The sequence below is a fragment of the Melospiza georgiana genome, chromosome 4 (genome assembly GCF_028018845.1).
Source record: "Melospiza georgiana isolate bMelGeo1 chromosome 4, bMelGeo1.pri, whole genome shotgun sequence".
Lineage (NCBI taxonomy): Eukaryota > Metazoa > Chordata > Aves > Passeriformes > Passerellidae > Melospiza > Melospiza georgiana.
This window is the reverse complement of record NC_080433.1, coordinates 38,253,385-38,397,563: the sequence shown is the minus strand read 5'-3', so window position 1 is coordinate 38,397,563 and position 144,179 is coordinate 38,253,385. Positions and strand designations below refer to the sequence as shown.

General features: G+C 37.2%; 4 protein-coding genes across 4 annotated transcripts in view; all 4 read right to left on the bottom strand.

Moving 5' to 3' along the window:
- Positions 1-11,945, bottom strand: part of EPYC (epiphycan) — a 19,328-nt gene extending 7,383 nt beyond the window's left edge. The window contains exons 1-2 of the mRNA XM_058022890.1: positions 11,875-11,945; positions 9,636-9,816 (exon numbers count right to left, since the gene is read on the bottom strand). Coding sequence (XP_057878873.1) covers positions 9,636-9,803 — 168 coding nt within the window. The 5' untranslated portion in view covers positions 9,804-9,816; positions 11,875-11,945. The remainder of the gene's footprint in view (positions 1-9,635; positions 9,817-11,874) is intronic.
- Positions 11,946-33,084: 21,139 nt separating this feature from the next.
- KERA (keratocan) lies at positions 33,085-38,725 on the bottom strand. The gene is made up of 2 exons (XM_058023230.1): positions 37,840-38,725; positions 33,085-33,257 (listed from the first exon to the last, which is right to left on the bottom strand). Exons 1-2 carry the CDS (start codon positions 38,723-38,725, stop codon positions 33,085-33,087), a joined length of 1,059 nt encoding a protein of 352 aa, XP_057879213.1.
- Positions 38,726-49,282: 10,557 nt separating this feature from the next.
- Positions 49,283-59,281, bottom strand: LUM (lumican). Its single transcript, XM_058022856.1, has 3 exons — positions 59,193-59,281; positions 55,237-56,133; positions 49,283-50,299 (listed from the first exon to the last, which is right to left on the bottom strand). Exons 2-3 carry the CDS (start codon positions 56,111-56,113, stop codon positions 50,145-50,147), a joined length of 1,032 nt encoding a protein of 343 aa, XP_057878839.1. The 5' UTR covers positions 56,114-56,133; positions 59,193-59,281; the 3' UTR covers positions 49,283-50,144.
- A 16,954-nt stretch (positions 59,282-76,235) lies between these two features.
- Positions 76,236-114,809, bottom strand: DCN (decorin). The gene is made up of 8 exons (XM_058022354.1): positions 114,651-114,809; positions 110,383-110,618; positions 94,996-95,108; positions 85,010-85,223; positions 84,709-84,822; positions 83,494-83,587; positions 79,572-79,710; positions 76,236-77,744 (listed from the first exon to the last, which is right to left on the bottom strand). Exons 2-8 carry the CDS (start codon positions 110,588-110,590, stop codon positions 77,550-77,552), a joined length of 1,077 nt encoding a protein of 358 aa, XP_057878337.1. The 5' UTR covers positions 110,591-110,618; positions 114,651-114,809; the 3' UTR covers positions 76,236-77,549.
- Between the last annotated feature and the right edge of the window lie 29,370 nt (positions 114,810-144,179).

Here is a 144,179-nt window from a genome sequence, read left to right as displayed (position 1 = left end):
GCAATTTTCTTGTTTCACATCACCTCTCATAAAAAGAGTATTGCAGACTTGTCAGGCTTGTTGCAGAGGGGGTCTATGTTATCAAAGAGGGAGAGTTGTTTTCTGTAATCACCTAGACAGCTGTGTTATCTTTGCAAGTTACCTTCCCAGTGTATCTTCATTTCCCCATGTGTAATAATATTGTTCAGCTGAGGCAGAGCCCCTTTTGAAAGTGCACTCTATTCTTTAAATCTAAAACAATTAATTAGTACATTATAGGGTTTTGCACATCAGAGGTGCTGTTAAAAATGTAGGTAATTTTGGAGACCCTGGGGGGCATCCCCTAGTTTAAGGGTTCAGAAGAATCTTCCCCAAAAAAGCTGTTAAGACCCCATTGGCTCCTACCCCTGTTTCTATGTCCCTGAGCCACTCCCTCCCTACTCCCTGATTTGCCCTCATCTTTGTACTGCCAGAGACCAGGTTCACCCTCTGCCCCTGGGATAGAGAGAAACCTGGACCCTCCCTGTGTGTGCCTGGGACCTGAACATCTTACCAGGTGGCTGAATAAAGCATCTGTGGATACCATGCAAAGACCCTTTTTGCTTCCTTGCCCTGGACTTTATTAGCAGTAATTCAGGCTGCAATAGGTAATGTATTTAACCCTGCAGGTGCTGCACCCCTGTGCTGCATTTAGCACTCCTTATCTTTTTCTAAGACACAGCCAAATACAGAAATTTTGTTACAGTATCATTATTCGAAGTGCAAAGGCACCAAAGCCCAAAATTCTGCTTCAGTTTTCATCCACTGCAGCTTTCTAGCACAACACCACCACAAAACCACTGAGTCCCGAGTCTTTAACCTGACGAAGCATCTCCTTTTTTGACATCATCCCACAGCTACTGCTTTCTTTGCTGTCTTCATGAAGAACCAGTTGTTGAAATCCATCACAGTAGTGCTCATAAATTATAATTGTAAAACACAGGTAAAAACTAATTGACTGGCCAAATAGTTAGAATTTTTAAAATTTGGTTTTGTATGTAGACTATAGAAGTTAAAGGAACTAAAACACCTAACATCTGGATTCCAAGCACAGGCAAATCTTTGCTGTATTTGATCCCTACTTGAATCTCTTTCTATGTGTATATATATTTAATGTGTAACCAGCAGCTCAGGGGATGTGATTCTGCCCTTCTACTCTGTACTTGTGGGACCCCACCTGCCGTACTGGATCCAGCACTGGAGTCTCCAGCACAAGGAGGACATGGGCTTGTGTGGAGCAAGTCCAGAGGAGAGCCAAGAAGATGAAGACAGACTGAGAGAGTTGAGGTTGTCCAGCCCAGAGAAAAGTAGCTTTTCAGTGCCTAAAGGGGACCTACAAGAAAGCTGGAGAGAGACCTTTTAGAAGGACATGTAGTGATAGGACAAGGGGGAATGGCTTGAAGCTGAAACTTTTATATATTATTAAATTCTTTACTGTGAGGGTGGTGAGGCACTGGAAACGGTTGCTCAGAGGAGTTATGGAGTCCCTTGCTCAAAGCAAGGTTGGATGGGGCTTTGAGCAACCTGGGATAGTTCAAAGTGTCCCTGTCCATGGCAGGGGGGTTGGAAGTTGAAGATCTTGGCCCCTTTCAACACAAACAATTCTATGACTCTATGAACTGTGAAAATTTCATTAAAAAAAAAACAAACCTTTACATCTCATAATAGACTGTCTTGCAGCATAGATATATATAATTACAGGCAGTATTAAGCAATATGATCCTGGATTGCCTTACAACATCTAAATAACTACCTAAAATCTATATTTTTGGACATAAATAATTTCATTTGGGTTATATAATGGCAATAGGTTCAAATATTTTACATCAATTAGTTTCACTGAAGACAGAGAACATGAAAGCAATAAAAAACCAGTAAGCACTCTGAACCACACAGGCTCAGATTTTGACTAAGAATATTTTAGGTTTTCTATATATTCTTTTTTTGTATTCTACTAAGCCACAGATGCTATTACTAATTAGAGTTTATGGATAAAAATGCCCCAAACAGTTGCAAATTTCACAAAATGCAAGGTAATCAAATGATCAAGATGACCTTCAGCTGAACTGAGTAATTTGAGTTGATGTAAGTAAGAGTAAGGATGTACCTTGTCCTTCTGTGCAGACAAATACACAATGTTACCATCTGCAGCACTGACAGTAGACAGCTTAACCAGGAATGGACTTGGGGACAAATCAAAAGAAGATTTTGGGAACAAAGGAAATGGGACAGATGTTCTCTGAATGGAGGAAGCCTAGAGGGAGATACATTCCAGACTTTTATTGACCCAGGTTAGTGCTGCACTAAAGTTCTTGCACATGCTGTCTACTTCTTCAGCAGATTTGTGGAAATCAGATAAGAATCCCTCTTCTGAACTTCGGAATTAAATCCAGAGATTTAAGATCTGTAAATGTCTTTATATACAACTTTTCTTCTACTGAAAGTAATATTCTGTAGAAGAGTATTTTCAAGATAGACTTTTTAAATAGGCTTCAGACCAAAGATAATTTTCCTTTCACTCGTTATGGGGTTTGGGTCATCTACACTGACTGCCACCTCTCTGCATATTTGGGACATGCTTTATGGAACTTACTATCTTGGGATTTGTTATTTACTTTATGCTTTCTGAGGGTTCTTAGTTGATTAATCACTGCAGTTGTTGGGTAGCAAAGTGGAGGTGTTAACCTCTAGTACTTCCATGTCTACACTATTATCTCTTTCTTACTATAGGATGTTACCTAGATTTGAAGATACACAGTTGAAAGTCTCCCAGCAGTTCCCTGCAAATGCACTATGTCTGGGGTTTAGGGAAACTGCTCCAAATAGTTAGCTTTATCTGTCCAGTGTTCTGCAGTTGTGAGTGTCATAAGAAAATAAAAATTATTGATGTTAACTTAATGATGTTGCAATTTTTATACTTGCAACAGAGTAGGAGTTCATTGATATATGTGTTTTACATACCAGACCCAGAGCATGAGCAGCATTTTCTTGCTGTACATAACTTGGACTTGAACCAGTGACCTAAAGGTAAAAGTCTGTTTCCCATTATTGGTCATATGATCCATGCAGCTTTGTATTTTTTACAAGTTTGATAAATCATGCGAGATTTTAACAAGACAAAGATGTTTCTTGGACTGTATGCTGTACAGAATAATCCCTCATTTTCCAGATGTTTGTTTATTTTTGGCAACTGGACTTAATTAAAAAAAAAAAATGAAACATAAATGATTGTATATCACTTAATGTCATTATTTTCCATAGGGTTTTTTGGAGGGAGGTGGGAGCCTGTAGTTGGGCAGGGAGTGGACTTGTATTTCATCTGGTACTTTAAGAAATATTCTTTGTGAAAAATCACAAAGCAGGAAGAACATTGTAGAGAAATACAATAAAGTGTGTTTCTCCTTGTCAATATCTACAAGTCTTCAAATAATAATCTGCCTTCCAAGACAGTTTTTATGCACATCATAAGAAAAAACTGAAGGGGCATCACATCACTTATCATTAGCCATCTATGTGGTTAATAGTTACCCTACTCTGTCTTTGGCATCAATCAAAAGATTTAGAGAATATCAGTGCAGATTAGTCCCAGAGCATGGCAAATGACAGTGATACCTTTCCTAAGATTGCATGGAGTACCTACTTTTTTTACTATCCTATATTTATCCAGTGTGACTCCAATTTCCAATGAAAGATCTTAGTGAGCCTGGCCAATTCAGAGGCCCATTCAGACCAGGAAGTTACAAAAGTCAAGAATGCAGAAATCAGAACATATCAGTAAGTGATAAAATGCAATTGGTAAAATCCAACCTGCTATTTGCCATCCATAGGCTGGGCATTTAGTTATATTAGCATCACTTCACAGTCAGTGTGAATGAGACAAAACTGAAAAGCAGCTCCAGACATTGGCTAGAGAAATTCCTTTTAGGGTGGGCTCTTTAGATGTCTATATCTCACCACTGACAGTAAAAAGGTGAGACAAACAAAAGGCTAGGAGAGGCTCAGGAGTTTATTTTATGTGTCTTTTTTATGTGTCTATTTTATGTCTACATATTTTAGGATCAAAGCTGATGTATTACATGTGATAAGTTTAAATCCACAGAAGAATTCTGAAATGTGTTGTGTTTCAGTGTTTCTTTTACTGCAAAATATAGATTTAATACACAAATAAAAATGCAAAACTTAAAAATAGGCATTTTAACCTTGAAGGGACAGTTGTTCCACACACTGACCCATCAAAAGGAACTGGTTTCTCCCATAGCTGTTTTGAAACTACCAAAGGCTTACAAGAAAATGTCTAATTATGGTAGAAGTTATTCATAGAATCACAGAATGGTTTGGGTTGGATGGACCATCAAAATCATCTATTTCCAACCCCCTTGCCGCAGGCAGGGAGGTTTGCTTTCCCATCCAAAAGTGACCTAAACTTGTTCTTGAAATTTGCATTGAAAGACTTCTTTTCTCCTATTGTTCTAAAAAAGAAATGGAATTGTTAGTCACTGCAGACAAGTGAATAACAAGATCAGTAGTTGAAACCTTTCTGAAAAACTAGAAAAATTCCAATTTGGGGATAAAGCTTCAAATAAGTTCAATTTTCTGATCAGCTATATGGCCATCTGACTTGTACATTACTTGTACCAATTAATAGGGTTTTTTTTTTAAATTTACATGGTATTATGAAAAGTCATTGTATATCCACTTTGAAGTCTCCTATTTAATCAGATACCAACCACAAAGACAGGAGCAGCAGTGTAAGCCTCTGTCAACCCTGCAGAATGGCAAGAGTGAGTTCTTGCTCAAGCATGGCTCCTCTTCACGTGTGTTATGCCAACAGGAGAGATGGTTTGTGTATGCACACAGACATGAGCAAATGTGTGTGTGGAACTCAAGTTCTGAACTATGTACAGGCACCAAAATGCCCTATTATTAGTTGATTCAAATTCAACAAGCTATCAAGTAATGCTAATCGGAATGCATCAAATATTAGACTTTCACTGCATTTCTTTCTGAATATTTTGTGGATCATATTTTACAGCTCACATATTTTGTGTAAACAGACCCAGACCAACCTGTATTTAACTGTTTTACTTTTCTGCTCCTTCAGTGCTAGGCAAACCATTCTTAATTAAGTGCTCCTTTGCTTTTCAGCCTCACTGATAGCCTATCTTAGCAATGAAAATATTTTTCTTATGCTCCTGTATTTTTGCTTCTTATTTTTCTTAGTTTTTCCTACCTAAAGAAAAATTGACTGGTTATATTTAATAGATGCTGTAATAAAATAATAATAATGCATTTTATTAGGCATTAGTAGCTGATGTACATAAGACTCTCTCTCCACAATTTGTTTCTCTCACACATTTTCCAAACAAAGTTTTAGTTTCAAAGAGGGAAAAAGTAAGAAGCTCACACAATAATTCCTTTGAGAGTCTGGTTGATTCTATTAATTTTAAAGGAGGAAATCTCGCTTTGTATATGCTTTCAGAGCAGTTAGGAGAGATAGTTTTGACTGCGGCCTCTGGACTCTATCATTATATAAATATTAATTCAAAATACTAATGAACTGTAAAGAAAAGGGGAGATACATCAGCTCATGTTTATACTGTTACTGTCTGTTTCAGAAGATAAATCCAACACAAAGCTTGTATACTTCCAGTGACATTTCTTTGCTGTAGCTTTCTCCTTGAGGACCTTCTTTCCTTGATAATAGGCTTTTCTTTTACTCAACCTTTTTTTAGCCATTATCTGTGAAAAAGTTGATACTGCTATCTTAATGTCTCTATGCACATTTTATTTCTGAGTGATATATTACTTTAAGGTTTTCCAGTATTAATTTCCCTTTGGATGCAAAGCATTAGCTAGGTCTTCTGTGTCTCACTAACCTGGGATCTTGGAAACCATAGATTTTATAATCTGTAATGTCACCTAACACATGACAATCCATAGCTTTGATTGAGGATTCAATACAATATTCGCAAGTAATTCACAGGTACAACTACTTTCCCCATGCAAATATTTGCATTTAAAAAAGTATTCCATGTATACATTACTAACTTTTCCCAGCCTTAAGATTATTCCAGAATCTATGACAAAAATAGACTTCAAGTGAAGAACATCAAGGCCCATTATCTAGAAATGTTTTCAGAAAAATGTTTCCAATCCAATGAAGTGGGTGTGTATATACACACATACACTCTACGCAAGAAACCATACTTCCAGAGTATGAGAATTAGCAAAGTCATGAACTTGGACTCAGTCACCTTACTTAACTTTATTAAGATTATAAATTCTCATACTAAGCCTGAAACACATGTCCAGGGTTCATCAAAAGTTATTTGAGGAAGATAGGTGTATGGGGTGGAATGAACTTTCCCCATGGCATTCGTCAGTGCTGTGCTTTGTGTTTTCGGCTGAAAGGTGTTGATAATGCACCAGTGCTCAGTGACTGATGAGCAGGGCTGGCACAGCACCAAGGCTGTCTCTCCAACATTCCTCTCTCACCAGTAGGGCAGGGGTGGTCAAGATCTCAGGAGGGGATGGAAACAGGACAGCTGATCCAAGCTGAGCAAAGCAATATTCAATATGGTATCTGGTCAGCAATAAGAGCTGAGAGAAAGGAAGCAGTGAGGGTAGGGGGTGGGCTTTATTTTTCAGGTGTTTGTAATCAGGAGCACCTGCTACACGTACTCAAGTCCTACTTCCTGGAAGTGTTTGGCCGTCACCTGCTGACGGGAAGTAGAGGATAAATCTTTTGTTTCCCTTTGCTTCTGCATGCAAACTACATTTTTCTTCATTAAACAGCATATATGTCAACTCCCAAGTTTTTAACTTTACTTTCTTTCCCTGTCTGTCTGAGAAGGGAGAGTGAGAAAGCATTTTGATGGTCACCTTGGTAGCCAGCTGAGATCAACCCACCTCAACAGATATCCAAAGAGAATGATTCATACTTGTCTTGGAGCATGGTATGGGGATGCCAAGCCTAATTTTTAAGAGAGAATGAGTGGAAAGAATCTCTTTCTAATTTTCTTCAGGTCTTTCCACACTTTGGTGATTACACATTGAATGTGTGATTACAGTACCTAATGGTCTGGAAAAGGACATGTTGACGCAGGTGCTTTAGCTTAACTCCTTGAGGTGCACAGGTTAATTTTTACTTCAATTCACATTGAAATTATCAGGAGTAGCATCTGAATGCATCTGAGGTACTAGAATTTGTCAGTTTCCTGGATCTTCTGCTAATCAGTTGGCTACACAACCTTACTAAAGTTTGCAATTTTGCCAATGAGTCTAAAAATGGATTAAACAGAATGGCTTCTATCTGCACATAACTGAATTTTCAAATCTTAAATTGAAGACAGCAACAACAGAAAATGCTATTTGAGTTTCTTCTCCGCTGCTTCAATAGCCTGAATATATGATTCAGAACTCTAAATGGAAATTCAAGTCTTAAAGAGTTACTGCACACAGGCTAGATCTGTTGAAGGCCTGCTGGTTGTCTGGGTCTATGTGGTATTGCTCATCATGCAAACTATGCATAATAAAAACTAACCTGTGACCTTGAATAAATATTTTACACATAGATCCACTTGTGTTGTTCACATCATTATGATAACAAGATTTTAAGCGGTAAAGTCATAACCACAATCAAGAAATCAAACATATTCTGCTTAAAACTTGGGTGACATCAGTAATATCAGTGATTAAAATATAACTTGCAAGACTGACATGCCCTATCAAATAGGACACTGACATGTCTATAAAATTTGCTTGATTTCTACAGCACTGACCACTCATATCTCCTGGGATATGGGGAACTATGAATGCTTAGGATTCTCTTGGGTGGTACACGGTGTTGGGAATGTAAGCAAAAAAAAAAAAAAAATTTGGCTAAACATCTATGAAAAAAAGGCTCTCACAGTGAGGTTCATCCATATGTAAAACAAAACTCTGTTCAACTGCTGTGTTGGATGAACTTTACCGGATGAATTTTAAAAAGGCTGTCTGAAGAGTTCAGTAATGGAAGATAATCCTGCTCTGGAAGAGAAGCTTACCAGTTTACCCTGACTCTGCCTATTCCATGCCTTTTAAAAAAAAGCAATCCATGTTGGGATCTCATATCTTTTCATGTTGGGTGCAACATTAGTCATCCTGAATTTCCTTTTGGCTGGAAAAGAAAAAGAACAGCAAAGCCTTGCTTTATCCTTCACTCAGAAACTTGGAAAGGGCCACCCTATGCTTTGGTGCTATAGGACCTTGCAGAGAGAGCACAGCACAGGAGAATCCCACCTACCATTAAATGCATTACTAAGAAATCTGTTGTTTGAATGAGAAAAACTCAGTGATGAGGCACATTCAAAATAACTTCTCCCATTTCTGGGAAGGAAGTAATTTCTGTAGGAATGATAAAGGTTTCATTTCTAAGAGCAAAGAGAGTCAGAAAGTGCGGTTTATTAATCAATGTGAAAGACAGCACAGTGACTTTATCAGGAAAGTGAGCTCAAACAAAATCAAGTAGAGCACAAGAGTGGCACAAGGGAAACAGGCCAAAGGCAAGGTAAATTCCTTGCAGCAATGTTATTCTCAATTCCTCTTAGATTGAAAATTTATTTCCTAAAAATTATAAGGTTCCAATCTTAGTGCTAACTTTATCTCTTCAGTTCTCCTGTTTTGGAATGTAGTTATTCTTAAATTGTCTCTGTCTTTTGATTTCAAAGCTTTTTTCCAATTTCTATTTCACATTGATGAAAGAAGAGCTCCTGTCCCTCCTGCTGTAATCATGAATCTTTCAAAGGATTGTATTTTCATGAATTATGCATATTGTTATGTGAATAAGCACTAAAACATTATGTATAAAAATAAAAATACCATGCTATTTAAATGTTATTTTTTTTACTTCACTTCTATCACACACAATCCTGAATCACAGAGTGCTTATATTACCTTCAGGGAAGTTGTGCCAATGTCTAATCAGCAGGGTGAGAAAAAAAAAAATTAACGTAGCCTTTTAGTAATTGTAAAGAAATAGAGGATTGTAGAAGAGGAAGGAAACTTTTAAGTCAAGAAGTGGAGTCCCTTGCTTCTACAGGCAACATACCTTACCATCTCATACTGTATCAGAATTTCAACAGGTTTTTTTCAGTAATTTATTTTACTTTCCTGCGTTTAAATTCAAATTCTTTTCCTTTCTTTTTTCTTCCTTCTGCCACTTTTTTAGCAAGAGAAAACATTAGCATTTATAGCCCGACACACTTGTAGTGAACATAAACCTAAGGAAACAGCATTTTACAACCTCATTTAATTGGAAATGCTGGAAATCGTGTCTCAACTGCCTCCATGCATCGCCCAGACAGTTAAATTACAATGATGATCTCTAACAGAATTTGTGGAATTGCATGGAAACCTGAGGAAAGCATGATACCTTTCACCCACTCTTAAAGATTAACACAAAAAAACCCCAGAACAATTAGAATATATTTTGGCTGTGTTTGTAGGTTAGGGAAGAAGTGAATAGAAACCATATGAGTATATTTGTCAGATAAGTATTTTCATGGCAAAGAAAAACTGATCAGTAACTACTGCATTTCTGCACTTTGAAAAGACAGAATAAATTAAGTTCTAATTACCTCTACTTGGTCAGACTGCTTGTTTTCATCATAGGCAAAAGGATGAGGCAGCTCTCCAAGTGGTATGTCATAGAACTCAGAATCATAAATTATGGTATCACTGATAGGGGCAGCTACAACAGACTCAAAGATAAAAAATCCCAGAAAAACATTTACAAAAGTCTGCATTTTGTTTTCTTTTCTGAAAGAGAAGAAATTGGACAGATGATAGGTACTCTGGTGTTGAGTACCATGTCACAAATACAGTACTTATATATAAACCCCACAATATTTCTGATGAATAATTAACATTTATTTATGGTGACTCAGTAGTTTAATCTGGTTTTCTTCATGAAGAGTCTCTAGCTGAGAATCCTTCATACTGGTCTGGCCATATTCTTATTCATATAATTTAGAAAAGACCTATGGAATTTTATTGGTGTAAAAATAAACATCTGAATGATATTTTTACCCTTTCATCTAACTTCACCTATTTTCATTGCAATTAGATATGAACTTTTGAGAAACTAGAGAAAAGGTGAATTATTGTATTACTTGTCTCTATCACAATAAATAATCTTTTGGAATGTATAACAATGTAATATTATATCTCCCTTCATAAAAAAACACTAAACAGAATCAAACAAACAAACAAAACCACCAACCTGTTAGAAAAGACTCATGGATGGGTCATTTCTGGATAAGCATAATCAAAACACTTTTCACCTGTTTTGTCAGAACATAATTTTACTTGGTGTGGCACATCTGGACCATACTTTTGCAAAGGTGTTGGGAGCAAAATAAAAAATAATATGTTGCCCCAAGGACAGTAACACCAGTACTCTGAATTCCTTTGTTATTCAATCAAAACCATTTTTGAAGTAGTGAGAAATTGTGATGTGGTGTATTCACCTGTTCTTCTTGGAAAATAGAATTGTAAAACTGAATTATCACGTATTTAAAGTTCTATAAAATTGAATTATCACCTATTTAAAGTTCCAGAATTCAGTAAAATGGTACAAAATTCATGTTAGGCTAGAGAAGTAGTGTTTATGCATTCCCTTTTCCTTGTAAATGATGCATTCACTATTATCATATAAGATGCCTGATACAAGGCTCTATTCACCATTCTTTACTTACATCTTTGTTTATCTACAGCTCACATTAATTTCACCGAAAGCACAGTGATAATGAGCAATGCATAAGTCTAATAAACTGTATTCCTTATGCGATGCCGTGATACGCAGTCTCAAATATTTAATTTCAAAATTGTAGCTACTTCTAATAAAGTACAAGAACTACATGAGATGTCTTTTTTTAATGTATGTACTGGGCAACAAGCTGAATTTTAGCTTCATGAAAAGTGGTCTTTATAAAGTTAGTTTAGGCATGAGGATATGAAATTCCTCTGGGGATGGTCAGTAACACAAGGCGTTCATTTTTCTCTCATTTTCTTTATTCGGAAAGCTGCTGCTGGAAGAAGCCTGAGTCACTGGGTCTTCTCTTTGAGAAAGCTTAGATTAATTTTACCTTTCAGTATTAGCTTCCAATATTACTAAAGGTATTCGGCTTTATCAAAAAAATTAAAGTAAAATAAAATAAAAATGCAATCAATCTCTTAAATAAGTGAGTATGCTAGAATTAGCGGGTTTTTTTGGTCTTTGTTTTCTGCTGCTTATTTTTGGCAGAATTGGTTTTGGTCTTGCTTTTCTTTTTTATGTCATTTATCTCAGATGATTCAGCTATAAAGTGTGTTATCTATCAACCCAAAATGTAGTACTAACATATACGGTGTAATTTTTCCTCTGAATAAACAATTCTTAAATAAAAAATTGCTCGCTATGCATAATTGTTTGCATACCACAACTCCTAAAATAAAAGATTTTTAAAGAGTATAAGGCTTGATAAGTATTAAATTTTGCATATATACAAACCCAGCAAATATCTGTGGGAAAAAAAAGTTTACCTATGGCTATAGTATCCGCACTAATTTGCAGGGTTTGCATGTCTCTATTTCCCTTTCATGTAATATATTGGAATGCACTGTAGAAATATTGGCATCTGCAGTAGCTGTAAGATCAAATATTTTGATGAAGATTATGTACACCTCTCACAGGAAGGAACTAAGACATATCCAGGGAAAAATAAATAGTCTCCACAATCTGCGAGCTTTGAATCAGTATTAAGCATGATAAAATAAAACAAATACTAGTATTTCCAGCGATAAAAATTCAACTAAGAGAGAAGTGCCAAAACTTACCTTTAGCTTCTACTGTCTCAAATAGGATGGAGCTACTCAGAATGCAGAGCCAGTGCTATTAGACCCTGACCAATGGCAGTGGCATTCTGCAGCTGTGGGAGGTAGTACAGCTTCTACCCTCAGCTGAAGACCTCAGCCCAGGGAGTTTCTCAGACTTCAAACACCTTTAATATATGATTTTGCTGAACTGAATTTTTGGAAGGTCAAACAAAGATTTGTTGTAAGGAAATGCATTTATTTCACATACCAGTTTTTTTACCCCTTCCCCTCAAATTTCTTGGTGCTCCTACAAATATAGCAATAAGTTGTGTTCTGGAAACAACTTCTTTTGTATTACCTGATAACCTACAAATAAAATTTGTCCAAAATCAAGTCTTCAGCAAATTGAGTTATATATTAATATTTTCTCTATATGTAACATCTCTATTTTGTGGCTTATTATATGTGATAATATTTAACAAATTTCCATCTACTGCAGGTATTTTCTGGTATGTATTCAGAGGTACTTTCCCCCCACCTCCTTTACTTTTCTGTAAGTACTTATGGAGCAATGCTCATAAAATATACTACTTCAAGTGTTTTCCTTCCAAGAGGAAATGCCACTTTCTTAATTGATATAAATCCCTATCATGGGCTGCACATAATGGGCATATACTCCAGTATAATGTGCTCTCTTACACCAGGAAAAATGTTTTACTATATTAGCATGTCAAGCTGTGTCTCTTCTTAATTGATTGTGCTTTCTCTATTATCAGTTCCTACTTAATTCTTTACTTTGGTATTATCAGTATTTGTACAACATCCACATATTCCTCTGAATATTTTCATAATTTTTCCAACTCTTCAATGAAATATACCTTCTACTACTGTCAACATCCAATATTAGCACCAGAACCTCTCCTGTATCCCTGGAGGGATGTAGGATTCATGTATAAGGCTCCAATGTGCTAAGGAAAATTTATTTCCTTTGCTTTATGTAACTTCCACAGCGATTTTTATTTTTTTTCCATTAAGGCCATCCTAGCAGACAAAATTTGCATGATCCACTGACAGGACATCAAGAATTTTAAGCCACGTGCCTTGTGGCAAGAATCCAAGATGTTTGGCCAATAGGTCAAAGGGTAGAAGAGCAATAGCTCTGTTAGCAGATAGTAGAGGTTAGGGTGTTGTGGGACAAAATAGCTCAAGGTATCATGTGCTATTTTGGCAATTGAGTCAAGTCTGCAGTGGCTTTTAGAATATGACCAGTCTTGGATAACAGACTTCTTTCTTAGGAAGGTTTAGCATGAATAACTATGAATTTAGCATAGTTTCTATGAAAATAGAGGTCTTGAATCATTAAATCAGGTATATTTAATTTCTTTTTCACTGTCTTTCCCATTGCAAAAACATCTTCTTCCATGAAGAATGAGGGCAGTAAGTAGAGTGAAAACACCACACTATTGTGTCCTGCTGCTCTTCTCTTTCTTCAGATCAGTAGCCTCAGTTTACTCCTTAATTTAGTGTTCTAGTTGCTTGCAATACATACCTGTGTCTGCTCCTTCCTGACAACAAAGCAAACATCTGTGCCTGCTGTAGCAAAAATTCGTCATTCACCTTCTTAGTGCTACTGATAATTTTTATGCTGCTCCATTTGCAAGTAGTTAACATTATTTCATTTTTCAGTGTAGTATTTTCTGCTGTGCTTGGTAATTTAAGATTTGTTCCGCTAAATCCTCACTTCCGATGCGTCTCTTTCATTTACAAAACATATTCTCTCTAGGCAGGTCCAATAGTCATTGCTTTCACTTGTGCAAAAGATCCCAATGTTTTATTTTTTGTTGAAGGAAAATTCTTATCTGTAAAAAGTTATTAATATAATTATTAATGTTTATCTTCATTCTTACACAACTAAGTAGATTTAGGCATACTGAGACCCAGGGCCTGAAACCTTTGTATCTGTTAAGTTTTCTTTTTTGGTTTTATAATACCAATGAAGTTCAAACCACTTTGTGTCTGGATCTTAACTTTGATTTTAATGGTATACTGTACTCTTGTCAGAATACAATATGCTTTGCTGGCCTTGTTTTCCAGAAACACTAAGCAAGTAAAATTAATTGAAAATGTTAACTTACAAATATTGGATTTCTGTTTTTGTTGGAGCTAGGGAAACTTATCTGAAAAAGAGTATATTTTATATAAAGAATTTTACAAGCTTATGAGAATGATAGTTTGCTAAGCACACAAATAAGAAAACAGTTTTGTTTGTTTTGGTTTATGCTTTAAAGAACAAGAATGTGGAGATTGAGTTCTGTATCTGTAGGGGACATGCCTTAGTTGATGCCAAAATTAATGTTTGGCAATTTGTTTGAGCTTGGATGACAGAAGTCCTGACGCTAGCAATTCTAGTCCAGCTAGAAAGCCAAGAGACCCAACAAAAAAAAAGATAAAAGAAAAAAAAGACTACTTAGAGGTCTTGTGGCATCACTGAGCAAAAACCCAAGCTTTTTATAAAGCTCACAGTAAATTTGCACATGAGTTAGAAACTGATTCAGATCATTGCTTGCATTTTCTGAGTCCTGTTATCACAGAAGATAATGAAATTCTCGAGACTTGGGAGTGAGCTTTTCATGTCCTCTAATTAGTCCCTTCACTGACGTTTGGGTTTTTTCCAGATCCTCTGACCTTGTACAGTCTAAGTTACTGTCTTGTGAACTTCCTCGGTTGTCTTTAAATCTTGCTCTTTGACTTAGTTGGGCTTGATTAAAAACTCACTGAAGTTAATAGAGAGTTCCATCCCATTCAGTGGTTTTTGGGGCACTGCTTAAACTGGAAGCATACCCAGCTGTGACCATTGCCTAACACATTCCTAGGAAGAATGTATTCCCACTGCATAATTTCTGGCAGTAGGAAATGAATTGATTTATTCCCCTGCTTTTTTGAGAGGCCTTTGTTTCCATTTCAGTTCTCCTAGTTCTTGGAGGTGCAATGACTCCTAAGGGTGTTCTTGAACTCAGTGCCAAAGCCTCAGGGTCGTCCTATTCTTGTTTTTCCAAAGCTTTGATTATAAAGCACTGAGCCTTTGATTCACACTGTCAACATTCACTCGTTATAATTTTTTCTTTGCTTTCTTTTCTTTCAGTCCTCAGAGATTCATCCCCAGGAACTTATCATAAGAAAAAATGTGTGGAAAAAATGTTATCTTTGCCATAAAATGAAAAATCCTGTCTGAATCTTAGAAGGAGCTTGGGTATTATTGTAGCAAATTTCCCTCTTGTCAGCTTCTTGGCCTGCCAGTCTGAACAGAAGCAGAGGTCTTCAATCTACAGTGTCAGCTCTGGAAAAATTTAGTACTGATTTTTAACAAAAGGAGAAAGGTATGTCTAGCATTTAAAAGAGTGACAGGAGAATCCCAAAGTAACTTATTCATTTTGTTGTTTCACCTTGGCACCTGGCTAAAAGATTCTCCTGGTCCGAGGCTATAGTGTAAGAGTAATAAAGCAAACTAAGCTAACATGTTGATGTATTCTCATCTAGACCAATAGTAACAAAATAAAAGATCACCTTCTCCTGGGCCAGGGACCAGTCCTGCATAAGGGGGGAGATAATACATGAGCGTTCCTGTAATGGTGACAGTAAGTTCAACTGCTGGGTTATGCAGTCTCTTAAAACATTACATTCAGTTTCCTCCAAATTTTTCATATTCTGTGACCAGAAAAGCATCTGTCAGACAAACAAAATTGGGTCACTCGTATTGTGTGACAGAAACAATTGTGTTTGGGTCAGAAGTGGGAGGTCCATGAATATTCATTTCTCAACCTATGCTATGACTCATGAGCTTGCTAATGTTAGTATGAGGAAGCAAATGAATGTTAGTTTTCTTTGAGTTTACTGTAGATAAGTAACTGCAAAGTAGGTGTAACTCCATCTACAGACACTTTAAATTATTTGGAAAGACATGTATTATTGTGAATTTAAAAAAAAAGGATTTAAAATGACTTTTCAAACAATATCCTTTTACCTACATATATGTACCTTTACCTAATTCAAATTGATTTGTTTTGGTTTTCTAAATAGAAGTATTTAGTATTCCAGATTAGGCCCACTGAATGAAGAATTTTACTACAGTGCATATCAAAGAGCACTAGATCAAACATCTTTGGCATCCTACTTCTCCCAGTCATTTAATATGAAAATCCTCCAACATTTTCACAGATGTTACATGATGTACCAGTGTGTCTGCTTCATGTCCAAAAAAAACGCTTTTCTCACCTTTTAAAAATAATTTTATTATTTCCTGCATCATTATTTATCATTCATTTTCCAATCTTAAATATGTGGTCAGAATTATACTGAACAAAGGAAAAGCACGGTGTGAAATTCTGGAATCATTGAAGACACTACGATCATTTCCAGGGCTAAAATTCAGGCCAGTATTTTAGACTGATTCCTTCTGCTGTACTGAACACTCCTGACTCTTGTTTGTTTGTTAGTTTGTTCTGTAGGCATAGGAAGAGAATGGAGAGGTAGGAATCTGCTTTGATAGATCCCTTGCCTGTCTCAGTACCAGTTGCATTTCATGAATTGCTGGTTGTGGAATTTCGTTCACCCTAGGGCCCTGGGAAAAGGAGAGCATCCTATGAAGCTCGCTGGGACTAGGGAACAAAGGCTGGATAACAGAAAAACAAATATCTCAGAGAGCAGGAGAAAGGAAGGAAATCATGTGTCTGCAGAAGGGATTAGCATTTCCATTTTGCTCATCAAAGTTAAAAGAAGTACAAAAGAAGGATTTAGAGTGCTCCAACTGTTCCATCCCCTGTGCAAATTAGCATAAACAGCAGGGAAAAGAGAGTTAAACAGAAAATGTGAGATAGCTACAACTGTTTTTGCTAGCAAAGTCTTGTTTAGATTTAATTATTTCTGCATAAACAGTGAATGCAAGCAATAAAAAGAAGCTTTTTAATGAGTCACAGAAAAAACTACCCTTTACATACAGATCTACTCAAGTGTCTTATTTCTCATGTTTGCTTGATTTTTGTTCTTGATGGCAGATTCCTTTTCAATTCACATACTCTTAAAGTCTGTTATTCTCTTCCTCTGTGTTTACTTTAATTGTCACCTCTTGCTTCTATGGCTGATGCAGGCAGAGAGCATATGACTTTTTCCCTGTCCTTCAAATATATTTTGCTGCTTTTTTGCACTGCCCATCCAGCTGTTTGGTTTTGGATTTGGGGGTTTTTCAGTTGGTTTTTTTGTTTGGTCAGGGTTTTTAAATCTTTCAGAAAAAAATAACGCGACAATTTTAAATTTGTCAGCTGTATGCTAGATCCATCTAATATCGCTTACTAGCAATAAAATCTCAGAATATTTTCATGCAGTCTGGTACACCAGACTAATGACTTTCTAAATGAGCATTCAGAGTATTATTTACTTGCATATGGAAAGACCATATCTATATAGTCTCTGATATATCATTGCATTCAATATGCTTGGAACTTCTTAGTTGTTAACAAAAAGCATTTTTTTCAACAGACACCTTGCACATTTGCAGTAGAATCAAGCAATCTATAGTTATAGCAACAGGAATGGATGGCTCTCGCTTTACTTTCAGAAAGGCTGGTTTTGAAACTTCAATATCTGCTTCTGAAATTACTAAACTTTGTTGCAAACTGTGGGCAAGATCCAAAACTTATTTCTTTCAATTGCCTTAAGCCAGGCTTGATATAAAATTCAAAGATCCTCCTTAAATACATTGCTAATGTTACATCTCTAACATTTGTTTATATAATAAACCCACAAGTTAAATCATTCATAGCATGCTATTCACTCTTTCTGGATGATATGAATTTTAAAGCAGATGAAAAACTTGTCAGATTGCCACTATATATTGTATATGAATAAACTATATTGTTAATCTGGAAAAGCACCTTGGAAATCAGAGAGGTCCAATTATTCAAACTCTGCTAAAACAGGTCTGAAATACAGTTTATAATAAATTATGTTCTTGCACTTTTTTTTATTTGATTTAAAATTATCAAGAGAATATATTTTTTGAAGGGTATTTAGTAATTTTAGTTTTGAAACAGCTGGGAGGTAATACTGAAATATAATCTAAATTGATGTTGATGCCTAAGCTGAAAATTTTCCCCATTCCATGCAAATATGCATATGAGAGAAGGAAAGATGATTTTTTTCTGAGGATTTTGCTGGGCAAGTCTTAATGCGTCAATTTTTTCTACCTTGTTACTACTCCTTTCATACTTTTGAAATGACTTTGATTACAACACACCTAGGCTGGCCTGTTGAGTACCTGCATGCATGCAGATCTTTGCAGGTTATACCAGAGCTCCTTCATGAAGGAAGTTTCAGGAATTCCCAGTGAGGCCAAAGTCAGAGTTTCAGGCTCACATATTTGGATTCTATTCCACTCACATTAGACAAACTGTCATTCTTCTAAAACCAAATTTACAATTTGCTGTTTAAGAGGTATAATTTACATCAGTTTTGAGAAGAAGCAGGAAAAGAAATTGCTGTTCTTTCTTTAATCATGGTTGAATATAAGATAGTAAAGCTGAGTATGCAAGCATGTGGTGTTGCAAAATGGTTTTTATTAGCATACAGAGCTATTGTCTGCTGTTCCAGCCCAGCCTGTGGACTGGTGGTGTTAGACCCTTTCAGGAAAATGCAGTTCCTGGCCCCAGAGATGGAAAATTTCAGTGTGTTTTTGCTTAGCTAAACAAGTACAGTTCAGAGCTGGGTTATCATATTTATCTCTAGAAGACAAATGATATTTTGCTTGGGATTGAAAAATAAACCCGAAACAAAGTTCAGTAAGACAAGGATTTGGAATTCATAGAGCACAAGCTTTGTGTTATATGTTCACACAGCCATTTATTCAAATGAAACTGTGAACACTACTGTACTTCACTTATTTCATGGATAGAGAATAGAAAAGATTTTATGTAGCATAGTGTCCTCAATATCCTAAGAAAAATTGAAATTGATGTAATAAATTAAAGTTGATTTTCTCATTAGCATAAACATTTCCCAGTTTCCTATGAAGTTTGTTTATGAAATTTTATGTGTACTCATGGGTTTGCATTTTATATTACATAGATTGCAGTGGTTTATATCCTCTATGTGTGTTTCCAAAATGTTAAAAAATATTTATAAAGAAGTTGGCATGATAATTTGCATTTGACTGCCTTCAACATTAGTAACATAAAGGAGTTCTCTGCTGTTACTGAATTTCTTACAATATACATGCATAATAATAACTTGTAGCATCTTAAATCTTAGAACAACTTACCAGCAAGTAATTCTCCAACACAGTGATCCCAAAAAGCTATGATTCCTTCAGACTGTAGAATACAATCTGGAAATTATTAGTGCAGTGTATAAACCAGTCATGTTAAAACTTTGCTTAGTCACCAGTGTGTCATACATGCAGTTTTCAGGTTCTCAAAATATCCATTGCACCCTTCAATGCCATATATGCATTACCTCTTTTTGATTGCTTCTTCTAGCAGGAGCCAAGGTAGTGGCTCTGGGGACTTGGATCTCAGGGGAAGCTCTACTGACCTTAATTCATGTTGCTCTGATCTAGTATATCTGAAATATGTTAATTCTCTTAATCTGTTATGGAATCCGTGATTGCGTATGGGTCCTGTTGCATGATCTAGCCGTGACTATAACACAGAATTTCAGGCTGAAGGCACAGCAGGAGTGGTGGCACGCAGTGGGTGCATGGGAGGTGGGTGCTGTGGTCAGAAAACAGGGGGCAGAAGTGAAGGAGCCAGTTGCACAGAGTGAGAAAGACACAGCTGGTGTGCGCCAGGGCTAACCACAGCCTGACTGCAGGACCTCTGGCACTGTAAATAAGAGACACACCACCCTTCAGCCAATAGTTCTGTTTATTTGGTTTGAATTTCTGCTTTAAACTGTTTCTTTTCTGAGTAGATGTGGGAACATGTCCTTTGAGACACTAATGTACAAAGAATGTGAAAATCTCGTTTTTTTCATAGGCTTTAAGGAAAACTATTAATTAGCTTTAGCTCTTAGAATGACAACGGACTTATTTATTACCAATAAAATAATGTGGCTGTGAATGAGACTTAAAGATGTTTTTAATCAAACCATCATTTACACTAATTAAATGTTTGGAAAACATCTTTTAAAAGTTTGGAGAAAATAATGCAGATAGCAGTCCAGCAAAAGTGCAGGTTGCTATGAGCATAACAATGAAGGAAATTATAATTTGTTAATGAGCAGCATGTGAATTTCTCTGCTATTTTACAGGTCAGACAGTCATGTTTTTAAAATGAAGATATCCAATAAAAATACTGAAGTTAATACTCCGTTTGTGGTTGAACTGAAGTATTAAAAAAAATTGCATTTCAGCTCTATTTGGAATATAGGTGGCATTTTCCAAAAGTGTTTTTCTAATTTATACACATACACATACACACACACACGGATCCTGGTAGCTTCAAAAGATCTCAAGATAGTGTGATCAAATGGTCTTTAAACTTTTGATTAGTGGCATTGTCTTTTAGGAGGTTTGTTTGTTGTGTTTCATTGCCTGCACAATGTGTCATTGACCCTCATTGCCTAAAATCAGTATTTACTCAGCTCACCATCTGCATGACGTTACCACGTGGTGTCTGCTCTGCAAACTCAGTCATCTCTCTGTTGCTGCTAACAGGAACAGGACCAGAACAGGGTGATGAAAGGTCCTTTATCCAGCACACTCAATACCTTTTTTCACACAAAGCTGGGCTGATGAGTGTGTGAAGGAATCATTCATGGGGAAGTTTCAGCTTGTGTAAGTTTCCTGAAGTCTGTAAACCCAGAGTTATCCGGATTCATCCAGTTCTAGACTAAGGGAATAACTCCAACTCTGTGCGGAGAAAAATTCTACATCCAGGCACATGGGAAACAGTGTTAAATTTCATTGTATAAATGGTGCTTTCTTTTTGTTTCTGTCCTTTGATGAGCAGTGCAGTGATTATAGTGTTGCTTGCCCAGATGCCCGCAGTTATTTTGCTGATTCTTTGGTAGTCAGTTGGTCCACTGCAAGTAACTAGGGAAAAAATTATCTGCTGGCACCATGGCAAAAGGCGTTCTGTCAGCCATATAAAAATTCAGGTGGAAACTTTAAAGTTTCCTAACTGTAAAGCAGTAGAGGAATTTTCCTATGATGGCTAAAAGCCTTTGATCATTTTAGTGTAAAATCACAAAAATGTGTTAATTATATTATGTGATAACAAGTAATGGAGATTTTTGCTCCAAATGAAAAAGTTGTACATGAAGATCAGAAGGGGTTCTTTTAGCATTTGGGGAAAAGGAGTAAGTGGGAATATTCAGCCATAACCTGTCATAGTCAAAATGGCAGGCATGGAGGAGTATTTGAAACTTGGTGTTCACAATGTACAAAGTGTATCTGAATGGCCATGTATGGAGAGAGAAGGAAGAAAAAAAGAATTGCTGTACTGGAGATCAGAAGGAAGTTATTTTAATAACGGAGCTTTATAAAAACATTGACAAGAATCATGCAGAGGAACAACAGGTTTATGAAACAGCATAGCATGTAGTGCAAATATTCACACCATAGAATTGTGGTATCCAAAAGAAGAGTGGGTGTGATATTAGTATCAGTAAGGAAGACACATAGAAGACATTGTGGAAAATTGTGAAGAAGAAGAGTAAGCTCCATTTCTCCCATCTAAAATTCCAGTTTCTTTAATATAGTTGTCAGCAGGAGACTGGGGAATGAATCTCTACCACAGAGGTTAAAGATCAAGTAGTGTGAATCAATAAACTCATCCAAGGAAAATGAGCAAAGGGAGACCAGCAAAGAGTGGAAGAGATTGAGGGAAGGACTAAGAGTTACTGAAGAATGAACTGAGAAGTAAGAGGATACCCAGTTACTGATGCTGCTCTTTAACCAATAAATAAAATGCAGAACCATCACCTTTTCACATAATCATTTCCTGGAAGGAAATTTTATGTAAGCAAAGATGAAAGTGTTCATCTCATTTGTAATTTCTAGTACTCATGGACTTTCTTTGCCTTAGTAAATTCCAAGGGACACAGCTGCAGCTGGTGAGAAACATCAGATTTTCCTGTCAGAGTGCAGATTAATGAAAGTTGAGGCCTGAACATTTTATGGTGGTTTAATGATAGCTAATACATAAGCATGGTAGGCCAAAACTAATTAAAGAACAGTGCAGTGTGACTTGTAAAACACATTACTGAAGTAAAGCCATCTCTGAGGTAAATCACTTGGAGCCTGCGGCGAGCTTAGTCTGCTGGCAGAAGTCATTGCTTTCATTTACACCTCTGAAACCCCATTAACAAAGGCAGATTTTGGTCCATGTGCTACTTTAAATAGAATTCAAGGGGATTTAGTAAGTCAGACATGTCTATCATTAAAAAGAATCCTGCTGAGGGGACCACTCCGCTTTGGTTGCTACTCTGCAGTGCCAGTGACTGTCACTGTATCAGCTGCTGCAGAGAAATTTTGTTCCTGAAGGACTTAATGCAAGAGCATTTGAAATGGTTTCATTTCATTATGTCTGGAATTTTATATCATTGAATAAAGATAATAAAGGGAGCAGAGGAGAATTCCATAATATATAGTCTGAGAAGAATAACCAAAGGCAACAAAAACTTTCCCTTTGGCAGTTAGTTTTTTCCCTTTTACTCCATGAAACATGAGAACTTTCATTATATAAAACTGTGCTTTCTTCTGAATTTTTCCTTTAGGTTTGCCAATGAGAGATGATGATTTAATTCTTTCCAGATATTCAGTTGATTTAATATAATTTCTTTCATGTGGAACAAAAAGGGATAAATGGGCACAGATCCTAGAATATCTATTCTTTTTCACAAATCCTTAAGGGTACATTTCATGGAATCACAACATATTTTTGGCATTCAATTCCTGAAATAATTACACGGTGTTTGATTATAAGGCTGTTTATTGAAGATCATATGGTGTTTGTCCTGTGTCCCTACCCTGTTTTCTTTTCTTTGTTTTAATGGATTGAGATGTATGCTTGAATTAAGAATACTATTAAAACAGACATATTTTAATAAGAAGTCCTCTTGTCCAGCTTCTCTAGACACAGCTGTTACTTTTGCAAACCCAGAAGCTTTAATGTACCTCATTCTCATTTCATTTCTCTTGGATTATTTCCAGAATAGCTTGAAGCATTGATTATGGTTAAAAGCTTCATTTTCCTCTAACTGAAACCAGTTGCATAAAAGTCTTCATTTCGTGGTATCTTTTATTCACTCTTGTGCCTCTTCCTCTATCCTGTGTCTTTTACGTGCTTGTAGTATGTTTCTTTTGTGTGCTGCACATATTTAGTTGGAAAAAATCATCCTGAAATGAGCATATGTATCACTCAGTTGGGAGCTATTGACACAAAGAACAACCTTGCCACTGTGGAATTCTGGCAAAAGGATGAGTCACTGTGGAGAGGGAATGTATGATCCAAACCAACATTTTATTCCCTAATTAGATTTTGTATTGAAATAAAAATATGTTGTGCTAAGGTTGAGCCAAAAAAGCAATTCTGTGAGTACAGGGATTTGGTGGGAGAGTGGTTGAGTATTTTCTTCTCAGCTTTCCCTTTCCTTTGAAATTCACTTTCAAAACTGATACCTTTTTTTTAATGTCCTATATATGATTGAGGTAAAAAAGAGCTTAGGGAAATTTGCAGTTTACCTTTTAGCCCTTCTGTCTCCCTTAGTTTTTTTAATAGAAACCCATAAGATCACTCTCCCTGTCTGGGAATGGCTGCTGCACTGACTTAATTGTCGCGAATGAAGGAACAGCTGAATTTGGTTGCTATTGCTGTCGTGGCTATTTCAAAACAGTGCTGCTGTTCTCACTGTCAAATTGTTAACCAGAATCCATTTGGGAACAATGTAACCCAATCTATCTGTATTGTAAGAAATTCACTTTTGCATTCCTGGACCCCAGAGGACGTAAGATCAGACATTTATTTGCCTTTAAAAAAAACCAACTGAAAAGTGTTTATCTTGACTGGTAACCTGTTCTTCAGTGAAAAAAAAAATCAAGTTGGATTTCTGATATCCTGAAATATCAATTTAAATTTAAATTTGGTCCAAATCAATCAACATTAAGTATTTAGTGGCTTTCTCATCAGGAGTAAGATGACTTTACAAAGCCATCCCATTTAGATGACCAAAGATTTTATATTAAGCAGTGTTTGGACAGTTCTTTGAATTTCTTTAAACATTTTTTCTATAGCCATCAAATATTGACTTTTCTGCTTCAGCATAGACAATTTGTTTCCAGTATTACTAGACAAAAATAGGACATTTCATGATGTGAAATGGAGGCCAGCAAGAAGCAAAACTTTGCTTTTGATCTTGTACTACATCTGAGCTATGATTCAGCATCTGAAAGTATTTAGGGGACCATAGCACTTCTGTAAAGCCCAACAAGTAAACATGCCTCTGAAAATTCATAGACCTTGGATCTTACATCTGACAGTGTCTGATATGTCAGCTGATAAAACTAAGTATATAAGCTGATAAAAAATGGAGAAGCATATGTTTTACAGGATGAAGACTAAACCTGAGAAGCTGCCAAAGCTAATTTGCCTCTGACATTGCTGATATTACCTCTTCATGTGGTTTCCAACTAATGAAATTGATGGTTGTGGCCTATTACCATATTCCTTTTGGAATTCATTCTAAAAGGCATGAAAAAGAGCATGAAATACACAGAATACAGCAATGCATGATCTGAAGAAAGCTCATGGGCGTTATTCACACATCTGCACACTTCCTTTGTGTTTGGACCATGTGTTTATCAGTGTTTTAGTCAGCATTACAGATATTGAACACTTACTCTTAGTTGTTGCAGTCATGTCAGTTCCCAAACTCTAGACCAGGCTGAAGGATTATAAATCTCAGACAATAAACACCTTTGTAGACTGATACTATCCAAGATTTCCAACTCCCAATTTTTCTCCCTAAAAGTACATGAGTATCCTGTGTCTGCTTGCCCATTCTTTTACTCTCATGGAAAGGGATGCCCAGTAATGCTCTCAAGCTTCCTTCTTTTCCAAATGTCCTTGCTTCTTCCTCTTTTATCCTCTCATCACAAGTTTTTCCTCTTTCCTTCCTAGTCATCCTTTTCATGTCTTTCATTTTCTCTCTTCTAGTATTTGACTTCTTTTTTTCTTCTTCCTTATCAAGGTGTGGTTATATTGGTTACATAAAAAATGAAGGATAAAGATGTTTTGTTACTTTTTCAGGCATGGACCACAAGAGCCTTTTCCTATATCTGGAAGTACTGAGTAAAAGTGGTAACAACTAAGGCTCCTGCACATATATTTGAGATGTCTAAGATTTCCCCCTAAAAGGCAGTTTTTCTACAATTACAATACTGTGAAAGGGCACTTTTTTACAGGTGGAAAAAGGCCACCTATAGGGCTAAAGTTAATATACATTTCTAAGTAAAGAATGCCATCCACAGCTATTTTGACTGTGATCTGTTAACTGATTTCTTATTTGTTCGTTTCACATCACTTCCTCTTCATCACAGTTTTTGTCTCCTCCTGGTTCTATAACTGACAAAATAACTCTGTGATTTTGTGATGCAGAGGAGGAAGTCTCACCTAATCCTGGTCCAGGGCTGTACAAACTATCTAATTTTATTTCAGCATTTCAGCTGTAAAACGGACAAGGCTTCAGAATATTCAGCTCATCTTTAGACAAGTTAGACATCAAAAGTTATCAGTCTGAGGGCTAAGGGTCTTGAAAGAATAGGAATTTATATTCCCAACAAGGAAGTTAACTGGAGTCAATAGCTCCAGTAATTCCCAGTACCTCAGGTATTTTGTTAAATTTGAACAGAATCTTAAAATTTTTATATATATCACTACATACATACAGAGGAGGAAAATTTAGAAATATTAAATGTTTGCACTTCAATGGGAGGCAAACATTCCATATAAAATATGTCTTCTAGCAGATCAACACAGAAAAGTTTATCTAAAACATTTCAAATTGTCCAGTAATGACAAGATATGCTTGATCTAAGTTTATTTTCTTTTAAATAAGGCACATGAATTCCTCTGAAATAATGAAAACTTAATGCAAACTGTAGAAGTACTTAGTATATTCTCTCTGTAAACAATAGCAGCTTTCAAAGGAGAGGCATTCTTTTTAGTTTCCTGAGTTGTTTTAAACAAGTTAAATGTTTACATGATCTTTCAGCAATACATATGACTGCTGGGCTCTTCCTAAACTGGTATGTTTTAAACAGTGTCTGAAGATCTAGAAATGTTGCCTGATGACTGTTTAGACCCAATCTCAGTGATCAGTATAGAAAAAAAAAATGTTTCAAACCAACCCTATTGACAGCCTACTGTTTACCTGTGAGAAGGTAAACAAGAGACAAATCCTTACACATTATTAGAAAACTTTGTGAGTGTTAATTCAGCCAGTGCAATTAGAAGAGGCAGTTAGAGGGGATAAAAGTGTTTCCATTTCTGCATTCACAGCTTTCCACTGTTTCTTCTCTCTGAAGTCCCTCTGGGTTTATGCCATAGCACCAAACTGCCCAGGCTTCATGGTAGGTTTGCAAAGACCTGTACAAATACTTTTAAGTTTGACAATTTGCTCCAACTGCTTCATCACTGTGGATTATTTTCTGCTCTGTATGTTTGTGGTGAAATAGACTTCAATGAGCTGTTGAACCCATTTTTGCATTGATTCCTACCACATAATTCAGTGCCTTCATGAGCTGAGCTGCTGGTTATTTGCTTCAGCTCCTCAAGAGACCCTGGCTGTAATTCCCTCCCCAAGGCCAGATGACCCAGGCCACAAGCAGCCACCAGCAACAGGACTTATCTCTCTCCATCCTTACAGTGCTAACACTGGGAAAAATCCCAGTATGGAGATAGTATTAAACCAGCAGGAAATAAAACCACCTGAGTGTTGGGAGGTAAGCAGAGGATGTCTAAACATGTGGAAAGCAGACACCACAGAAAGCCTTGAATCTCTGGGAGCAACTTTTTTCCTGAATAAAAAAAAAAAATGGGTGCTGTAGTGCAGGGTTTTCAAAAGTAGGGAAATACAGGCATAAATCTTAATGTTTTGAGGAAAATCAGAAGCATGGATAATACTGCAGCTGAAATAATTCTCAATGTTCCTCAATACCTACTAATTATGCTACACTGATCCCAGACACAGTGCAGATGTAAACAAAGAACAATGGAGAAAAAGAGAAAAGCATGGAAATTTCAGCTTGAGAACATATAATTTCCTTTTCTGATTGTTTGTTTATTTGATGGTCAATCCAATGTAAAATTATTTATATTTATTTGAGGAGGAATTAATTATTTTAGTCTTCTTCTTCATATAAAAATGAAAAATATATTCATGTGTGGTATTTTAAATTTAATGTTAAAGAACTTGCACTAAACAAAAGTAAACACATAAATAGTTAACTTTTTAAAAGATCCAAACCAGTGAGAGTTTTAGAGAAAATTTTCATGCACAGCTTTCTGTTCCCAAATTGGTCAGCAATTGAGAGGAAGGGAATTTGGACACCTTGTTTCTGGCAAATTTTAAGTGTAACTCACTTCTATTCTGCTGCTAAGCAGAGTTGAAAAGGCTTGCTATCAGTCTTCTTCATTAGAAGCAGTTCCAGTCGTTGAAAGGAACAAATCTTAGGATTCACAAAAGACCGTGAACCTCTAGTCTGGTGCTGAAAACAGCCTCCTCAGAGAAAAAAAAAAAAAAATATGCGCTCCACTTAAATCTGCTTCTGATTCAGACAGGGTTTTGAGCCTAGATCCTATAATGCCATGAAGCCTATCCTCACTGCCAGGGGAGAGAATCGGTGATTATTTGAAGCCCTGTAACAAAGTAGAGCATCACAAGGAGATTACCATCCTCAAAATAGGTAGCTTCCTAGCAGTGGGAGCATGATTTCAGAAAAATTCAAGGATTTCAGTAACTGGTGAAGGGCACATCATGCTGCATGGACATCCTAGAAACAAGAATATTAAGTAAGAAACATGAACATTATTATTTTTTTCCTTTCCTTTCCTCTGGTTGAAAATATTTGCTTTTTTTTTTTTTTTTTCTGAATCCACTAAGATTTCATAAGAATGGTTATAAACCATTATAATGAATAAAAATTATTGGAAAAAACCTACATTGACTGAGAGCTACTGAGTCCAAATGTCATTTTCATTGCCCCAGTCCCTAATTAAGAACAGCTTTTCTTTGTGGAAGATGTGATTCTAGTTTCTTCATGAATTTTCCTAGAAAAAAGGGAGTGGGGAGACATAGTCTTGGAAATAGATTTCCAGATATACTCTACCTACAAGGCAGCACCAGCCTGGGTCTGCACAGATTCACCGTGGGAGGTGTGAGCACTGGGAGCAGTGGGGCTGTTCTGCTGCCATGGTTGTGTGCAGTCAGGGCAATCCTTTCCCTTTGGAATTCCAAGTGGAGCTGAAGTACCAGGAAAGGGCAGGATATCACAACAAACATTAACACCACATGCATAATGATGCCTAAGCTAAAAAACACAGAAGAAATTAAATAAAGCTGATGGGCAGATAGTTTGGTCAAATAGATGTAGAATCATAAAGTGATTGAGACTTGAACAGACCTTTAGGATCATCTAATTCCAAGAGCTCTGTCATAGGCATGGAACCTTCCACTACACCAGGTTGCTCAGAGCCTCATCCAACGTGGCCTTGAACACTTCCAAGCATAGGGCACCTACAACTTCTCTGAAGCCTTCTCTTCTGCAGGCTGAACAGCCACAGCCCTCTCTGCCTTCACAGGAGAGATGTTCCAGCCTTCTGATCAACTTAGTGACATCCCTCTGGACTCATCCCACTGCTACTGAAATCAAGACAAAACCAGTAAGAAGAATATACAGGCTGTTGGCAGCAGAGCAGGGAGTATAAGAAAAAACTGTTTTGGGAAAGATTTTGAATTCATTAAAGTGTAGATTTGCTAGCACTAGCACTGCTAGAGCAAGCACAGGGCTTAGAAACAGTATCATTTCCACTAATGGGTGAGATAGTAAGTTAGCTAGGGCAAAACATGATGTGAATTGTGGATATGGTTTCATACACTTGACTTGAAGTTGTTATTGCTATTCCTGGGTATCACTACACACAATATGGTGCCCTATAGAGCCTCTCATGTTTAAATGGGCAAGCAAGTCTGGGGAAAAAAATGCAGTTATGGAAGCGACTTTCAGTCAAGAGAAAGACATTAACTTGCTGACTTTAACAGCACCAAGGATTCTCAGCCATGCTTGGCAGAAGATATTAGCTCTTTAACAATCAACACAGAAATGTAGATGTTACAGTAACCTGATTCCCAGTAGGTAATTAAAATAGCTGCAATTTGATATCAGCAAATAGTTTTTCTAGGCTGGAAAAGTGAACAACAACTACTTGTAGCAAACATTGGAAACCATTTGGGTGCAGCAAGGGTCACTGGAAATCCCTCCAATGACACACAATATGTGCTGGAGTTAGTAGTTGCAAAAATGCATATTATTTTTCTAGTTGTCTTCTGAATTTTTACCTCAGTGTTTGTGTTGAGTTGTCATACAGGCTGCTGTGGTCACTGGCATCTATGCATGATTGTTATGGTGGTGTTTTTCCCTCAGAATGTTGAAGAATAGTGGTAGCACACTGGACTCTTAAGAGAGAAACAGAAAATGCCAGAGAACAGTATGGAGCACGGAGAATCACACATGTGGCTAAATTTTTAACTATGCTGGCAGCATCTGAAAAGGACTTTTTTTCCTGCAGAGCCAACTGTGTTATAAAACCCCACAGCCTTTTAGATAGATCCATCCCAGCCTCCAATCATGCTGGCAGACATGGCAGAAACATCTGGGTATTTTTCAGTTCTTGAGTCTCTCACTTTGCTTTAATACTTTTCTTTACAGGGCAACTGTCTGTACCCTGGCTGAGGTGATAGCACATCTGTGTTAACAACCTTAATTTCAAAATTACCTAATATGTAAGATGGATTTCTGCAAAAAACACTGGATGTTTGTGGTTTGATTAGTGATGGACCATGGCTGCAGTACACTTATGGTGAACTTTTCTCAGCTTGTCATGCTTGTAAATGTCTTTGTTTCCATGCTATTCAATTCAAAACTGATTGCAATGTGTTCTGACAAGTAAGGGAAGCAAATGACTGTTCTATGATGCCCACTGCACTTTCAGACAAGACAGCTGAGAGGTGTTCCTCCCTTCTTTCAGAGGAAAAGAACACAATTGTTTCTGACCAGGAAATATCTGTGGGAAGTCTTAGAGGAATCTTGGATTAGGAAGAATTAACATCAGAATTTCAAGCACAGTGATGCTTTTTGCATTATATTACTGGGTCTCAATATTAGCAAAAAGACAATGGATTTTACATATTCCTTTATAGTCTTCTGGCACAATGAATGAACTGACTGTGTAGTGGCTGAAAGCCTACATTGTTTAGTACCACACAATAATGCAATTTAGGCCTGCTATTGTAGTCTGAAAGGAAATTTCACCAACTTTCCCAGGACATTTAAGAATATGAAAACTATTGCAAATGGCCACGTACATGCAGTAAAGAAGCTTAACCCCCAATCAGCATTGATTTATTTTGTGAAGGTCACTGCAGCAACATAACTGTTTGTTATTCTGCTTCACAGAGTGGCTATGGGAGAGAGCATCAAGATGGAACAAATTAGCCTAAGTGAGAATACTTAAGATTTTCTCTTTATTAAGTAATTTCCAGACATGGAATCAGTGCATTGCACCCAAGTTGTAGAATATAGAGCACTGGGCAGCAGCAGCTCTTCAGCCAAACAGAAGTTCATGCAAGGATGTATCACGAATTTTCACTTCACTCAGATTAACTGGGATTTGACAGAAACAAATCTTGAGCATCAATCTGCATGTGTTCTAGAATTGTTGCACAGGATAGAACTGGCTTTTGAAGGACTGATTTATAAGAATTTCCACATTGCACTGCATTGGAAAAATAGAAGTACAACTGGTGAAAATAACTGTTAAAATTTATTTCATCACATCTTGTGCTCTTGATTCCATCACATAATGCCCCTATCCAGCAAATGGAATGCCTTGATGCTCTAGTATCCCTTTATGATTTTATATATCAACCTTTGACATATTTAAGCTTAACATTTCTTTGGGAAGGTTTAGTCTTTTCTTCAATGTGTATATGGTACCTAAAAGAGTAATTTTTTACTGGAACTTCAAGATCCTTTCTGTACAATTAGAACTGTAAATAAGATTAATAAGTGCATATATGCCTGTGAATATTCACTTTGAAGTACCTGTATTTGTTCTTTGTTTTAAGTAGAAATTAATTTCCAAGTACAAGAACATAATTATTTTTATAATTTAATTAGTAGTATTGTCACATAATTATTTTTCCAAAAATAAATTACTATGCTATTATTGAGTAAAGAACATAACTAAACATGCATACATTTTGTAAAGACTTTTTAAATCTGTATTTTTTCATATAGGGCGAACACAGATGTACAGAAAATACTTTTGTTAGAAGGACAGGAGTTTCTCAGCAATGACATAAAAAGAACAGCAAAAATAAATGGTTTAATGATCAGATTTCTGAGTGGGTTATTCCTATTCTGGGTTTCTATACTATGTTATTTCCACAAGTTCTCTGGATCAGAATAGGGCCTGACTTTCCGATAAAAAGGATTGATTGTCAGAAATTACAGTTCTCAACACTTTCAAAAATCTACTTTCAAGAAAATACAGCAAAGCAAAATTATACCATGTGCATAGTCTTTAAATGCTTGCTACTGAGGCCAGTCTTAAAACATTAACAATAGATGCAACTAATTGCTTCCATCTAGAAATGCAAGAAGACTAAAACAATGGCTGATGGATAGTCAGTTGTGCTGGCTAGCAGAAATAATAAAGTCATACTCTGTCAATGAATAGTTGACTCTAATATTCAAGTCATTTATTGAAAGCCAATATAATAAAATAGAAAAAAAAATCAACTAGATTTGATAAAATTAGCCATAATTCATTAAAAGTTACCTTTTGATATCTCCCTTGTTAGTGAATTGTTAATGTATTGTGTTCTAATAATCTGGACTTCTCTAAAATCCAGTATTATTGTGTGCATGTGTGTGAGTTAGCAGATAGCTGAATATTGCTCTGAATTGAATGTATTTGCTTAAATGATGCAGTCCCTATGCAAGTGCTTTCCTAGTTCAGCAAATAATTGGGAGGGGATGTGTCTCTGAATTTCTTAATTTTCTCTTCGTCACCATTTCATTAACTAGCCATTCAAATTTTTATTAAGTACCTTGTCCATGAAATATGTAATCATTCCTATTCTTGGTTGTATCTCTCTGCAAACTCAAATTAACCAGATACTCAATGATGATTCCAAAGTTGCAGAAAGAAATTGTGTCCAGACTAGAAATAGAATAAAATAGCAGAAAACTGGTACTTTGAGAGAACAAGATTACATCTCATGTTCTCTTATCCCTGGATTTGAGTTGGATCAGTTTATTCCAATTCTGAAATTCACTGAATGAGTCCCTACAATGATATATATTCAGCATGCTGCTTTGGATGCTAAGCCTCATGTATTTTTCACCTTAAAAGTATTAATCTTCAAAGGATGACAGCAATTTATGCGTTATTTGCATGTTAAGTGGTTGTTCACCACAAGTCACTATCTGAAATGTCAGTGGCAGTTTTGATAACTAGTAATCATGCAGCTCATGATTTCATTGGCATAAGTATTTGGCCAAGTGCACCCAAATTCATTGTGTTAGTTACTACATAACAAAATGAGGACACCTAACTTGTCTATAGGAATTATGTTAGCAGGGTAGGCATTGTCACATTTGACAAGAAAGATGGAGTAAGTAACGATTTTCTTTGGAATATTTGGGATCTTACACCAATGATTTTTCAATATATTCATGTTATGAATTTATAGGATAAGGTGTTAAGCACATGTTTCAGGTCCATACAAAATCCCTTCTGAAAGAACAGCCTTTTCAGTTGTAGAAAAGATAGAAGCAAAGAAAAAAATTAAAGTCAAATAAAGCTGTTACTTCTTGATTTGGGTTAGAACAAGTTTCATTCCAGCAAAACTTGTATCTTAACACTCTCACGGTACAAGAGTGACACTGCAATATCTTTATATGACAACAGCTTGAAGTAGTCGGAAGCAGATCATGACGTCCAGTGGGATTGGAGGCTGAATTTCATTTCCATCCAGACGAAGGTATCGGAGGCGAGGGATGTTGCCATAATAACCATAATCTTCTTCTAGGGCAATGGAAACTGGGCACATCTGAGTACCATTGACACCTGAAAGTGTAGATCAACATGTTAGATTATTTTCATGGGAAAAGTTTGTGAAGATAAAATTCAGCCGGGACACAAATAAAGTAAACTTCCACTGACGTTAGCATGGGAGACTGTTGCTTTTGTTTCCATTTAAATGCTTTTTGATTGAAAACAAGCAATATAATGTGATCTGGATCAGTGAATTACATATTTACTGTGGTGCAATGATGAAAAAAGGCCATTAGATGCAAATTTATCCTTGGACAAATGGGATACTAAGTTATACAACTACGTGGTAAGGATTGAGAAATAGCTCTTACATTCTGAGTGAGCAAGGCAAGATTACTTCTGAGGGGTTTTGAACATCTTATTTCAGTGACAGTACATTAATTTTAGGTTGATAATATTCCCTAATGAAGATCTTGCATTCAAAACAATAGCACTATTGAATCAAAGGAACTTTTTGTATAGTGTTTTTAATTTTTAACATCTGTACTTTTCTATTCTCTGACATTATTAAGTGGATTTGGTTCTAATTGCAAGACTATAACTTGTGCAATGAGATATTTTTCTTCCTAACAACTCCTCAAAATTCTACATACATCATGCATAATTTGTTTCTGTACAGATAAAATTTGAAACCATGGCTTCAATCATTACCCATATTCTGAAGTATTGAGTAGCTTGGGCTTTTTATCTCCTCTAGGTTACCTCTGCACTGTCACTTGGCTAAAATACTTGTTATATTTTTGTTTTAGTTGTTAAGTAATCAGGCAGCTTCAAAATAGCCTCTAGAAAACACTGAAGTGTTGTTTGTTTATCAGAGATTTCAAATTCCTTCAACCAAATTATGATATTCTTTGATTGATCTAACTGCTTGAAGATCTTGGCCCCAGACTAACTGAAAAAAAAAAGTGACTGGAGAACGTGTATGTAACAGATTTTGTAAACAAATTTCTTTACTAACAAAGAGATAGGAAAAAAAATTCTTCCTTTATATTTAGTAATGATGCCATGCACAAATATTCTGACTACAATCTCCAAAATCAGAGAAATGTTATGAAGTAAAAATAACAACATAACTTTTTTAAACTTTTTTTTCCATAACTTTTTTTTTTTGTTTTCCCTCCACTCTATTTTGAAAAACTGCCCAGACGTTTGCAACATCTTGGAAGTGGACTCTGTCTTTGTCATGGAAACTAGATAAATACATCCAGTTGGCCAAGGCCCGAAGCTTTTGTTATATCCGTGATAGCAAATTGTGGTTGTTTATCTTGTGAAAGTTGATTAATGTTGGCAAAGCTTTTGGTATTTTTGGAAGAAACAAGCTACAGCTTATCTTTATGTGTGAATTTACAACACAGAAAGCTTAAGAATTTTCATTAAGAAGGCAGCTATTTAAAGTTTTTTGGTGAATCAACACTATCTAGCAGAAAATATCTGCTTTGTTTGATCAGCACTACTGTTCATAGAGACAAGATGGCTTCAAGTGTATCCTAAATGTCTGTCTTCTCTGACTAAAATCTATCTCACTGCACTCATTTTCACTGAGTTAATTACTTCAGGCTTGAAGTGAGGCAGCAGTTATCTAACCACAGGCCACCTAGGAAGAAGTTATTTCCTGATGATGTGTGGTATGAACTGGTTTGGGTTTTATTGGTCTCTTCCCATAAACAGTAAATCCTACTCAAACCATCAGGGGAGTAAAAGCCTCTCTATTTTTTTCTCTCTTTCAATACTCTTCATGGATATATGGCTGAATTTTGTTTAAGTAGGAGGAAGAGGTTGTTCCTTCCAGAGGTACAATTCACCTCGCCATGATCCATGTAGAAGTTGTGTCAGCCTAAGTAAACCATTTAGACTCTCTGTATAAATTCAGAGAGAGATGAACATTTCCAAAAGGGGACAGACAGCTCCTTTAGATGGGATGAATTTCCCTATACAATTGTGCGTCCCTTTCCATGGAGTAGGAGGTCTGTATGACTACCACAAATTAGATTAAAAAATATAGGATAGTTCATTCAAAGAAGATGAATTCCACCACTTGTTAACAGAATTGTTATGTCCTTGAATATTTCACTTGTTAACAGAATTGTTATGTCCTTGAATATTTAAACATGAAACCTAGAGCTGCTGTACGGGAAAACTGCCAAAGTTCTCATTAATGGCTAATGCTGTATGTCTGCTGAAGAAATGCAGATCTTTTCCCAGTAAAACTTACAATTTGGGAAAAAAATTTAGATACATGGCCCAGGGATTTCTCTCTTTCTCTAAATGTGGTATAATATTAGCTAACAGTATCTATCTTGTCCTCCTGGTGTTCTTCCAGAGGAACTTACTGTTTACTCCCTTTAATTTGTCCTTTGATAGCACTGTAATAATACCACCTGCTGACCCTTGCTCACTTATTACATCATTTCATACCTTCTCTTTGCTTACTTTAACATTCTCTTTTCCATTATTTAAAAATTCCCCAGAGCCTCACAAGTGTATGTCTCAGGTAAATATGTGGGCACGTGTGTTTTAAAATGCCATAGATCAAATGTGTTACAAATCTGTTGGAGCCATAATTAGTTTTGGATTTATTTTGATTTTACTTCTAAAACTGGAATGTTTTTTTCCCTCTGTGTATTGTGATCCTTAGGGAAGGGATTGTAGGTGAAATTCTTGTTCCACTGAGACAAATGATGAGGCTATCATTGGCTTTCCTGGGCTTCAGAAGAAGACCTTGTATCTTCATAAATGGTCTCTGGAGAAATAAGGCCATGCACTTATATGAGGAATTGATATTACAAAATAGCATATAATAAAACATAGTCAAATGGTATTTACATAGAAATGCTGATGTCTGAACTCTTGCAATGACAACAGTGTAACTATGAGTCACCAATAGAAAATAAAGCAGTGATTTGAAGGAATACCTGAGAATTAATGTTATAAAAAGGGCTCATACTGCACACATAAAAGTAAACCTTCAGCAGGACTCTTTTGTGAAGGAACTAGGTCAGGACTTTACCGCTATTTTTCTTTCAAGCCTTTCACATTGATTATCTTAAAATAGTGATTGATCTGGGTTAAAGAAGATGAAACCAATCTGCAGAATTAGTGTCAGCTCTTACTACTCTGGCCTGATCGAATTACATTCTTTGTTTGCCATCCTAAAGGCCCTTTAAGATATTATCTATCAGAGCAAAGTCTCATGGAGACTATGTCATTATCCTTTACTTCTTGAACAATTATTCTATGTGGTAAAATATCCTTGCATGATACCCAAGTTTCTTTTAAGGTACCAGGTTGCAAATATTTTATATTCAGTTACTAATAATTTCCTTCTTTTTTTCTTTTTTTGGCTAAAGTCAGCCACAAGCCAACTTGTGCTTAAGTTGACAATGATTTTTGAAAAGTGGTAAAGGCACTAAGGAATACAAGATTTGTGGAAAAACATCATGATTCAGTTCACAGGTTATGTGTCATTGGAACATAAGATTTGATTTTGTACATACTACAAAATTTAATTTTCATGGTCTTAAGCTTTGTCAAACTTTTTCAGGGAAGGAAGAGGACTGGACAATTCTTTAAATACTACCTAGACACAAAACTGTTCTTAAACTGGACAGGCTACATTCCATTGATTTCAATTTTGTGTCCACTTGAAGTGAGAGAATAAAGTCTGCACCTGAGGCCTTGCAGTGAAGCAATTAAAATAAATCTCTTAGTAACCAGGGGGCAATGAAATATGTTCAGAAACAACATCTGTCATAAGCTTTAACTCTAATTAACACATAGAATTCTTTCAGGCCACTAAAATATGTGCCACTTATACATATTTTTTATTAATTTATATGATTTCACATTTTTCTTTTGCCAAATGCAATGAATAAATATAAATTATCAAGAAGTATCTTCATGTCATAGATCCTTGTTTTGTGCAAAAGCCAAACCATTATTTTTAGTATATTTTTGGACTACAGTGGCACAAAAAAGTGGTAAAGGACCATGTATTCAATTAAATCATCATGATGAGAAGATAAATATAGAAACTTGGCTTCTTTCCATGCAGTGGTGAATAAAAAGTCATCATTTTTATTTTGACTTTTGGCATGAAATGAAGTACTTACTGATTAGATACTTTCATTATATAGAGTATGTAATGTCCCTAACTACCACACCCCCTCTCTACCTGGATGAATTTGGAAACAGTCCTGGAAATGAATCTTAAAACCAGAAGGCTTCTGTTGCCTTGGGTACAAAACCTTGTCTCATTTACACAAAATGGAAAACTTTTGAGGACATAAATCTTAATAGAACATATATGCTGTGAAATCCATAAAACACAAAACATTTTGCTCAGAGAGGTGGTGGATGCCCCATGCCTGGCAAATTTCAAAGTCAGGCTGGACAGGGCTCTGAGAAACCTCATCAAATGTCCCTGCTTATTGCAGGAGGGTTGGAATAAAGGGACCTCTAGAAGTCCCTTCCTTCCCAAAATATTCAATGATTCTATGATTTTAATCACTTTATCTCAAAGACCATTTTTACTGTGAAGTAGACATTTAAAATGGAGATGATTTTGAAGGGTTTCACGCTGGTAATACACACTTACTTTTGATTTTGTTGTGATCAAGATGAAGGTGCTCAAGATGAGCATTGATTGGTGGAATTTTAGTGAGCTGATTGTGAGACAGCTGTAGGTCTAGAATAGATGAAACATTAAACCCATTTGGAGGGATACCATCATCAGATAGTTTATTGTAGTTCAGCCTAAGGAAAGTCACTTTGGGTATTGCACTGAAGTAGTTTTCTGGTATGACTTCGATGGAGTTGTTGTCCAAAAAGAGCTGCAGTGTATTAGCTGGAATGCTTAAAGGCATTTTCTTGAGTGAATTTTTTGCTATGTTGAGCTGCATGAGGTTGTTGAGTCCTTGGAAGGTGTCACTTTGAAGAGCGCTGTCCAACAAACTGTTCTGGTGCAGGTCTAACATAGTAAGGTTTTCCAAATGGCTGAAGACTCCTTCTGGGATTTTAGAGATTTTGTTTCTAGCTAGTCTTAGCTGTTCCAGACCCACCGGTAATGGAGCAGGCACCTCTTCCAACTCATTATCTTCAAGGAATAAGTAAAGCAGCCTTTTCAGCTTGCTCAGCACACCATTCTCAATCCCACTGTTTGTGATTTTATTCTTGTTCAGATTTATCCATCTCAGATGAGTGGCATTCGCAAAAGGCTTTTCTGAAATGGTTTCAATTTGATTGTTTTGAAGATAGAGGTACCAAATTCTGGCTGGAATTGGAGGTATTTCTTTAAGTCCTTTGTTATCACAGTATAATGCATTGGGGAAACTAGGAGGACAAAAACACTCCTGTGGACACTCAGAAGTATAGTGAGACCAGTGGCCAGGATCCAGATCATCATAAACTTGTCTCACAGTTCGAGTCCACACAGAATTGACCAAGAATAAGAGCCAAAGGCTTGTATAGACTTTCAAAATCATGGTGTTTGCCTTGGAAGGGGAAAAAACAATTAGCTGTTTCTCAATAAAACTCCCTAGTAGCATACTAGATTAACAATACAATTTTGCATATAAAATAATATTTCCCTTATAAACAGCCAAATTCTTCCCTCCAGGGTGGTATCCATGGCCTGTTAAGGGAAAACTGAAAAGTAATATAAAAAGTATAAACAATTCTGTGCTATATAGTGATAAACATATCCCTGATTCAGCTTAGACTCCACATTGGCTACCAGTTTGACTGATGTTCATGCAAGTATAATTTCAAAAAAAATGAAAATATGGATAACTTTTAGATAATAAATCAGTACCTCTTTTACATTTGTGTAAGAGTTTTCCTGTACAGACCTACAATCTACATTATATAATGGTTAATTTTCAGAGAAGACATCATTACCATGATGATATAAATACTATAGTACTCAGTGTTCCTCCTTTTAAAATTAATCATCCCCTCTTTTCTGTTTTTGCTCTCTCTTGAATTATAATGACATCTGTATCAGATTTTCCAGGGTCTTTTGTCTTCATTTAAAAGTAGAAGATCAAATAGTGTTTTAACAGCTGTTTGTTGGGCATGTTCTTAAAAGCTTGGAGGGAATATGTTTGACTAATCCATTCCCCTCCTCACTCACTCTCTCATATCCAAAGTTACAAATTTCCTTCTCTAAAGCAAACACACAAAACAAATGCCTGCCCTAAATGACACAAAAAAGAACCCCTAATCAAATTATATCCACAATAAGTAAATCCTGACCTAACTGTTCACATAGCTTTATGCATATTTTAACTATTTTTCCTACTTAATGATATGCTTTTTTTAGCCTCTTCCAAAATTATAATTATGAACAAAATTATCACTGATAATTTACTCAGAACGGAAATATTTGTGTAGCATAAAAACAGTGCCTTACAAACTCTGTTATCTTGCTCACTGGCTCATGAAGACAAACAAGCATTTTGCAATGTAGAAGCAAAAGACTGATAGCTGAAATTTCTGGTCAAATTAGGAGGTTAGCTGTAACAAAAATAGTATTTAAAGAAAAGTAAATTCTCTCATAGGATTAATGTATCAGTAAGGTTAAGAGCTCAGTTCAGTTGCTGCATATCATATGTAGTAATTTAATAGTTTTCAACATTGTTATAAGCAGTAACAAGTGCAGAATCCTGTACCTTTTCCAGCCCCAGAAACTGCTGTCTGGAAGCATTCCAAAGAAAGGGACAAATAAAGTATTTTTAAAGAATTACATTTCTATTTTGCACAGTGAATTTGCAACCTTCTTACTCTGTAAATATTCATAACCTTAATAACACTTTAAAAAAAGGAATATAAAGCAATTTACCTTTTTAGTCAAATTCCTGGAGCTATCTGAAGCCAGTTAGAAATCTCTGTAAATTCACCGCTTTTGGCTGCTAACCCCTGTGTTTGTTTCCTGTCCTCCTAAGAATTAGCAGCATATAAAACTGGAAGTACATACTAGTATTCCCAGCTGTATTTCCATGCACACCTTATTAGCTATTGCTTCTAGTTTGACATTGTTTCAGAGTTTGGGCTTACCTCAGCTTTCTTGGATCTTCTTCTCTTTCTATTGGTCCCTGTTGTTAGACTGTAATAGCTTGAGTCAGGCTACAAGCCGTGTTCTAGGAATACAGCCTCATATATACGCATCAGTGCTTACAGCTTTTAACCCCTGAAACAGCTCAGGCACCTCAGCACCTAGGCAGGGAAAGAAGGAAAGCCTGGCCTTAATATCAACCAGCCACTGAGCTGAAGGCATTTGATTTTTTATGTTCTATCAGATGAGGGGAGCTGGTCTAGATGAAACAGGTAGCCCAAAGTGTGCATTTATTCAAGATTTTTGTTAGAAGATACTTCACACGCAAAGCTGACTTACATCATAACTCATTCTCATAATACCTGACTTGGCCACAAAGGATTAAAACCAGTGCCATCTGTTTCTATGGAAATATTTTATTTGATTTTTATTAAATGCAGATGCTGTCATGCCATTTAAAGACAAAATTCTTGATTAGGAGAAGAAGAGAGCAAATGCATTTGCTAAGAATTTTTTAATATTTTCCGTTCTTTAAAGATTAAATCCTACTTTTTCCTTTTTGTTCAGAGAGATATTTACATGAATTTATACAAAGTTATAATATTCCTCAGTGTCTCTTTCAATTTTCTTTCATCATTGATCTAAAGCAAACTCTTTGCAGCCAACTTGCTCTCCATAGATAGACACATATTTCTCACATTAAGTACTTTGGAAGATTTTTGTTTTCCTTTTTAGTCCAAACTTAAAGTAACAACTTCATATCAGAAAAACTATTCATGTTCAAAGCCAGAACAATGACATAAATATTTTAAGGGAAAAGTTAATGAAAAATATTGAAAACATATAATATATTCTAGTACTTTAAACTATTTATATTAGTTTTAAAACTTACTTGCATAATTATTTTAATTCTGTTTCATCTGTTTGATTTTAACCATTAAACTTATAACAATTTATTTCATAATTTTTGATCTCTTGCTTCTTAAACTCAGAATGTCTCAAAAGAAGTTTAGAAGCAGAAAAGACCAAAGTAGTCAAGAAAGGAAAGCAAAGCTTCAATACATGGGCAGCTTTCACTGATTCAGTAAGGCTAATGTTAAACACACCATAAATTTTTTTCATTAGTTATGTTTATACCCCCATGTTTCTTGTTTATGAAAAAATGCACCCTTACCATCAGTAATTTTTGCATTGTTTATGTGCTTCAAAATAAAACAGGTGCTTAAGTCTTTCACTCTACTAGCCCTCCAGGGCCTTCAAGATCTCTTAAAGATTATCAGGGATTTCTTACAAAGCAGGTGTAAAACTGATTTCTTCATGCATACTGAATATTTGAATAATTTAAATTCGATTAAATTAATTTACATCTATGCCTTTAACAAAGGTTCTAGTTTTAAGCAGATGTACTAATTATAAGACAAAAGCCATAAAAACACCCAATTTTCATTATTAATGTCACTTTAAATACCTATAACTTAAAATTTTTAAGACTTATACCTCCTGCAGCAGAGCTGGTACCCCACATTAGTGACAAGGCTGCTTGTCAGCTGCAGTCCAACCAAGGAAGATGGAGAGGGGCAGAGGCATCACTGTGTGAAATTTAATATAGTTGTATGTCCAATTGTGAACCATTTAAGGAGGCTTCACCATGAAAAGTGCATCTATGATTCTTGTAAACAGCAAGAATCTTGCTCAGTACAAAGCTGCTTTGTTTTTGTGGTAAACCTTCACAAAGTGTGAAGAGAGAATTTGGAGGCCTCTTTGCCACTAAAGAAAGAGCTGAGTCCATCCCAAATGTTGTACTGAAATTGCAAGTCCTCATGGCAGATATCTGCTGTAGCACACTTAAATGCATCTTGCCAGATGTTTACATATAGCAACAACAAAAAAGATGAATTTAGCTTTTGCTTCATGGTGGTCTGAATTTACTTGCTATTTTTACCTGCTAATTATGTCCAGATACTCATTATGTTATCACAAAAGTCCTTGGCAAAGGGACTTGCTGCTTACCTTGTGGTAGGCAGTGTTACTATTTGTATGAAATATTGTTCATCAAGGGGTCACAATCTGCCCTTTGTGGATTTTGAGGCCAGATATTTGGTCCCTATCAAACACGTTTCCATTCAAAGGAAGAGTCCTTCACTAGGAGAAGAATATAGCAAAATATATTTTCTAAGACTTTCTGAACGTGAATTTCCATTTCTTCTGATATAAAGCAGAAAAAAATGACAAGAAATGTCTTCAAAATGAAGAAGCAAGTGTGTTTATGACTGTCATATGTAATTTCTTACACTCTCCCAAAAAGTTTTGAAATGTCTCTGCAGAGACAATGATTGCCTGGGTGTCTCAGCAGACTTTGCAGAAAGCCTTCTTCCCATGGAGCCTTCAAGATTATGCACATATCATGCATTTGTTGTGTTGAGTCCTCCGTCATCTGGTGTAAAATATTTCTTATTTAAAGGTTCCACTTTATGGTGATAAAGTTTTACAGACTAATAAAAGACCATGGCCAAGATTTTCAAAAATGACTAATGGTTTGGGAGACTTTTTGTTTTGCAGATCCAACCTGAGACTCTTTCCAGAAACTTATTTTCAGTAAGAGCTAAGAATTTTGTGTTAATGAGGTAATTTATAACTTGAGAAGCTGAGTGATCAAAGGCAAATATCAATGAAACTCAAAATGCTCCTGAGACCGTGAACAATCTCTCAAAAAGTAACAGTATGAAAGATATTTTCACAACAATAAAAGGAAGTGGGAAAAAATATTACAATAAAAATACTGTGGATACCCACCCTGAATTTTGGAGATAATTTCTAAGAGATACTGCTGGGTTTGTTCTAGTTTAAGAAAGACGTCTGAAGCTATTGCAGGATTTTTACTGCATGTGTCTCCTTTCAATCTACACTGTTAATCAAGAGAATTTGTATTTTTAAAAGTATTAAAAAAGTGTAAAAAAAGTGAAGAGCATCAACAATTGCAGGGTGTAGTAACATGTCCTTGAGAGAAGTAATGTGCATGCTTGAAGCTAAAACAGCTCACAACCTTGGGAAAGACTAGAAGAGTAAAAAAGACAGATTAGAAAGACCCTTTGGGAGGAGAAATGGACAACTGGGACTGCTGTTTGGAGCTGTTCTGTTTTAGCATCAGAGCTGCTGACAGTGAAAAAATGCATTGCTTTCTTTCAGTAATGGCTGCCATATGTCTCAGATTGAATTTGAAGCAAGGTCTGTTAAGCATCAAGCATGTGTATAGTTCATCACCAGCAAACCCAGGAGTGTACTGCAAGCAGAGCTTGCTCATTAGTCCTGTGCACTGCTCTATTTAGCAAAGGCTGCAATCCAGGGTGCCTCAATTTGGGCAGTACTTTACTTAAAACTGCGTGCCTTGCTCCACAGGACAATCAATTCATCTGAAACAGGCTCTTGAATTGTCTTCATGGTTACTGGAGAGAAGGTAGTGCTTCAAAAGCTGAAGACAGAAAGTCCAGTTTGTGTATCCTTCATCCTATACTCCTAAAGGTAGCTCCAGACACCTTCCTGGGGTTGCTGACTTTTACTCAGGCTTCAGTCTGCCTCTTTCACTTCTAACAGGCATGTAGTGTTCTCTCTCTTTCTGCATTGCTGCTCTGAGTTTTACCCAGAGTCAAAAAGACAAAACTTCTATTTCCAAACAGTTCCCTGACCAGCAGACAGTGGTATATCTCAATTAATAATATCTGCTGCTCCTTTTAAAAACAGCCAAAGGTCAGCAAGATCAAAGAGTCTAAAAGAAAGCAGATGACTGAGCCCTTCAGGCTAGCCCAAGGGACACTGCAGACAGATCAAAGGACCAGCCCAGATGTTCCAGACCCTGCTCCTATGGATGGATTTTACTCTACATCATTCCTAGTGAACAAAAGAAATTAAAACAAAACAGACTTAGGAGCAGGAATGCTGCACCTCTACTAGTAGTCTAGAATTACATGCTTAGACCTCGCAGTGGAAGAAATTGCATTTCATATTTAATTAGGCATTTTTTGTGCATATGCAGACAGCCGAAGTATAGGGAGTTTATGTGGGGACCTCTCACTTTAGATCAGAATACATTGGTTAAAGAAACCCTGGGGAACAGTTTGACTGGCTTAATTTGTTAAAAGGAAATGTCAACTGACCTCTTCTTTATATAGGATTTAGGAAAATTAGATTCTATTCTAAAAGTCCAGAAACAAACTTTAGCAGTTTACTTTCTGCACAACTTCACTCCCTTATCAAAACTAAAGTGGGAACTGAGTAGCTTAGCTGAAAGTGATCATTGCAGAGCAACACGTTTCAGAAAAGAACAACTATGGAAAAGGACTCAGCTTTTATGGGAAATATATTGGACTCCTACATATGCTTCATTAAATAATTTTTTGGCACTCTGTTCGCTTTCTCACTGGTTTGAACTCTTTACCACAGTGACACCAAAAAGGTTCCATGACACAGTGCCAAAATCTGGTATTTGTCTTGGCTTGCTAGGTTTACTTTAACTATAGAAATGTTACTGTCAATCTCTTACTTTACTTTGTTTTCATTATTTCAACAACTTCAACACTAACAAATCTACCCACCCTGGGAGTCTATTTTTAAAATGCTAGCTGTATCTCAAATTAAAATATCTAACATGCATTTATCAGTGACACACATATTGAGTTGCTGGGACAATGTGTAGCTATTTAGATGATTTATATTTTCCAGACAACTAATGGTAAATGAAAATATGAATTGATGATCTGATGCCCATTCTGTAAACCTGCAGAAGTTTTGAACCATAGACCATCAATGATTAAATATTCTGAGATAACATCAGGATAGTGAAAACAAACTGACTTTACTATCCTTTAATTATATCCTTATCCTTAATTTATTTAAACTTCTGTTTTCTTGTTTCCTCCTATTGTTAAAGAAGTCCAAAATATTTTAATTCGTCTTCATTTTAGATCCCCACAGTAAGACAATAGATTTCAAGAAGTTTAAACTCACACAAAGTTCTGTCCTCTAAAATGAGTGACAAGTGTTGCATAAAAGAGAATGCCCACAACTTAATGAAAAAAACATTTTGTTCCCTTTACAGTAATGATCGCCTACAGTGATATTGCCACATGAGAAATTCAAGGTTCAGGGGCTTTTTTAATATTTAGAGAGAAAAGCTAAATGGCATAAGCTGTATGAAAACTCAGCTCTTATTTTCCATTAATTGTAGTAATTTTTGCTCTATTTTTTAATGCAGATACTCTTGGGAAATACTGAAATTAAACATTAGACTATGTGATTTTTATTTTCTTAAATTGCGATATCAGTCATCACTTTCAAGAGCTGGCGTTTCCCAAAGCACTTGAGTTTTCTTCCAGAGTCCCAGCTTCAAGCTCAAATCTCACTCACCATGACTGCTCCAGTCACTGATTATCCTTTCAGATGGAACACATTGAAACTCAGTCTTTACTGTGCAGATGAAATTCCTCAACACCCAGCACTTTGATGCAAACTGACACCACCTTTTTCTTTGAAGACTGCTCTGGGACCCAGCTCCAGGGAGAATTCATCACCCATCCCTGTCCAAGCACCATGCAGTGCTCCACAGCCCTAAAGAATGACCTAAATAACCCTAAATAATCAAAGGGGTGTTCTTCAATGCTACCTGCCCTTTTCTTAGGTTATTCCATGATCTTCATGGCGGCAGCTGGGAATCCCAGCAATAAATGCCTAGTTCCCTTCTGCATTTTCTGAGTAATACATAGCTCAAGGCTGTGATTTCCATTAGGAACAACACACCTTTCCTTCTTCTGAATTGAGGGTGGGAATAATAATATTGCAGGGGATGGTTCTTCTTATCCAAACTTAAGAACCTGTACAAAAAAAAAAAAAATCATTTTTATACACAGGTAATCACAAATTCTTCTTCAAATCAATGCAGCATTGCACATAGTTTTGAAAACTTGCTGGTCTTACTGTTTATTTTTTTGACAGCAAAATGATGAAATCTAGAAGTAAAGTTCAGGAAACTTTTGTTCATGCAGTTTAGAAACCAGTGTGTGTAGTAAGATGGATGGCAAAATCACACAATGTGCTACTGGAAAGATGGTGGAAATAGGAATTTTGAAAGACTTGTTTATCTTCAAGATAGCTTATTATTAAATTAGTTTATAACTTAGGAAATTTATAAAGACTTCCAGTACTTCTGTCTGAAATATTTTGTGTGTTTCAATGAAAGTGTTATCATCAACGGAAATATATTTATACAAGTATTATTTAATGGGTTCCAAAGTATCTTCATAGTTATTTGAATATGTGCTCTGTTCAGGCTGAGCAAATGCCATGGCAGACTTGTATGCATTGCCCCACACTGGGATTCACAGAGCAAAGACAAAACTGCTTTTTTTTTGGCACAGTGCAGCAGCTTTTCTCTTCTTCAGAAGTCAGGTGCATTGGACCAAACCCCTTTGTTTCTACACTGTCATATGGAGAACTTAAATAATATTTCTCTTCTCATGTATTTACCTAATTTCTTCACTTCATTCTTAATTAGACTATATTTTCTGCTCTTCTTTAATAATTTCAGAATTAAAAGGTAGCTGTAGCAGAGATGTACCACAAAGAAGGATTACACTTTTAAAAAGAATTTTTTCTACTAATCAAAACTTGTTAAAAATATTGTATTATTTGATCTCTAGATTAAGAATTCAAATTATGAAAATGAAGATGATTTACCTCTTAAAACAGGTAGAAGAGGGTTCACTCACAAAGCATCATGTTTATAGCACTAAAGAGTAGCAATATGTACATTTTAGCCCACAATCACAATCTTATTTTAGAACAGTGTGATAAAAAGTGCCACAGCCTCTAAAGCTGCTTTTCTTTACATAGTGAAGTGATAATTTGCCCTGGTACTTGAACCTGACCTTTCTACATTCAAGGTGAGTGTCCCAAAGTACAGTTAGCACTCCTTTCTCATTTCAACTGATGCTGAACTTTTCAGGCTAAGTAGAAAAGAGAGTTATTTCTGTGTGCAAGCCTTAAGGCCTACCAATTAAGTTCTTTTGCTTACTCATGGAAAGCCTTTTAACCAATATCGGAATGTGAAAAAAATTCATAACCAAAATGTCCTCCATGAGCACTCTGTCCATTAGGATGGTGGCATGCTTGCTCGTGCTGTCCCACATGGGAGAGTAAGAAGGAATGGAACTCTGATTTCACTGCCACTACTCAGTAAATCACAAGTGTTAAGATGGGAGCAGATTGGCACAAGCCAGCAAAAGTATCGAAAGAAAGATTCCACAGTTCCTGCCTAAGGAATCTATATCCAAATGTCAGCTAAGTTAAGATTTTGTGAGGATCATAGGAATTGGAATTATGGACTGGAACCTGAAACAAGAAATTTTCCGTATGAATTTCATGCTAAATTCTTCAGCTGTAGAACTGGTTAGTAAAACTGATATTTTTCCCCATTGGTTACTAGTATTCTTAGAATCACAGATTCACAGAACTTATAAATATAAGTTTGAAGAAACATCTGAAGGTTGTTTAGTTCAACCTCCTTCTAAAACTAAGACTAGCTTCAAAGACAAATCTGTCCCTTTGGGCATTACCCATGCACATTATGAAAATTTCTGAGGACGTAGTGTATGCAGCCTCCTTGGGCAATGCATGACAGTACTGTATGAACTCACTGGGAAGAATGTTTTTGTATGTCCAGCTCAAATTTCTCCTTCTGGAACTTTCTCTTTGCCACCATTCCCTTTTACGATGCACCCTGAAACTGGAAAGTTTTCTGTATCAGTCTTTCAGGCAGTGGCAGACTGCAGTAAGACATGGCCTGAGACATATGGTGTATTCAGAGAGGCTACGGGAAGCACCCTGGCATTACCTGGAAAGAAGAAGGTTAAAGGAAGTTCTCTTAACAGGTTCTACTCTATCATGAGTTGGACTCTTCTCAGTCTTATTGTTCACACTCCTTCATTTTGCATAAAAGTAGTCAGTGTACTGAAATAAGCTGAAAAGAACAATACTTTTCTGTTGTGTTGTTAGATTACAGCAATCAGCTGGCATATCTCATCAGTTTGTGCTCTAGAGGTCTTAGTGTTTAGTATATTTTTCCATGAAGGGAACAGTTGGGTTAAAAGCTATCTGGAAATTGTTAAATACATGTTAAATTTGTCATTCAATTTTCTTTTCTTTGGGGTGTTTTGCATGCACTTCCTTCTTCTTTTTCTATGTAACCATGCCTAGGTGCTATTCCACAGTGATTCCCACCCTGATGTGTTCAGAAGGCCCCAGATTTACACTTCATTCTGCAGTTTCATTTCTTCATTGAAAATTCTAGCCAACTTGTAACAAATTTTACTGTCAATCCTTCCTGTACACGGGTAAAAAAGCAACAACATTTATGAATTCCAAAACGAAAAAAAAAAAAAGGAGGGAAATATTTCTATTGTTTTCTGAATCTCTTTTTGTTTTAGTCCCAGGTTTCTTTGTGAATTGTGTTTTGATTTTGAACATCTGGAACTGGCAACGTGCCGACAAAATGGTTTGGTACGAATTGGTTTGGGGTTTTTTTCAGAGGTGCTAGTTTCTGCTTTTGCTATAGAAACTAACAAAGTTTCTGTTTGAGTGTTTAATAGTCCAGTAGTTGAAAATAAAACAGTACCCATGGGATGATCTGTACTTGCAAGCAAGCCACTTACAGCTCTCAGTTACTAACACATTTATTTTAGTGTGTTCCAAGATGCTGACAATATTTGGACTATTTAGTCCTGGTTGGAACATGCTACCATGTCTTTACCCTGTGTAGCTGCATTTTACTCACCACCTGTGGTTTCTGAGAGATTTCACTGTTCTTTTGACAATACTGAAACATTAGTTTGCACATTTTCATAGTGCCATGATTCCCATACTGCAAACTTCATAAGGCAACACAAGTGTAGTGGCACATGTTAAATTATGTGTACAAAATATTGAAATGTCAAAGTAGAGAAAACAGTTTATTTAACGTCACAATAATTTTTATAATGATAGAATAGCTTAGATTGTCTTGTCCTAACCTGTTTTTTTTTTCATTTTATAAAAGAAAGTAACATAGTTGTCAATGACATGGACAAAAGGACACTATTTGATATGTTTTATTTTCTACACTCTGGTTAAAAATAGCATGCAAGTAATTGAATAAAAATATTTGTATATATGATTTATTTTGAAAGAACAATTATACCATCAATGAATAAAAATCTTATTATGACAGTTAAATGAAAGTATGACAAAAAGAAGAGTAAACAATTATTTAACCTGAATATTTTTTCCTTGTTATCTTTCATGTATTCCATTAATATAACAGTGTCATAGGCTCTGAACACATATTTTCACAAATTTTAAATTGTTTGTATGTTGTTAAATCACTTTTTCCTTTGCCATGGGTAACAATATATAAAAGGCATGATGATTAGGAAACTTGGACAGGAATTTTGTATGGACACAGGCCAGCCCATACTGATCACTATAACTCACATCAAATCCCAACTAACTTCCCTGTGAGTCTGGAACCTGCTGGCATGTACTGCATGGATGAATATAGATTTTTATGAAGTTGAATCTTTTAAATCAAGTCATTTAGCCAGATAAAGACATATTTTGCATCATATTTAGTAATTCTTGTGCTTTCTAAACAGAACCATTCGTAAAAATATGCACACGCTCCCTTAAATTTGCCAAGTCCTTACTAAATATTCCCAAACAGAATGGATAATATGCAGACTGACACTTGCTTTTAGGCATACCCTAATGTTAAAGCACTACCACGGTGTGTTATTCTGGGAGGGAGCTGGGCCCTGGCAGGGGTGTCACTCCAGCGAGATCTCGGCGGCCACGCGCAGGCAGTTGTACATCTCCTGCGGCAGGTCGGCCCGCGTCAGGTTGTTCCCATCCAGGCGCAGGTGCGTGATCTTGGAGTAGGTCGTCGGCCCAACCACCTTACAGAAGCTGCTCAGTGGGAACTCTGAAGCAAAGGGAACAGAAATAAGAGGAAAACATTGATAATTAGCACAAATAGGACAAAAACCTTATATTTCTACTTTTTTTTTTTTTTTGGATTTCGGTTGAAAATTGTGACCTTAATTCATTATACTATTATCAATATTTTGCATTTACACTGACCCTGTAAATTCATTGGAACCCGAGGGACTTGTGTTGGGAGATTTTCTTTCTGTTAGTTGTGAGAGGTTCAGAATTCGAAGACTGAGCTTTTCAAATGCCATTTTCTTCCAGTACAAGTTTGACTTTTAGACTTCAAATTTTATATAGAGGTCTAATCTGGCATTTAGATAAAAGGAGAAACAATTCTTAAAAAAAATCTAGAGACGCAAAGAGAGGAATCAGTCAGTTTGTGTACATTACAATGGATTTTATAAGATATTGAAGGAAGCAAAAAGCTTCTGGAGAAATTGAAACCATGATACAGCTTTACCCTAAAGAACAGGCAGTCCAGTGGGTGTCATGCTTTACAATAATTTTCTATCACTAATGGAACATGGCTTTAGGAAACTGAGTATAAATGTACAGGCAGCTCTTTAGAGCATAAGAGATTAGGCAATATTTTGGACAGAGATTTGATGTTAAGTGGGTAAAGACTCAAGTACCATCCACAAAACAAGTTGATTCAAGTAGGAGGTAAGGAAACATAATTTAATAGTCAGATCTTGATCACCAAGATTTGATTAAAGCAAATCAAAGCAATTTCCTAGATTTTGTATAGAGTGCAGCCTTCTTTTGAAAGGGTGAGAAGTGAATGGCATCCTTTGGGCAGTCCATGTTGTCATACAGTAAAATTTTAAGACTTCAGACCAATTCTGACACTATGGTTCAGAATGTACCAGCAGAAGTAAACTAATAATTCTTGTTCATTAAGATCATATGATCGGAGAGATTTTTATAGGATTATGTCTGTGTGGAATTTTGCTGAATGAAAACAGAAATTCTTGAGATTTTAATTCATTTTCTTGGGCTATAGGCTATGTCATTGACTATTTATTTCCAGTTTTCTTCACATAACTTGGATTTAATTTGTAAAGTTTAAAATAAACATGAATTCTAATATTTTTTCCATCTTCTTGTCATTCAGGAGTGACATAGTAAGTATATTTTTGCTGATGGCAAATATTTAAAAACTTTATAAATTTAAATTGTTGGGGTTTTTTCATATCATTACTTTTTAGCACAAATACTAACATTTGGTTGCAAAAGATATGCTTATACAGGCTGGATAGATGGGTAACTACTCAAAGGACAGAAACTTCATACATGTAAACCACAAAACTTAAGTGTGATAACAAAACTCTGATCTGTGCTGACTGTTTATGAGACTTAAACCACTTGGGAAGTGGATGAAGATCTTGGCCTCACAGAAGTCAAATTAACTCAGTCCTGGACCTCAGTGGGATTTTGGTCCATTATTTGGTCCACACCTTTTAAATGTGGGTATCAAGACTCAAGTTTATTTTATACTCTTCATATAATTTTCAGTTGCTAGAAACATATTAAAAAATGTTTCATTTTAATTGCAGTCTCAACTAGCAGAAAATAAGACCAGTGGTTCTTGTGAGTGCACTTGATGAGCTGTTGCCTGTGTGATCTGTATGGGGAATTGCAATCCTTTAGACTGGAGTACTGTGGCATCGAATATCTCTGTAGTTTACTTCCTCTTTTGTTACACTTATTAATGTTGCAGGTGAAAAAATGTCTTCCTGAATTTATAAAATTCAGGTTCAGAGCTAGTGTAGCTGGAATTTTTCCCCACATATTTTCCTAACACAGAATTCTTGCATAAGCCAGACACTGAGAGAATAAGAAGTATTGGATGAAAATTGGATTTTCATCTAAGAGTACAGTGGGCAATCCTAACAGGATCTGAAGTTCCATAGTCACTATTGTTGGTCTGTTGTCCACTAATCACATGTGAACATTTTTAGATAGGCCATGTTATAAAACTCCTTTGGGAATTGTTGGAGTGAACCAGATGAAAGACCATAAAGCATCTCCAGAATTTGATATGTTGACTCTTAACTATCCTCTATCACATTTACATATTTCCCCTTTCATGCTCCATTTATGTGGAGTAACCCCAGTACTTCCTGGGGTTTCATGTGGAAGCAACAATTTCCTCCTTAATCCCTTACAAGTACAGATGAAATATGGAAAAGGCCATCTTTGGACCCTCTTCTTGTTTCACTGAAAGTCTTTGGTTCTTGGGGCTTTTTCCATCCTGCAGAGTTTCTTTTTGCCTTGAGGAGTCTGTAACACAAGTGTCTGTGTCTGTGTGTGTGTGTTTGTGTACATTCTTGTGTGTGTGCATATAATAATAATGGCATCTTAAAGGCATTTCAATTTAGAAACTACAGTTTATGTTTGAGCTGTGGAGAAAGTGAAAGCTTTTCTAAATCTTCCATTGTCCTTTTCCAGCTTGGAGATGCAATGATAGATAAAAGTATAGATTTGACACCTACAATCAATATAATGGATGTGCTTCAATTTATTAGTTAGAAATCAGAGGAGCTACTCTGAATTTGATTTCTCAACAATTTGCTATCTGCTTCTTGCCACTGCTTCTTGCAACACAGGGGGAAACAGCACATACTAAGGCAAAGCCAATTCTGCTATATATTTAGAGGTGTTTATTCATCAAAAAACTCAGAGTCACTCAAATAAGGGTATTTCTCAAACAGATTATTTTTCATGTATGATAATGCACAATGATTGTAGCAAGTCCATGGTGAAATTGATGGACAGTAATTTAGAGAAATATTCTTTCCAGTAATATCAACAACACTGGAACCAGATTATTCTTTCTTAGACAAATATAATTAACTACAAGCTTTAAGGTACCTAAGAAAAAGGGAGACACAGCAAGTTAAGAACTCTGGAGAAATATCTTTATGTTAGTTCTCAGTATAATGAAAACTTCAATCTAAGCAAGCACAAACTGAAAGATTATCCTTTTGTGTATTTGAGGACAAATTATCATTACTCCTTAGACAGAAGTCTCTCACAGCATAGGGGTATCATAGGCCATCACATGGAATGGAAGTTGGCCTGATTTACTTTCATAAATCACTGGTAAATCATGACAATTTATTAAACAAAGGAACTGGTCATTGATTTGAGGCTTAAATAATCACAGACCAATCAACTCAATTTCCCAAAAGACTAAGCACTCACAGCTGTAGGTCAGATGTCATGAATGGTGAAATTCAAGGGCTTTGTTTGACCTATATTGATGATTATTTTTAATTAATTTTTATACCACATTGTCAATCAGCATCTTAGGGAACTATATATTATGCCTGTAAAATTAGATAGCTGAGAAAATTGATTGCTGAAGTCTGCTAGATTTTATGATAAAGAAAAAAAATCAGTAAATCATAATTCTGTTGCAACAGTCCATAGGGTAGTGATGATAGTGTAGCAGTAGCTGGTGAACATCCACTCCCCACACTAACCCCTTGAAAATGCAGCTTGCCCTGAAAAGCTAAAATTGTTGTCATAGTCTCTGACTCTGATGTCCCTGGAAAAGTGAATAGCAGCCAAGCTTGGTACCTGGTTATCCTGCAGAAGGCTCAGATCATCCTAAGTAGGGGAAAGTGCTTATATCTCATGAAAAGTTAAAAATCATAATTTTTAGCTATTTTAGGAGTGGCAGAGTATCTGGTGGAGTTCCAGAGGTTTCTGTATGTGGTGCCTTGGGTGGGAAGTATTAACTCATTGTTTTCCCTCATCAAAACAAGAAACTGAGATGCTCTAGGAAAAAAAAAAGCCACTGAGAAAAATGAAACAGTAAATACAAAACATTTCAAAATATCTTGCCCTAAATCTAGTAAGATCTGCACTAAAAATGTTTGGTTTTAAAGGCTACGTCTCCATGGAATTAGGTATGTATGGAGTAGCTAACATTAATACTGTTAATCCTTAATGGATACAAGCAGGCAAACAGAGGGGAGGATTTTGCGGTTTACTCTGTATAAACAAGCAAGATGATGTAAATTCTCCTGAAGAACCACAGTCATACTTGGAATATCTCCCTCTCCATCAGGGACTGCCACTGATGAAGGTGCAGCTGGGGAACTTCTGGCATGGTGGAGGTGAGGCCTCTGCAGCTCTGCAAGCCCTCCTTGTCAGCCCAGGAAGGGGACAGCCTTGTGACAGCCCTGTCTCTGCAGAAACCTTCGTGGTCTCGTGCAAGGTGTGGCATTTCTTGGCTTCACAAGGAACATTTCTCAGATTATAAGTGAATGGAGAAAACTTGCCACCTGATTATGTGATGTGCAGAACGGGAATGAAAAGAAAGAACAAGGGCAGCTCTTTGGATTTCAAGAGAGGTTTGGAGGGATGCTGCATGAGGCAAGGGAGGAAAGAAACAAATGCAGTTACTTTGATGTATCTTTTTCCCTACATCTTGTGCCTGCTACCTTATGAATTTGTTTTTTCTCCCTTTCTCCCTCCTCCAGTATTTTGATTATCAGCTCCTGAAAGGTTACCATAGTCATATCCTCACCTGACTACTCTCTTTTTTGTTAACTTAAGAATTCTGAACATCTTTTTGTACTGATCAAACTTTTCATTTTTTTTTTCCTGAATTGTACAAGACAGCTTCCTTGGCTTCTATGTACCTACTCCAACTTACAAAAGATGAAAGTTTGAGGAAAAAATCCACTTTAGCATGAAAGCATAAATTTCTCATTTTAAGGATATATTGAGTGGCTGTCCAGTAAATATCTGTCGTTTAACACGAATGTGGACAACTGTTAGGTAAATGTCAGTGTGCTAACAGTGTAAACAGTAATATTTTTTCAGACTGGTTCATGTGTTATTTCAGATACTTGCATTGGCCATCAGTATCTAGTCTGTGGTAAACATTAATGAATATATGCAAATTTAACTTACTGTTAATTTTGTTGACTTGGAGGTAGAAGTTTTCCAGGTTCTCACTGACAATTGGAATGCTCTTCAGCTGATTGAAGGAGAGATCCAACTCAACTAGGGATGTGATGTTGAAGACATTACCTGGTATTCCAGAATCTGTTAATTTATTGTGGGATAAGCGTAAATATTGTAGGGCTTTAAAACCTTGGAAGTACTCATCAGGAACATTGGAAATCTGGTTATTATCAAAATACAGCATGAGCAGGGAGTGAGGCAGTCCTGTTGGTAGCTTTGTAAGTTGATTGAAGCTTAAGTCAAGATACAAAAGTGAATTCAGGCCTTTAAAAGCCCCAGAAATAGAATCTGCTTTCAGCTGGTTGTTCTGGAGGTGAATGACAGTCAGGTTCATCAGCCCCTCAAATGCACCAGGATTGACTTTTGTGATCTTGTTGTGACTTAATTGCAGGTCATCTAGAGTTTTGGGAAGTGGTCCGACAGCTTCAGTCAAATTGTTGTAGTTAATGTGAAGTTTCTTCAGGTTCTTTAGTTTAGAGAAGACTCTTCCCTTAATTTTTGAATTTTCCAAATGGTTGTGATCCAGGATCAGCCACTGTAGGTCTGTTACATTGTCAAACGTGTTCTCTTCAATTCCCTCAATCATATTGTTTCGGAGATAAAGGTATTTAATTCCACTTGGTACAATTGGAATGGTTTTCAGCTTAAGATTGTCACAATACATGGCAGTAGGGTAGCTTAAAGGACAATTACATTCTGGGGCACAGACTGCTGCGGATGGCCCGAAAGGATCATAGCCATAATCATCTCCAGGACCGTAGTCATACTGGCAAAAAATGCCACTAATCAACAGCAGAAAGACAGCTAGGGAGTTTAGAGTCATCTTTCTAATGTGTCCTGTTCCTGTATGATGAAAGGATATAACTTTAGTTTTTCATCTCTCTCAGCAATATTTGAAATTTTACCACATAAAGATTATATTTAAAAACTAATTATGGTTCCTATTTAAAGTTTTTAATTAATAGAAAAATATATTGGGTTGTTAGTATTTCATTGTTAATACTATATCACTGCCCCTGTCTTGCATAATCTTTCTTTGCAATGCAAAATTTCTGGCCATTTTGCTGTTGTAAGTAAAACTTTTTTTATATCTTTCTGCATTCATTGATTAGGTCACAAGAAAGATGATGAAGTACAAGGTTTTTAAACTTGACAAAGAAGTTTTCAGTTTTGCTGAAGGCCACATTCAGAGACAGTTCCACCATTTAAATTCTACCAAGCATTCCTAATGTGCTGAATTGTCTCATTTCTAAACATGTTGCTAGTTGACTTAAGTTTGGAAGAGACAGGGAAATTATAACTGAGGGTAATGTTCTCATGCATAGTGGGTTGTTAAGATGTGTGTGGCTTGAAATCTCTTTTTCTCATGGATTATATTCTGTGAAGCATGGTCCACTAAATTTCATAGTCACCTAAAGAACAAACTAATAGGAATATAAAGCATATTATCTTTAACGTGCCAAACAACCAGTATTGCATATGTGTGCAGTGGATCTGAAATGACTGAATCTGAGAGTGGACCTGAAGTGATTGAATTTCAGATAGTGAAAATGTCCTTGCAAATTCTCTATACAACAAAGGTGTTGGTTACATTTCATGTCCCTTCTAAATTAATTGAACAATAAAACACTGGCTTTACATAGTTAGTTTTTCAGTTCACATACAGCAAAAGGACATTTGGTTTCCTTGGAGGTATTTGTGATTCAGTATACATAGGGTCACTTAACTCTTTTAGGCCGTTGCTTTCTCATCAGGTACCCCACAAGATGTCAATTAATCTGTGAAGACTAGTATCTTGTTTATACCTCTAACTGGCTAGATAGATCTTCTGCTGGAAAAGTATCAATAAAGTCAGTGAGCTTTGACATTCACTAGTAAAAGACAAGGCTCCAAGTACTCAACTACTGTTCAGAGACTGAGAGGATTAAGAAAATCCTTAAAACCCTTTTTTTTTTTTTTTCTCAAGGAATTTCAGAAAGTATGTGAAGCCTGTAAACAGACCACAAGGCATTGATCTCAGATCTGGGCAATTTTCCAGCAGAGTAAGTTAGTCTTGTTATTGGAATTGTTACACAGGGGACTTAAAGTACAGGGCCATAGCTACAAAATTTTTCCTAATTCTAAATGTCTTTCTTCCTATTGACTTCTTAAAAGCCATATTATATTCTAGTGAGATAACAATCTCATTTAAAGCATCTCTAGGCAGGGCCTATTGATCTCATGCAGTACAGCACAAAGAATTTCTTAAAAATGTTCTTCTGTTACCTCTACTCAATAACCCATAAAGTCCCACTGCTAGATATTAAACTGCTGTCCCCCAGAAAAGGAAATCTGATTATATATCATCTCCATGGTGTTGGTCCCATCACGTTTACCTAATTAAAAACCCTAGGATAATCACTGAAATAGTAGCTGTCAGTGTAATTTTCTTTGCCTGTCTTTCATTACTTCATGAGAACATGCAACATGAACATGAGCCCGACCTTCAGTCCCCTGCTGGTATAAATAAGTACAGCTCATTTGAAAGCAAAGACTGCAGCAACACAATGCATCTCAAAATCCAGTTCTATTTAGGTACTAAACATTAAAAAAAGGAAATCAAGTACTTCTGTATTCAAAGTATGAAAAGAGTGTAATGAACTCCTTGGACTACACTCTTTGGCCTTATGGTGACATTTTTTACACACCTCCTTAATTTTATGGTTTTAAAATAACATAGACATTTTAAATCCAAACTCTTTTCTTTTTCTGGTTTCAAAATATATTTGTAATGCTAAGTTTCACTATTGATATCATAGTCATACTGTCCTTTAAATAGAGTAAAAAGTTTACTGCTCTGCAGGACCCTTCAAGTAACTAAAAATGTTAGATGGCAAGTGTTTTGAATTAATTTATCAAAACGTTTTAGAATTTATGTGACAATTCTATAGTTCAGGGCCATATGAGCCTACGTGCACCATAAAATTGCAAAGTAAATAGGAAATTTATTTAACTTGTTTTATTAATTTATTTCTCATTCAGGTATCTGAATGTCTTACTGTAAGAAGTGTAAAAGGTTAATAGATCATGCTTGTTTGTTGCACTGAACTACATGAATCTGAAATATAAAATCAGAAAACATTCTTACATTTTTATATTACAACATAAACATGCTTTAATTAATTACCTGTGCCTGTTCTAAGTAGTTGTGTTGCAAAATACCTGTGAAAATGTTTGTGAATTTGTTCAGGCAACTTGCCAAAACATACTAAATGATAAATCCATAATTTTGGGAAAACGCTTCCAAAATTAATTTAGAAACACTATTCAAATTATGTTTAACCGTGTCTATATTTCCTTAATCATAAATTTATTATGCAACAAAATACATATAAAACTAACAGTCAATCAACCTTATATCTGTAGCTTAACTTCTTACCCAGTTTGCAAAAGACCATATTTTTTAAGTTTCACTAGTATATTTAAAATGTGCTTTAAAATTCATTAGAAATTTAAAAATATCTACTGTTTCCCTCTCACTGTTTATGTGATTAATCATTTAAATATTAGGATACATTGTCTTTTTGTAGAATGGAGTAAATGATTTAGCAAATGGGGTTTACAAAGCACTCATTAATATTATGAATGAAAAAGTAAACAGTGAGTACTCTTACACACTTCTTTGTATGGTGTGTCAAATCTTATTCCGATGTAGAACAAAGCAGACTGTAAAATATTGCAACACTGATGTACAAAATATGTGAAGCTGTTTTTAGGAAACTGAGAAAGTGAATCGACAGTGAAACTGTTGATTTGTGCTCAATTTACAAATTGGCAAACTTATCCTGTCATGTTTTCATGTTCCCATTGCAGCTACATTTAAACAGCTGAACATTACGGTTAAAGCATGCAGCAGCACTTACCTTACTGCCTTCAAGCTGCTTTCCTTAATTCCCAGAGCAGATGCAATAAGAGGCTGTATCGACCAATATATGCTCTAAACAGTGTCAGGAGGTAAAAGTCTGCCAGATCCTCTGTGTTACAAGAGGGGAAAAAAAAGCCCTAGTCACGCTGTTCTCTGAAGCTGCTATGTCATCATGGTGATCTTGTGGTGTGGCATGTACAAAAATGCAGCTCTCTAATGAAGTGCAGGTGGATACCATATTTTGTACAAGGACAACCCATCTGTTCCTCCTGTGGGATCAGAGAATGATATTTCACAAACCTGAGAAAGTTAAAAAGCCACAGGTTTATACAAGAAATTTTTTTTTTGTATTTCAGAGGGAAAACATGTTATATTGTAAAAGAAATTGCAAGCAGGCTTTTGTTTTCCAACTTATTTTATACTGCTAGACATGAGCTAACACATAGCACTCAGACCTCAATGCTGCTGTTCTTCTTCAGCCAAGTGACTCATTCATTTTTCTGCCTTTTTCTTTAACTGTCTTATGACCACAGTAAAATATCCTTAATGAAAACTTTAGCCTGAGGATCAGATTCAAAATTATCTTTGAATCATATCCCTTTCCACATTACATACTAAGTTCAAAGATTACATATTTGAGTTCAAAGACTCTTCTGCAAATCATTGGAATTGATTTGGTCTGGAGATTTTCTTTGGTGGTTGAATGTATGTTTGTTTAATAAAAACACATCCCAGGAATGGGTTTTGAGCAGTTACTGTAAACTCACTCCATACATTCGTTCATTTTGCACTTACAGTTTTCTCCTGCTTTTCAGAATCTGGAACTACTCAGCTTTATGTTGTCTGTTTCTTATTCCATGGATGTAGTTCAAGAATGCATCTTAAGGCTTGGATGAAATGTTACTTTCACCAGGCAATGTCGAAAAAAATTACATTAAGTAACAGTTTAAAGTGGATCTTAATGCTCCCATAAGAACTTTCCCTTATCTCTAAATGGAGGATATCTTCCTTTTTATGGGAAACATATTTTTTTGATAGATTTGGGTAGGGGAAAATGTCAAATGTGCTGATAGAAAGCACTTACAAGCCATTTTAAAGTGTCTTGTGTGTTTATTTGCATTGTAATTGTTGGGGTAGAAATTCAGAGATTTTGTCCATTTTCAATTTATTATCTTTATGAAAAGTTGTAGTACAGAATGTGTCTGGGCTAGAGAACCCTATCAGTTTCCTGAAGAGAAGCCTGGATATGAGCTTCTCCCAAAATTTGCTGCTGATGCATCTCACTCTCCACAGCAGTGAAGGCTCCTGGGAGCAGGGAAAAGCCAGTGCCCTTCACCAAGAGCAGGAAAGACAACCAACACTTCCAGACCTTTGTGCTTCTGCAATGCCCCAATCAGCAAACAATTTGCTCCGCACAGAGTGCCACGTGCCAGTGCAGCCCACAGGGAGGGAATGTTATGCTTTTGATGTTCTGACATCATGCCTGCCTCCCTGGTGTGGGAGAACATTCACACTCCGGGAAACAGCCTGGTGACAGATTGTGACTGCATTACTGCTTGCATGGTGCCAAGAAGTGAATGTGCAGCAGTGGGATCGCAATTGTGAATTAATCTAAGTGAAAAACTGCATGGTATCAGGACTAGAAACGTACAAGTGGACAAAGCTGCTGTTGTTCTGCATGTAGACAAATGGAGACCAGATGGAGTTTCTCATGCACAGAATGATATTTATCTGAAAACTACTTCATTAGCTTTAGTTGACCCAAGAAACCTCAACTGTGACTTGACTGCAAATGTAGCAACAAGCAGCACTCAGCAGTTGGAATAGAAAAAAAAAATTTCATGCAGAAAGAGATAACCTTTAAGGTAATATCGAGATTTGCCCTATGGAAGAATATATAACAAGGTGAGCAATGGAGCATAATATTTGTAAAGAGAATTTTTAAAATCACAGGAAAGGCATTAATTTGGCTTCCTCTGACTACGGATTTGTTTTGGTGGACAAGCCAAATATTATGATAAATTAATGTATATTTTGAACCCTCAGTAATAGGTGTAGTTTTGCATTTGCAGTACAAATAGAATTAAACATTGGCTGCAAGTACAGGATAATCCAGGCTTGATATGCTTTTGGCACAGTTGTATTTATGAACCAGTTTTTCTATACATCCTTTTTCTCATTATGATAACAGAAATACAAAACATGCATATCTTTATAGCTTACAAATCTTATTGATCAAACTGATGGTATTTTGAAATTAACATATGGTAAAAGCTTGGGTCACATAAAGTTCAGCTGAGACTAGTTCATTCATATAGTTCCTGTCTTGCTGACTGCTTTAAATTAGCTATGGAAATTGCACAGTCAAGATGAAGAATCACATGCCTTCTGAGGTTAAGATAAAAAACCAATAGATCTTCCTCTCTTTTTAATAAGACTTTTACTGTCTCTCCAATCTGTTATTTAATACTGCCCTTTGGCATAATTTTGATGCTTTTCCTATCTTACGGTTGTAACTCATGAAGCTATCACCTCATAAACCTGTTTGGGGAAGCAGGTAGGTGCTACAACCCAGCAGATGAAGGTATGGCTTCTTCTGCAACAGAGGGTGGGATTGTGGCTGGGTGATTTCTTGGTTTCTGGTCCTATTTTGTGTTCTGTGCAGGGGTTATTTTAGTAGGTCTCAGAAGTCATCAAACAGCATTTAATTCCCTAATTTCTAAGGAATGCACAAAGTAACATGTAAATTCACCTATGTCATCTAAGTTGTAAAGTGGTTATAAATATGCTTCACATTGATGATGTCAGGACATATTAGTATTTCATTTTTACAACTACTGTGCTCCAGTTTTTCTTCAAAATTTATTTTCTTTTGTACCTTAGTTATTCATCTTTCTTTGATGAAATATGATCAAAACCTATTATAATCTAACTTTATTTGTCTTGTGATATATGAATAGAAATATTTTTTAATGTGATACAAAGCTCCTTTTTAGGTTTTTTAAAGTTCATATTTTCATAGCTGGAAATGGCCAAGTCTAATGGGTTGTAATGAAAGAATCTGAAAGCAGAGCTCACTGCAAGTCAATTTGCACTGGCTGAGATCTAGCCACCAAATATTGTTGAGTTACAGTGTCACCATTTTGTTTCTACACTCATCAGTGGTATCCTCTCTGCTTTTAGTCTCTTGTAAAACTGCCCTCTTTATAGCTTCTGCATAAATGGAAGTGCCTCCCAATCTATTAGCATTTAATATCCTTTTCCCCAAAAGACTCAGGTGACCGAAACTTAATAGCTACTATCTAAACCAACTGCTGCTTTGTTTTCATCTCAAACCTGTGCCTACACCTGGTGCACAGAGCCAAGAGAATTGTGTGCCCAGTATCAGGAGTAGGGTGGTTTTGCCATGGGGACATATATAGCTCCAGAAAAATTCATCATGGAACTTTTCACACTGCCATATGAAGTGAACAATGAGGTTCCTCCTCTGGTCACTCGGAATTTAAACTAAATATTACTCTCAAGATGAAGTGAAGGTTAGCTTATTTTATTTGGCTACCTGCAGCAGGGGCTAAGAAACCTCCATCAAAGGCAAAGGCTTCAATGGACACCATGCAGCAAGACACTTAATTATAAAGAGGCAACATAGTGTTTCTACCTGATGTTTTCTATGTCTCTAAACAGTGAATATACAGCCTGTTAGCCTATATATAGTGAATAGACAAAAATATGATATTGGCACAAATCTCCAGGAACAATTAGTTAAGTATTTCTGTAAAGTTCTGCAGCATTTTGAAAATATTACTGAAGGCTGACTCATATTTAATGAGTTCCACTACAAACAATTCAGTTCCAGGTTCTGGAGGCTGTAGGTGCTTATTTTTTTCATCTGAAAACTTCCATTCCTCCTAATTGAAATTTTATTTTTATAATCTCTACACTGGACTTACATGTTAAATGGAAAGTGCTAGACCACATACTATAAGCATTACAAAATTTGTGGTGATCCAAATCCTTCTTTTCCTTTCTCCTAAAAAGGAAATGCCAGCTATGGAAACTTACAAAAATGGTAACAGTGTTACAACCTATTAGCAGACCGCAACAGATATTTTAGTTGAGCACAAATCTTTGTTTTTGTCCTTCTGAAAGTCTGCTCACTGTTTTTCTTCAAACTTGACAGTGTCTGTATTCTTGTACTGTTATCCTCCTCTCTGTTGCTTTTCAGACTGTTTTTGATTTGATTCAAATGGTCAACAGAAAAGTTTCTTTGAGTTGATCCAAAGTTTGATCAAAGCTTTTTTTTTGATGAGGACTAAACATGAAGGCCAGAGTCTGTTTTTAAACCAGACTCCTTAAATATCCTGTATGTTTTGTCATAGCATTTAAAATCTGCTGATACATGTATAGAAGAAAATTAGGTGGCCTTGGAGCATGAGACAACTCAAATTCTTCCCAATGTCAAGAATCCAAGAGTATCTCAAGGAGCTGTTATATTTGTGAGTAAATTGTGGTTACAGGTAAAAATTATAGCAGAATCTCTGTATTTCTGTATTGGGAACAGTACAGATAAGTTATGGAAAAGGAAGAGTTGGACTTGGCCAACTTGGTTAGTTCACCACCTATTATTTGTATATGCTAATGTTGTACCAACATAGACCTGCTTTGAAAATCATTCACCTCCCAGAATCTAAGCATTTTCAATGTCTGTTTGCATTCAGATCACTACAGATTAAGGTCTGAAGGGATGTTAATTCATCTGGATTCTGCTGAACAATGAGAATATATCATTTGGCCTTCTGCTAGTTTATGTGACCCTGGACTTAAACAGATGCACTGTCATAAATCATCTTTGCCATGATGGTGGGACAGTTTTGGGAGCCACTTAACATGCAGCTTTTAAAAATACTGCCCATTGTAATTTCTAAAATGAAGCACCTTGGACAAATCTACTGCAACTACAGAAGCTGCTTTTACCAAAATTAAAACCTCATCAGCAAGTAAAGTTTGACAGATATCTATTATATCATTGGCTACCTATTAGTATCTGTTTTGACATTAGCTGTCACTTAGTTCATTACCCCCTGAATGCTGTATGAGATTTTTACATTATTTTCCCTAGGACTGGTGGCAGATTAATAGCCTTGAGGTAGAGACACTTTATACCTATTTAAAATCCATGAACAGTAACACCCCATCAGTGTTCTGGTATTCCCAGGTTCATGAAAATGGAGTGTAAATGAAACAAATGAACCAAACAACTCTTACAACTCTTCCTGAGATGTTTAACTACAAACTAACTTGTGACAACCAAATCTAAAAGTATTTCTCACTATCAAACATTTTTGTTGTTTATCTTTCCTTTAGAAAGAAAATGATATAGTAAAAGTGCATCAGTCTGAAAAAGCAGATCTACTCCTTTCCAAATGCGGCAAACAATAATTATTTTTATTCATATTCCATTGTTAATCATTGGCTTGTGTCTCTTTAGTTGTAGTAAAGATAGATATGTATACTATATATATGTATAGTAGGAGTATAATATGTACTACTATAGATAACATTACTAGAATTTCTTTTCCTCATCAAAACCTCCATCTTCTTCCAACTATCTTCTGCCATGCTATCTGTGGATCTGTCACTGACATATTCAGTGCAACTGCTTTATTTTTTTCCTTATTAATAATGCGTACAGGGACACATTTAATCTTAACCATTCTTTTTTTTCTTCACGTCTCATAATTTTTTCCCTTCTAACATTTTACTTATCAAGTGAAATAAAGCAAGTTATGGTTAAAACTGGCCTTTTGGGGGTGTTATATCAAGAAACAAGAAATATATGAAGAAGTATTTTTAATTTTCTTACAATTTTTTCCTTCCAGAGTAATTTTTTCATCCTTTTCCTGTTTGGACATTGAGCTCCTCTGAAAGAGCTGGCTGGAAACATGCTTTTGGCCTTATTAAATGGTCAGCTTTGGCAACCACAGATTCCAATCCAGTGATTTAATTGTCTTTATTTTTATCAGGAGATCCAGAGTGGATTAACCTCATGCTGTATGAAATGCCTTTTGTCTTAGGAATTGTGCAGTGTTGAGAAACTCTACAAAAGCTTTATTACACGGCCACATGACACTGCTAAAAGCATCTCGCAAAATCAAATTTCCCATTGAAAAACTACTTTTTTTTTTAAAGTTACTCCACATTATATCTCACTAAGATTGCCTCCACTTCTCTGCAAGATGCAATCTATCTATTATTATAAACAGTGTCAGAAATGTGACGAATCTGACATTTTGGTCCTGAGAGACAGCAAACACAGGTGTCTGTCTACATGTGTGATAAGAGTCCAGGCACTGCTCAGGATCAGTGGGGATGTAATAAACAGTTGTGGAGCCTGCAGTGTGAGTCAACTGTCAACACAGGCACTATAACATATTCACTTACCTAAAGGTAGGCATCCAGCATTATTTGAGAGGCTCTCAGGTGTCCAACTCACCTGTGTAGATGATGGAAGAGGACTTTAACACTTGTGCCCTTTTCAAATGGTTGCTGAAGGCAAAGCAAAGAAATGGTGAAACAGCAGTGGTTAAATAGCAAGACATATGCATTTAGGCAGTTGCCTGTGGTTTCAGTCAAGCAGTGCAAGGACATGTAACTGCTCTCTCACACGGCCTGGGCTGCACACACAGCACAGCTGAGGGATTTAGGAGATCTACACAGCTAAGGAATTCTGAGATCTCGCCTGTCCTGAGGTAGCAGCAGGATGCCAGGCACATATAAGCAATCCAGAATGATATTAGACCCTTATCTTTTGGAAGCTAAATTGTGCCCTTGGAGCTCCAGTCCAGGAAATAATCAGTCTCCTAAGTAATAGCTTCACTTTTTGTAAACTGTCTGAGGAGTACTCTCCAACAATTCTCTCCACAGTCTTCTCTTAGCTGTGTATTCAGCAGAATATCTGCAATGAAATGTCACAAAAATAGAGCCAAGCAAAATGGGATGTACAAGACTGCAAGCAGCCATGACCCACAGGTATTTTCCATTTTCTTACCACCTCTAAAAATCGCAATAGTAAAAAAAGCTAAAATAAGCAATTCTCTGAAAGGTCAAATAAAAACTTAGAAGACAGTTCTCTGATTCCATTAGACCATCCCCTGCAGCCTCACTGATCAGTTTTATTTTTTTCCATCAAGAAAAGCTTTTCATATATAACTGTATATGTTGTATACATTGGAAAGGAGAGAAACTATTAAAGACATTTTGTATCACAGGTGTTCATGAACTTATTTTGACTGGACACAAATGTGCCATTCAGATGTGTCTGAGCTGATCTCATCCAACTCAAGCATAGCCCGGCTGCACTTTTTCCCTCATCCTGCAATGTTTTAAGGAGAATACAGCATTTGCCAATTAAACTTGTTCACCTCCCATAGATTTCAGACGTCTACTTAGACTAACTTTTTTCTTCATCTTGTGTTTTGTCAGACTTCAGCAAGCACCTAGTTATTGTATTAGGATAATTCAATATCTGTATATTTTTTAAGCGTGTGTCTGTTTGTTAAATGGTAAACTGAATTGGACCAAAACTGGAATCAACATCTGGCCCTTTAGCTTCCCAGTAGACCTTTTATTGCTTCCATAATATTTTAATTTTTATACATATATATATTATATATAAATGCATAAATACATTATGCTACAAAATGTCGGATTCCAGGGTTTTCTCTTTTCGCTAATTTAGGCTGATTTATGGTTGATTTAGGTTGATTTATTTCTGGTTTAGGCTTTTTGGTTTTCTGTTTCTCCTGCTGGCTGATTTATGTCCGGAGATAGCTCAGGGATGCCTCTTGCTCGGTTTCTCGGCTGTTTCAAAGACCTGGAAAGGCCCAGAGTGACCTTGGACAGCCCGCGCTTCAAAGGACGAGGAGAGACTTCTGATCTTGTTTCGGTCTCGGTGTTTATTAATTGTTTATCTAAAAGATTTTCTTTCAGCCCAACAGAGGTCTGCACAGCAGTCAGCCATGGGCACACTCCCCAGCCTCCGGGGCGGTCACTTATCTTTATACCTAAAGTTACGTGTACAATATTTATGATTTTTCTCCAATACCTTCTACTCTTATTAACCGGTGCACTTCTAGTAAAGACCAATCCCAAAGTGCCACCATCACCACAGAAGATGGAGGCCAAGAAGAAGAAGAAGAAGGACAGGACACACCCCAATTCCTCCATCTTACTTCTTTAGACCCCCCTGTACAGAAATCCTAAACCCTGTGTTCTACTCCTTAATTAACTTATCCCTTCACCATTCACCACAGTGAAATCCTCCCAGTCCTCATACAGGTGTCATCTCCTGTGTAGGATCAAAGTCCTGTCACCAGACACTTCTGGCAACATTCCAGGACTCCCGAGCCCCCCAAGGGTGGTCTTGGTTGCTCTGCACCCTCATCCTGAGGTGCTGAGATCCCACAACAAAACAGAAAAGCATTTTGAAAGATACTGCATCTTTTGGAATAGTGACAGAAAGCTAACTCAGAGGGAATGCCTTCCTTTCTCTCTTCTCAATTGGGTTGGAATGGTTTCTGGATTGTGGGTATGGAAAGTAAAGTACTACAATCTGTAATTCTTCCCAACTCTCAGTCAGATCACAATGCCATATTATCAGTTGTTCAAAGATATAAAAACCCAGAGATAAAATTTACCATGAAGGATTGCAGAAATCATTACAACTGACTAAGAAAAAGTAAGGAAAGCATTCAGATAACAGGCAGATTAAAAGCATTTTCAATATTTGAGTAGATAAATGAAAAATATTAATGTTAGAAAAAAAATTATTGTATAAAAGGAAATTGTTGACTTCTCTCTTCTTTAGGCTTTACTTAGACTAGTAAATCACATAATGTCCCTGAAACTGCCAAGTTATTCTTTGCAATATTTGTATACCAGAATGGGTTTTTGCATGATTCTAGCCTGAACTAAGCAATTCCTAGCCAGGATTTGGGAGCTATCACTCTCAACAGAGAGCTTAAATTAAGCCACTGAGCTTCATGAGGCAAGAAAGCCTTACAAGAGAGATGGGACTAAGTCATGTTACAGGCTTTGAAAATGGCAGGATTTCACTTAATAACAGAAATGTAGCTTTAGACTGTAGAATATAACCTAAGCCATCAATAAGAAAGTAGACATTCAGGTCCTAAGATTTGTGGACATACCCTGAAATAATTTTATCAAATTATAATTTCATGATTTCCACCATTTTCTTAAAATTTATGAGTGTGTGTTTTGTGCATGTGTGTGCTGGTACTTATATACATTTTTGCCTTACACTGAGGTTTTGAAGAAGATACTGTGGACTATTTTTAATTTTCAAAGGAGAAACAAATATGCTTGAGAAACAAGATCTGATTCCAAGATTTAGCAGAGGAATAATATTTAAGTGGAAAAGCTGCTTTCACATAGAAGTGCTGACACAAACTTAGCCACAGCAGTACCGGTGAGGAACACTATAATTTAGATTTTCTTACCTCATAGATAGCTTCTAGATAGATACAGATAATATAACTACTCAGTTGTGGTATAGCAAACCCATTGCTCCTATTCAATTTCATGAAAATAGAGAGATCTAGAATCACATATTTGTAATAACTTCACTCATAAAGGGAAGGGTTTTACAGTGTGTTTTAGCAGTTATATCTTTGCCATTATTATGGACCTTTTTATACAACCATAATTGAATAACCCTGAGACCATCAGATATGTGTTGTCTCAGAGTGGTTACTCTTCCAGGGAGCCCACATGAGGGCTGCTCTTTCAAGCAAGCAGGGAATAGATGTGCAGGTGATGGCCCACAATATTTTGATTCAAAGCTTGGTGAAGGGAAGAAGGTGTTTGCTTTACCAATTAGCAGGAAATCCTTCTTCTAAAAGCCACCGCTAATGACTTGTCACATACATCAAAACATTTTTAGAAAAGGCTTTGGAGGCTTCAAGGCTTTGGAGAACAGGATTTGGGTTCCTAATTAACTCAGATGATGCAGATTTTATTCCAGTCTCATCACTCATCATTCTCCAACCACACTGCCGACACCTCTTGTCCAGCAGCTGCATTCCGGCTGAATCCCAGTCCTAGCTCTGCTCTGGGAATGCTGTTCCTAGTTTTGTACCTGGCATTATATCATTGACTGGCAATCTGAGCTCAACCTTGAGCCTGCCCTCTCAGGGGACATCTGTTACAGCCACCCAAACAGCTTTGCTGTGCTTCGTGGGGTGCTGTGGCACTGCTACCTCAGTCCTGAGGCTGCTCTCTGCCTTGTGTGAGTGCTGGCTCCCAGCTTGCCTTCTCCTCCTGCTGAAACCCAGCTGTAAGCTCAGGGAAAAGACAAGGAATTGAGCTTAAATGCAGCTCTTGGACAATGAGTGGTGGAAGTCTAGGTGGACAGAGGCTGCAGAAGAGATGGTCATGGCAGCAAGAGCCCACTGGTGTACTCAGGGCCCTGATACTGCATTTGGAATCACAGAATGGTTTGGTTTAGAAGGGACCTTTAGAGATCATGTAGTCCAACCTCCCTGTAATAAGCAACACCTTCCATGAGGCCAGCTTGCCCAAAATCCAATCCCACCTGGCCTTGAACGGTGCCAATGACAAGACAGCCACAGCTTCTCTGAGCAACCTGTTCCAGTGTCTCACCAGCCTTAATTTAAGGAAAATCTTCCTCATGTCCAACCTAATTCTACCATCTTTCAACTTAAAACCATTGCAACTTATATTCTCTCACTACAGGCTGTGGTAAAAAGCCTCTTTCTTATAAGCTTTCTTTATTTAGTGAAAGGCTACAATAATGTCTCTCCTTAGTCTTTTCTTTCCCCAGAACAGTTCCAGCTCTCTCAGAGTTCCTTTGCAGGAGAGGTGCCCAACCCTCTGACTCTTCTTGTGGCTCTTCTCTAGTCCCACTGCATCAGCTCTTTCCTGTGCTGAGGACCCCAGCACTTTATGCATAACTGCAGGTGGGTTCCTCAGGAACGTGGAGAAGAGGAGCAGGATCAGCTCCCTGGATTCCCTGATGGCCATGCTGCTTTTGATGCTGCCCAGGTTATGTTTTGCTTTCTGGGCCACAAGTGCACACTGCTGGTTCATACCAAATTATTCATCCACCAGTACCCCAAAATCCTTCTCTGCAGGATGGTCTCAGACCATTCATCACCCAGTCTGTACCAATGCTGGGATTGCTTTGGTGCTCATGAGGTCCACGTGTGTTCAGGTACCACCTGCTCTCAGACCAGCCCAGAAGCTGTCCATGAGGTCACCAAGGGGTAGAAAGCTCTTTTATCTCAACTGACTCACTTGAAAGGCAAGAGAGGGTGGACCTGGGCTGGAGGCATCCTCAGCTTCCTTCTCTGTAGGACAGAGCTTTGGTAAATGTCTTCTTCAATTCATATTAATGCTATTTCTTTCCCAGTTCTGCAGAATAATCTAAAATCCTTGTGCATTTTTTTTTCATAGTGTGAAACCATTCTCACTGTCTGAGATGTAGGAAATGTGACAATCCTGTGTGTCAGAATTCTAACAAGGCAGTTCAAAGGGAATATTGCCACTTCATTTAGTCCTTTGACAGCAGTAAAGAGCTAATATATTTAAGTTTTCCCATAACAATCCAATTATTTCTAACTGCTAAAGGGAAATTCACACAGTCTTCTCTATCTGTCTGTAATCTACACATGCAGAGGCTCCCGTGTATATAAAAGATTGGCATGTCTTTAAAGAATTTGGTGTTGAAAATTAGCAATAAAGGATAGAAATCTTAAATATAGCCAAAAGGCTAATCTTTTTGCTTCGTTTTCTTGATGGCATGATGGAATATGAAGTCACTCGAGGTTTGGGATCTCTCAATCTCTCTCTGTTAGCCAACACTTCAAAGTCAGTGCTTTGTTTCAAGAATTCATTGTTATGTATCCATGTTTTTCTTCCATGTTAGAATGATGTGTATGGGAAAACCTCTGAAGGTTTATTCTCAGAAGGGAATATGAAATGCTTTTGAAGCATTTCAATTGTCTAGAGTTTCTAGCATAGGCAAGCAGTAGTTAGAATTTTTCTTTCATGTTGAGATTATTTTATGCATCTTGAAATTTCTTTTTTTTCTGCACTCTGGAATTTGGTTTATTCTTTACAAGCTTTTGATTCCTGCAAAGATTCAATACCTTGAAATTAAAAGATTAAAGGATCCAGCATCAGAATCCTACATGATTAGCTTTAATTGGTTCTGAGTTTTTCCTGCTAAAAGGACTTTCTAACATGTGCTTAGTAGCAGACACATGGTCCCTATTTTCCATGACTTTAGGGATTTGAACACTTTCAAAAATTACTCTGTAGAGCAGGACTAGCCTAATTAATCTCAATTAAAATCTTCATCTGGAAGCAATAATGTAACGTGCATAAACTTGTAATTTCAAAAATAGCAACAAAATTCTTAAAACTTTTTTATTCAAATATAATATATGCTTTAATACACTAGTTAAAAATGAATAAAAGGTGTAAGTTAGATTTACCACAAAATATATATTGTAATGCTGGTTAGACAATAACATAAAGAGTGTGAAAAATTTTGCTCGATTTCATGTTAAATATGAATATAGAAAGTTTTGTAAATTGTAATCGTTTGTACAGAATCACAATTGGAAGGGACCTTGAGAGTTGCCAGGGCAACTTAGAACGGGTTGAACGGGAACTTGTCTAGGTAGGTTGTGAATGTGTCTAGAGAGGGAGACCCCACAACCTCACTGGACACCAGTTCCAGTGCTCTGCCACCCTCAGTGTAAACAAGTTTTTCCTAATGTTGAGATGAAGCTTCTGGTCATTTAATTTATTGCCACTGTTCCTCTCCCTGTCACTGGGCACCACTGAAAATAGTCTAGCACCATTCCCCTGGCACCCACCTTTGAGATATTTACAGGTGTTGGTGAGATCCCCTCCCAGTCTCTCCTCTCCAGACTAAACAGGCCCAGCACTCCCAGTTTCTCCTTATAAGAGGGATTCTCCAGTCCCTCAATCACCTTTGCAGACCCTCTCCAGTAGCTCCCTTTCTCTCTTGTCCTGAGGAGCCCAGAGCTGGACACAGCACCAGGAGTGGCCTCACCAGGGCTGAGCAGAGGGGCAGGATCATCCCCCTCGGCCTGCTGGCCACACTCTTGCCAGCGCAGCCCAGGACATCCCTGACCCTCCTGGCTGCAAGGGCGCTGCTGGCTCCTGGTCACCTTGTCACCCACCAGGGCTCCAGGCCCGTCCTTGCAGAGCTGTTCTCCAGCAGGTCAGCCCCAGCCTGTGCTGGCACTTGGAGCTGTTCCTCTCCATGTCCAGGACCCTCAATTTGCCCTTGTTGAGCCTCACTGGTTTCTCTCTGCCCATTCTCCAATCTATCAAGGTCCCACTGAGGCACAGCCTTCAGCAGATCAGCCAACAGCCCTCCCTCCCAGTTTTGTATCATCAGTGAAATTTCTGAGGGTAAATTCTATCTTTTCATCCAGGGAATATCCAGAATAAAGCAGTACATATTCCACTGTCCATTCTGTAAAAAGCTAGGAACAACATCATCCCATCTATGAATTAATATTTGTGCATCTAAACAAAATATCATGCCATTTATGACTAGAAATCATAATAATTTTCAAGTATTCTCTCCTTCTGGGAGTGAGCCAAAGGAAGTACCTGGAATACTTCCTGGCATGAAAAATTTCTCATTTGAGGTGTTTTAGACAGTTCTGGATTTTTTTGTTTTAAAACAGCCTTTTATATTTAAAGAGATGACTTTTTTTTTTTCTGTTTACCTTCAAAATTGATGCCCATCTGTATTTTTTCACCTCCTCTGAGTGAAACTATTAGAGCTATTTGTGTGGCTAAGTGTTTGCAGATGCAAGGCCTACAATTAATGCTGCTTTTCAAAAGCTTCTTAACTGTGTTTCATGCTGCAGAAATACTTGTGGATATAGAAACACAACCATCACTGCTTCTCATCACACTGTTATAATTTTGTTATTCGTTTTCTGCTGTAGTCTAAAAAGAGGTGTGAAATATGTAAATAAATATATAATTAGGACAATAAAATTTCTCATAGTTTTTTTTCCCCATTCTTTCTCCTGCAGATTTAAGTTCAATTCCAGCAGGCAGTAACAGAGCATTAACATTCTTCTGGTCTGCTGACTTAAGACACCCACATAGAGGTAATCTCCAAAGCTTTCAAGCAGCATAATGTACACACTGAGAAAGAGAACTGCCTGACAAAGCAGTTATGAAGAAACCACTTCTTTAAATCTCAGAAAGGAAAGAGTGGTGTTTAACAGGCAGGGTAAGCAGCCTTCAGTAGTGCCTGTGTGCAGACTGATCCTCTCATGGCACAGTAACAGCCCTGAACTTCCAGAGCAGGAAGCAGGGCAGGAGGCCAAAGGCTGGTTTGTGTCACTTAAAATGCAGCCATTGATGAGTCTAGCTGTTTGAGTGTTTGTGTTGAGTGTAATCCAAACAGCTCAACAGTTTTTGCGCCTCTTCAGGACATCCACAAAAACTTTGTTCTTTTGCAGATGGAGCTGCTGGAGCATTTTTAAGATAAAGTTTTATGCTAAAAATTATCAACTATTTTGAATTTCATAATTTCATTTTGAAGATGAGGCAATTAATATTGAACCTCTATCTCATAGCCCATATTTCTCCTCAGTGCTCTGCAAATTGTCACTAACATGACTCTTTAATTTATCTTCCTTTTTCTTGAATGAACTATTTTCAGCTAAATTAGGGCAACTCTTCAGAAAAAAAAAAAAAAAACAACAGAAAACACAGATGTAGGCAAGTCTCTGAAGCAAAACTGACTTCAGAGCAATGTGTGCATACAGAAAGAATGAGCAAAAACACATCGTTGTTCAAAGCAAGTGTATTTGTGGGTGTACAAAAAGACTATTGATTTCACAGCTCTGCATCTCTGACTTGATAAAAAGAGAAAACCAAAACAACAGAGTATGTGAATTTAAGTACCCTCTTCTCATAAAGCTTCATAAACCTTTTCCTTTTGGTTTTCTCTAGTTAACAGTACCTTTGTTACTGTCCCTCTGTGACACTAGATGGCACTTCAGAGTAGTGATGGAATCAGAAAGCTTGTAATCTTTTTTAATTGTTTTGCATATTATACTAGAAATACATTAAGTTAATGCTTGCTTTGAACAAACACAATTTTTCAGCTTTTTCCTATTTTTTACACATGAGTGAGTGTGAGGTAGAAAATGTTCTCAGTTTTCAAAACCAGCTAACATAGGCAGAAATCGATTATAAGAGAGGTTCACTAGCAGCTCAAAAAAACCCCAAAAAACAAAACAAAAAACCCCAACCAATCTCCTCCCCACCCCCTGCCCCCCCCCTCAAAAAAAAGGCCCCCAAAACCAAATTATTTGCCAAAGATCTGTTACCAAACCTTGTGCTTAGATGATTTTAGAAACAGCTTGTGGAGGCAATTGAAAAAATGTACAGTCTTGGAAATGAGAGCAGCACACTGATGCCAAGGATTTAAGAGCTGGTCCTTTCCTGGAAATGAAATTAGATTTAATGCCATTTATACATCAGCAATTGAGTATATGACAACTGTCCATAACCTGGTGCACTGTAGGAGAAACAAGACTAAAAGATGGCCAGACCCTTGTTGGCAGTAAGGTTTGCTTTAGGCTGCACCAGGAAACAAAGTATTAGTTATTCTTTATGTGTTTGAGTCCAACAGTTGTGACCATTTACTGTCTTCATATTTTACAAAGAAGTTGAGGATGCACTGCAAGGCCCAAAATTTTTCTGTTTTAGTTCTCTTATTTCTTTCCACCCAATTGTTTATAGATTGTTTGTGTTTGTTCTTTTTCTTTTTTTTTTTTCTTTTTTTTTTCTTTCCTTGTTTTGTTTTTAAGCGGAAGAACCATCTGTTCTTTATTTATATGAAGAGCAGTTTTGAAAGTATTGGGCTTCCCACTGCTTTGAAGTCTCTGCAGATGCTGTGCATGGATAGAATCCCATCAGTCAAATATTACTGGTGTGGCTGCACAACTTATGGAAAACTTACAGTGTGCTTACCTTTCAAATTTTTCATTATCTTGCTTAGGTCTCTTGTTACAGGATTTGCTTGTTTTGTTTTATTGAGAAAGACTGGAAATCAGGGAAGTCCTGCTATCTTTGCAGCCTTTGGTTGTTAGAAGGGAATGTATTTTATGGGAAATAACTTACACTTTCACAGAGAGCAGCAAGCTTGGTGGGGTATTACAGAGGAGGAGCAGACTCAGATATTTTCTTCTGGACTTGTTGAAGTTTGTTCTAATTTGAAAGAAAAGCCTTAGTATGTGAGATGTTAAAACTATGGATGGAGAAATGGAGAGTTTGTGCATATGTTTACATGATGCTTTATGTAATTGTTGTTATTTTTTGTGTGAATATCTTTCTGTAACCATGTACTTACAAACTCTGTGGAGTTTTTCAGGCTAAGACAGTGCCTTTGTCCTCTCTTGAAATGCCAGTACTTAGTTTTCTTCATGAAGTCTCTGCACAATAGTCAACATCCAACCAAGAACCAAAAGGAAAAAACCCATAACTGATGATTTGCTGCAGTGTTTTCCCTCCTGTGACAGAAAGATATCATATACTGTTTGTTTTATTTAAAAATAACTCTCTAAAATGTGAAATCCAGAAGGAAAACAGATAGAAGCAGAGAAATCATTGGCTACTATATGAAGAAGATAGCTCAGATGAGTGCAAACATGCTTTTTGCTGTGTAGTGGTTATAGTGAGTCATATTGTTTCCAATCATTTACTACTGAATAAATGACAGCTATAAAAAGACTATATTTGTTTGCTCCTGAAAAAATACCTATGAAAGTCAGGCATGAAAAAATTCCTTGAGGCAAAAGAATTTCACATAACTTATTCTTGCTTTAGCTATCACTATGCCAAAGATGTTCAATTTTCAAGACTTATTTAAAGTTCTGACACACGTATGTTGTTCTATCAAAACAAAAGAAGAAAGACAAACACTTTGGAGTTTGCCTGTATTACATTATTCTTTAATATAAATGACATATAAGTTTTACAAATTAGAGAGATTGACTTTGGAGTATTAAGAGTCTGCAGAAGATTTTTTTCAGGTGATGTTTTTATTGAGTATATGTTTAGCTTTGAAGATTGACAGTAGATATGTACAGCCTACCTTTGATGTGCTTGCTACCCGCTGGTATGGGTTGAAGAATCCCAATTTACAGAGGGCTCCAAATCACTCTAAATAGATGCATCTACAAATGATGTCTCAACAATGTCCACAATAGCAGTTATTTCACTTCATATATTCCTATACTTATGGTTTTGCTTCTATAGTTAAAATTCCACAAATTTGTTGGACAGAGGAGCCTGCATATCTCTACTTCACAATTAATTCCATTTTTTAAAAACCAAAACCAGTAAAGGATGTTGATAAATGTACAATGAAGAACAAGTGAAAAGTGAACTGCTATGGGGTTTTTTTAGATAAATACATGGACTGATAACAATTACTAAACCCTTATACCATACTCTGCAAGGCAGTACAGTCATAAAAACTGCTCTTGTGACTAAGGTAAGAAGGATTTGCTCTAGAGAAATTTAGTCATCGAGCTCCAGATATAGGTTACAAGTTTTTTACTGCAGACTACTCAATATTTTATTCATTAGGACGATGTTAGGCTAATTCTGAATAGCATTGCTCTAGAAGAATGGCAAACTTTAAAGAACTATGTGTAAAATACAAATTTATTTATTTTTTTCAAAAATAATGACATTAGCAACAACTTTATTTGCCTCTGCTAAATAGATACATTCAGAATTATCTTATAGTGGATATTTTTAAACCTCCAGGGCTTGAAATAAATTTAAAGGAGGTAACTCTTACCTTCTCAAGTCTCAAGATGATTTGAGAGTCTTTTTTCCCCTCTGCTATTTTTCTCTGTGTGTGGCTATAAAAATAACCTCAATCACTGTCTTTTTTTTTTTTAATAAATCATAACTTGACAAATATTTACTCCGAATTTCATATACAGTGGAATCTGAAAACCTGCAGCATTCAGCAAACTGAAAAATGCCACAGAAAGCATGCTGGAAAAGAAGGCTGAAATAAGTCAGTTTAAAGCACAGTGGGCAATTCTGATTGGTGGTATGCTCGCTCTTGTACATCTGTTATGTCTCATTAATTCCACATCAATGGATCATCTCCACTTAAAAGTGAAGTTTCTGGCATTTGGCGTTAATTGTTAGCAACGGTTTTTTGAACAGGCCTATGAGGACAGACACTTTAGCTGGCACACAACCGACCCCCATCCCTAGAGATCTATTTGTAATTCCCAATCTGTACTGCGGAGCGCTCGTGGATACACCGGAAGGCAGAGGGCTGGATCTCCCAGTACTGCACGGGGTTGCTGAAGAGGCTCACGCCGGAGTAGCTGGCCTTCTTGGTGTTGTAGCCAAGGGGGCAGAAGTCGTTGATGCCAATGGAAGCAATTTTGTTGTTATGAAGGTAGACCACCTGAAAAGCATACAAGTGCTGAAGTGAGAAATTGAGCTATCATGGCAAATAAGAGAAAATATTTCATATTAAATGCTTCATATGCATTTTGGCAACATTATGCAAATATGTCTTCTTTCCAAACAAATCCTTGACTCTGTTTACCTTTTGAAATACCTAGCATGTACCCAATTGACATAATTTCTACAGAAAGTGCACAAACTGTGCAAGGAATCTAATAATGTGTCACAGACATGTTTTATGAAAAATCCATTCCTTTGGATTTTTTCTCCTGAGAAGCTGCGAGGCCTCAGGAACAAGATGTAAACAATAATTATCTGCTGCTGTGGAATGCAACAGGTAGATCTTTGATTGGTCCATGTTGGTTGTTTCTAATTAATGGCCAATCAAAGTCCAGCTGTCCAGACTGCCTTGGTCAGTCACAAGCCTTTGTTATCATTCCTTTTCTATTCTTAGCTAGCCTTCTGTATAATTCTTTCTTCTCTTCTTTTAGTATAGTTTTAATATATTATATATCGTAAAATAATAAATCAAGCCTTCTGAAACATGGAGTCAACACTCTCGTCTCTTCCCTCATCCTGGGACCCCTGTGAGCACCATCACAATAATGTTGCTGTCAGCTGGTGGATCTGTGACCAAAAGAGGAGCCAAAGATGTGAAGTTATGAATACAGCACTGTGGCTCTGGAGCATGCGCTGTATACTGTAGGGAAGACATTCTGTGCTGTTCTTGTGAGCCAGCAAAGGCTTCCTGAAGATAAAGGAAAGCCCCATATCTCTCCTGAGAAAGACACCAAGGTTGTCCCCATGGCGACGTGATGAAGGAGAGAAAGTTAAAAGACACGGACTCTATCTGGCTCACAGAATGACATGGCTCCTTGGTCACCCACTGAAAACTGTTTCTTTCCTATAACCAATGGGCAGTGAATATGAATGCTAAGTGAATGTAAATATCTTGAAAAAGTATAAAATCAACATGTTGCTATAATAAATCTCTCTTGCACCCTTCTGTTGGAGTCGTGGTACTTTGTGTTGTGTCGTGCTCAATAACGACATCATACAGAGACCATATTTGATGCCAATTGGTTTCTCTCCAGCTCTAATATTTTCATTCTCATGAGTGCAACTATACAGGACTCAGAGCCAAAGTAACACTAATGACAATTTAAAGTAGCTGATGAATATTATTCAGCTCCAGATTCATCACTTCTGGAGCATTTTTCCAAGCAACAAGAAGGGGGCAATTTACATTTAGGAGTCTTCATTCTTTGAGAGCTTTCTTTCCTGTAAAATCTTAGTCTGGGTGAAGACAGATTTTAATTGCTTCCAAGAGGCAATATTTCTAGATATCTGGTCAAAACGACCTCAGAAATTCTGGTGATGTGAAATGCCTATTTTGTCTGTTTGTCCTCCTGATGGCACTGTTTTGTGAGATAACAAAAGAAAGGTTATTGGGAAAGGTTGCAAAACGTCACTCAGTAGAAATGAAAAAAAAAAAACAACAGAAGAAATTGTCTTAGAAATTATTTTTTGAGTAAAGAGGAAACCTAAGTTCAAAAATAACACCATATTTTTTGTGGTCTTTCAGACATACAGACACAACGAATGTACACCTCCAGATCTATACACCTCCATAACCATTTTCACCAAAAAATTGCAATAAGAGTCTTCTTGTTGTATTCAACATTTCCTTCATAATTCAAGTGCTTATGAAACTTGCATCAAGTTAAAAATCCTGTGCACATTTCTGTTCAAGACTGAATAAACACACAAATACCATTAGGAATCTTTCATCTATTGCTCTCTGATACAGTATGATAAACTTTACCTGTATGTATTTGTGATCACCCAGTCCACTGGGTACTCTGACAAGTTCATTGTTGTTCAAGTGGAGCTCCCTCAGGTGAGGTACATTGTTAAGAGAGCCATTCTCAACTGAAGAAATGCTGTTGAAACTGAGACCCAGTCTGAAAAAGTTTGAAAAAAAATTTAATATTGAGGGGGAAAATTCTCTGAGACTTCTTAACAGCTTAATTGATAAGAGAATTTAATACAGGTAGTAAGAGACCTCATGTTAAAATAATTTGCTATGGGGGAGTACTTTTAAAGGAAGCCTTCTTCACAGTTATCTAATAGCCTGTAATTCTTGTAGCTAGTAGCAGTTTCAGAAGTCAGGGCCTGAAACTAGAACAAAATCACAGGACTGAAAATTCTTGCTTGATCTTTATGGATGAGAAGTTTCCTAGTATTAATTAGTATTACATATAATGCAAATAGTCTTATCCCACTAATTTGGATATGGTAATGCTTTCAAACTATTAACTGACAATGGAGAGTTTAATGTGCGCTCCCACTTACATAACATGAATTTACTTCGCTCAGAAACCAATTCACAGTTCTCCTAGCTAGAATTTGATAATGAAGAATTTTCATTAAAATTTATTAGAATGAACTTTCTTTTGAATAGGGTATACCAAGATTTAGCATAGCTTGGGGAATTGAATCCTACATAGCAATTCTCTCTGAAGTTCTACAGAATGCTTACAATGGACTTCAGTGATGGGTACTCATAGTTAATGCCTTTGAAAAGATTGGAAAAAAAAACCTCCATGTTTTTTCAGAGGGCTATAAATTCTTGTTTGACACATATCTAAATATGTGCTCTCTACATACGCGGGTCGACAAGCAGATGTGTCAAACCTGGGAGACCAGTACCAAGAAAACCAGTTCTGACTTTCATATTAGTCTATTGAAGAAAAATAGTCCCTTTGCACAGTCTTTTAGGGAAAGAATGAAATTATGGGAGTCTGTAGTGAAGTGGACCCAAATCCCAGAAGGAATGAAATTATATGCAATTACATCTCCTCTAAATGTCTTACAAAAACTCTCAGTCACTTGGGGCTATGCTTGCAGATGAAGTAAGTCAATATTATTGTATAAAACAGAGGGTGATTTGGAAAGAATATGGTCTCCATTGCCCTTCCCATAGGAAAAGAAAGGAAGAATTTCACAAATCATTCTTGCTTCATACATTTGATATATTACTTCCTTTCTCATTAGTGAATAAGTAACATTTTCCCAGCGTTTCAGTAAATCTTATCCAAGTGTTCTAAATCATTGAAGACCATCATCATAAATATATCTCAAAATTGAAGAAACTCTCAAATAATTTTTCACCTTTTTTCTCCAACATCCCCGCTGAATCATTTCCGCTATGTTTTTGAAAAAAACTTCATGATGCTCAGCACTGTTATTATCGTTATGGGTTTAGAATCATAGAATCATTAGGGTTGGAAAAGACCTCTGAGACCAGCAAGTCCAAACGTTAATGCAGTCCCACCACATTCACCACTAAGCCAGGTCCCCAGGAGCCACATCCATGTGCCTTTTGAACACTTCCAGGGAAGCTGATTCTATCACTTCCCTGGGTAGCCTGTTGAAGTGCCTGACCTCCCTTTCAGTAAAGAAATTTTTCCTAATGTCTAATCAAAAACTCCCTTTGTTTGGTTCAATTTCCACTGTTTGAAGCTAGACCATTTCAGTAAGTTTCATTACAATATAGATGTTGGTAATATCAACACATAATGTGTAAGGATGTGTAATGTGAATGTTTTCTTGGAACTCATTCCTGCATGTAATCAGCAAAGTCTTTTTTGGATTTACTTTCAGAAGATTATTGGTTTTTCACTGAATCACTCAATGAAGGCTTTTAAAAGACTTAGGAATATTTTACAAGTAAAAAAACCAAAAATGACAAATATTGTGCATCTACTAGAATGCAAGAAAACTCAAAAGAGAATGAACTGACATACACCAAGATCTTGTTTTACAGTTTAAAATTCCTTAACACAGCCAGAAAAATAACCTGTTTCTCAAAGTTTATTTGTGCTTTAGGGCAGCTATTAGACTGTCAAGCTTGAGTAGGCTTGAACAGGATTGTCTGACCTTGTTCTAATATCTCTGAAAACTTTGTCATATTAAAAAAAAAGCTGGGGTTCTTTATGGTGGGCTAGAGCTCTTCCATAGCTCCCTCCTTTCCCCATCTGTCTGTTTTGTGCAAGGTGCTCCTTGTTCATGCTCTTCCTTACCTCTCACCTTTGCAAAAGAGCATCTCTGACTATGCTTAGGATGCCTGCTTAAGCACAGGGCAGAGAGTGCTTTAAAACCTGGAGCCTGCTCTGAGCAGCTCCACATTTCCACGTCCAGGTCAGCAGAGTATCTTGTTGTGCTGTACAGTACAGCCGCAATAGGAGCAGCCCAAGCTTAGATATTTTTAGGACTCCACTGGCACCTGCTGTTTAAAACTTTATGCCTGAAGGCAGACTTCCAACAGTGTTGCCCATGTGATGCTGCCTGTGGTGTTTTCCAAGTGTGAATGAGAAAAACAGAAAAACTGTGTCATCTGCAGGACAGCTCACACGCCCCACCACCCCCATCTCCAGTAATGTAAATACTCTCTACCTGAGTAGTTTTCATCTGGTTTTGGTTTTGGAAGTTTTCTTCATAATTTCTCTGAAGAATCTTATAATCTATTCTAAGCCTCTGTAACAAACTATAACTGTTCCATAGTCCTGTAGTCCATATTTATAATATTTTTATTTTTTCATTAAAATCTAGGACAGATTTCTTTTTGAGTCTGTGATGAAATATTAACATAAAACATAAGATGAAATGTCTTAACTTATAAGATCTGGAAAGCAGTTCTAAACTTATATCTCGGAATTTTCAGATTCAAAATAAGCACTAGGTTACTATATACTTCATTGCATTGAACTACTGTTCAAGCAACTATAAATAGTTGTAAACTAAACACCCCTCACTCAGTAATCTCTCTCTGATTTCTATTTTCTACCCTCATTATGGCAAGCAGAATGATGAAAATCCACTAATGCAGTAATCTGGTTAGAAGTCCGATTATCAGTCTTTTTAAAAACCATTTTCATAGTAATTTTTTGAATATTAAATTATAAAAATTACTTGTAGTAAAGGACCATTTTGTTCTGCTACATGTTTTTTGATGTGAATGAATTCACAAATCACTCTGTATAAGGGATTTTTGGGAATTTCCCTTTTTATTTTCCTACACTTAGAGAAACTTATTCATCAACATAACCACAGATTAGCAGAGTAAAGTCACTCTGACAGTAACAATTTTTCAATTAAATTTTATTAATTTTTTTCTTAATCATGTTCCTGGACTCATTGCAGACTTGCCCTTCTTGAGAAACAAAGGAACCACTGTTGAAAGAAGTTTTGGTTCCCATGTACTTTTTTCCTCATTTTCCAGGCAAACTGCATGAGCATTGCTGTGTTCCAAGAAAACTGCATAAACCAAAGATGGACATGAAATGAAAGAAGCATGATATAATTTAAAAAGTCTAATTGTTCTTGTTTGTTTGGATTTTTTGGGGGTTTTTGTTTTGTTTTGTTCTGGGTTTTTGTTCAGCTTTTTTTTTTGTGTGTGTGCGTTTTGTTCTCTTTTCTTTTTGTTTTTTGTAAATCAAATAAACAGTTATCCTGGGCATATAGCACTCATAATTGAAAACAGATGAAAAATTTTGTCAGGAGAATAAAAAGAAGTGTTTTTCTCTTCAATCACCACACAAATCCTTAGAAGCCTTTCCTGCTAAGTTATGATTATTTCAATGATTCTAGTATTCATGAAGGACAGATTTATGCTTTATAATTGTGTGTGTGGTCATTACAATTTCAACTAATATTTTAGATGAAAAGAAGAAATTAATTCTTACTTTGCCAAGTTAGTGAGTCCAGAGAGACTTTCAGCATCAATTTTGCTGATTTTGTTGCCATCAAGGTGAAGCTCAGTAAGGGATGGAGGAAGGCCTGAAAGAGAGAACACCATCAAATTAATTTTGATTAAACTGGATTCTTATATTTAAAAAAAAAATGTACCATAACAAGGTTCTTTCACGGTTGACAAAATAATATTTCTAAACTTGGCAATGAACTGTTCACTAAATGAAATAAAGAGTTTTCACAACCCTAGTGTCATTAAACACTTAACTGTCATAAAACAGTTAACTCTTGCACAATTAAATTCTTCTCATTTATTAATTCTACCCTTCATAATTATGTAAATGGGACCTATAAAGATCTCTCATTTTAGCCAGACTATCCATATACATAAATGTGCAAACATGTGTCATCTAGATATTTAACAAGACACAGCAGTAGAAAATGCAGCTGTAAGTATGAGGTAAAATAATTTTAAGGTCATTTTAGTTAGGGTGCATACTAATTTACAAACTCTGCTTATCAGGGAAAACAAAAGAGGAAACACATTTTACCTAACTGAGGTCTCTCAAAAGAACATCCAGAATAGGAAATATGGGAAGAAAAAAAAAAATCTGTATTATCTCTCAAAAAGTTTTCAGCCATTTCCAAACAATCTGTTGGCTGAAGTATGAATAAATTGAATATCATTTCATCTGTATTAGAATAATTCCTGTTTGTTTGTTTTGTTTTTAATAAATTACAATGAAATTGTTCTTATTTTCTAGGAATTTGCAATTAAGGACTTTGAAAAATAGCAAAGATTTCTGTTTTGTTATAGGGACATTATTTTTGGCTTCAAACCCACAGACTTGTGGAGGGTAGATTTTATGCTTGTACAAGTTCAGCTAATTCTACATGAGTTTACAGTTGTGTAATGTTAATCAGGCTCAATAACCAGGCTTGGAGGCTGAAAACATTCTTCCATTTTATATTTCAGCTATGAGACAACAAAAGCAAAATAACATAAAATGACGTTTCACAGTGCACCTCTCATGAAGCTTCTTGTAACCAAATGCCAAAATTTTCTAAACTAATAAAAGTAATCTGGTTTAAAACCACATACTTTAAGGACAGACTTAAGAAGCTTTCATAATATTTTTTTCCCAACTGAGTAGAAGTTATCACGTTATACCTGTGCAATTTCCTGAAATACCAATGGAATTTCTTACCCTTTGGGATGCTTGTGATGTTGGTGTCTGCGATACGGATGTAGGAGAGCCTCTTCATGCCCTGGAAAGCTCCGTTCTCAATGCCTGAGCTCTTGATTGGATTGGTGCCGAGCTCTGCCAACAAAACATGGTTGTGAGCTGGGCTGCGGTGTAGGCACTTATATTCTTCAGGTAAAAGCTAATTTGGAGGCACAATTTATTGGGGCACTTGTTGCCTTTCTACTATAATCACTGATCAAACTACAAATAGCATCTTAAAAAACCACTCAGTTGTGTTTGTTAAAATTTCTCATGCTCATACCTAAGACAATCACTTGATTCAGTCCATTAAAGACGGCTTTCCTCAACTTGGAGATCTCATTCTCATGAGCCCGTATCTCCTGGAGAGACTTCGGCATGTTTTCTGGGAGTTCCTTCAGGTTGTTCTTGGACAGGTAAAGTCTTTCCAGTTTCTTCAGAGGAGCAAAAGCTAATGGGCTTATTTTGCTGATTTTGTTGTTGACAAGGATCAATGCCTGTGGAGTAATAATCAAGGAGATCTCAGATGACCACAAGGGAAGTTATTTTTGTGGTGAAACATTTTAAAATTATTATTATATTATTATTATTAGTATTACTATTATTATTATTCTCTATTGCCTTTTGAGGTCTTCTGATGGCAAATTTGGTGAGCTGAAGTAAATATAATGCAGTACTAAAAAAAAGATTATAAACTTCTGAAACAGTGAAACATAAGTCCTATAGAACAAATGCAAGTGTTACTTCATTGCTGGGACCGCAATGCAGCTTCTGTTAGCATCCATAATTTATGTTTAAGAAAAAGTACAATCATTCCATTTGAAAGCTGTGAAGAACAGGACAGTCACAAAAAATACAATTTTTATTTGGGTTTTTTTTCTGGTTTTGTTTATCCTAAGGATACTGTTATACCTTATCCATCACCACACAACCCTTCTAACCTGTGTCTCCTGAACAGAAAATTCTATTACTCAATAGAGTGAAGGCACAGCCCAGCTTAATAAAAATATGCATAACTTCACCTCATTCCTCTTATTCTTATAAAACAGCACTTACTAGATTTTGGTCAAATAACAACCTTTTTTTTTTTTTCAGAGATATAAGCTATCTTTTTGGTATGAAGAATTTTGTATGGAAGGGGAACAATCTGAAGCATCAAGCTCCAGGCCCTGCTGTTGGGAATCATGGACCACACGTACTTTGTCTTACTTGTCAGTGCCTAATCCAGTTCTCACAACTGTGATATCTAGACTCAGGGTAACTCTAAGATTATCTCTCTATACAGTCAGCAGAGAAAGACCTTCATGAAAGCACTCTTATCTGTAACAGGTGTTCTCTGCATGCCTCTGAAATTTTACATTACTTCTAAATCTCATAGATTTAACCATGACACAAAAAGGGAGAGGGTCTCGTTACTGTCATGACATAACACAGTAATGGAGATTATTTCAGATATAATAGACACTTGAATGATTCTTATCATGCCATCTGTTTGCTATCTACTTATCAGATTTACAGCGCTGCATGTTTTTTGCAGTGGATTATGTAGAATGTGCCATTTAAGTATTGATATAATATCTACTTATATTCATTAATAGGGCATCTTTTTCACCACCTCCACTGTGCTAGTTTTAGAAACAGAAGACAAAAATTGTTGTAAATACTATAGTGAACTTCAGAGTGTTTTCATATTTTCAATATTTTCAGAATTACACTTTAGTCTGTTTCTTGGAGGAAAATGGAGTGTCTGACATTCCATGATCAGTTAAGTATTAAAACAGTGGCAAGACTATCAGCCTCTGTGAGAGCAGCTCTCCATCATGGAAACTGGAAAGAGGAGTGAAAGATGAAAATGGTGATGTGTTTTTCCCCTGATGGACTCCTCTTGCAGATCACCCTCGGCAAAGCCAGCAGTGTGTCCTGGACATGGTTTCACTGAGTGCACTTAAAGCTCAACAGAGCTGGTTTCAATTTGGTGTGCTAGCTAGAAATAACTCACATGCAAGAGGAGGGAGAAGAGGTTGCCCACAGTTCAGCAGAGCTTTTCCCTAACAGTAAGCCCATCCCAAAATAAATATGTTGGTCAGTGGAGGCCCTGGCACCAACTCCCTTTTATTTGGGCCTGTATGATAAAATAAGACATGAGAACACATGGATGCACATTGGGAGTGGTTTTCTGATTCATGATTGCCAGAATTGTGATATAGATGTAGCTTCTGCCCATAGTGAAATTCAGCTACCTGTAGAGTATTAGGACATGGCAATCCAGTTATTTAAAGGTGGTACAGTTGGAATTATGCAGATTAGTGTATTACATTGCTTTTATTTCAATATTCAAATGTACTACTGCTAATTACATTGGTCTTTTTTTTATTAATTTCACCATGTATTTTTTTCATAGATTTCTAAGTCAACACTCAATGAGTTTGGGCTCATGTTATGAATATTTGAAATTTTTATCCTGTATCTTGTTTTTTACTGATTAAACATTTGTTTCAGCTAAAAGACTGCCTTTTTTGCATTTCTTTTAACTATGTTATCTTTTAAATTAAAAAAAAAAAAATAAATTGGGCAACAGGTATCACAGGTAATGACTTGGTGTCAAATATTTCTTGATGGACACCAAGTTGAATACATTCAGCTAGGCACTGTAAATATTCTCTGAGTAGCGGATTGTTATATCTCTTCAGAGTGGAACTGATATCCCTGACCAAACCCAGAAGTTATCTAGGTACCTAGAATTATGCTTTTCCAATGCTTTCTCATGAATATGTTAATGTTATCTTGGGGAAACAGATTTTTTTATTATTCAAACACTCAAGGAGTCTCTCACTTAGAAATGATGGTATTCTATCAAAGATATGTATAAAGCCACTAATTTCACAGTGGGAACATGTGTTTGGTGGCATAAGGTGGGAAAGTATCACAAGCCAGAATTTAGAACTTTTTCTGTACCAGAATAATATTTCCCACTTAGAGCCCTCTCTGCAAGTCCCTGCTGCCAGTATTTTAAACCTGCATTATTTTTCCATTGTTGTGCAGCTGTAAAGAAGGAAAAATAAACCCACACATCACAGTTTGTAAAAGACATTTTGCTGTCTCCCAGAGCAACAACAAATGATGAGGATAACACACCAGTATAGCACCTGGCAAGCCATAGCCCTGGATTCCTTTCCCACTTCACAATGCCTCTATTATATCCCTTACTTAAAGAACTAAGTTATTAGCCTTGCAGCAAGGCTGTTTACTTTCCTCAGAATGTGTCCCGTATGGTTTGCATGTAACAAAAGCTAAACAAAACCAAAATAAAATAAAATTAAAAACTCAGGGGATTTAGAGGTCAATGAAAACAGGAACTAGGGGACAAAAACCTAGGGAAAACATCTGCAGGCAGTGTTACAGAGGAATGGATCTGAGGCAAAAACAGGTCACAGGACCAGCTATCCAGAATAAAGCCCAGATGGCACGATGGGACATTACATTCAGTGTGTTAAAGGACATGAAAATTTTGTACAGGGCAAGAAGCACTTGGAGACAAAAATAAGGGTCATCCTGAAAGTGCTCAAGAATGCTGGAGCCCTTGGTTACAGATACCACTTGCGATGCTGCTGGTGTGAGATAATTTGGCAGAAAAGACATCCTAGAACAAAAGTCACATAAACTGATGCCCTTATTTGAAAATCTACCCTCTTCTACACTTTCACTTCTAATGGAGGAAAAAGGATATTTCATTTAGAATAAATATATTCCCTTAATCCTAACTTCCCCTGTCCAAAAAAATTGAAGCATATCATGAATTGACAATAAAAGTGACTGAGAAAACAAATGCACATCTTTCAGCATGACCTGGTATGGATACAAAAATATATGGAAGAAGAAAGAAAGAAAGAAAGAAAGAAAGAAAGAAAGAAAGAAAGAAAGAAAGAAAGAAAGAAAGAAAGAAAGAAAGAAAGAAAGAAAGAAAGAAAGAAAGAAAGAAAGAAAGAAAGAAAGAAAGAAAGAAAGAAAGAAAGAAAGAAAGAAAGAAAGAAAGAAAGAGGCAAAAATACATCAAGTACTGATACATCAGTTTGTTAGGCTTAGATGTTTCATAGCAATTTCCCATGGATAAGAGAAAACTCAACTTCCATCCTCATTTACCTGAGATAAAGCTTTTTTCCTTTGTCATAATATAGCATGTAAAATGCACAGTAAACATTGACTCAGTTGTAATATTGCACCACCTTATCATGACCAGCAGTTTAAGCGGCATTCAGAGAGGAAAAAAAAAATTAAGCTTTGCTCCAAAGATGAGTTTCCCTTTTAGTGAAACACCTCTGGTATTTCTGTAGTCAGGAGAAAAATAAAAACCACTGTATGACAGGAATAGACCCTGGCTACGTTGAAGTCAGTGGGAGTCTGGCCATTTAGCTCCCTCTGACCTGGTTTCTACATCAAATATTTATTCCCAACACAAAAAGGAGGATTCACAATTCAGGAAAATTTTGGAATCCTTGTTGGCAGGCCTTTGTCAAAATACAGCCCGACAACCTGCAGAGGCAGCATGTGGCAGGCAGGCTGGAATTAGCATAGGGTTCTTCTTGTTGTGGTTACTAAAACTTCCAATTTTTGCCCTGTCTAGGGGTGAGGAATTAAATTTTCTGGTGTAATTTCATTATATGAGAAACTCAGGAGATTGTTCTGAGGCGTTTCAATCCCCATTCATCTTAATTTAGTATAGTTAGAAGTGAGACCCTTGCCAAAACCAGAATTAAAATGGAAAATTACCAGCAAACTTTCATCAGCCATATTACATAGTGATACACCTGTTTTGCCAGCTGGGGATGGAACTCTTATCTAACATCAATTCTTTACTGATGCATGCATCCTTCAGGGTTTAAACTGAAAAGTCAATTCCTGACCCAATGGAATTTCTTTAATTTCCTGGGTTATGTATTACATTATTACCTGTTTTTTATTACAGTTCTGCTAGGAACAGTTATATCTTAAGAACTTTAACCTCAGGAGCCAGGCATCCCAATAAAAATAATAATAAAATTCATCCCTTTTGTTTACCTTACATTTTAAGTTAAGTCATACTTATAACCTGAACATAGAGGGAAGACTTTCTTCAAAATTATTAAGGACGTATGTACATTTATGGAAAAACCAAAAAACCAAACAACCCAAGAACAAAACAAACAAACAAACAAACAAACAAAACCCCCAAAAACCAGAACTTCACAGAAATGCAGTTGTTATTTTTCTCTAATCATCCAAAGCTAGGATCAAGAGGACATAGCTAAGGTAAGCAAGGGAAAAAAGGATGAGATGGAAGCAATAGAGATGAATGAATTGTGAAGGAAGGAGATGTCAAGGCACTGGAGAAGCAGCCTGTCAGTACAAACAACAGAAGCCTGTGGAAAACACTTTAATCATGTGCACAGGACATTGTTGAATAATCTCACCAAACAAAGGAGCCTGCTGCAGACCTAGTTTGCCTGGCCTTTGAGCTCTCACTGGTACCTCTCACGCAACATGACTTGCACAGATGATGAGGAAACAGGTGGTTCTGCATTTTCCTTTCTCATTCAACCCTGTCCTTGTCTACTGTGGCAAGAAATTTTAATCATTCATTTAATTTATTACAATTGATCTGATTTTTTAATTGTTATATTCCATAAACATTTCCTTTTTTTATTAGCCTAGAATGCTGGCTCTCTCCAGAATTTTAAGGACCTCAAATATTTGGTCCTGGTTTTTTTCGTCACATGAAGAAATCTTTACCCATTGTACAAGAAAAATGTTTTCTGTTCATGTGGTCTGTTTTATACTTGTTTCTGTGGAAAATCCCACTGTTTCTTAAGCATAATGCAAAGGTGAATATGAGGAAGTGAAAATTCTCTAAGGGAGTGCTGTATTTCAGAAAGATTAACTTTTTGTTCCCCTCTCTGAATAGTTTTTAGGAACCTAAAGCTGCACCTCAGTCATGCCACTCATGATAATAGGAACTGGGTTCAGAGGTAGAAGCTGGGCAGAGATATCTGTCTTTGTTTTTCCACAGTAGGATGGTGATGACTGATTCTTCTTTCTGTGATTTACAGAGACAAGGCGTTAACTTCTTTTAATGCCTGGGAAAAGGGAACTGAAAATGTAATGAGTCATCAGAAGAATGGATTATTTAATTGACTCTTTTGATCTCAGGGGTTTTCTGTATCTCTGAAAGATCTTAGACTTTTCTTTAGGTTTGATTTGTTTTGTTTGGGTATTTTTAGATTTTTATTTTGTTTGTTTGTTTGTTTCTTTGTTTGTTTTAAAAAAAGGATGGCATTAAATTTTCCAGTGCCATACATTAATTTTCCACTTGCTGTTATTACTAAAAGAGTTTCAGTTTCTCTGCCTGCACATTTAGTGTGGTCATAACTTTAAGTTCCAAGTTTAAATCTTTTATCTCTTAGATCTTTTCCTTCAGTTTAAACAAAGTTTAGTTTAGCATTTTTGTATGCACAGCCATGGCTTTGAACAGTTCTGCTAGCTTCAATTAGGTAATGTTCCATTTGATTTCAGGCCAATAGTGCACTCATCTTCTTTCACTACACTAGCACTCTGCCAATTGAAAAATTCTTGTTGGAGAAGCATGCTGTCACTATTCTGCTGTTTGTGCTGTTCTTATAGTGATCTAACACAGAGCAGTTTCTTTCACCTCTTTTTCCAGGTGCAGGCATTCTTCTGGTTTGCTTTGGCTTTGCCACACAGCCTGCAACCCCATGTGCTGTTTGTGCAGGCTCCTCCTTTACTCTGCATGAGCGCTTGCTCATGCAGTATTTTGGATTCTTTATTGTGTCCATGGGGTCAAAGTACTGAACTCCCTCCAGAAATGTCAGTCTGCCTGGAAAATTCTTACTGTTTCATAGAAATAGAGACTTTTTTTCCTGGCTTTTCCAATGGATTTCCTGTCTGACTTTTTTGCCACAGGTCTAAGTCATAAGCAGCTTTTTTTATATAATAATATCAGACAGTTTTCTGAAAATGTGAAACTCAGTCCTCAGCCCGTTAAAAAGTCTCCACATTTTCCTCTGTTTTCTCAATCCCTGTGCTAAAAAAACAAAGCCAAAACCACACAAACAAACAATCTTTCATTTTCAAATAGAGTGAAGTCTCACTGAGTTTTAATAGTACAACATTAATAGTTTAGCCCCTTTTTCCTGGATAATTTAAAGCTATGAAAATACCAAGTGCACTATAACTGTTGACTGTGATGTTTCTTGGCAGAAATCTATTATTTGCAGGTAAATATTCCTTTAGCTGTGCCCTCTTCTAATTGCTTGACATATTTCCGCAGCTGCAAATTTTAGCTGTACTTGGGAAATCTACTCAGGAAAATTTTCAATACTAAAAATATTTTGGTAGGTTCTAAGTTCTCTTTCACCTCCATGCTGTGTCACTACACAGTGATGTGTCGCATAAGCAGTTACATTTGTACTGAAAGAGAAGCCATGAACAAGTTAGGAGTAAAACCTTTATTTTCTTGATACTTATTCTGGATTTTAGAACCAGCCAAACCTTAGGTTCAATCCAACTTGTTCATGAAAATCACTTCTAAAACTGATTCACTTGTGGTTGGTGACATCTGTCAGTATTAGGAAGGTATTTTAATGGATTATTTTAAAGTAAAAAACTCTATAAGCTGCTCATTTTTTTCAAGAGCTATTTGTGAAAATTGGGGTTTAAGGAATTTTTCCTTTAAATGATCATTCATGCAAGCAGTTAAGTCCAATTTCCAATTTTAGATTTTGTCACAGAAATTTTAGTAAATCTTCTTGTTTTAGTAGAGTAAAAGAAAGTTTAGTAAAGTATAAGAAATTTTTGAACATCACACTGTCAACTGTGGCATTAACCCAAGCCATAATTCTCTGGAAATAAGATTAAAAAGCACATGCATTTTTTATATGTGCCTCACACACTCATATATCTTTAAAATAAATGAGATAATAGAGCTCTGTCAGCAACAATGCTTTTAAGTTTTACTTTCTGAAAACAATACTCCCTCTGAAAAATATTTAATTGAAAGTTGGGGAATGGGAATCGTTCCCAGATATTACACAGAAATATTCCTGCTGAGAGCAAAGATGGTGCCTAGTTACATAAATATACTGCATGACTTAATTATTTTTTGGGGAGGAGATCATAGAATCATAGAATGGTTTGGGTTGGAAGGGGACCTTGAGAGAATCATTATTTGTTCTTGAGTAAATCCAGGAAAATTGCAGTTTTGAAGGTTACATGTTAAAATTTTTGCTAATGCATGATTTCCAGTGGTCCTTAAGCATCTCCTGGGTACTTTTGTGAGTAAGTCAAACAAATAATTTCTTCCCTAGGAGTTACATGTTTAATTCACTATTAAATTGTATTTGTTGTAAAAAAAAAGAAAAAGAAAACAGGAAAACTGAAAAAAAACTAAATAAAGAAAACCCCTTAGAGTTAACTTCAATGACATAAAATAAGTTCACAACAGCATAGCTCACAGCAGGATGTGCAATTGAAACCTGGACCAAATGCCAAGTGGGTAGAAGTCACTGGGAGCAGTGATTTTCATCTGCAATGCCATGCTCTGACTCATTTAATACAGTGTCATGAAGAAGGACTGCCAAAAGATTAATTTCACTGATAAGAATTTTGTCTCTTTTAGCACCTCACAGATAAACTTCACTGAAAACACAGGACTTCTTTCCAAGGTGGAAGAAAACCAAAGCAAACGGGCAGGAATTACAGTGTCAAATCTGTCCTGTAGCCAAAGAAGGGAACTGAAAAAAAAAAATCTGGGGAAAAAATTATCTCATTCTTAAAGCTAGACTGCTGAAATGTGATGTGGAAAAATATGTTTTGTTGTCTTTAGAGGTTATCTGTGGAACTAGATCAACTATAGACACCTATGCTAAAATTAGATTACATGAACCTCATCATGATTCACTCATGCAGATCCCTTCACTATGGACAGCCTGGCATTCATAATTTTTACAATTATCTTCTGGATGTTGCATTTGAACAAATATTTAAGATGAACTTTGGAAGAAATTAAAAGAGGTAAAATTTTATAGGTTTTTTTTTTCCAAATATGAGTGGCTGAATGTAGATTCTTGTTTTAAACAGTGATTCTTTGAGTGATGATATTGGCACCAGTTAGGGATAAAATATTGGGAGTTGACTTCTTGTTTGTGAAAGAAATGGAATTAGAATAGAATAGAATAGAATAGAATAGAATAGAATAGAATAGAATAGAATAGAATAGAATAGAATAGAATAGAATAGAATAGAATAGAATAGAATTAAAATAGGCTGTAAAGAGCCAGGCAAGAAAAGCCAAATAAGATATTGTTTATAATAATAAAGGATCAAATGGAGGAATACACAGAATAAAATGAGTTTTTGAAAGCCTAGAAAGTAATGTTTTCAGGCTTATGCCTGAATTAGGATATTACTTTCAAAGAGAGAAAATAGCCCTTTTCTGCTCTGTAAGGAAAAATATTTCAACAAAATTCAGGCAGAAGTATGAGGTGTGTATTTAAAAATGTTGATAAAAACTATAGACAGGGAGGAGGACCTTAGAGAAAAAAAAAATAGAAACAGAGAGGAAGGTAGCTGTCTTATGGAAACTTGGAAAAGAAGAGGTGAACCAGAAAAAAAAAAAAAAACAGTCACAGAAAGCAGGAAGGAAAATATTTCAGCAAAGAGGAAACCAGACAGAAGTGTTAGAAGAGACTGGCAGGTAAAGGATGAGGATGGAGCTTTGCAGGGAGAAGGTTATTGCAAAAACATAATTTCATCATAGTCCAGGGGGCAGAAGAGTAATTTGGAAAGATTCTTGAATTAATATTAGTGCAGAATGTCTGCTGACAAACGTGGCACACAGAAATCTCTGTGAGCTCAGAGGTAGGAGGGGAAAGAGTACAGTAAGAAGGGAGTGAGGTGGCAGGGCTGAGATGGAAATTACCAAGTAACTGTGCCAAAGAGACCGAGAACATAAATAAATATGTGAGAGGAGCTATGATGGGAGATCAAGGGACTGAATGGACAGGAGACAGGCATGAGGAGCTGAAAAGAGCTGAGAAACTTCTGTCGTTTGGCAAGAAAGCTTGCAGGAGAGAAATGGGGATAGAAATAAATAGGCTGGGTTGGTGGAGGAAGATCACAAATTATTTAATTGGTTTTCAATAAAAAATGCATTGCCAGGCCAAAGTCACATTTTCTCTCCATTTTTGTTGGTAAATACCAGTTCATTTTTAGACTTACATGAAGATTCTTCAGGTTCTTGAAATCTCCTTCTTTAATTTCAGTGATTTTGTTGTTCTGTAAGTCCAACAGGGTTGTGTCTGGGGGAAGGTCTTTTGGCACCTTTTCCAGACCTAGTGACAGTGAAAAGAACAATTAACTTTGGAAGAAACTTTAAACAAGGGACAGTGCCTTTCTTAGTAGCATTTTTCTTTCAGTAAACACCATTTCTAGAACGAATTTCCTGAAGCAGCTTGTGAAGACTTATTTGAAAGTGTTTCTGTCTCCAGCCAGTCAAAGAGAGTTTTATTATGCTAAGTTGAACCAACATTTATTTATTCACATTTCCATTATGCCCTTTCTGAGAAAATATCTGAGGTATGGCTTGAAGCAAAGGATTTACTTTTGGGAAATAATTTCTAACATGTTTTATTCCACTGAATTGTGTGAATAAAAAATCCTTTTGGACAGAGACATAGTATTTATTATTTTCACTGGGTGTTAGCTTTTGTAAACAGAGAACCTTTCCTGCTTTTAAAATGTACTAGGCTTTTTGAAGGAAGTATGATAGTTACTTATAATAATTTCCAGAAAAAATACAGTTTGTTTGACAGTAACTGAGTAAATTGCAGTAAAGTCCACCTTAAAAAAACCCCAAACTACCAATCCACCTCCCCCCTTTTCTCTGAACTGAAACTATGTCCAAATTTTCTGGAGAACAAATCTCTTGGTTTCACTACAACTGCCAAAAGAACATCAGACAGTTTAAATTAAAGACTCTCTTTGGGACTATTTTCTGAATAGCTGATATGTAAGTCTGATGAAGTCATGGAAATGAAATTATTTAGTGTTAAATAACACTTGCTTTACCCAGCTTTCCTTTCATACTGTGACTTGGAATAAAACAAATCTTTACAGTCATTCTGATTTACCACAAAATTAAAATGTTCTTTCCTAACTAGCTTTTTTTTTTTTTTTTTTTTTAACAGAATGTGAAATGGTAAATGAATAGTTGTTAGGAAAAATTTTTTAGACACTAATAAAGTCTCTATATGGGCATGTATCAGAAATGAACTTCTCTGGGTAAAATTGTCTTTTTACCAGTAAAGGTTTTAACTAGTATTCCTGAAGCTATATTTGAACTCTTCTGGGAAAGATCTCCTGCAAGTATTTCCAGTGTCTCCCCAGAATGATGGTGAACTGCAAAATATTCTTCTCAGATGAAAGATATATACCTATATATGTTATTTTTTAAACCTGTACACTAATCCCTGTATACTAAAGCATGGCATTGCAAACACAGTGGGAAATGCTTCCCAGGGAAAAGCTGCTTTGTCCACCATGGCTGTTGGGATTCCAAGCCTGGAGATGCTCCAAAGTTGTCTGGATACAGCCCCAAGCACCCCCCTAAGCAGGGGAGTGGCCTAGAGGGTCTCAAGAGCTGATGCCCAAATTCAACAATTCTGTGATTCTGTGATACTTATTGCTCATCAAACATGTGTTCTCACACACAGAATGTTGGTTTCTCTGTCAAAATCTTGCTGTGTGTAACAAAGCTCATTCTCTTTCAATCCTTTCTTAGAATATATGTGTGTATATGTAAAGAGAAAAGTGTGGTAAGATAAAAAATATTAAAATATTCTGACCACATTTTTATTAAAACTGAGTGCAATAAAAATTTATCTGAGTTTTAATTACACCAGATTTCAAGGGTTTTAAAAAGCAAAATCATGTGGCCTGGGATGAACTAATAAAAGATTCATAAAGTGACACCAGCCAAAACTCACATCCCATCCTGTTTACCTTACTGATGTTCAGCACAAATATTTGATAAAGATTAAGATTGTTCATATTACTAAAATAACTTTTCCTCATTTAGGCATGGACTTGGTTCTTACTTCAACAGTTGCAAAACCCTCATTACTTCCAGAAGTGTAGTACTAGAGTTCCAAATATATAAGAATATGATACTGTATAATTTGCATGTTGGTTGTCTTTGGACAGTTTCTGTCTTCAGTGAACAGGACTGATGTCAGCAACTATAAAATTCTTTCCCAAAAACTCTGCTTTTTCCAGACCATAATTTTGTTATAACTTCCTACAGTCGAGCAACTTTTCTAGCATTCTTCACATATTAAAAAACAAAACAACCTAACCTGAAGGGTTTAATGGCTTATACTCAAAGTAGCATTAGTGTGCTCTGGTTGTCAGCACGTCGGCACTAGTGGGCTGGTACCTCCAGTAAGGGTTATGGCAGACAAAAGGGTGCAAGAGCTATGCAGCCATGCTTTATGGGATGCCCTTGGAAAACATCTTGTAAGAGCACTTGGGGAACACTTGGCTTGCCACAGAAGGGATAATTTGCCAGAGACTAAACTTCCCCCACAACTTCCAGCTGTAATTTTCAGTTTCTAAAAGCTTAAGTGTTATTCATTAACATAATAGAACTGATAATTTCTCAGAGCAATAAAGTTAGACTTTTTAATGTCTCTTATTATAAAGTTAAGACAAATTTGATAATCAGAAATCCAGTTCTGAAAATTATTTATAACATAATTTTCCTGTCTTGTACTAGAAACTAAGATGGATGTACAATGCAATAATAGCTCTGCATGCAGAGTATAATTGCCATCCCTTGAAGAGTTGAGCTTTTTTTACTACCTAACCCACCTATATTGTAATGCATTTCCTTAAGCTGATTTTTAAAATGTTTTCAAAACCAGCTATAGACATTATATTTCTTTTTATTTTTTTTTTAAATTGATTTGTGTGGGCTTTGAAGAGCAAAGTGTAGACAAGTACAGGATGCATACCAGCTGCTGTGGAGATCTTGCATTATCAGTGAAAGCAATTGAATACATCCTTCAGCTGAAACCTGCATAATCTAAAGCTCTTCAGTGGAGGAAGAGTGTATAAATGTGTGAACCTGGACACTGACCTGCAAAATCAGCATTTAATAATTCAGGACTAAACTGCATTTGAGGTGTAAATCAGACCCACATCTACCTTGGCTTGTGCTTCAGCCTGCAGCTCCAGGTCTCTGTATAAGCTGCTGAACCTCCAGAGAGATCCATGTGGGAGGAGCACTGGTGTAGTGTAAATTCAGCCCTGTGCTGCAGGCTCCCAGCCTGGAGAGGAAAGCTCCAAACCCTTCTGGTCAACAACAGCCAGCTGGGATGAGTGGGGAGCCTGAACTGACGTGACAGTGAGGCAGAGTTTAAATCAAATGGACAAAATTGTAATCCCACTGGAAGCTCAGATGGCTCCTGGGATAGAATTATCATGTCCCAGAGAGATTTTTTTGGTTCTTCTGTCCGGGAGACAGAAGTTTAGAGGGGAATTGTGGGCTGTCCTTACTACTCATTTCTGAGAAACTCAGGAGATGCCCGTGTACTTCTGAAGCCTTGCTGCACAGTGTGATCACACACCCACCTACTGATAGCTTCTGGTGAAATTTATGTAATGCCAACCAAAAGGAAAACTGGTGTCAGAAAATATCAATTGAGTTTCCTCTCCATCATTTCAAGAACAGTATACTCAGATATTCCAGCTCTTAGCTGTGATGTTTCCGTACATTAAAACTTGCTTCTTGAAAAGCCATATGAAAATCTCTCATAGCAGTCTGAGCTTTTATGTCAATAATCAGTGCTACACAGTTGGGTATTTAACTCCCCAGAAGAATTTCAGGTTTCTAGTTCCTAAAATTAACTTATAACTTATTAAAAATTTAGATCCATCTGCCTTTCTAACGTTAAATTGAAAATACATATATACATATAACTATGTATTTTATACATATTTTATATGTATAAAATACATATATTTTCTTTTAAATTTTGGCTGAATAAAATTAAAGTTGATAAATAAATTTTTTAAAAATAAATGTATTCACAAACAAGAGGAAATGGTATATCTCCACCCTTCCAAAATTCTTGTTTACACTGAGATTAAGAGTTTAAAGCTCCTGGAAAGAAAAGATGTTTAATTAACCAGTTCATGTATTTTAGTCAAAATGCCCTTTTGATTTGCACTAAAATATTTCTTTGGGAGAAATCCTTACTTCCTTATAGAAACTTAACAGCCTTCAGTTCCTGCAGCCCAGCTCAGATCTCTTATTCATATCCCTAAAGAATTTTTATAAGAAGAAACTTCCTACTGTTCTGCATTGTCAACCTGGAGCAAACAATTACTCCCACCAGTATATTTTTACTTGTGTAAAAATGTATATGCACATTAAAATGAAGAACAGAATAAGCCACAGAGCTACAAAATGGCAAAAAAAATGTGTAAGGAAGTTTGAGTATTTCCTTTTCTTAGGATAAGATGAGCTTTTATTATTCATGACAGAAGTTTTCCTAACTTTTTTGAACACTTCCTTGCTACCGAACAGATTTTTGAGAAAACATGCACCATCAAAATTTATTCAATAAAATCCAGAATAATTGGATTGTTAACCAAATTCTTTCTCACACAAGAAAGATTCATCCACAGCCACCTTTGGTGGGGAGATGTTACATGGACCAGGAATCCCTGCTTAGTGGGAGGTTGGAGAAGGTAACTTTGCAGAAATCAAGCTTGTCTCTGTGGGATCTCATCCTTGTGAGGTGTAGCCTTCTGTCATCATTTCTTAAGCAAATGGCAGTGTCTGGCTGCTCTGCTGTGATAGCCTCCCCTCCTGGAGAGGACAGAAGGCAGGTGGGCCTGGAGATGTTATGAGATGGGAAATTAGGCAGAGAAGGGCCAAGACTGGCATAATTCACCCCTTGTTTGGCCCCTGAGGGAGGATCAATCAGTGGCTAGCCCTCTCCTGGGTAGCACAGCGCCAGCCCAGCTAGCACATGCTGCTCTTCAGCCGGCCAAACAGGTGTGGGAGATGCAGCAGGAATTTGGGAATAGTGTCAGGCTGTCATGGGTTTTGGTGTACACAGCAGGCTTTATTATTTCTGCAGCTGAAGGAATAACCTGCTCAGCTACAGGAGCTGAGATCAAGTGGCCATGGAATCTTTCAAACCACAAAGGAGAAGGGAGAATTGTGAGCCCTCCTGGCTGTGCAGAGGTTTCAGCCCGCTGCTCCAGCTTCTCGGCAGCGAGAGCCACCAGTTAGTCTGTGTTTTGGCATGGAGCCACACTTCTGCTGAAGCCATACGACTGTGCAAAAAAGGAATGCAAGATTTATGGGGCCAGCGAGGGAAACCAAGCAAGTAGAAGTCTGAGTCTGCAGCCCAGAGATGAGGACGCTTTCCTGACAATTGCATCTTTCCCACACTGAGACCACAAAGTCTAAGTCACAAATATGTGAACAGTGACAGTGATAAACAGCTTTTACAATTTTGTGGTTTGATTTTTTTGCTGTCTTGAGGGTATTTTGGTAGAATTTTCCTTCACCTATCCATTTTACAAGCAGCAGGGATGGGGCTCATTCCTCTGAATAAACCTTTGCTTTCCCAGCTGGAGAGCACGGGCCAAAAGGCAGAGAGACATCTGAAGGCTCTAGCTCGGATACATGTGTTACTACATTGCAACACTTACGATTATTATCACAGGGGCCATAAAATGGGGCTCGTTTCAAGGCTCTCTCAGTTTCCGCAGGCAGCTGCTGCCAGCTGAGGAATTTGGGCTGAGCTGTGTGTAATTCCCAGCCGTGCTCATCAGTGGCGGCTCTCCCAGCGCAGGCAGCCTCTCCAGCTGCTGTCTCTGCTCTCTGCTGTGTGCTCCCCTGCCCCGAGCCCAGCTCTGCTGCATCCCACTGACGGGCAGCAATCCTCCCAGGGTGAATGACCTCAGCCATGCCCTGAGTGGACGCTGGGGCACATGAGGAAACAGGCAAGGTTACAGGGTCAGGACACTTAGTCACGGAAAAATAGCTGGATCCAAGCACTGCTTGCTGGAAGGGTGGCAAGGAACTGCCTTGAATGCTTTGACTCAGAAAAGTTTGCTGATACTTTCTCAGGCAATGTGCTACAGTATTTACTGGAAATTTGTTCTCTATTGTGTGGGACTTGCAAATAGGAGTAATTTCATTATTTGCATCCATGAAATAAGAAACCATTGTCTTTTTCTACATGGCCGCCTCCTCTCTCCCACTTTCAAACTAAAAGTTTCTTCTCTACTTTCTCCACTCTTGCTAATAAATTAGATATAAAAACCACCATGGAATGAATAAGGTTCTTAAAATATATCTTCTTGAGGATGATTCACAACCATTTTTCAGATACTTTTCCTGTTCGGCAGTCTGAAAGTCTCATAAGATCCATTTTAGGGTTATTTTTATCACAGATTATTGGTTTTGTATATGTCTGACCCTTCCCATGGGAAAGAACAAGAAAACAAACTCCATTCCCTGCTGAGATGGCCCCTCACAAGGGTAGACCTGCTGACCTATTACTACATGGAGTATTTTCCTCCCCCAAATACTTATAACTTTGCTTCCCAGAACAGGGTGAGAAACACAGAAAAATGGACATGAATTCACACACACTGAGATCAAATGCATAGTTCTCCACTATGATAGTGCTAATAATGATAAAAGCCCTAGCAAAGGTATAAAAGTGAATGCGTGGCTTTCTCTGCTCTTTTCTACCTCCACCCACTCTGAGTAGTGAACACATATTTCAAAGCATAACGAATATTGCAAGGCATAGCTGTTATGAATTATTTTTCAGTGCTAGTCACATTTTTGGTACAGATAGAGTTATTCTCCTGGCTCCAAAAGTTAATACCTAAGAGTAATGATACATTTTTGAAGCTAAAATTCATGTAACTTCTACTTCTGACTTTTAATTACAATGGTCTCAAATGTATATGCCTTCTGAAGAATCCTATCATTTTAGATAGGCAGAAAAATATTCTGAATTAATCTTTAGACTTCAGGGATTAAGACATTAAATGAAACAAAAATCAAGTATTGCGAGTTTTCTAGTTAACTCCTAGAATCATCAGTGTTACATTTCCCACTGCTGTGGTTGCAGACATGAAACATCCCATCAGAGAGCAGCAAGTGACCCGTGTGATTCATGCAATCTGCCAGCACCATGTGTGTAATGGCTTTACTCAAAGGGGATGCAAGGCAGATGTGCTATCTACGAGTGCTCACGCAGTAAGGTGAAACATTTATTCCTTCAGCAGACATAAGAGAGCATTTCAGTGACTCAGAAAAGTGAGTATTATATAGCAAATTATGTTTTGAATGACCCTTTGGAGTAATGCAATTTGATGTTTACCTCTGCTGCAGTTTAAGTTAGCAACAGGCAACACATTGCAATTTGAGGATAGTTCCCTCAATTTTTACCTTGAGATTTACCAGAATTGGCTCTACCATAATGTCATAAAGAATCATTTGGGGGAGGTCTTCTCTGGTTTCAAGTAAGCTTACCCCTTCCTGTTCTGACCACATGGTCATTACAGAGCCCTAGTTTATAACCTGAGGGCAGAGATATGTTCCTGGTTATTTCAGGTACTTCTAAACATAACACAGCCATTTTTCATAAATGTTTTAGAATTGTTGTCATGCAATCATAAAATGGAAGAAGCTGCTGTGGTCATGACTGGACACAGTGAATAACAAATTTTGGAAGAGAATTCCATGACTGAATCAGGAAATCTACAGACCTGCTAGTTCCTTCTTTCTACTAGAGGGTGTTTTATATACCCTTGTAACTCTTAGGCACATATGCTTTGTCACTCCTTTTATTTTGTGAGACATTTAGTGATAGAGCTTCCCCAGGTCGTCTGCAACTCTACCAGTCATCTCCAGCCCAAAAGATGTAAACTCTGCCACAGAGTGAAAGAATAAAGAAGAGAAAGTAAATTTTATCCCCTAATCCTGAAAATGTTAAGATTTTAATTCAATTATTTGCCTTTGCTCCTATATCTCTTAGGTAGAGATATTCGGCAATGAGTTTGATTATTGCACCACTACAGACACTTTTCTTCCATGTTGCCCTAAAATCTTAATTAATTTACAAACTCTTTAGTTTCTGAGGTCCACTCTGGAAGAGTAGAAGGGAAAATATGTACTCTAGCATAGACACCGAAATCATTCTAGGCTTTCACATTTTAAGTGGTAGAGGAGGTGCAGAAACTGGTTCTGAGATGTTTTATTGCACATTTTTGTTGTGCTAATGTTGTATTACAAGACCAGACTGTAGCCCCATTTACACTTGCAAATGTTTTAAAAGCTGTGACATTTCTATCATAATTTATCCATTTGGGTTTTTTGCCATTAAGTCCTTAAAGTTGCCATTAGGTGGGCAGAAGTGGTCTCTCACTTTCACTGCTATTTGTAAAATATAATTATTACATTCTGTTTCTTATTAAAATTAAAACTGTAAGCAGTCACTCCTTAACAGGTTTTTGTAGAAACTAAAAACACTCCAAGTACGTCACAGGTAACAAACACAGAGATGGTATGGGGCTCCCTCTTGGATGCTCCCTCACGTGAGTATGCTTGCAGAGAGTACATAAATTCTTTAAATACTGCTTTTCCCCTTTTTCAATTCCTACTGACTGCATGTGAGGTTTGCAGTAGAGTTGCCTACATAGCAAATGAAATTGCACTAAAATCAGGGTCATTTGTAGAGAGCTGTTTGAATCTCTTAATTGGCTCCACAAGTTGAAAACTGCAACACAAATATATTTGTTTTTCCTCCCAAAAATCCCATGCAGGCATGGTCCTTGGTTTTGAGATCCCTGTGTTTCAGTGTTTATTTTTTCCACTTCTGTCTTTGCAGAGAAGCCCTATAGCAAGTTCTACTCTTTTTTTCAGCCTGGAGAAGAGGAGACTGAGGGGAGACCTCATTGCAATTTACAACTTCCTCATGATGGGAAGATGAGGGGCAGGCACTGATCTCTTGTCTGTGGTGATCAGTGCCAGGACCCGAGGGAATGGCCTGAAGTTGTGTCAGGGGAAGTTTAGACTGGATATTTAAAAAGGTTCTTCACACAGAAGGTGTTTGGGCACTGGCACAGGCTCCACAGGGAAGGGGTCACAGCACCGGCCTGGCAGAGCTCAGGAATAACTTGGCAACACTCTCAGGCACATGGTGTGAATCCTGGGGCTGTTCTCTGCAGAGCCACGAGCTGGACTTTGATGGTCCTGATGAGTCCCTTCCAACTCAGAATATTCTGTGATTCTGTGCTTATCTACCTACTTTGCTTTCATAATGTAAAGGACAACAGTGCTCTGTGTAAGCATATTAAATACAATACAGCCAAAGAGACATATAATTCCAGCATTTATCAATATTTTTTTGGTCAGGGCAGACATGAAAAAAAGGATGAATAGATTTTTAAAAATGACAATATAGTTTGAAAAAGATAGTTTTTCATTTGAACTTTAGAAAAAGAATAAAATATATTCAGAAAAATATTTTATTTTCCTGTAACCTGATTACCTTCTTTTGGACCACTTCCTTTTAATCAAAGATTCAGGGCATTTGTAAAGCAAATTATAGACCACCAAATCCAAATTTGATAAGGCTGGGACAATCCAATTTGGGTTTGAAACTGGTGTTTTGAAAATCTGCTTAAAATTCGATTTACAAAATACCATGGTAACTAGATTGTGTGAACAGGGTTTTTCTGGAGAGCTGGGTGCTGATACCAGAAGTTTCTGGCTGTTATCATTGGTTATCTTTCACACAGGATCTGTTTTCCTAGATCTCCTCCCTGTTGCTATGGGTTCTCAGTGAACACTGGGAAGGAGATTTTGGATTCTTTATCTCTTCTACGGCTGAGAACCCTCCACAATTAAATACCTGAGGCTTTTTGTTGTGAAAACACAGGTATTTTTTAAATAGCTATATCCCTTACCAAGTAACACTCCCTACAAATGTGTTAAGAACATAACACACATACCAGTCACACCTGTTAGTCCATGACACTAGGTCATGTAAGGAATGCTTATTTAGCATGGTTTAAACATTATAATCACCTATAATCACTTTGAATTTACTCACATTTTACTAGCTATCTATTAGCTATTTATTATGGCATTGGGAGATTTTAGAAATGAACAATTGTGACAGAGCAAGCCAGAAAACAGTCACTTCTTGTATCACTTAGACTTGGCACTCTGCATTTCCATTCCTGCCACCAGGATTTCATAAATGGCATTTCCAAGTCTGAAGCAATCAAACAAATCTAAAAACACTTGGACCAAAAAAGAAAACATACAAAACTGGTCGCTGTTACCTTGGAGTAAGCAGTAAATAAGGAAGGGATGTACTTAGAGAGGCTTAATTTTCATCTAGGATCATGTTTATCAGCTGAAACTGGAACATCGGTAATTCAAGTGGTGGTTCAAGAAGGCCTGTCTTTTACTACCATGTTGGCAAAGATAATGGCTTATTCTTAATATAAAGTAGTCCACATCCAGTCCAATATTTTTTTTCTTGACAATTTTTCAAGAGTGTTTTCTAATTATTGGGTTCTTCATTTAATACATTTTCAGAATGTACTGAGCACAGGGCTTTAATTAATGTTTTTTAACTTCCAGGGAGTCCCCAAAATTGTATTGAACCAGAGCATATACAAAAAAATTAATAATCCATGCCAAATTTATACCTAAACAAAGGCGGCAATGTGGGTTTATTTTTCCTTGCCTTAATTTTTTAAAAAAACATAACTTCATTAATCTGAAAGAAATTTTATAACCTGCAATGGTGATTGCCCTGTCTTGGCAGTTTGGTTCTCCAAGAGGAATGTTTCTGTCACTGACATCTACCTTAGGCAGGATGAACCCCTGCATGGGCAGCCTAACTCACCCAATGACTATGAAAGGGAAGCAGACCACTCTCAGATCCTTAATATCCCATGATAATTCCTATAGATCCTCCAGTCTGACGTCCAACACTTTAAGAGTTCACCCAGTGGAATGCCCAATGGCCTGTGCTTGCTGACAGCCTAAGTTATGTTGGGCTGAAGAATGTCAGTTTTAATGCCAGGGTCTTGTGATGTAGATGCTATTCTCAGTATAAGTTACAGAATACTTTCCCAGATTTCATGGCTCCTTTTTTAATAACAATAGTTTGGTAAATGATCCAGGTCTATGAAGCCAGGGGATTTCATGAGAGTATCAGCTTCTATTAAACATAAAAGAAGTAAGACTTTAACCTTTATTGTAAGAAAAAAAAAAAAAAAAAAAAAAAAATTAAAAAAAATACATAAAAATGGAATAACTTGTCCTAAAGGCCCATCAGTGATGACGTAAATTCACAAAAACTTTTTTATTTAAAAATTGTATTTGTTAATGCCTGGTCACTTAAGAATCCATGCTTTCTTTTGCATGTTTATTTACCTATAGGATTTTGAGCTTAGCATTTAGCCTTAAAGATTATGTTTCAAAACATGGTATATTGTAAAGGAGATAATTTCCTTTATAGTGAAAAATGAGGTTCTCACATGAAGTCAAAATCAGAAAATGGTTGTTCAGATATTTCTGGAAGATTTCTTACAATGAGATAAATTATCTTTTGCCAACAAATAAATTGCCATGTTACGATGGTTCAAGTGTAGAAGAGCCATCAGTTGATATGTTGAGACACTCTATGTGTTCAGATAAACTGCCTAATGTTACCAGATAATAATTACTGATAATACTTTACATATCTGTGAACCTTTCATCTCCTGATCTCAAAGTGCTTTTCAAACACACCCTCCAGCATTCATGCTGAGCTCTAATGTACTCTTCTTTATATAAGCTGGAGAAACCCTGCATTTCTGAGCTGTGGGCAAGATTTGAATTTTAGAAGTAATACCACTTGATCTTTGTTTGCTGGCATGTCTCTCTCACACACCTTTAGGAAACCACAAAACCTCCATGGATACTCCAAGTGACACAGATGGAGAGCCCCCCAGTATGTCCTGTAACTCTCCAAGGAGGGCAATCTCATTGCATCCTGTAGAGAGACACTGCTCCTTTAGAATGGGCTGCCAGACTTATCTGAAGGTGAAAGAAAGCTCTGACCACCACCTCTGAGTGTGCTTATGAAGCATCCTGCATCTGCTGCAGGGATGAGTAATCACACATGCATCCTCCTGCCGACCGGGACGCTCTGGGATGAACTTTGCTTGAGACTCCCTTTGGGAGGATGAGACTTTAAACAGAACTGTTAATCCTTGCTGGGGTTTCTGAGGCGTGTTTGCCTGCCCAGCTGACTGCACATCTTCCCTGTATATATTACTTTAGAGCAGGAAAAGTGGCCTTTGAGCAGCTACATCAGTTACTCCCCACCTGTACTGTGCTCTAATAAGGAGGATGCCTGTGATTCCTATGGAAAGCCTGGGTATAGCATAGCAATGCCTCATAGTGAAGCATGATCAAAAAGTGAACCTGTGGCTCCCTTTTAACAACAGGAGGTAGATTAATAAAAGGCAGCACTCTTATAAAGATAGCACAGTGGCCTTCCTTGATAAGATCCTTGAGCCTGTTCGCAAAGGTAATACATCTCATGAAATCTAGGCAATGGGGTTCTGCTTTTGATCCGTCAGTAACCAAAACTTAGACAGAATTCTTTTTGAGGATGTGAGAAGGAAGGCAGCATTATCCTTCTTGTCAACTCAGCTCTTGGCTGGGAAACAAAAATTAATTAATTTGTAGGTATGTGTTTAGGAGGATGTGACTGAAGTTTAAGACTATAGGAATGCAAAAATTCAGCTGACAAGAGTGTAATTGGACTACTGGGAATTTTTGTTCACTGTTTTTATTGAACTTGGATTTTATTTTTTTTTTGCTATTCCCATCCAATGCTCATGATAAAAGGGGCAAACCTGATCTCTGGACTCTGGATTCAATAGTTCTCCTGTGGTTTATTCACATAATCCTGTGTCAGATGGTTGGTTTCTTCCTTATGAAGTAAAAATCTACAAATAGCAAATGCCCATTTAGGCACAAAAGAAACAGGCTGAGGAAGAGGAAATGTCTCCATATGTTGCCCATGTTAGGGTCCTCCATTTGCCTTGCTTGGCATGTCCCCTGCACCCATGGGCTCATGGCTGTAAACACTCCTTCCATGCCAGAGAGTCAGTAGGGGAAAGGATCCTGATTCAGGTTTCAACTTTCCTTTGTGAGAATTTATTTAGGGAGTCTTAATATATCCTTGTGAGGACCCTTGTTACTGTGCTTGAAATTTTTCTTCAACTAGTACCCATGGGACTAGATAACTAAATTTGACAATTTTGGAGGATAGATGTAGCTAATTTGGTTGGATTGGAAAAGCCCAGAGCTGAAGGGAGAAGCAGGCCAGGAGCACAGGTTAACAGAGAGGCAGAAGTGTCACTGCTATTTTCATGCCTCTGTGTGCAAATTGTGCTTCTGATCCCTGAAACACGAGCGTCCTTCATCCCACAGCTCAGGAGCGCGCGAGGTCACCTCCACGGTTTGCAGCAAAAGGCCAATAACTGCCTTGTCTCAAGTCAGTACAAATATGGCTTTGCCTGGGTGTGTCACACAGAAGTGAATTCAGAAGAGTAGAGGGCAGGTTTGCCTGTGAGCAGGTGGCACACAACTCTCCTGTCCCTGCTTGCAGGGCAGCCAGCACAACTGTGTCTCCATGAGCCTCCCATCAGGGGCTGGGAAAAAGATGGCTGAAACTTAATGCCAAGGCTGGCACTGCTTGATAAATACTTCCTTGAGCTCTTCCAGGGAAATATTATTTATTATTTTTCAGGGATGCATACTTTGAGCCCAGGGATATCTCTTTTCCTTTGTACCCGATGGCTGGATGTTATCAGCCTAGCTGATCCAAAAGCACAATCTTTTCATTGCATGATATGCAGCATGTGGGTATAAAGAAAGCTCAAAATATATCTCTTTCGTTTCAGCCCACTTGAAATTATCTGGGAAACACTGACCTGGGGCATTAATTGCTGTATTTCTGAGTCTCCTTGTCAGTATGGGACTCTACTAGCCCAGAAGTATCTTATGCAATGTGTGTGTGAAGAAGTGCATGACCACAGGAACAAGTACAGGAGCAAAGGGTCCCTGTGTGAATGTCTCTACTTTTCCACCAAGTGAAAACTCATTACATTCTGCAGAACTGAAGCAGACTGAGAACAAGTTCTCTAAATAACTTAAATTCCATCAGCATTACTAAGTGTAACAACAATAAAACCTAAGGCTTTCATGGCATGTGGGGCAATCTCCTCCCCACTCCCCACTCCATGTTTGCTCTCTCTGGCACCTAAATGGCAAAAAAACCCCCATCTTTCAAGGGGGACAGTACTGTGGAAGCTTTCTGAAATTATGGCTAGGTTAGCCCACTCTGTTTCGTGCAGCTTGGCTTGCATTGTTCACTGGGTCTTTGCCAAACATATCCGTTGCATAATTACGTGGCTCAGTTTAATAAATTCACAGAAGTTTCTAGGGGTGTAGCTAAAGTTTCCCCTCCTTTCTGTAATTATACAACCCCTAACACAATGAGACACAGGTCCTAATTGGTGGATTTGTGCCATGATTTACAGTAATTATCAAAGCCAACGTCATAACAAGAAAAAATAAACACCTGGATATGCATTTAAAGAGCTAGGATGACTAAAACAAAACAAGAAAAAAGCTATAAAATCATGAGAAGCTATTTGTCTGTTTTCTTGTGAGCAAAACCAACTCTAAATGATTTTCTGCACTGTACACTAAGACTGAATTATACTGGTTTAAACTAAGAACAGTCTCAGTGAAGTCAACTTCATTACTTGAGACTTTTCTGCATGGAAAAGCCAAATGACGGCAGACATGGCTTCATATCCTGCTACTCTGAATGTGCACACAAGCCCCTCCCTTACATAAGGGAGTAAGGAGAGTTTGTGAGAAACGTTCTCATGGCTTCAGCTCATATAGTGGCTCAGGAAGATATTTAATAAGGAATTCCATGCTGTGTTCATTATTTTGGTGAGTTTCCAAGCTCTTTACTCCAAAAAGCTGGTTCCAGGATATATGATTCAGTTGCTTATTTCATGCTTATATATTCCTATGGAAATTGGATGACTTCTATGTTGAGGTACTAGACAGTATGATTAAAGGTGTTGGACCTTAGACCACACAATTTAGAACCTTCTAAAATATTTCCATCCCCACATCTGACCTCACTGCATTTATTTAATATTAATCTGAAGGAATACTTTGAAAAGTTATTTTCTCCGCAAGAGAAATCTGTGGCACTTCAAAGAACAAATGAAATATACACATTCAAAATATACGTTTAAAAAAATCAAACATCCTCCATGGTCACAACAACGCCCATCTTGCCAGGGCTTTGTGGCCTACTCTGCAAATTCTGGTTAAGAATAGTTGCAGCACATTTCTTTGCAAAAAGCCAGTGAGGGGGTGACAGTCCATGGCAGCCTCACCATCCCAGCTGCTGGCCCGTGACTGGAGTGTGAGCACAGAGCCCCTGCAGGTGCCCTTGGGCTTACCTAGGTCCGAGCACTGCACCACGCGAAGGTGGCACTGGCAGCGGAAGGGGCACACGGGCCCGAAGCCGGAGATGACGGGATCGTCCGTCGGAGCCATGTCGGCCGAGCCCTCGTCCTCCAGCATAAAGTCAAAGAGGCCCTGCTGGTGGAATGGCTTGGCCAAGCATGCTGGCAGCAGGAGCACAAGGAGCAGAGCCAGCCTCCTCATGGCTCAGTTCATGGACGCCCGGCAGGACCTAGGATTCAAAGCAGCGGATTAACAACAAAAGTAGCGGTTTCCCAAAGCTTCCCAAAGTTCCTCCTGAAGGAGGTCCAGCACATCCACCAATTGCATAACCATTCCTCTCAACAAAAGAAAACTGAGTTGTAAAAATAGGACAGTTATGTGATAGGAGTCTGGTAGCTGCTTGTCAATAGGCCTTTTTTTTTTTTCTTTTTATTGCAGAGCAGTTTGAAGGCAACTGTAAACACATCTGTTAGCATATTTAGAGTAATATTTTTTAGGAATAGGCAGCGCTGTTAACTTTGTTATGCAAAAGAGTCAAAGCAATAAGCCACATTTTCCATGCGTCTCTCTTCTGCCAACGTAACAGTCTATTTGATTTCATTAGCATTTATTTCATAGCAATGGGTTTGACCCTGGGGACAAACCTGGGGTTCCCAAACTCACTGTAGTTCACTATTTCATGTCTTGAGAAATATTTTTAAGTGTCGACTTGCTGTGTGTTTTAAATTATAGCCTAGTAAAACTGACTGAGAAAGATTAGGATTTAGTGACAGGGTGGAAAGAGATGGGAAGGTCTTTAGTTGTTTAAATGCACTATACTTATTTCCTAGTTCAAACAGCACAATAAAATGGAATACAATGTTGTGTTATATTGAATATTCTCGGCTTTCTTTCTAAATTTTGACATACACCCTGCGATGCCTCTGCTTTGCACTGCATAAGCATTTGAATTGATGCTTGAAGTGTTGTATGCACAATTTCCAATGGGACTTCAGGGCTTCATTGTGCAGACTTTCATGGTCAGGAGCAACTTTTACAAGTAAGTATTGCCATAGATATTAACAAGAAAAGCTGCTTGAATACATGTTCTCAGGACTTAGGCCTAGATGCATTTCAACACACTCTGTCTTGCTGTCCATTAAGGAGAAATTGCACAACTGTTTGCAGGTTTTGTACCAAAGCTGTAAAGAATAGCTAATTTTCTGAATATTATTTTTTTTACTGTGTATTTATAAAATGAAGTTCATACTTTATTGTTTTTAATGGATTTTAAAAACCCACCAAAAAAAACAAAAAAAAAACAACAAAAAAAAAGCAACCAAAAACCAAATCTGCCTTCAAATTGCCAAGTGACACAAAGGGAAACTTGTCATTTATATATAAGCTTTTTCTTAAAATGGAGGGTGTAGTCCTAAATACAGATGCTGCTCTTTGTAATGAAAGCAAAAATGCCCACTTGCATCTTCAGGTCAATATCTTAGAAACACCTTGCCTAGGTGCTAGCTGGGATTATTTCCTTTTCTAGAAGAAGTTATCCAACAGCTTGGGGTGTGGTAGAGCAATTTTCAACTCCATATTCATTGTTGGATAAAAAACTGGGAGAGGCAGAAGGGGAGGACTGTCTCCCTCTCTACTTTGACATATGGAACCTACCAGGTAGATGACAAGAATGGACAGATGATATTAGGTGAGAGTTTACTGAAGCCTGCCTTTCTAACATGCTACCACCAGGTATGCTAAAAGGAATGGTTAGTGTTAAGAAAAAAACTAAATATATAAAAAAGCTATGAGACTGGATTTAGATACAATATATGTTGTATCTGAGTTCATTTCCTTTATGAATTTCTACCTACAGGTGCCAAGAGTACATTTCTCCAGAAACCTTTAGGTCTGCTTCTTGAGAAGATGATTACGTTGCCTAATAAAATATGCTGGTGTCTTAAAATCATAGCCTATATTGCTGTGATCTACCTGACAGGAAGACATGTATCTACTATCTTCAGACATCCCAAAGACTTCAAAGTGAAACCACATGGAGTAAAACACTGTTTATGTTGTCTCTTTCAGGGACATATTTGTTTTCTTAGTTGGACAGGAAAGTACTTCTGTTCCTGGAACAGACACCTTACTGACAGCATGTGCTGAGGGGGATCACAGACCCCAACATCAGCTGGAGAGTTTTAGTGGGTCCTGTCAGCCAGAGCTGTGCAAACTCATGACACGTAGCAGGGGCAGGCTGTGTCCCCATGTGGATCATCCCCCTGCACTTCCTCCTGCCCTGGCACTGGGGCTGTGTCCCTTTCCCTCCAGCACCCCTGCCAGGCAGCCAGAGTGCACAGGGACGTGTCAGGGTGCCACAGCAAAGTGCTGTTGATGCATGGCAGTGAGCTGTTACCAGGGTTTCCTCTAAAACATGAGTTTTGAAAGAGTAATCATCATGTGCAAATTTTTGTAAAATAACAATGCAATTTATTAATAATCTCAGATGAGAAGAAAAATTTGCTAAACCATCACCATTCATCACAAAAACTGCTTTGTGAAAATGACCAATAAAACATTTCCCCAGTGCAAATTAATTTTCAGAATATATATTAACAACAATAAAAATTGGGAATGCTGCACGCTAGTCCTTGAATGGCAGTGGCAGTCAGGACCTTTAAAGATCATCCTCAGTCTTTTTTTTTATGTATTAATATGTTTTTAAAACATTTTAAAACATTTAAAACTTCTTTATTACCTCTCAGGGTCACTGCTGAAGTACCACCCATCCCAAGAATGCACAATCAGGATCTTATCCTGGAGTTTAATTGCTACCATTCAGAAAAGCCAAAAAAGAAAAACAAATGCAAAGGCACTTTGGAAGTGTCTTCACACTTTGCTTCTTATTCACATTAATATTGATGACTTCATTTATCTCAGTTAAACCCTGTAGCAGGCCTTTCCTTTGGTCCCTGTTTAGTAAAAACTTTAATGAAATCAGAAAGAGTTGGCTATAAAGGAAAATTGCAGGACAACAAAGGATATCAATTATATAATCTGAGGGTACAACAGAGAAAACAGCAGACACATATTAATCAGGATATAGGAGCAGATATCTTCAGGCATACACGCATCCATTCTGCAGACTCATGTATCTATTACTATTGTTTGCATGTGTAATTGAACATAAACAAAAGGAAAGATATACACAAAGCTGTACGACCAAGAAATGTTTACACTTCACTTACAAAAAAAAGAGTAGGGAGAACAAAAAAAATCTGAATTCTGTGACACAATATTTATGTCTGCAGGATATAACTGTTTAAAATTCCTTTAATTATGTGTTTACAATGAAGAAGAGCTTTCCACAAGCATAGGAGTCTCTACCATAGATTGAAATGTAGCTTGGCCACATTTCATTTTAAAATACCCCTGAAAATATGCTCCATCAGTTCACGTCACCACTCTACTGGTGGTCTTCTTGTCAGTTTACCTTAATATTAAGGGTAAATTATTAGTTCACCTACTGTCAGAAATCTCTCAAAATTCCACAAAGACAAGCTAAACAATACGTTCCAGATTCAAAAAATTCCCCTCCATTTTATGTTTTGCCCATTTTGTGCAATAAAGTCTATATATGCAAACACAGGAGTTAGAAGTTTTAGAGAATAAAACTCTGTTAACAGGAGTTTCAACTGCATGAATTTTCCACTATTTCATTCATAAGAACTTTCTTTAATCATGATTCCCTTGTTTGTAGCCTGTAACACAGCACTTTCTAACATTACAAAGGCATACACAGAGCCCGTTTAACTTACTACTACCCTTTTTTTTTCTCTGCAATTGAAATTATATTCATCAGTGTCTGAAAAGTATATGAAGAAACACAGGAGAAAGAAGTCACAGAGCGCAGTTTAAAGCAGAAATGTAAGCATGCACGGATTTTTTACACTCTCTATATCACCGATTCTAAACACTGGACTGCAGAGAATATACTGCTGTAAAAGTTTACAGCAAAGAAAAAGAAAGGACTACAGCAGTGCTTATACAAATCAAAACAAGAGACAGAACAGTCAAATAAACAGTAGGAAATCTGCACAGTCTTTGAGAATGTATTCTCATGTTTCCAAGAAACAAAAGTGCTGCATAGAAAACTTAACATTACTAAACATTTAGGAGGATTTCTAACTTGCTTCTTTTAAAATTCAAATAGTTCTTGCCATAGACTTGCCCGAAGTTCTATTAGTGCAGCATAGTTCAAGAGAATTACTAAAAACCGTACCTTTTAATCCAGGGATTTGCAACAGGAGCTCTCAAAGCTGAGATGTAATTAAACTAAATATTCAACCCAGGCAGAAGGCTTTGCAGGTGTGGAAAGGAGGAGGGGGTAAATTCAGCTCAGTGACTGTCACTTGGTGGAAAACCCTCCTGCTTCTATTCCATAGCACAGTTAAAAAATGTTTCTCTCAATGAACACAATCCAGGCTGACACCCACATTAGATCATATGGTAATGATATGTCTCCTGTATTGCAGCCAGAAACTTTATCAGCTCTTTTGCTTTCTTTTCCTCCTTTTTCCTTTTCATTTGCTTTATTTCTCTTTCATCTGTTTACAATCCCAAACTATTTGCACATTATAAGACAGATTCTTAGCTGTAATTCATCCTACTTACTTTATTTATGTCCCCACAACATATATTTAGGAAAGTTTTCTTGGTTTTAACTACAGGGGGGTTTACGATTCATTAATGAAAAAAATGTTTAGCTCTCTCTCTTGTTTATAGATTTTGGAAATCAAGGAAATTATATAAAATTAATCTTTGAGTTAGGCAAACTAGAGATTAGTATCAAAAGAAAAGGGTTAGCTTTGACTAAAACTATTTAAACAGATATCAACCTGCCTTTGCTTATGCTATAATCATTGTCAAACTAAGTAGTATATAGTTTAATACATTATTCTCTTGTCTAATAATAGAGTTTGCATGTATTTTTTCAAATGACAGCATGATTTTGATATATAGGAAAATCATGTTTTCATTAGTAAAATGATTCTAACATTTGTGGTTAGAGCTGCTTTATATAAACTTTGCTTTTTTTTTTTTTCTTCGCTGCCTTCTCACCAGGACAGCAAAACAGAGGGGAAATTAGCTTTAACTGTTTGGGTTTTGTGTTGGTGGTTTTTTGTATATTTTATTTTTTTAGTGGGTTTTTTTTTGGTTAGTTAGGGTTTTTTAAGAGACAGAAGAGATTTTTTTAAAAATATGGGATGAAAGAGGCATCTGACTTATTGTTTAGATTTATATTTTATTTTAGTAATTTCTGGGTTTATGCAAATTTCACTGGAAGACAAAACGCAAAATCTTTATTTCTACATACTTTTGAAAGTCTGAACTGAAATGAGAGAAAATACAATAATTGCTATTTATTTAGTAAACTGAACACATTGTGAACATGTGTAACTTCACTGTGCTGTTAGCTGTCCTCTCTAAATGCTGAAGGCTTGTGTCTCTGTGTTTTGACTTGCATCCTTTTTATTTCTGCCCCTAGGCAAAGACCAGGTGCAAATCTGAAATTAAAGCCTGTAAAATGATGCTTAAAAGAAGTCAGGATTTTTTAGAAACATAATAGACTCTTGAAAGTTTAGCTGTCCTTCTCATTTAAATTCAAGAAGAGCCCTTATAACAGATCTTAAAATTGTTCTCCTTTGGTGGAAGAAAGCATGGTAGAGTAATTGTCTGTTAGTTTTGGTCTCTGTAGAACAAAGGTGTAATCAGACATCTTACATTACAGATTCCTTATATAGCTCACTCTAAAACTTAAGGATCAGTTATTCACCCCTAGTTCTGAAGCTAACTTCTTTTCCCTGCCTCTACACTGGATTCAAGACTGCTAATGGTTTTTGTTGTGACATTTTCCTACATATGATTAGTGGTGTTCCAAGCTTTCATGCTTACAACAAAGCCTTATCTTTGTCCAGAAGTGTCACCACGAGGCTTGCTGAAATCTTGGCTGCCTCTTAGTAATGTCAGTTATTTGAACCTTGGTCACCAGCTGCATCTGGTGTTTAAAAACATTTCAAAGCAAGATTTTGATGAGGAACAGGTCAGGGTAAACTTGTTGTCAGTTTGCTTCACAAAACCCATTCATATCCTTTCACAGCAAAGCCTTAATACATTTGTTCTGATATCTGTCATGGGGTTGAAGGGTGTTGTAATTGAATGCCTCAGTAATTTCTTTGGAGGCGGGGTGGGGATGAACAGCCGTGTCTCCTTCTCCTTGTCTTAGGCATTATTAGGATTCAAACCAAAATATGAAGATATAGGTGGGAACAGGTGGAGCACAGGGTGTCTGCTGGATGGACTGGGGGTTCTGTTTTCTTTCACGAAGTCCATTTGAAGAAGTTCAGAGGGGAAAAGATGCTATGAGCTTTAGGAACAATGAAAACATTTATTCTACCTGTTGATACCCAGAAGCAGAAGAGTTAGTGTGTTAGGTGGCCAGCCCTTACTGAAATGCAAAGTGGAGTTAGGTGGAACAGAGCAACTGAATGGGAGAGGATTTATGACATTGGTTATTGATGTAATATCCTAATAATTGTTTTGAATCAAGAAATCACAGAATCGTTTAAGCTGGAGAAGACCTCCAAGGTCATTGAGACTAAACTTTGATCGCTGCCTTGCCAACTAGACCATTGCCCTCAGTGACAAGTCCAGTCTTTTCTTGAACATCTCCAGGGATAGTTCTTGAACATCTCCAGGGATAGCTGTTTGCTGGGCAGCCCATTCCCGTGCCAAACCACCCTTTCCATGAATAAATTCTTCCTGATGTCAAACCTGAGCATGCCCTGATGCAGCTTGAGGCTATTTCCACTTATCCCACTGCAGGTTGCCTGGGAGAAGGGACCAACCCCCACCTGGCTAGGTCCTCCCATCAGTTTGCTGTGGAGAGTGATAAGGTCACCCCTGAGCCTCCTTTTCCCCAGGTTAAACAATCCCAGCTCCCTCAGCTGCTCCTCTTAGGATTTACACTCTAGACTCCTCACCAGCTTCGTTGCCCTTCTCTGCACACGCAATATTTTCGTGCTTCCATGGGAATGTGGATCCTTTCTGACACAAGCATTCCTTGAATCCCACTCTTTGCCCCCTGCTGTGTCACACAGAAAATAAACAACCATAGAAAAAACTGCCAACCAAAGAACGATATTAAGTGATTATGTAATTTTACGGCCCTTGGTCATACACAGGGCCCAGTGTCAATCAGCTATCCTTCCCAGTCTGACCTACTTTGACTACTGCTTAGTCAATATAAAAAATCATCATTAGAACAGTTTTGGTTTCTATGTGATTTTATTACTCCAATTTAACAAACTTTTAGAGCTACATGCTGCTCCAAATACCGATTCCCAGAAAGTTACAGGCAACTGCATGTTAATGTTATTTATATAACAATATTTTTATTAAATTTTGATGGATAGCATCTGCTTCACTTGCTCTTAGCTTATTTTGTGGACCTTTCAAAGGGCAGTGGTGGGAAAGAAAGCAGGAGGCCTGCCTGCTGGTGAGTGCTTTACCTGGGTCCAGTGGAAATCTCTGCAGGAAAGAGGTGAACACTGCCCTGTAAGAAGAAAGCATTTCCTGGGGAAATTGCTCCTGGAGCATGTGGCTGAGCTGGAAGAGAGGCATGTCCAGCAGGCACTCAGTGCTGCCAGAACAGGTTGAAGACTCCTCAGAGGAACTGACATAATCTGTCCCTGGGTGTGGAAAGAAAGGCTTTCTTAAGGGAGTCTGGGAAAAAATGGGTAACATTTATTGCAATCCAGAAAGCTCCTGGAATGAAACCAAAGCAGGAGGACAGGATCTATTCTGCAGGAACATGGTGTCCTGTGTCCCAGAGATACAGATTCTTACTAATTCTAAGTTTTCACTAGAGAAGAAGGCATTTTCTTGGGCTGCCTTCTAATAAATCCCGGCTTTGATGATCAAAGTCAGGTTAGCATTGTTGTGGTTGTTGTGGTAAAGAAGGGCAGGCAAGTCTGCCTCAAAGCTCTCATAAAACAGAGAGTTAAGTGCCAATCCCCATCAGGTAAGTGCCAATCCCCATCAGGAAGGGATGAAAACAGCGAATCCTGCTTGGCTGCCTCATGGGAACTCTTTCCACCTGCTTGGTATCCCACACCTGGCCTTTTATGAACAGCTTCCTAGCATTTCACCTTCCACATTCACCAGGTACTACAGACTGTCTCTTCTTCCTACACTAGGCATAATAATTTCTTCCCATTAAGTGTAATAAACTGTTCTTCACAGTTAGCAGTGGAGGCCCTTTACTAAAAATGAGAGTAAATATGCACCCCAGCTTAGTAAACACTGATCCAGGTAAATATTGACCCAGGCACAGCCTAACAAGGTAGTTAAAGAGAAGAAATGTAATTTCTGGATATTCTGAGTATGAAAGTTTCCTTCAGTGCTCTGTGACCTCAGAAATTATCAGCCTGGATTCCTTCACATTTCTACAGATCAAAAGGGCTAATGTATCAGACTTTGGATGTGTGCTACCAGTAGCATTTTATTTATGCTTCCATGAAAAGCAATACTTGTACAACTGTTGGAACAAAATGCAGTCAAACTTCAAAAGACAGAGCTCTCTTTGGAGGACTAGTGTGATCATATCCTTCACTTTGGTCTCTTTTCTTTGGAAAGGCCTATCTGTTCCTAAACTGGACACTGGCTTTCATTTTCACTGGCTTTTCTATTCTCTCCTGAATCAAATAATGTTGTCCAGGTCTTTCTAGCAGCTGTCGAAGTTAACCACATATTGATGCAGCCTTACTGTTTACTAGGATTTCAAACATTCTGAACCTAACTTCTACCCTTGAGGAGAAAACATTCCTGCCTAATCCTCATGTTTTTGTAGTGTAGATGTACATTTTCAGATTGATCTTACCTCTCTCCCTCAAAAATGCAGGAAATAGGTAAAACTAGACTTTGTATGAGTCCTACCAGCTCCTAGCCATGCTACAAGCAAAAAATGAGGGGAAAAATAAAAGTGATTGTCGACCAAAGATCTCAGAACTTCACTTTGACTTTGCTTCTTCACCTTTAATTAAAGAAATTGAAAATGCAGGCAAAAACATTTGCTCTCACACTGATAGACACAATATCAGTACTCAGGTTCTCCATTTGCTGTACTTCACTGACAGGCAGCATTAAATTTTGTTCCTGCCTGATTTCTAGGAGAGCATCAGCAACCTTCTGTCCTCCATAAAATTTCTTGTATGAAAGAAAGGGTGTGCTGACATAAGCAAAGGTTCCAGGAGTCTACAAGTTACTGAGAAAGATGCTTTCCCAGAAAGGAGTATAATTTTGGGAGTGTGGGTTGTGAAAAAGGAAGTGATGACTGAAGAGGAGAGAGGATTAGTTTAGGTAAGAGGAGATTAATTTTCTTTCCAGTGAGAAGTTTTAGAAGTTTTTTAATCCAATTTTGGCCTTTCTCTATATTTTGCAGTATCTTGAGTTGCAGTCCAACTTTTTCCAAGGTTCAGATGAAAAATACAAACCTTAATTCTCATTTTGACGGCCCTTAGATCATGCTCTGGATAAGCTTCGTCATCCCAGCTGAATTACACAATGCCCTAGAAAAGGATGACAGTAATTCATGCAAATGTGGTAACTGTATTCCTTGCATGTACTCCTTTAGTCATGGGTTATGAACCAGCATTCGAAATGAAGCACATCCTGTGCAGCTCTGAACAGCCTATTCCCAGATTATGAAAAACATGTGAATACAAGGGTCAACCTGGATTTTCAATTTAGTCATCACAGAGTAAACTTGTTCAGGGGGAGCTAGTGATTGCTTTACTGAGGAAAGTCCAGAAAAAGCAGTGGTACAGGAAGAAAACCAACATTTACATAAGGCATTGTGTCTTTTTCTCTGTGTTAAAATGCTCATTTTTGGCAATCTGTTGAGGAAGAAAATTCTAACTTCAGCCAAACATACAAAATGGCGACTTTGAAAATATAAGAAATGTCATCACAAAACTTACCAGTATGGACTGTGATTTCTCATTAAAGAGGAAAGAAAGGTGAAATGGAGGTTTAAAAATAATGCAGTAGAAGTTTTCAAATTTATATTCACAACATAAAGACTTAAAAATAAAAGTCTTGGGTATTTTGGGAAGAGTCTTTAAAATATCCATTGTATTGCCTTAAGCAACTAAAGAGTCTTTAACTTGCCTTAACCACATATGAGCTTTTCTTTGACTACTATTTAAAGTGTACATATATATTTCACTTTTATTCTTGTAAATGAGCTCTTCAAAGAATTGTGCTGACTAAGAAATTGCACTGGTGTTCCTCAACAGAAATTTTCCATAGCCAACCTGGATAAAACAAAGTGAGATTTACTAAATGAAACAGAGTTTCATTCTACAAGAAAAAACTTTAAATGTGATGGCAATTCCTCCAGTTACTGAATTACAGCTGAATGTTAATTGGTAAACAGAAAAATAAAGAAGGCTATCCTTTTTTCTAGACCTTTTTCTACATTACTCATTGTTTTATTTCCTTCTTTACAATTAGTTTCTCAGTTACCTTTGGGAATATTATGTTCCAAAAATTTTAATTTAGAGGATAGCACACATCCGCTGTGTTCCAGCTGAATAAAAGTTAAACTACTCTTATTATGAATATTCTTGTTTTGCATTTATTTGTCTCACTTTTGGTCTTTTGGTTGGTTTGTTTTTTAGATCTGCATATGTAATAGATGAATTTATGAGCATGCTGGGACACATCTTCAGAAGACACAAATCATACTATTCTTATTGAAATTGCAACATCCTGTGTTTTATGCCATTTCAGAACCTAGCCACTGATTTTCTTGACTCATCCTCATCTATCAAAATATATGAGGAGCACAAACCCTTAAAGGCTGAAGTAAAAGTGACTAACAGTTTTTTGAAATACCTCTGATAAATTTTGATTTTCAAAGTGCAGTTTCTGAAAATCAGGGGTGCATAATGCACTGGAGGATGGACACAGAAAACAGCAAAGCATCCATGCTATCTAACAGCTTTTGAAAAGATCAGTGTATTATACCAAATACTAAATTTAAGGATCAACATATGGTGCTTTAATTGTAAAAATTACATAGGATGTTTCAAAATGAGTTTATCAACTTTTTATTGGAAGATGGAAAGCTTGCCTCTGAAGAAGCCACGTGTGCCTGCAAGGAAAAATCTATTCAGAGACTGTTCACTTATAAAACAAAACCCACTCCAAACTGTATTTTGAGACTTGGATAGGTTAGAACAGATTTTTCTGAAAATGTTGTTCAGTGTGCTCCTGCACACTGCACCTCCTTCAAAAACTTTGAATCAGCTTCACAAGAGGAAATGCCTATCTTTCAGTCATAATTAGAAAATTCATCTCTCTGAGGAGTTCAGGCTGTATCTAACCTACTTTTAGTCTGCAATGCCATTCATTCTTGTGTCAATTTAAAATGAGAAAGACTTGACAAAAGAAACAATGGAATTAAGTCAGAGAAAATAAACAATTATTGTACAAATTATTAGGTGTGAGAAAAGCAGGTTTTAAAAATACATCCAAGAAAATGCTAGTAGCTCATAAACTGTTGAACATTTTTGGCCTCACAAACACTTATTTTTGTGGCTTTATTTAGTTAGTTAGTTAGTTAGTTAGTTAGTTAGTTAGTTAGTTAGTTAGTTAGTTAGTTTGTTTGTTTGTTTGTTTGTTTGTTTGTCTTTCCCCAGAAGTCTCACTATGGCTATAGGTTAGGTCAATTTTAGCCTGAAGGACACCTGTGAGATGTGTGAGATGCCTAAGAACCATCATCTATTTGTTAAGGGAATATTCAGGATGGAAGCAAACATAGTTTAGAATGCCTCCATTTTGCAACCCTCTCTTCCTTCCTGCGTCCCAGTTATTTTGCATTCCCCCAGCTTTAACAGAATCAACATCTGTATTTTGGACTACAGCAGGCTGGCAGGGACAAGCCAGGGTTACTCAGGTTTAGGATTACTTTAATACATCTTTATTTTGTTCTATGGATTTGAAGCGCTAAACCTGAGGTGACTGGGATCTCTTCTCCACTTTGTTATTACTGTTCCCAGGACACACAGGAGGCAGCATTGCCAGCCCGAGAGGCTCAAAGACCTGATTTTTCTGTGGAGCACAGGTATCCACCTACAATGACAACAAAACATTGCTCTGTGTGTAGATCTCAATGTCACCCCTTGTCCCCATGGCCCACAGCCCCATCTCTGAATATGCTGACCCCCATCCACAAATGCTGCTGGTCAGCCATTTCATACGAATGAATACAGAGTTATGGAGCTGGCACCATCTACTGAAATTTTCCCTTTTTTCCTGCAAGTTTCCCCATGGCCTCTCCATTCTTGTGTTCATTGAAAACAGTTTGGTGCTACTTTCCAAATCAACCATTCTTTGTATGGTTTCTTTTTCAAATAGTGAACTCGTAATTTATTACAATGTGTTTCAGATTAAAGGAGAACAATATTAGTGATGCCAAAAAAGTATGAAATGTAATGGTCAAATAAACTGGAGATAGCAAAATGACTTTTGTAGTTCTTAAAAGTATTTGAATCTTGAAAGAAGTTTCAGCCTGTTTTAGATTACAATTTTTTTATAGCTTTTCTTAAAAGGTGTATCTCAGTATATTTTATTTCTAAAAACCAAAGCCATATTATGACCTTCTCTTTGTAATAAAAGATCAGCAGATGTAGATGATGAAAATTCACATTGTTGTATTTCAGGTCATAACTTTTAAAAACAATACTAGATATCTTTCATCAATGAAAAAGAGAGGCAAATTACAGCTCTGTGACAGAAGTTTGTACAATATTTACCAGTCTGAGAATTCCTGGGCCTATTCTGAAAAATGTGAATTTTACCTGTTACATACTCTAGCTTTTAACCAAGACACAAGGCTATATTTTCATCTTGTCTGGTTAAGATGTGATGTGCATTTAGGAATTTGCCAGTTTGTAGACTAAATGAGAAGGAATTGCATTTTGGAGGTGAGGATAGATAAGCTTGTGTTGGATGATAAGTGGGACCATGAAAAATATTGTGCTGACCCTATGACTCCTTTGACTATGAACTCTTGACTTAGGGCAGCTGGCAATTTAATAGTAAATTAGTACAAAATGTGATTTAATTAAATACGGAATTTCTAGGCATTCAGAGTACCTAACCCTCTTTTTTTCCATGGTTTCATTTTGTTTGTATAAAGCTGGTGAACAGAAATGACTGATGTGACATGTGCAACAGCTTTACCAATCTCTGACCTGCAGTGTGCCCTTTTCCCAGACTTTCCAGGCTTATCTTATGTGTAAAAGCTTGATTTTTAGTTTAGATCTACTGCTTACTGAATTTTGGATTTTTGTGTTAGTTTTTCAGAAGTCCAAGAATCCTTTTGTGCATCCTTTTCTTCTTTCTATCTCTCAGCTCTCAGAGAACAACATATACCATATAGGCAGCAACTGGGCAAAAGGATGTTTTCTATCACCATGAAAATGGTTTTACATCAATGAATATTTTGCTTTAGAAACCGTAGAATTAACCTTTTTTATCTGCATATAATTTTCTTTGTCTTTATAATCATCTATCACTTTGAAGGCAAAAAGACACAAAATCATCAGAGAGGAAATCAGATTTTCCAAATTGTGTGTTGAAAAAGTACAATAATATTTAATAGAATCAAAATTAATCTTGTATAGTATTTTTAAAACAACCAACACAATCAAATGTAAAGTCAATGAAAAATTCCATTCTTACTACAGACCACTTTTCTACATCCTGTTCTATGTAAAAATTCTGTGGAAAGAATTTTATTCAATACTTGGTTCTCCTGGATTCTAAGTAACTCCTATACAAGCACATTTATTTTATTCCCATCTAACTCAGTTACTCAGCTCTACTGATGGTTAGCAAAGGTTTCCCAATATTTCCCAAACATGAGTGTCTGCTGCAAATTAAGCCAATTGCACTTTGTTCTACTTTGTGTGAGACATCTCATGACAGTCTTCTTCACAGCAACATTTTTTGTGCTTGAAGTGCCATCACTTCCTTCTTGTTCTCCAAACTGTTAGTTCTCTATTTTGCTTACTACACTTTTCATCCAAATGTTCTGATTTTTCATTTATTCTTTTATTTATGATTTTTAAGGTATCATCCAATCTAAACCATTTATGATTCTCCCATGCATTCTCTTATTTAAATCTTAAAGCGGGGTACTGGAAGACTGCTCCAAAGACTCCACAGGCACTTCTCTTCAGTACACACTAGCAGAACCCAGCAAATCAGTTCTGATCAGATTTGAGCCAAGCTCCATTGTGTGTGTCTTGGAGGCAGCAGCAAAAATATACATATGGTGCGGAGGTTATTTCTGAACACTTTTGCATTTAACAGCAAATGGATGACACTGGACATCCACTTCAAATGGAGTAAGAGAGTTTTCTGAGACTTCACAACAAATTAGACGTGCACAAAGACTGCTGTTCTCCTTGAGGGATTGCAGGCTTGGATTTCTTCAGTTTCTCTGGTGTAAATATTGCAGAATAAAATTTAATATAAGGCTATGTCCAACCTATTATAACTGGGTTTACAGCAGTAATTTAAATTGGACTGATTCAGTTCTTTTTAGCTTTGCATAGATTATTTGTAAATGCTTAATGGGAAGCACATATTATTTCAGATAAATCTTGTGGTTTGTTTAATTTGATAAAGAAAATATATTCCTATTTGTTAATGCATGTGAAGTTAAAAATTCTGGAGTAAATTTGCAAGTTTTCCTTTTCATTGGTACAATGAAAACGCGGATGCGGATTTTATAGCAATCCATTTCACATGAACCAGTTACTGGGGGAACATATTAATGCTGAGACACACAATTATGTGACTTTTAGGCATGAAAGGATAGGCAGGCAAACTTAAAAGTTTCAACTCAACAGGACTGTAGAATCATATAAAGACACCACAGGTTTTTTTCTGGCATTGGGGAGACTGTTTGCAATCCAGATATTTACTTGTGAAAGCCCTTCTTGGAGGGTGGATATGGAAAAGGCAAAGTAGTTGTGCTTATTATATTTTGTAGTAAATGTCACTAAATGTAAGGCAGTCCAGTAAGCAAAAATATGTATGCCTTGAAAAGTTTATGCTTTAGCACATAGTGCTATAAATAATGAGCGGTACCTAGGAATAAGCATATCTTTTGGAAAAAATACATCATGCAGATAATTGAATGGGAATAAATTAAAATATTAACTAAATTAAAGGAGGAAATCAGAAGATAAGACAGAAAAGGGGGAAGGAGAGTACTAGATGGAGACAGATTAAAAACCTATTGCTTACCAGACTGAATCACTAAAGTTTTCCTTCCCTGAAACATATCTTTTTCTAATATCTTCTCCCATTATTCACCAATGAGACTTTAATAATATGTACACTTAAACATTCCCACAGGGTAATACTTCTTTCTACTTTCTCTCACACCAACAAATTTCTCGGGTAACTCCTAGAAAAAGTAACCCATATTGTTACAAGGCAAATTCTGTGTTCCAAGTTTCTAAATTAAAAAGTGGACTTCCTAAAAATCTCTAAATGGCAGATAACTGACAGAGTGGAATGAACACTGGAATAACATCATTAAGTGCTAGACTCCTTTCAAGCCTGCATGTGGTACAGAGGCCACTGCTCTCTGACCTTGACTGGACATTTCAGTGGGCTGCCTTGCTGTAGTTTTTGGGTTTCTCAGAGTAAGATAAGAACAGAAGAGTAAGAAGCTGTCAGAGGCATGTTGGAAAGCTTCTGTAGCTTATGTAGGATGGGCCCCAGTGGAAGCAGAAGTCTTAGGGATATTAATAAATTAGCAGGCAAATCTGTTTATTAGATAGGCATTGCATGTTTTTTTGCAAATTTTTAATAAGAATTTTTCCTCAAATATTTACTTCACATATTTAACAACTTTAATTTGGTTTATTTAACAAATAATTCTGCTCTTCAGAGTAAGTTAGTAACTAAGTGTTTTTTTTTCTTCCGAACTCATCCAGTTTCGCACATAATTTAAAAGAAAACATTTTTTTCCACAAGCCACAGGAAGTTCAAAATGCTTATTTAAAAGAGGGCAATGAACGCTTCCCAGTATGATGTAAAAGTAAAATAAATACCATTCTCAGTCACATACTGTTCAGCAGACACAGAACAGATATAGGCGGGGCTGGAAGAAAACACACGGCATTAATAGGCTGAGAAATTAAAATAGTTTGAATAGCATTGTAATAGGCCATTTGTTCATATTATTATAGTGCATTTGCTCAAGGTTATTTTCATTACTCTCCAGATACATGTCTTTTGCCCCATGGCAGAACACTGAAACACTTTTTTTCTCACAAATAGTTTGGAAGGAAAATTTTTGTGTGAATATGATATTCTGAGTAAGAAATACAGTAATATAGAGGGTTTTTGCAACTTCTTTTTATTAAAGATAAATTACAATAGGAAAGACTTAGAAACATATTTCCCAAAATAGGTGTCAATGATCAGAAATAATTATTTTCCTCCAAACCCAAACTCCTTAACCACATTCTTATTCTTGTATTTTAAAGATTCTTTTGACAAACTTTTGTGTGAGTGCTTAAATTTAAAGGATATAGCAAATTCCTTCATCTTATTGCACACAAGATATTTTCTTCCTTTATTTCAGTTAGTTTTGAATAAGACCATAAATAAATAGGTCAATTTTGCACATCAGCTCAGTTGTGATTGTTTAGTGGGACATGTGGGAAAATTCTGTCCTTCTGAAATGAGACCACACATCTGGGTATAAGCATATATTTTGGGAATTGTATTAGAAAATTTAAGCTACTATGAAATCATGCATGAATAAAACATTAGTGGAAGAGTGATCAAATATTTCATGTACTGAAAAAGTGTTGGCTTGCATACACTTTAATAAAGATTTCTATTTTTATTTCTGCAGGACATGTTTAGGAGGACCATTAATTTCACTAGTATGGATTTAGCCCAGATTGCATTTTTCTCCACTAATAATTAAGCCACCATTTCACATCTCCCAGCTCCAGTATCTAACAGATTAGTCTTCCTGGGCCTGACATTCTTCATGTAGGGAATATCTTTGAAATAGCATGGGATATACTGCTGTGTGTTCATGATGCTGAGTTTTATGTTGTTACCATGGGCAGAGTACTAGGCACTTATGGTGGAAACACGTTTAGTAAATTATCCAGAGAGAATGCACAGGCTTCTTGGCAGCATCACTCTTTTGCTTATTGCTTTTCAATGTACTAAGAGTACTTCTAAGTATCAAGTAGGAAAAGTTTTTATGCCAGAAAACATATTTCTGCCACCTAAAAATTGAAACAATAGAAAATTTAGGGCTGTAGACTTTGTTGGGTTTTGACTAGAAGTGTTTCTTTTCAGATATTTATCTAGTTACATGAAATCAAAGCTTATCAGTACTCTAGGAGCTATGGTACAAATAATAATATTAGAATGATATATATTTAAATGAGGCTTAAGAAAGTCTGGTTTTTGTGTTCCATCCTTGCGATCTTTTAGGACTATGTACTTTGCATTTAGCAGCGCTCATAAAAATACAGAGATATTGACTAAGGCAGCAACCAGAAAACAGCAAAAGTCACTAAACTTGAGTAACATTCTTGGCATATCACTTGCCTTTCAAAGATGGATAATTTCTGCCTTTGAACTGTTCTCTCTCAGTGATTTTAAAATATATTGACAGTTGTTGCAATTTCTGCAGAAGGTAGCATTCAGATGTTGATTTGAACCAACTTCCATATGTATATATGTTCAGTAAAAACAAACACAGAAAAAAAAGGAAAATAATTTACAACATATTTGAATATTTGAAAATATTTTGCCCCTATATGCACCTAAATGTAGTGATAACTCAGAATTCAGTCTTGGTTAAATACCTTTTAATTCCCATAGGTGTGTGCAATTTCCAGCTCATGTTTTTTCAGACAGAGATTTCTATAGACAGGTGCTGAATCTTAGGAACAACTTCACATTTTATAAATATGCTTACAGCTGTTTGAGATTTTGGATATGATTCATGGAGACAGGCAACCCCTAGGAACCCACAGATAAATTATTGCTTGCATTATTCTGAGTTAAAATTATACTTTATAAGATGGTCATAAATATTAGTCAATCCGTGCACTGTAAATATTAGGTAACACACTGGTTTTGACATGCACATTCATATTTCTTGATCCACCTTGCAGATATGCCCAAGTGTGGACACAAAATGAAATTGAAATTATTAGCAGGGACTAATTTTCTTCCTCTAAACACTAAAACATAGCCCACATATTATTACATATATTGTCTGAAATCTTAGCCCATACTGGTTTGCTCATTACTGAACAAGCTTGCTGAACAATATCTGTCCATATCTGAAAATTAGGGCATTTTTCTGGAGCTTGCTAATGATTTCCTAGCAGCTGAGCATCCAGTTGAATGGATGGTTTCTCTTTATTTTACTTAAAAGCCATTGAATCATTCTTCATTGATTGCTGTGACCACATCAGTGTAGGTTTAAAAAAATAGATGCCTGCAAACTATTAATGATTTCATGAAATATATGGTTTTTCTGCTGATAAATGTTAGAGACAGTAAGATGCCTGTTTTAACACCTTTAGCACTGCAAATATGCTACCTTTATAAACATCCTTTGGAAGTGTTTTGCTGCTAATTCTACTGGAACTCAATGAATATCATTTGTAAACAGACAAAAAAGCAAAGTGTTTGAGTTACTAAAAAGTGTTAGGGCTTGATAAATAAAATCGTATTAGCATTCTATATTCTTCCTTAAAATTAATTAATGAACAGATAGCTGACAAGAAAAGAGTAAAGATAAAAATTAGGAATAATTAACAGAAAGCAAATGAAATGCAGTTTTATGCATCTTGGCTACAGAGAGTCATAAAATACTACTTGTGCTATGACAGTTGCTTAAATATTTAGTAGAATAAAGCAAATTATTCATAAGAGAATATGACTATAAATATAACTGCAATCAGGAAGCTGTATAACTAGAAAAAATGAATTTAAATTGAAGCCAGAAGCGTGGAGATGTCCTATTGTCCTTTTTTTCCAGTGGGGGACTGTTTTTTCATATGTGAATGTCAGCAGGGAATCTTGGCCTCTCCATGGGTGTGGGAGTCTGCCCTAACTTGACAGTTTTAGGCCAATTGCCAAAGAAAGTGTGCTTTTCATCATTAATAACAAACAATTTTGCTACTGATTAGTGATTTTGAGTTCTGTCACTAATCAAAAATTTTCTGATTCTGCCTTTTCCAATGTGTACACAGACAGCTTTCCATTGTTTTGTGTTGCTATGGGAAATCGGACAACTTGAATTGTCAACTACAATTGACAAAAGGAAAAGAGAAATTAAACATGAAAAAATTCAAATCAAAATAGGAAGAGGACTGAAAGTTACTTCAGTTTCATATAATCACAGTGGTTTGTGTTGGAAGATACCTTTAACAGGATCTCACTTCAAGCTCCCTGCCATGGCCAGGGACACCTTCCACTAGACTGGGTTGCTCAAAGTCTCATCTAACCTGGCCTTGAAGACTTCCAGGAATGGGGCACCCACAGCTCCTCTGGTCAACCTGTTCCATTGTCTCATCATCCTCACAGAAAAGAATTTCTTCCTAGTATCTGGGAAGCTAGTCTTTTCCAGTTTGAAGCCATTCCTTCTTGTTGTGTCACTACATGCTCTTCTAAATAGTCCCTCTCCACCTCTCTTGTACTTGTACACCCTTCAAGTAGTGAGTGGGATGCCACAACTAGGTCACCCTAAGCCTTCTCTTGTCCAGGCTGAAAAATCACAATTCTCTCAGCTTCTCCTCATAGGAGAGGTGCTCCATCCCTCTCCATCGTCTTGGTGGCCCCCTCTGGACTTGTTCCCACACGTCAATGTCCCTGTGCTGGGAGCCCAGAGCTGATGCAGCCCTGCAGGTGGGGTCCCACAGGAGCAGAGCAGAGGGGCAGAATCCCCTCCCTCCCTGCTGCCCACGCTGCTTTGGATGCAGCCCAGGACACCTTTGGCTGGGTCATGTCCAGCCTCTCATCCACCTGCACCCCCAAGTCCTTCTCAGCAGGGCTGCTGTCCATCTGTCCGTCCCTCAGCCTGGATTGATACCAGGGGCTGCCCCAGGTGCAGCACCTTGCACTCAGTCTTATTAAACCTTATGAGATTCCATGGACCCATTTCTTGAGCCTGTCCAGGTCCCTTTGGATGGCATCCTATCCTTCAGGTGTGTCAGTCACACCACTCAGCTTGGTGTCAGCAGCAAATCTGCTGAGGGTGCACTCGACCTCTTCATCTATGTCAATAATGAAGATATTAAATGACACTGGTCCCAGTACAGATCTCTGAGGGACAGCACTTGTCACTGATGTCCATCTCTCTGAGCCACTGATCACCATCCTCTGGATACCACTATCCATCTGCTTTCTTATCCATCTAAGAGGCTACTTACAAAATCCATTGCCCTCCAGTTTAGAGGGAGGGATGTTGGGGGGGATGATGTCAAAGGCTTTAAAGAAATCCAGATAAAGGGCATCCTCATCCTCTCACTTGTCCACTGTTTGAGTCCCTCAATCACAGAATATCACTGGTTTGGTCAGACAGGACCTGCCCTTGGTGAAGCTGTGCTGGCTGTCTTGAATCACTTTCTGGAAGCTGAGAAGACTACAAATGAATACTGCCTCTTTAAGAACAACATTTTTCATTGTTTCAGGTAAGGTGAAGCATTCATAGTAGTTAATGTGGTGAAACAATTCTTGGTGTTGTGCTGAGTTCCAAATGAGTATTGTGATCAGAGGTTCAAATTCTTCCTTCCAGAAAGGAGTTAAGATAATAAAGGAGTTAAGATAATAGTACTATCCAAACACAAGAGGCTAAGTTTGGGCCTCAAAAGGAAACTGAAGCTGCATTCCTGTGGGAAAAAACCAACCAATCAACCTTATTAAAAATACTTCTGTCACAGCCAAAGTGCCTCTTTCAGAGTAAGGCCAAGGGCATTTTGAGCCTGTAGGAGAAAGGGAATGCCAGCAGCAATGAGACAATGAGAGCCACTCTACAAGCTCCCTATGCATCATTTTGAAGAGAAGCTTTGGTTTCCTTCCCTGATATTTCAGATTTCACATCTAATTTCACAACTCTTCCTTTTTTATTTCCAGAAAAAAACCCAGTATTTTTTAACAAAACTAACTGAACTGAGGACAAAATGGAAGCTTTAATTATGAATGTTCTGTCTGTTTTTTGGTTTGAAATACTTCTTGATGAAATATAAAGACATTTTGTACCTCAAAACCATGAGTAATATATACATTGTTTTGAATGACTTAGATATCAGAGGAGTGTCTGAGCATCTTTAATTTGAAGAGTATACGTGAAAACCTTCTCTAAGGAGTAATATCATATCTTTAGGCAAAAAGGTTATTTAAAATGAAACTTTCAGTTAATTCCTGCATATTAGTAGTAGTCAGATCTCAAGAGATTCAGTAGATATGACAGCAGAAAGTCAAATAAAAACAGCAGAATAGACAAAAGTTTTTTGTAAATCCAGTTTTATCCAAAGCCAAAAGAAAAGTATACTGCTCTCACTACTTATGCATCATTTCAACTCTTAAAAAAGCAAAATAGTACTGTGGTTTAAATGCTGCACTATCATCAAACAGCTGGGTTTGCAGGGTTTTTTACACAGGAGATAAAGAGGGAAGTATCTACTTCTTGTTTTTAGGAACTCCCTCTTTTCTTCTGTTTGCCTGTGCATAGTTGCTAAACTGCAAGTTCTCCAAAGGAATAAGATTTTTGATAGAAAGCCATTGAAAGTCATGGTTATTACATCAAGTGAAAATCCAAAAATAAAAAAAAAAAAAAAACCAACCTAAACTTAGTACAAAGGCAAAAAAAAAAAAAAAAAAAAAAAAAAAAAAAAAAAAAAAAGATTAATTAAGAATTTCTGTTCAGTTGGTCTCAAGCTAGCAAAATTTATTCTCCTCAATCCTGAATTTGAGCTCACTATACTGTAGAGCTTGTTCTGAGAAGGGAGAATTGTGGTAGAAGGGATCAAATCACTGAGACAGGAACAGATTGTTTACCCTCTAACCAATCCTGGAACCTGTTACTGTGACATGAAGAGGAGGAGGAAGAAGAGTAGAAGCGGTAAGATGAAGCAGCTGCCATGAGGCAGAGTGTCACCCTCCAGGAGTGTAAAGAAATAATGGGAGGTGTTAGTGGAGAAGTGGTCCTCTAAAGGCACCAGAAGCCCTCTGCTGAATTATGCTAAGCCTCACAGACCCATACTCAAAAATTGTATTAAATGTGGATAGTCAGATGGTAAAAGACAAGAATTTCCAAGGTGCTAAGTTCTTACTGCTACCAGTTGACTTCACAAGGCTTGTGGATGGTTAAGTGAGAAGTTGCACCACATTAAGAAAAAATCAGTTGTGTTTAAAAAAAAAAATAAATTAAAATTCCCTCTAAAAATGCTGTCTACTTTCACACATACCAGTATGGAAATGGTTACAAGAGATGTGCTGGAAGAACATTTGCCACATAAATAATTTTGTGTTTCAGTGCCAGAGATCTTTACTCTGTCTTTAAAACCCCATGAAAATATTTCCAAACAGTGGTGCAGAGGATTGTAGAGGAATAACAGAGAAGGGAAAATGAGGAAAATATTCCCAAACGGAGACACCAGCACACATTATTTGACTTCTTGAATTTTTAATAAATCAAAAATTTTTATACTACTAAATACCATTTTCCTGTCCTGTCAGCTAGAAGTGCCATTCTTGCTAAGTGGATTGCAGGAGAGGGGTATCAGTTTGCTCTACAGTATTCAGCCTTCTTGCATTTACTAACCAATTTGATTACTTTCTTAACATGTTCTACATGTTCTATCAAAAATAGTTCTCTAAAATCACCAATTTTAGCTTCTAATATTACTTTAAAATGCAAATGTTTGAAAAAACTTCCCAGTCTACTTGTACTGTCTTTCGACCAGATGGGGAATTTTGAAATATATTTCCAAGTATCCAAAAATGAACTTTTTCATAAGAATTGAGTAAAGAATATGTGAGGACACACATTGTTGTTGCTGTAACTAATAAAATACCAGAATTTCTCTCTCTCTCTTTTTTCTTTTTTATTTTTCTTTTTTCTTTTTTTGTCTCTTCTAAGCATTTTGCCACTCATAAGGACAGTAGCCACACATATCCGAAGAGATTTGGGCAAAGCTGCATGATATAAACTGCATAATTTCAACCATGCACTTGCATCCTAAACTAATTATTCCCATTAGTATTATTTCTGAGTACATTTTTACCATGGTATCATTTTTTCCACTTGTGTAGCTGTGTGACTACAGAGACACAAGTAACAGGCACACTGCTTACCCCATTAAATCACATTATAACAACCACATTTTAAAATGTACTGCAAACTATCTTTGCAAGCAGTACAGTAGAGGAAAAAATGCCATTTGAATTCCTACTTCTAATCTCAATACTAATGTATTAAATCAACGTGATAGCACCACTGATCTTGGGGTGTTCCTGCACAGGACCAGGAGCTGGAAGACCCTGGTGGGTCCCAACTCAGATATCTATGACTGCATGATTCTCTCAAATATAGCAGGCACCCCAACTGTATGGCATTACAGTAGTGGGGCACTGCACTGCTTTTCCCATGCAACTTGGCAACACAGGCACTGTGTGACAGATGTGCCAGCCAATGAGCCCTATAAATCCCAACAGCATTTCCTGGATCTTTTGGTGAATATAACCCTCCCTTGAAAACTGAGAAGATCACTAGAGTGTTCTGTAGGAGTGAAGTCATCATTAAACCTAGGTTTCCATGGTTAAAAAATATTTGCAGTTCATTTGCCTATATTCAAATACATATGTAAACTTCTTCCCAACCAGTAAGAGATTCTGAAGTAAATTATAACTCTTTGTACTAACTCCCAGAAACTGCAAAACCACATCTATTAAGAGAAGAAAAAGGGTGGAAAGTGAACTTCCACATTAAGAAATATACTTGGAAAATAGTATTTTCTATTATTTCATCACATCTAACTGCATTGGCCATCCAATAAGACATCCAAGGTGATTCTGGAACTGAGAAAAACAAAAAAGACGGATTTCTTGTTTATTGATTCCTATGTGTTAACAATGGAGAATGAGTACACATTAGCACTGACCTAGAAGACAGCTCTGGAAGAACCACAGCTGCAGCTTGCTGCTAAAAGCATCTACTCTAAACAGACAAGATAGACTCCTGAATGGTTTGGAAACACAAACATTACCCCTGGAGTGGCAGCGGATCTCAGACTGGTGATAGTGTCAGAGAGAGTGGCAATAGTTGGGGGGAAAACACTAAGTAAAAGCAAAGATAAGAAGAAAAGGGACATTGAAAGGAGCAGGGGATAATGAAACAGTGCCAGAGGAGAGACAACTTGTGGCTTAGATGGAGGTGAGTTAATGGTAGTTACAGGTCCACATATCCCCTAGGCTGGAATATCTCCAATCCTCACAGGACCCTTCTTGGGCTACATCTGGAGCTCCCCTAGTAGCTGAAGTCTCTGGCTAGATCTTGTCTCTGAATTTCACCCTGGAAGATGCCTAGGAAAGAAAGAAGATGATCTGAGTTTTACATTTCCCAAAATTCCCTTTTGCATGGCTCCAGGGTCAGAATGATACTTGGGAGTTCAAGAGTTAACAGCTGGGCCCTGTCATATCCCTTCTCCTCCAGGACAGCTGCCCATGCCATCTGGTAGAAAAGTGGTTTATACCTCACACAAAGTCTCTCTCTCACCTCACAGTCACTACAAGGCCTGTTTATTCCACTGTTGTAGCATATTCCCTCCTTTGCCTTTTTCTGTTCCCACCCATTTATTCATAACAGATGACATCGTTGCAGGACCAATGTATGCCGAAGGTGTTTTCAGCCTTTGTAAAAGCTCTAAAACATGTGCAGAAAGTCCATTATTAGCCTAGGTTTGTAAAAAGCCCTCCCTCCCTCTTTTATTGTTTCCTTTTGGTATCCTTCCATACAGCAAAGTCTACATATATATAACCCAAATATTTAGGACCCCAAGCTCTCAAATGCAATCCAAGCCTGCTCGTTTTCTTGACAGAGAGTAAGGCTGTGATTAGACATGAAATAACTGTAGATAATAAATCTGCTCCCAAGGACTGAGTAATCTTATTACAAGTGGGAAATGATGGTTTACTCATCAACATGTGGAGTGCCTTAAAAGTGCTGTAAGAGCCAAACTAATGTGGAGAGGCAGGGAAAGTCTGCTCGGAGAAAAGAAGGAACCACTGGTGATGTTTTACATATGTAGAGACTTAATGTTGGAAAGAAGAATCATGTATATTATGTTCACCCTCAAAAATGGGCTAACTATAAAAATATTTGGGATGTGAGGCCTGCATAAGAGCTTCCCAACAGTATAGCAGTTTTGTTTGATGTTCTTAATAGAGGCAAGAACATATGTTGCATGTTATGGAAAGGAGATAAAAATTCGCTTGGAAGTGCATTCTCTTTCTGCTTGGAAAACTTCGTGGTGAGGTGTCAGTCTGGTGTTACATGAAATGCAAAATTTGCTTCCAAAAGGGTGTTCTTTTGAGCTAGCTGTGGGTGTGCTAGTGTAATTCCTTGGGACAAAAGGAAATGTATGCGATTTTCCAGAGAGACAATCTATTTTTCTCCTGAGCTCTTTTCTTCTTTGCATGATTTAATACAATGCCTATAATGAGAGCTGTTTCCACTGGGACAGAGGCTGTAATATCATTTGAACAGAACCTGTAATTGTTGACACTCAGCATGGTTTTACGAACTTTCCCAAACTAGAATGCTTAATTATCACATTTTTTTCTCTTTTCATCTGTGAAATGTGTGTGCAATTTTTTAATTCACACAATGAAATCTGAACAAAAATCAGGCCCTAAGCAGCTCTTTGTGTGTTTTTGCTGGTTTTTTTAAAACAACTGGCTGTGGAGGAGTGTTTGCTTTCAGGGGTCAGAGGTGGTATTCATTCATCAATAGTTCAGGAACTGAAATGAAGTTTTTTATTGGGAAATAAAACACCATGAACATCTCTCTCAGAGCTAAATTAAATGTTGGCTTTCTACCTGTCAGTCTGCATCTTTCATTCAGCAATCACAAAGATGTTCAGAGAGGTGCTAGTATTTGAGCTAGTTTATAAGCCTTGAATATTTGCATTGTACTTCATTCTGGCCAAATGGAAGAAACCCTTGAGCTCCTTCCTAGAAAAAGCTGACTGCCGACCTCAAAGCGAGAGCTCCAGATGTGTGCAGAGGTTGAGCAACATTGGGGAAATCGTCTCCACAAACTGATGAGAGTACAGAACTGGGTGGTTTTGGGGTTGAAATTGTCTACTTTGTCAGAATGAGAAAGAAATTCAAAACATAGGCTCTACTCTTTGCAAAAATCAGTTTAATTTCATGAACTTTCAAGGTAAATATGAAACCTTTGTTCCTCTGTAGCAAAGAGCAAAATTCTGAATTACTTTTAGTACAGAAAGATACTGCCCTTATGTTTGATAAAAATACCTATTAAAAGATAAAAATAGGGTAGCAGTGGTAAGGCAAGTACCAAAGAAAAATAACGACCAGAAAAATGAGTTAATGGTTTCAGCAAATTGAGATCAAATTAAGGATTGACCAAGGCAGTATTTTAATAGCTCCCCAGGAAGCAAAGAATCAGGGACACTTAAAGCCAGGGAAGTAGGCAAGACAATGTCACCACTGTGGCAGTTCTGGAGCTTGTCAGTGAGGTCCAGAGGAAGCAGAAAGAAGCAACCTGAGGGACAGAAGGAAAACTTTTAAGTTTCATCTCATGATGTAGACTAGCTGGTTGAGCTAATACTGTCCTGAGGCTGCTTACAGCACCCTGATGAATGCAAAAGTAGTTCAGAAATTTGGAAGGTGTGTTATTTAGTGGTTTTTAAGAGCATGCTGAACCAGTACAGAGTACAGAAGGAAATGCTGGCAATCACAAGTATGAACTCTCCTGTTTATGAAATAGAAGAATATGCTATAAATAAATGTCTGAGAAGCCCTGGTGTTTACTGCTTCAATGCTTGAGCTGGTCTAGGCAGTAAATAAATAAATATTGCTATTTTTTTCCAAGCTGGTGGGTAGAATGCTCTCACAAAGTTTCCAGTATTTTATGCCTATGTCTTGGTCATTGACCACAAGTAAAACTTTTCCATGAACATTTTGGAATTTCCACTTCTGCACAAAAATTGGGAAATTCAGTCATCATTAGCATAAGAGGAAAAAAATGGAGTATCAAGGAACTTATACCAAACTCTTGCGCCACAAATTTGTTTGAGACTTTATTTTGTTTTCACACCATGTGTGTCTCCTATGGCACTCCTTAACTTGTTATTGTGAGTACAAGAGCACAGCACCATCCATAATGGGACAAACCTGAGGACTTCAATCCACATAGGATCTGGAGCATTCATGAAAAGAAAGTGTCTGGGGCTGTTCCACAGAGGTCTCACAGGACCTCAGAAAGTGAAGTGATGGTGGAGTGATCAAAGTAGAGTCTGTGGTCTGTGTGGGGAGCAGAGGACAGCATGTGAGAAAGATGGGACAGCTACTGTGATGGAGCAGGAACAGGGAAGGTGTTTTGTCTGGCATCAGAGCTACTGCTGGGAGCTTTGGTCAGACCTCTCAGACAGGCACAGGAGGGAGAGAGGTATCTCCTCTTGCTTGGTTCCTCCCATTTGGTTGGCTTTACCCAGCTGCCACGGTGCATGGACAGTCCAGAGGAAGCAATGGCCTGTGTGAGCACCACAGGACTGCAGGGAGCTGCTCCCTGCTCTTGGCACAGCCCCAGCAAGCTTCACCCACACCATGTACAATGGGCAGCTGAGCTGAGTGCTGCTGGTGCTCCTCTGATGACCATCCTGGGTGCTCTGAGTATCGTGGCCTGCGTGGCTTCCTCCCTTTCCCTTCCTTGTGTCAGGTAGTATGACATCTCCCAGCACTGGCAGGTTTCAGGGCTGGCCCTGCACTACTCTCTTGAGACAACATCATAGAATCAGGTGGTTGGAAGGTGCCTCAAGAGGGCAGAGGTTCAGCTCATCCTTGTGTTTGGGGGCAGCTTCAAGCATACCTGCACTGTGGGATATCTGTGCGTTTGAATGAACATTTCTAAGCTGTTTAAAGGGATTCTGCAATTTCTCTAAGTAACCATACACGTTCTCAACCAATGACTAATCTAAATCTGTCTTGTTTCAAAATAAGCCAGTTTCTGCACATCTATTCCCTGTGATCCAGGAACACAATCAGTCACTGCTTTCCATGTAGCTGTCTTGGCATACCTGTTATCATTTGCTTTTTCCACTTTTTATTTCCAGACTAAACAAATCTCAGCTTTTCCACATAAGTCTTATTTTCTGACTGTCTGTTTAATAGAAGATCACAGACCAGCTTAGAGGCTTAAATTTGAAATGCAGGACTAAGCTTCTATTATCTACATGCTAGAAATAACAAGGCAATATAAAACATTGCAAGACAAGTGAAAGAAATTTCAGAAGGGAGTTTCATATCTTGATAGTATCTAAAAAACTATGTGCAAAGGGATTTAGTGCTCTGAATAGTTTCAAATGGGTAAATGGTGAAGATACCAGGGAACTTTGGAACCACCATGTTTACAATTGTGAAAAATAATCTCTCCTCCCAGATTCCTTTCCCTCTCTAGAGCTCTCCAAACAATTTCAACTGCATGAAGTAAGGGAAACTTATGTCTGAAAGCTGAAAAGATGCATGATCTCATAGGTTCCTACTCAATCTGTACCAATTTTTCACATATTACAGGAAGTCTCTTGCTCAGCATTTACAAGAGATACTTCCCACTTTGTGGCACAATTGCTCTTGTTGCTTCACCAAGGGTGGTGTTTGTCATTGATCCTGCAACTACTGTCAGCAGTTAGTTTTACTGGCATTGTAGAGCATTTACTGTGTCATAGTTCCAAGCAGGATGTGTAATTTTACCCATTGGAGATCACCTTTCACCCATTTTTTGATCGTGATCTTGCCTAGAAACCATGAGCCGCAAACAGCAAGTGTGCCCATTTTGGCAGGAGTAGCTTCTCCCAGGCTGTCAGCACCTCCCACTACCATTAATTCTGTGCTTTTTCGGGGGTCTGAGTGCTAATCGAATGTTTCTCTTTCTAAAGCCACGTGGTTGCTCTTGGGAGTCCTAATTTCTTCTACTCCTCCCAGTGCGCCTTTTACTGTGACAAGGGGCTACATTAATAGGGAAATGGCTACATTTCTTGATTTCTAACAAGGTTTTTGAGATAAATCACAAATATGTAGATAGTAGTATAGAATAAATAGTAGCTATAGTAAATTAAAAAACTCGGGAGAGAAGAGTAATTTGGGGCTGCTACATTTCTCTTCAGTCCTGATATGCAGGTGTCTGTGCTAAGTGATGTACTCAAGATGTGCTGGATCCACTTACTGTGCCCATTTTACAATATTAGCTTTTGCAGATCTGGTGATTTCAGTACACTGATAATGAGCACAGCTGCTCACCTAGGAGGAAGCAGATACAAAGAGGGCCCATAGCTCTTCAGATCCATGTATGTGTATTGCTCAGTTGCTTAGAAACACACCCGAGACATTTGGATGTAGGGCTGCCTGGATGGAGTTTCTGACTGAGAGCAACCACATCTCATCTGCCAGCACTGTCAAACAGCTGTTTACCTGATAGAATATCTGTACAACCCATACAAACACTTCCAGAAAAATTTCGTTTTTGAAAAATTCATATTGTAGGGAAAATACAAATACATGGTCTCTCTCCTTCTTCATCTTTCCTTCCCTCCCAACAAGTTACCTGCAATTTTTCTATATTTTTTCAGTTGTTTCCTCCATCTCCCCCTCTGCTTCCTTTGCTCTATCTCTCCTTGAACAATTACTCTGCCAAAGCCAGCTAGCACATAACAGAAGATGGTTGTGTTCAGCATCCTCTGTTGCAGAAGATGCTAGAAATAACACAGGCTTTGAAGTTTTCTTGGATTGTGGAGCTATTATTCAAGCAGGTCATGTCTGGGACATCACTGCAGCTTTTTCAGTCAGTTTTCTTTTTTGCTTGGTTTATCTGATCCATGCACCTCCAAGAACTTTCTCTGCTCACAACACATCATCTAGGCCACCAGCAATCTTCCAGTTGTCCATGCCTTACCTTTAAATGACCTCCTTTTCTAATGATTAAATCCATATGATCTTTCTCTCTTTGTTTCTCACCTAGTCCAATTTCTGACAAAACTGGAGACAGGAGGAGGAGGGCACTGTTGACCCTTGACCAGTTTCTGTAACCCAGAACACATCTGGGAAGGAAGAGCAGAGTGATCTCTGGTCCCAGCCCCTTCTGACATTCCCCTACCTCCCTCACTTGCTTCCTTCCTCCTTCTGCTGCCCTGAATTCCCAGCCCCCTCCTTTAGCTGCTCCCTGACTTTTAATTCCTTTCCTTATTCTCTGTCTCTGTGCAGTTCCTCCTTCTTTCCCAAAGTTGCTGCTGGATATTCATCCAACACTTCCCATCCAGCATGCACATCTTGCACTTTCTTTTCACAACCAGCTTCTAGCTAGCTGGAATACTCTGATTACACTTCTTCCATGCACATATACCCCCCTTCAGCAGAGCTGCATTTAAGTGAAATGCCTGCAGAGGTTTCTCAAATTTCAGTCAAGAGCAAGGTTCAGATTTACATTGCTTGGGTGTGACATGGAATCAGCAACCAAAGTATGTTCCCTTGAGCAATTAAGTTCATATAACCCCTGGCTCGTGGGCAGATACTTGCTGGGATATTCTGCCTGCCAGTGCTCGCTTTGATTCATCTGGTGCCTTACAGCTAAGCATAACTCTCTGCAAAGACTAATCTCTTTGCCTTTTTTTTCTTTTTTTTTTTTTTTTTGGTTTTTTTTCTCCACTTTTTTTTTTCTTTTCTTTTTCAAATTAAAAAAAAAAAAAAAGGCTTTCCTGGTCTTGTTTTTCATGGAAGCAGCATCTTTGCAGTGAGCATATAAGAGATCCTGGGATAGGAGCCAGGCTTTGCTCTAGAGGCAGTTACATAGAGATTCACATGAAAACACAGCAACAGGTTTCATGGTGTTTTATTCAGAAAGTTGTATCTTAGGAAACTTTTGCTTATTGAACCAGGTCTGGACCACAAAGCTGATCTTGCATCATGAGAAATTCTAGACAAGTCAAGAAAGAGTTTATGGTTTCACATTAAAAAAAACCCCAACTTGCAGACGTAAGGAGTTCTCCACCCCAGTTACAACAAAACTGGCAATGTACTATAATAAAACACTTGAGGGCTCTGGCAGTCACAAAGCAGAAACATAAATGCAGTTCTGCCCTTCAAACATAAGCACTATAAAAACAGTTCTACTGTAATGGGTAAAAGAGCTGTTAGATGAGAGCAACTTTGATTAAGAAGTCTTAGACCACATCAGACTACCCCACTGTCTCATAACAACTACTTTCAGAAAACTCACAACATGGACTGGTTATGCCAATAGGACACTGTAGGATGATCTGCCACTATCACTGCCTTCCCTTTGTGACCTGGGCCTGGGAAGACTGGCTTCAAGAGAGTCCTCTCCCCTTCTTCTTAATGATTCACAGATGACTTTGCTGGCATTTCCTGCAGTTCCTCCCAGAAGAAGTTTACAAAGCGTTTAGGGTTCAATTATTGCTGAATCAGTGCATCTTCATTCAACAGGAAAAGAGAAACGCACTTCCATTATCATCTTGCACTGAGGTTAATTAAAAACAGCTCTTCAGTTGGTTGCAGCCTGTTTGCCAGTTGTACTTTGTCACGTTTTACAGTGATATCTGAAAGCAGTGGTTCTGCTTGTATGTTTATACACACACACACACGCACACACACACATATATATATATGTATATGTGTATATATATATATTCTGGGGCCTCATTATCTTATGCTCTATAGTTCATTCAGCCATCCATATTAAGGACAAAATATCCAGCCATCTTTGCACAACAGATGTGATCTCCTTTCTAAAAGAGCCAGGAAAACCTTGCTGTAAAATAGCAAATCCTGATATTCTTATTTCACAGTTGTGGCACCTCAACTACTTTCAGAAAGTCAACTCCAGTACTAGAGTATTCTTAAATACTTCCTGTTAAATAGCAATCCAGAAATAAGATCAAAAACCCAAAATTTTCACCACATATCTTTTTCAGGGCTATAGTCTGAGACTTTTTTTTCAGAAATATCAAGCTTCCACAGTGCTGTGGTGGCTTTTTTCAGAGGCCCTGCATAAGAATCAAAACCCCTGTTTGTACGGTTCCCCCACCGCCTTCTATCTGGTTTCCCTGATTGTTGTTGGATATTTGAAAATGTCTGCTGAAACTCTAATTACAACTGCAGTAAAGATTAAAGACTTCTGCAGTTAAATTTCTCACATAGCACTGACTTTGGTTTGATTTTGTTTTTGAAAAACAAAATGAAAACAAAATATGAAAACAACAAACATTCCACAGCCAATTATACATACCTTAAATAAAGTTCAAAGAAGAAAAAGACCCTGATCACTGATGCTATTTGACTCCCTTTAAGCAGCCAAATCACAGACTGGCTGCAGATGCAGATAAAGAAAGGCTACCAGTAATCCACAAAAATGCTGAAAACAAATGCTTGATCAGCCTGTCTGTCTAGTATCTGTCTATAGTTCATGTCATAAATGCTGCTGCTTGTTGTTTCTCCAGAGTGCTGGCTTTACACAGGGGAGAGTGGTGAAGGTTAGTTAAAGTGCAGACCCTCCTTCCAAGACAATCCCACTGATTTTTGTCCTGAGAGGTGTTGATTAGCCCCTGTTTACCAGTAGGGAAAATCTTCCACCATCCAAGCTCAAATGTTGAAAGGTATGAAGAGCATTAAGGGAGTGGTTTCAAGAATGAAACTGCAAAAGATCAAAAGGACACCGTTTGGATTTGTCTTTAGTTGGGGCTTGACTTGGATTCTGCTAACAAAGAACCTCTTTGATCTAGAATCTTTTATTACTGCAGAGAATAAATGCAAGGAAGAAAATGTTAATTTTAATTATTTTTCTCTGTTCCTTTCCTCTGCCTCAGGAAAGTGAACAATCCAGATTGTGATGTAGTTCTGGAAGTGAAGATGTGTACTGTATGTCCAAGTTTCTTTTTTAACCTATATTTCTAGCAACCAGCCACAAAAGTTATAAAAAGTCAAAAAAACCCTAGGTTTGGGCTCCTGCTAAAATGAAAGACTGATTCTGTAGAAATCCCTGAGGCACAGCAAACTGTGCCAAGTGTAATTTCACATCCTTGCTGATTGTCCTCTTTCTCCAGTGCAGTCATTCATTTGCTCTATCACATGTTCCAAATTGTAAGAACAGTATAAATAACATTTATCAGAACACTTCTGGCCTGTGACTGTCAATGACTATTTGGGCTTCTCTGGAAGTTTCCATAACTTTTTTTCTTCTCTGTTCCAAAACACATTGCCTATTTCTATTTTCAAAAAGGAACTGAACTGTTATTTCTCTAATTGCAGAGATTACTACTGTGTCATTCATGCTTCATTTTTCTGCTTATGCAGAACTACCTGGAATATTTGGGGTTTCTTTTTGGTCATGCGTGGCTTTAACTGGCCAGTAAATCTA

Excerpts from the sequence above, each read along its gene's own strand:
- KERA (XM_058023230.1), bottom strand. The coding sequence starts at position 38,725 with ATGATTTTGAAAGTCTATACAAGCCTTTGGCTCTTATTCTTGGTCAAT. Across the intron at positions 33,258-37,839 it reads TGATCACAACAAAATCAAAA|GTGTCAATGGTACTCAGATG; the intron begins GTAAGTGTGTAT and ends CTACACTTTCAG.
- LUM (XM_058022856.1), bottom strand. The coding sequence starts at position 56,113 with ATGACTCTAAACTCCCTAGCTGTCTTTCTGCTGTTGATTAGTGGCATT. Across the intron at positions 50,300-55,236 it reads CCAAGTCAACAAAATTAACA|AGTTCCCACTGAGCAGCTTC; the intron begins GTAAGTTAAATT and ends CCTTTGCTTCAG.
- DCN (XM_058022354.1), bottom strand. The coding sequence starts at position 110,590 with ATGAGGAGGCTGGCTCTGCTCCTTGTGCTCCTGCTGCCAGCATGCTTG. Across the intron at positions 95,109-110,382 it reads GGTGCAGTGCTCGGACCTAG|GTCTGGAAAAGGTGCCAAAA; the intron begins GTAAGCCCAAGG and ends CACTGTCACTAG. Across the intron at positions 83,588-84,708 it reads CATCACAAGCATCCCAAAGG|GCCTTCCTCCATCCCTTACT; the intron begins GTAAGAAATTCC and ends TCTCTCTTTCAG.